At 40.5% G+C, this 144,179-nt stretch overlaps 2 protein-coding genes across 2 annotated transcripts; one reads left to right on the forward strand and one right to left on the reverse strand.

Moving 5' to 3' along the window:
- The first annotated feature begins 2,600 nt into the window (after positions 1 to 2,600).
- On the forward strand, positions 2,601 to 75,344 carry ENPP2 (ectonucleotide pyrophosphatase/phosphodiesterase 2). The gene is given in 27 exon segments (XM_032686294.1): positions 2,601 to 2,621; positions 2,623 to 2,713; positions 2,716 to 2,822; positions 19,393 to 19,495; positions 25,210 to 25,365; positions 27,449 to 27,574; positions 29,632 to 29,692; positions 30,872 to 30,969; positions 31,981 to 32,060; positions 33,243 to 33,362; positions 41,945 to 42,000; positions 44,199 to 44,264; positions 45,057 to 45,129; positions 52,898 to 53,009; positions 54,361 to 54,486; positions 57,988 to 58,019; positions 58,817 to 58,944; positions 61,000 to 61,087; positions 61,225 to 61,312; positions 62,208 to 62,380; positions 62,664 to 62,715; positions 65,187 to 65,323; positions 65,799 to 65,934; positions 66,709 to 66,786; positions 69,354 to 69,486; positions 70,036 to 70,192; positions 74,728 to 75,344. Coding segments are annotated over 27 exon segments (2,769 nt in total). The 3' UTR covers positions 74,899 to 75,344.
- Positions 75,345 to 114,069: 38,725 nt separating this feature from the next.
- Positions 114,070 to 120,114, reverse strand: CCN3 (cellular communication network factor 3). Its single transcript, XM_032675085.1, has 4 exons — positions 119,682 to 120,114; positions 119,173 to 119,424; positions 117,130 to 117,338; positions 114,070 to 115,237 (listed from the first exon to the last, which is right to left on the reverse strand). Exons 1-4 carry the CDS (start codon positions 120,079 to 120,081, stop codon positions 114,941 to 114,943), a joined length of 1,158 nt encoding a protein of 385 aa, XP_032530976.1. The 5' UTR covers positions 120,082 to 120,114; the 3' UTR covers positions 114,070 to 114,940.
- Between the last annotated feature and the right edge of the window lie 24,065 nt (positions 120,115 to 144,179).

Genomic DNA, 144,179 nt, shown 5'->3' on the forward strand with positions numbered 1-144,179 from the left:
TTCATTCCTAAAGCCCTTCAGGTCAGGCACTGGCATCATTGTGTGCTCCTCTGAATGTATCCTGCCCCCGGCCACTGCCCCTGCTTGAACCATGGTAGTTGTTGTGCATTAATTCTGACGAAGCATTATCTAAAGCAATACCCACTGATCCCCATGACATCCTGGGACAGCGGCGTCTGTTTTGCTAAACAGCCTGAGTTTGTTTATACAGAATGAGAATTGCCCAAGATTTATTTTAACTGAGTATGACTCAAAAGAAGTCAGGAGCTGTATGACCAAGAATAATGTGGTGTTAAACTGATGTAAAGATCAACCAAAATATTTTTAGATTGCAATTAATATATTGGGAAATACTAAATCCTGCTAGTTCCTGCAAACCATGCTGAAATGAGACTGAGTAGGGAAGCTCATGCTTTTCTCCAAATACAGGTATATTTTAACTCTGTAAACGTGGAGAAATCATTTAGTTTGTAAATGTAAACATGTCTTTATTTGGCAGAGCACTTATAACAAAGAGTTTAAATCCCTCTGCTGTAGAACAGATGTATTTTCATGGGGCAGCAAATACTTAGAAGTGATAAGCTAAAATTAAAAAAAAAAGGAAAATTATATTAAAGTGAGATGGGGATAAAAAGCTGCACATTAGCTTCTAAGGAAAGTGAGACGCATCTCTTTTTACTTGGAATTCAAACAATTATTAGGGAACACAGTGTTGGGAACAGCCTGCTATGAGGTGGAGATCTGTGAGTTTGCTAGCTTGTTTCTTTGTCTTCGGTACATTTCTGCTCCCTTCACTCAGATATTTTGCTTCTAGATATTACAGAATATATGTATATTTTAATTTGCTTGCATTTAGTACTTGTAGAACTCTAACTGGATTTGTATCTAGAATTTTTTGACCTCACATATGCAGAAATATTTGTCAATCAAACACTTGTAATCTGTCTGCTTCTGTGATCTCTGTGCGTTATCACATACTCTGTGCTATCTTTCCAACAGCAGCCCCGTTTCATTTATGATACAGGACTTACTACCTTTGCAGTAACTCCTCAAATCTTTGATTTTATCCTCCTTTTTAATGTTTGCTCTCTTAAAGGACTGATGTTGAGGGAAGGGGCTGGAGAGAACATGGAGATTGGATAGAGAGATTTCACAGTGGGGTTTGATTTTGTCTGGGCGATGGGGCAGGATTTATTTCAGGACAAGAAATTCCCTTTCCCAGCATGCACACCACCACATCTTTTTATGAGAGATGTGGGCTGTGCTGAGGGGGTGGTGTGTGACAGACAGCCAGCCATGACCCCACTCCTGTATCTCATTGTGACTGTGAGCACCTCTTAAAACTCCTTTCCTTTGAAATAAACCTACAGTGTGATCCATGGTCTTTAAGGGGCTCAAACACACCCAGAGAAGATGATCTTCAGAGAGGTCAACCATTAAGTGTGAGCAAGTTTCACACAGTGCTGAGCATACACAAAGATCTCTTGAAGATTTATAACTTGGCAAAATTTGTGTGGAATGTGATAGGGTTGGACGAATGTATTCACTTGACAAAGGCCATTCTTTCCCGGTCCCCAAAATCCAATCTGTTGCTCTAGGGTATGTAAACCTGAGGTCTATTTATGGAAAGGACAGATATTTTTGTTAACATTAGTATAACAAAGAATGCATCCTTTATTTTAATCTCAAAAAGGTTCAGTGTATTTTGCTGTAAGTTAAAAATAGATTAAAAACCCCAACTCCTTTCACCACAAAAATATCAGTGCAAATTTAAGTTTGTCAGAGCAATAAACAGCAAAAATCAAGGTCTTACAAAGGAAAATTTGCCTAACCTGAGAGTCACACTGCTATTAACCTTCCCTGTAAACTAATAAAAAATCACTCTGAGGGACCTTCCTTTCACCTGCAGCGTTCACTGACATATCCCAAGGAAAAGGTGATGAACTCCGTCTTCACCCCCCCATCTCCGGTCCAACTAGAGAGATATTTTTGTTTCATGTGTGCTATGTATTGACAACCACTATTTTATATCCCATCAAGTAAGAAGCATTCAAAATACTTAAAAATCGCAGTTAGAACAAATTGTTTTATAATAAATAAGTCACTCCAATCCATTAAAAACCCAAAGGCCCTGCCGGTCTTATCTGGGTACATAAATTTAAAATCATATGCACTCTAGCGAAGGTGGTCTGAGCTTAGAAGTGGCTCCTAGGCTGGCTCAGGGTGTGGGATTGGAAGTTGGGGTACTCTGGTTTTGTAGTTAAACTTCTAAAAGCGGAAAAAGCACTCCAGATAGCAGATTCTGCTGCAGGACTTTTGAAAGTGAAGAAAATAATCCTATCCATTACTGAAGAGCTCTATTAAATGATCAGAAGAAGCTTGGCACCACCTTGTTATCTGCACATGACCTCTCCTGAGGCATCTGTGGCAAAAAATCAAAAAGAAAAACGACAGATTAAACAAGCGCCTCAGACTGCTGCATTTGAAAGCAGAGCTTCGGGACAGGGCCACTCTCCACAGAGTCGTTTCAGGCAAAGGTCACATGTGTGCATATAAAATCATTCCTGAAAGCAGTGCCTTTGTCCCCCAGCTATCTCCGAATGGAGCCATTGTCCTGCCGGGGGCAGCTGGCACCCTGACTTCAGCCACGCTGCACTGGGAACTGAGGCCCAGGGTGGCCGGGCAGCCCCCCAGGATCCAGCCTGGGGCCAGGGCAGCCACGACCTCCCCAGGGAAGCACATCTGCCAGGAGCTGCTGTCAGGGACAGGGCAAAGCAAAGCTCCCACGTCGAGCTTCGGTCATGGAGAAAAAAGACCCACTGGTACGGTAGGCACATCTGCCCTCCCCTTCTACCATTTGTTTTTTCCTGGCTTGCTAAAGTAGTCTTAAATAAGTATAATTACAAGCAAACTCAGGCTATGAAGTAGCATAAATGTGTTTTTGCAAAGTGCAACTTGGATTGGGATTTGGCAAGTAGGAAGTCCTTCCAAAGTGCATTCAGGGGTGATGTTGGAAGTGCTCTGACTCATGAGTAAAGGAGAAAGTATTATTTATGCACAGAGAAGAAAATGTATTTTACAAACCATAGTAGATCTCTTATAGCTTCTTTTGCCTCCTGAAGATGTTTTCTCTCTTAACCTTTTTAATATAAACTGCCTTTCACATATATTCTTACCTTACAGCAGTACCAAAATTGGCATCCAGCACAGACAGGATCTTGTGTTTTGTTTATATTTATGTCCTATTATATTAATATTATGCTAGTACATAATTATGACTTTAAAACTCCCACATCACTTGGCTTTTGATTTATATTAAAATTTCCAGTGTCTGGAGCTTCACTGGTAAAGTCTTGGGCTTAAAGGCAATCTGTCTCAAAAAGGTTCCTATTAAAGGCACCTCTCCCTAAGCCTTTTTCTCCAAAGGAAATACATGAAGTTCTTTAATCAGGGCAGTAACACCCCAAGGATCTGTAATTTTTTTCCATAACTCCCTGTGCAACAAATGTAAAGTGCTGATTAGAGAGGCAAATTGATAAGGAGTAATAAAACACTGCATGCCTGGCAGTTCCCCTCCATATAGTTGGACTCATAATGGTTTTGATTACTCTGATTTTGAAGTATTTATCATCGGGTCCCTCTTTTGAGTCTCTTTTGCTTCTGATTTGCTTAGACTTTGATTGTGATTTGCTTCTAATTACTACTGATCTATGCAAGCTTCCTGTCAGCATGTGTTGGTGCTGTGCAGGCTGCTCCTTATTGCCACCACATCTGTGATGGGAACGCTGAACTCTGCAAGTGGAACTGGGATGCTGACTTGTCATTTTGAGGGTGTCAGGGTTCTGTCTAAATCTTACATGAAAGCTCCAGCCCTCCCTACTGGATGTGTGGTGGGTGATAGGGAGGTGGGCTGGGGGTTGGCAGAGAGCAACTGGTGGGTAGGGAGAGATAGTGGGGGGTTGCCTGTACCTAAAAGAAAGAAGAGACTGACTCTACCCCTAACACTGGCTGCCCACAGGTGACCAGCTGAACTGTTCAGGGACAGCAACAGACATTTTTAGATTAAGAGCTTCTCATCAAGTCCAAGTTTGTAGAGATGTTTCCTTCTAGGAGGCTGGACTGTTTAGGATGTTAAGAAAACAAAATAGTTCTTCATTTGTGTAGCAATATTTATTCTACAAAATCTTAACCTTGTTTCAGAGGTTATAGTATGAAGGTTAAACTATGAGTTTAATGTCACTGCAGCGGGGAGGTTTCCAATTATTCATCAAGGATGCCAGCTCAGTTTGAATGCCAGACAGCTAAAGATATGTTAGCATCATTCTTGTAAGCTGGAGCTGTTAAAAATAGTGCCCACACAGCAGCCTTTACCAAAAGATGCCAAAGGTAATCCTTTGACATTAGCTGAACTGGAAGTGGGAGTAATGAATATTTGTGAGAGATGAATGAAGAGTGGCGGCACAAGACTGCTGCTGGCAGTGCTGGGGTAGCACCAGTTGTACAAATTCTGTGCTATTCTGAGTGCTCATTTATGGCAATTTCCCAGATTAATGGACCATCTATGGAAACACAGCAGAATCTGCTATTGCTGGCTCACCAGTAACACAAATTGGTTTTCATGTGCTTGCAAATCTGGCAGCACCATTGACCTCTGCAGCACCTTACTGGATGGGGACTTTTGAGCCTCCCCAGCATCACTCTCCTCATGCCACCCACACCAGCCCAGCTGGGATGCACCCTCCCTTGGGCTCATCACCAGCTGAGATGACGATTATGTTTGCAGGATGTCAGACCAAATGATCTCACAGGCCTTCTTTGTTTCAAAACCCACGAAACTGGGTGTGCTTCACACAGAATAAAAGACGACAGGGTCACCGTCACTTTGGTACACAAAAAAGATGTAAAATAGAAATAAACACATATGGGTTCTATCATCATTGGAGAACTCTTTTGCTGTTGTGTACTGTTTAAATTCTGTGAGAAAGATTCACAGGAGATGGTCTTTTGTCCTAGCAGTCTTCATATTTCAGAGTATTGAAGAATTGCTTAGAAGTTCCAGTTGATAGTGCTGTACATGAAAAATTGTATGAAAAGAGATTAAAAATAAAAAATAATAGCAGGTATGCTCAGCTCCTGCCCTCTTGTACTAAGCCAGACAGAACTTTTCTCCTATTGCAGATGGACCTTCCTTACATCTGGGACTGGAAGATTGTCAGATGCCTCCTCTTCTAATACAATTCCTATCCAGCTGCTCTTTTAATTTCTATGGGGGATTTCATGTCCTTCTTATATGCTTTTTATTGTAAAGTACCTCAAAAGTTTCATCTATAATCTTTCTCCTTTGTTTATATAATTTTATCATTGAATTTCATCATCTCTTGTAGAGATTTTTAATAGGAAGCTGTGGTGGGTTGACCTTGGCTGGCTGCCAGATGCCCACCCTGCCATTCTCTCACTCCCCTTCTTTGACAGGGTAGGGGGAGAGAATAAGATAGGAAAGCTCATGGATTGAAATAAAGACAGCGAGGTCACTTACCCAATTAGTGTCATGGGCAAAACATACTCCATGTGGGGGAAATGAATTCAATTTCTTGCCAATTTAAATAGATTTAGATAGTGGGAAGCAAATAAAAAAATTAAACCAGCACCTTTCTTTCCCCTTTTCCCAGTTCTTCATTCCTGGTTCCTCCACCTCTCCCCACCATCCCAGGCAGCACTGGGGAGATGATCAGTATATAACAGCCCCTCTCTGCTGCTTCTTCCTCCACACACACCTCCCTACCCCACTGTGGAGCCATGGGCCGCAGTCCTTCAGGGCAAACCTGCTTCTCTAAAGTATTTTCCATGGGTTGCAGGGGAATCTGTGCTCCGGTGCCTGGACCACCCCTTCCTCTCCTTGCTTGATGACCTTGGTGTCTGCAGAGCTGTTTCTCTTACTTTTCCTCTCACTCCTCACTACCTGCACCACATTTTTTACACTTTTTCTGTATGTTCTACAAGAGGTGCTGCTGGGCCCATGAGAGACTCAGCCATGTCCTGCGGTGGGACCAGCTGTCTCCGGCCCAGGGCAGCCCCGGTCTCTCCAAATAATGCACAATTGTACATATTTCTGGATTCTCACCTCTGATCTTCTGTTTCAATGTATTTTTTGGCTATTTAAAGATTTTAACTTGAAAGCCTTCTAGTTTTGAAGCCATCTCTGACTTTGCTGTCACTCATCTCTTCATTAGCTTTATAATTTTTTTCTTTTAAGAAGTTCTTGGAAACTCATCCTTGACCATAACCTCATTTTCAAATCCCATGTCATCTGGTGCAGAAATAACATTTGTGGGACATGGCCAGAGTTGTTCCTGCTGTTCTCCTGAAGCCCTCTCTCCCACAGCAACTGTCTCCTGTCCCCATCACTGAAATTTCACATTTTATTCCCTTCACAGATTTCTGTTTCCTGCTGCTGCTTGTTAATGGTATGTTCAGCTGAGGTCCTGCCTCTCATCTCTGTGGATATATGGATTATCCTGGGTAATAATGCTTTGTTCATGCAGGACTTTTGATCTAATGCCAAATTTGAAGATTCTGGCTCTATACTGTCATATGTGGCTGTGCAGGCAGCTGTAGGGACATGGCAGGATGAGCTTCTGAGGCTGCCAGGCTACATGTGCACTTAGGCAGGACCAGCCCACTAATTCCCAGATGGGTCCTTGTGTATACACACAAACCAGCACATCAGGTCATTCATTTGCCAGAAACTGATAATTTGCAGGGGGAAAAATGTGGTAACTTGAAGAAAGGAGGATTGTACAGCTATGTCAGTGCAACAGCAGAAGTTGTCAGAGCCAGAGCAGGCAGGACTTCTTGAATGGGCTCCACACTCACTCCGGGTTTTAGGGAGAGCCCTGTGCAAACCTGGGACAGGATTGGAGCACTTCCCTCAGCTCTTTGCCAACATCATAACAAAGCAGAGGGAGGGAATTCATCCCAGGGATGGTCCAGGGACACCACATACCACACCGTGAGTTTTCAATTACGTGACTCCAGCAGCTGGGCTCTGCAGAATTGCTCCAAACTGCCTTATATGAGTGCAAGTCCTTGAGGCAGGAGGAGATTTTGGTGCAGCAGGATGCACCAGCGCTCACGACAAGCAGCAGTAAAAAGGGGAAAGACAATTAACTGCATTCCAAGATAGAAGTCACTATCCATAGAACATTTGCTCACCTATTGCTGCATATTTCGCCTGGCAGAAAAACCTTTTAAGTCACATTAGCTGTACGTCCCTGGTGCTGTTGATGAACGCGATAACTTAAAAACCTTTTCTGGGCAATGGCAAGATAATGGGGGAATGGGACAAGGGCTGACAGGGCTTATTGGAGCTGGGAGAGGATGGTGGTGAGGGGCTCGTGTTCCGGTAGCAGCAAAGGGGGATCAGCCCTGCACCAAATTCAGTGTTGTGGCTACCAAAGTGGACAGGAAGACTCTGCAACTGCAAGGACTGAAACAAACTGCTGCCCCTCCAGCTGCGCCAGCTCATGGTTTGGTGCATCAGCATCAGCCTCAGGTGTGAGTGGGATGATGGGAAAGGCCAAAGGTGGCCTGTCACTCATCCTGTATCACGATCAGTGAAGGATGTTCAGTAAAATACCTAAAGACTTCACAGGCTGTATAAAGAGAAAATATGGCTTGGTTCAGCCATCTTTGGAGAAAGAAGAGTAGGAGTTTGTGGCTGCAGTCCAGTATCTGCAGCAGATGACATTGGAAGCACAGGGCTCAGCCCAGGAGAGGTACAGCTTCCTCAGTCATTTTAGGCATTCCCCAAAGGCTCTCTTTGCATGCCCAAAACAAATTTTGGCTGAGACAAAACATCCAGTGGATGTTTTACACACATGGTCACTATGAAGGTGGGAGGAGAAAATGTCCTGACGAAGCAATACTTTGTACATAATTGAGTTGCCATCACGTATAAATGCTTGTTTTCCTTTCTTTCCATTCTGAGGCTGCACAGCTCAAGTGGCAGTGAAGGCAACAGACAAACCACAGACAAGGTCACCCCTCCAGGTGGGACAGAGGGAATGTTATAAGATTGAGTGAAATTCCCTTGGAGCTGATGCCTCTTCATTCAGGACAAACGTAAGAAGCCCTTAAGTGCCTCTTGGATATCCAGAACAATAGGATTCCTTTTTCTGCTCAGGGAAACAGCATTTTTTTTGTACATTCCTTGTAAATGATAGGATTTTACCAAAGAATTCTTGATGCCACAGTTTAAGTCCTCTTCTAAAGAAACAACCTGAAGGGTCCCCATCTCAGCTGGCTGCCAAGTCCAAAAGGATTCATTACTCAGGTCATTTGTCCTTGGCCACATAAATTCAATGCACCTAAAGAGGCTCCATTTTTCTGACATCCCTTAACATGTAAAGGACTTGTGCAGTAGAATACAACTGAAACAGCATTAGCAATAGCACAGAAATCACAAGGATGTTTTTCTCCTTTCAGACCACACAGCAGTGGGAACAAGAAGGAAATTCCCTTTTGGAATTTCTAAAGCTCTGTTCTTCTAATATATTTTGTCCCTTTTCACGCTCAGTACTAATCTATCTTTTTCTGCCCTACCATTGCTCAGTCAAGCCAGCCCAGTATTCCCCACAGATGGCAGAAGATGACTGTGGCAGCCATGGCATATGACAGTCATGGGATATCTACTATGCTCTCCTGGCAGTTGCTGTTGTGCTGTTGGCAGCATCCGGTCTGGTTTGTGTGCTGAATCTGCCACCCCTGCAAAGTTTCCCATGCCTCTGCCCTGAGCCCTCTGTCCTGCAGTCTGACTGTACTTCCACCTGCCCTTATACAATGGGGCTTTGAGGTTGGCTTATTTGTTTTATTCATAATGCATCAGAGTAGGAAGCAACAAAAACACAAGTTTTCCTAGTGTTGCATTGTTTTTTTTTTAATCCAGTGCTTTCCAAAACTATGCTGAATTATTTGCAGAATCAAGCAGACGCTTCAGCAGGCTTAGACTGCCAACAAACAGGGGTATGAACTTCAGGTTATAGTCCCATACTCATTTGCAAAACAGCTGTCATGGCTTAAACTACCACAGAGGAAGCTTGTGCTCCTGCTCTGTCTCAGTGCAAAGAGAACTCAGTTTACCCAGGAGTACTGGGTGATCCTCCTCTGCTGACTTCAGCTGTCACCTGAAGATGTTGCTGCTCCTTGCCTGTTTCCATCATCCATCCTGGCTTCTTTGTCCAAAGTGTGTTTGTTTTGAAGGTCATTTAATCATAGTGTTCCTCAGCACCAAGCTGAAGGAAGATCACTCAGGCAGTGAAACTGCCATGCTCAGTGTGGTGCAGAGGAGGGGTTGCAGGCTGGGCAACTCCTCTGCCAAAATGAGGAAATGTTGAATTTGCATACCTGAACAGGGACAGCAGGCACCAGAGGCTTTCCCTGTAGCTGGCAAAGCTATTGCTGGAAAGGGGGGTGTCCCCATTCTCTTCACCAGAGCAGTAGTTTACTCAAGTCCTTTTTACATGGGTTGAATCAGACACATACAAAAGTGTTTGGTTTCAGTGTCTCGGAGAAGCTTTAGCAATGGATAGTGAAAGGATAATAAATTAAATCATCCCAGCTGTTTTGCAGGTTTTGTGGATGCCCAGGAACATCTGTTTCTGCCCTGAGAATCTTCAACAAATACAATATCTAGCTGACTTCAGTCTTGTCTGCTGTGAAAAGGAGATTTACCAGGTTGGGAACCTTCTGTGAAGGCTGAGCAAAGCAGAGGTCTTTTAGTCTGCAGCAGTCAGCAAGCATCAAACCAAGGAACTGTTTCTTTCTGAAAGTCTTGTTTTGCTAGATAAAAAAGATGAGTTAAACAAAACAACTCAGTAAGATTATTTGCTTAAAAATAATGACAAAGTCTATTAATGTTTAAGTGACCTGAGTTTCCCTACAGCTTATTTAATTCATTATAAAAAAAAAAGATTCTTTATTCCTCTCCAAAGTTTTATGTTGAAAAGGTGAAAAAATATTTGCATAAGCCCCCTAATAATCCTTATGCAAACCCATGCTAGCAGTTGCATATTTTTGACTGCTAGCATTTTTCTTCTTTTTTTTTTATATTGCATTCCTGCAGACTTTGAAATTTATTCAGTTACGCATTATATGTATTTAAAAAAAAAAAATCCAGCAATGGATCACATTGTTTTGTTGCTGAAATGTTACTTATACTTTTCTCACTCATAAAAAACAGGGAGTACTGTTCCAACAGGATGTTTTTCCCTTTGTACTTACATTTGTCATCTTTGCACTCAGCTGAAATCAGGAAAAAAAAAAAAAAAAGCTGGCCTTCAACTGAACTGGGGGTGGCACGTTTCAGCTTAGCAAAATTTGTGATGCTTGGAAAGTGGCCCATCTGTCCGAAATGACCTAAAAAAGCAAGATGCAATTGTTTTACGCTTTTGTGCTTTGCCATTAAAACAGGCAGCAGCAGATGCACGTTCAGAAATGCGGGTTGGTGAGCGTGTGCTGCGGTGACTCCACTCCCCTGGGAGCAGAACAAGTCAGGGGAAGAGAAAAGCTTGTCCGTGCCCCTCCCGCCTCTCCCCTGCTCACGGGATGCTCCTTAGTTACAGTGCCCGTCTTGGGGGTCGGAAATTGCAGTTTGCAGCTCACTGTATCTCACAGACACACTGCTTCCAGGGCTGAGGACCAGAGCAGGAAACTCATACAGCTGCAAAACCTGTCAAAAGAAGGGAATTTTTTAACCTGTTCTGACTTGCAGTGTGACCCTAGGAATGGCTGGGGTGAGAGGATGGAAGTGATAGCAGGGACTAGCCAGTCTGCCAGCTCTGGTGGTAGACACTTGATATCTGGATTCTACTTGCTAGGTTTATTTCTGTTCTGAAGGAAAAGGGCAAAAAAGCCACTTATTTCCAAGGTAATGGAATACCTCACCCCTCTCAACAGCTGGGGATAGCTTAAACTTGTGTAAATCATAAAGATGAGATAAATCAGTTCACCCAAAAAGAGGTTGTAGATGGGATTATGTTTGTGACAGTGTTAGCTGTGTTCTCATTTATGCATTTTTCTACGAACAAAAGCCTGGACAGTTCCTATTGTATCCTCCTCCCCATAAATGTTCAGGGAGCCACTCAGTGAATCAGATCACGCAGTTTAGGCAGCATTAACAGTTGTTATTTTAATTGTTCAGAGAACATCTCTTTTTTGTCAACTGTTCTAAACTCTTTGGGATTTCCTTGTCTTTATGCTGGACTGATTGCATTTAGTGGTGCAGTCTTGCAGTCTTCATGCAATTAAAATAACTCTGCTTGAATTCAACTCATGCTCATGTGAAGTGGGTTCAAGCTTTTTTTTTTTTGTTTTAACTTCAACACTGCCAAGGCCTGTTCTGTGTTGATGCATTCATCTATCATGCCCCCCAAAAAAAAGCTTTCATATGTGCAGACACTTACAGGTCGCTGTAACAGCAGTCAGTTCTTCAGCCTTAGATGCCTCTTATATAAAGAACCAGGAGCAAAATGTGTCCACCTGAAGACATGTCCCTATTTGTTGTGGGGGAATTCTCTGTTTCCAGCCTGATCCCTCTGCTTTTACTGCAGAACTATTGATGCCTCAGAGCATGGACATCCGAAACCTCAACTGCAGGCAAGTTGAGAACAATATTCATAGTGATGAATCTCTTTAATCTGAAATTAAATAGGATTTTGCTGTTTTGAAAATATCGATGGAGTTTTTCCAGATTAACTAGAAGAAAAATATTAATTAAAATACTTCTTTCTTGATCCAAGTGCCAAAAACATGAACAAAATAATCTGTTTCAAACAAACAGAAACTCTTGTCTGGCAGATAAAGCAAAGTAAACAAAACAGTATTAATTATATCCATATTTTACTTGTAGGGAAGAGATTAGCACTTGGAATTTTTTTATCATATCCAAGCCTTGAGCTTGAAAATTGTGCCAAAGTAGAGTTTGAGCTGAGGGTAAATGTGATTAAGTAGGAGAGATATGTTACAGGATTATTGTAGAAGTCCCCAAAAGACATTTTATATATCCAGAGATTCAAAGCTATTATTCCACTGAGAAAGGTTCAAACAAGGCAAAGGATGTACATACAAGTTGCACAAAGAAACTAAACATATGATTTGAAATCTAGAAAACCTACTTTTTACATCTTTAAGTAGTTCTACCACCTTTGTGGGTTTTGTTTGTTTGTTTGTGGTTTTTGTTTGGGTTTGTTTGCTTTGGTTGGGAGGTTGTTTGGTTGGTTTTTTTCTCCTTTAGCTTTAACTCTTTGTTTCTGAAGGTCTTTGGTTTTTATGGGATGTAATAGGTTGTATAACTTATAAAATTCAAATAAATTACTGTGTGTGGCACATGCAAGGTACCATGCAAGGCCCTTGAACCTCCAGATTACTGTATGGGGGTAGGTGGGTAGATTTCATACCACTAAAGTCTACAGCTCCTTTAGAAAGAAGGATGTAAAGCTGTTGGTATGCACCTGTGACACCCATCACCAATTCAGGCAGAGGAAAACAAGGATGAGGACCTGAATACATACTAAACTTCACATAAGCTGCACTAAGAACACATATGGGCTCTTTGGCTCCATGTTTAACTCCTTCACATCCTCCCTGAAGATGTGATTTTTCTTCACAGAACAGTTTTTATTCTGCAGTTGCTAAAACTTTTATATATGACTATTTTAAGAAATAGAATTCTGAACTCGGTGCATTTTAGTGAAGTACTTGTGCAGCTTCATAATAATAATATTGTTCAGAAACCAAGCTGGGTAAATGTTAGTTTCTTTGAAGATGAGAAATTTGTTGGAGGTGTATTTGTTGGAGTAGTGTTGATGCTGCTGCCGCCGTGTGCAGCTCACAGTGAGAGGTGTAATGCCCTGTGTTGGAGTGGGTGGTGATTAAGCTGTAGTGCTGCTGGGAGAGACAAGCATTCAGGCACCCAAAGCTTTCTCTGGGTCACTGAAAACTTATCTCCTTTTTCCAGCTGACCTAGCTACCCTACATGACCTCTTTTATACACCTTGTTCTGCTTATGTGACAGCACAAATGGCGATTGTGTGTGGAGGGTGCACTTGAGTTAAGATCCCTCCACAGGCATCAGCAGCAGCTTCAGAAGCTGCAGTGCTGTCACCAAATCCACATCCCACATTTAACCACTGAAGCTGTTATATGTGATGTTGGGTGTGGGAGAATTTTATTTCATTATGCCCTCCTTTTTCTCACCAGGCTACTCACCTGGCTTTCAGTCCCTGGTGAGTATACTAGTGTTTTACATAAATAAATGTAAAGACTGGGACTCAGGTCCTCCCTTGGCCAGTGGTTCCTCTTCTCTCCCTGGGAAGGCAGAACTCAGTTTCAGACAGGTATGAACCCAGTACACCTGTATTTTGTGCCGAACATGTAGATGAGGGTGAGATGAGGAGGGGTGCAATGTGCTCTGCAGGTCGACGTGCTTTGTTGGTTGTCCTCAGCAAGTTTTGGGCTAGATGTGGGTGCTCGCTCCCCAGCCCTGTGAACCCTGAAGGCGTTATGTAGGTTGCTCAAAAATGTTGATGGGCCTTTATGTGCCTTAGGCACTTGGTGCCTCACGGATTGGGCTGAAGCAACTGCAATTTGGAAGACTTTAATTGTCCATGATTGTCCCTGAGGGTCTGGTGATGATGAGCAGACAGATAATTAGAGACTGCTGTTGTTGGGTGGTGTTTTGAGGAACTGTGGTGAGGGTGTACTTTAATGAGCACAGCCTGGCTTGTAGGTCTTCCCAGTCTCATGGGGGAGCAGAGGGTGTGGTGGTGCAGCTCCTGGGAAGTCAGTCCAGTGCCTTCTGCCTCCTTGACAAAATGCAACTTCTGTGTGTAAGTACAAAAGATACTTGCAGAAGCTTCTTCAACTTGCAAACATGTCCCACAGCCCAAGGCAAAGATAGTATGACCTTGCCTATGCTAATAGTTCCTTTTCCTACCCTATGTTGCCTACCCCCTTAATGCATCCATGTGAACATCTGTGTCCTCTCCTACCTTTTATGATCACGTTGTAACTTTTTCTTTCCAAGCCAGCTGCCATCCACTTGAAATCTATTACTTGCTGAAGTGTTTTGCCTCCAGCAGATAAAGAGCATTTCTCAGTGACCCTATTTTGGGGTCTTCAGTGGTGCTCTTTACAAGTTGAGCAGATACAGGTCCCTCATCCTTCAGCAACTCTTGTATCTTTTTTCCTACATACCCAGTCTGTCCAATCATCATTCTGCACTTCTGTATCTGGCTGTAGCCTGGCTCCTGGGCTGATCTCTGCTGAAGGACTGCTCACCACAGGTCATCGCCCTCCTGCACTGACTCTTACTCTTCCTGCCCCTCTTTTTGTAATCAGACCTGGCTGACCTGACCTGATGACTGACTTTGCTGTCCTTTTGCTGTCCATGCCTTCAAATACACCTTCCTTTCCTTCTCTGTCTTGTTTATCAGTCACTGCACTGTCTGAGTGCCAAAGATCTATAAAACTTATATAGATCAAAAGTGGTTTTGATCTATAAAACGCTCTAAATTCCACCACCACCTTGGTGGTGCCAAGCAGTAGAACAAGAGGCAAGGGACAGAATCTGGAACATGGGAAATTCCACCTGAATATGAGGAAGAACTTATTTATTACGAGAGTGACTGAGCACTGGAACAAGCTGCCCAGAAAGGCTGTGGAGTCTCCTTGGAGATATTCACAATCCAGAGTTATGTGCCCTATGGAACCCTGTTTGAACAGGGAGGTTGTGCTAGATGGTCTCCAGTGGTCCCTTCTAATCTTAACCATTCTGTGATTCTGTGATAAAAATATGTTTTTCCCTTTATACATGGGAATCAGCTCTGCTTGTTATGTCGTACCTCTTTGATTTTGTTAAAAAAAGACTCAGGATGTCTTCAACAAAGTACTTGACTCTTCCCATGATCACTTTGGCTGCTGGAAGTTCATTTGGTTTCTCAGTGCTTGTATTTGATCTGGACACTGTTTGAATTTCTACGGTTTACCAACCAACAAGGTTTTGTTCTTTGAAATTGCTATTTCATGCACCCAACTAACCATTTTTCTTGGCCACAACTATTTGTGGAAGTTGCGTTTGGGAGGGTGAGAGCTCTGTGATGCTTCGGAGAAGTTCTTCACCTTTCTGCCTTTCATGTTGCCATCAAGCATACTGGAGCTTTCACCCTGGCCCCCCCATCACCTGATGTGGCTGCATCCAGCATCCAGGGCAAAGTGGAGAGGAGTAGCAAAGAAGGCTCATTTCTTTAGAGCCCACTCCATCCCCAACCTCTGACTAAGCCAGTATACTTCATTTCTCTGCATTTCTTTTCTCATTAAAATACTGCTCAAGAAAAATCAGTTTCATATAAGACTGTAAATACTGCCTTGCTTATATTAACTATATGGAATAGCCTTTGACACCATTTCCTGTATCATTCTTCTGGAGAAATTGGCTGCTCATGAACTGGATGGGTGTCCTCTTCACTGGATAATAAACTGGCTGGATGGCTGGGCCCAGAGAATGGTGGTGGTGTTAAATCCAATTAACAGCTGGTCACAAGTGGTGTTCCCCAGGGCTCAGTATCGGGACCAGTTCTGTTTAATATCTTTAATGATGATCTGGACAAGGGGATTGAGGGCACCTTCATTCAGCTTGCTGAACTGTGTAAAAGGACCTGGGGGTGCTGGTCGACAGCAGCTGAACATGATCCAGCAGTGTGCCCAGGTGGCCAAGAGGGCCAATGGCATCCTGGCCTGTATCAAAAATAGCGTGGCCAGCAGGACCAGGGAAGTGATCTGGCACTGGTGAGGCCTCACCTCGAATCCTGGATTCAGTTTTGGGTCCCACACTACAAAAAGGACATTGAGAGGCTGGAGTGTGTCCAGAGAAGGGGAATGGAGCTGGTGAAAGGTCTGGATCACAAGTCTTAGAAGGAGTTGCTGAGGGAGCTGGGGGTGTTTATCCTGCAGAGAAGGAGGCTCAGGGCGGACCTTAGTGCTCTCTGAGAGCTACCTGGCTGTAGCCAGGTGGAGTTTGTTCTCTTCTCCCAAGTACCAAGTGATAGGATGAGAGGAAATGGCCTCAGGTTGTGCTAGGGGAGGTTTAGACTGGATGCTGGGAGAAACTACTTCTTGGAAGGGGTTGTCAAGTTGCCCAGGGAAGCTGATGGAGGTATTTAGAAGACACGAAATTTGTGGCACTTGGGGACATGATTTAGTGGTGAATGTGGAAATGCCGAATTAAGAGTTGGACTCAATGATCTTAATGGTTTTTTGCAACCTAAACAATACTGCAATTCTGTGAATGTTTGTAACTGCGGAAATGTTACAGTATAAACTTCACATGTAAAACGCCATCTGGTGCCTGGTTGGAAGTTTTGCATCCAGAGTTAAATAATAAGTATAATAGAAGCCAGAAAATCCAAAGGTCAATTCTTATTCACGATAACTGATGAAGAGGCATTTCATATTCTGCTGATCTTATTAAAATTCCTTTTAAATGTGTTTCATTTAAGCCTTAAAACTTGCACTGAACTGCTGAATTCTTGGGCCAGGCATATATTATTTCAGCTTTAGTCCTTTCTATTCTAATGAGTAAAATGGCAATTACTTGCTGAAAAAATTAATTGCCACTGATCCCAGCAGTGAAATTTTGCCTGAACAAAATGATTAGACCTTGTTTATGCTAATAAGTTCCTTCTGCATCTGTGGGATGGCTTCAGGCACAATCTTTGTGACAAAAAGAACATTGTGCATCCTAGTATATGTTCAGTTGAGAGCTACTGGAAAACGTGTCTTACATTACACAGATGAAAAAGATTAGCAGTTTCAGAGTCATCATCATCTATAGTTCTAAAGGACATTACAAAGGATTTAATTAATTTAATATACTTGTAACATGGACTAGAAAACAAAATGAGCTCCTCTATTATGTAAAGTTTTAAAGTTTACAAGCTCCAGAGAGGTTACACAAATGGAAACATGCAATATGTATTTTTAAATCAGTAGAAGTCATGCATGATTCTGTATTTCTTGGTTTTGTTTGTTGCTTTATTTTTCTGGGTGGCCATTTTTAACATATGTAGGAATTTTCTTTCAAGAGAACTGAAGGCCTGTGTGTTAGGAAGGCATGCAGGAACAGCAAAGACTCCGGATCCCTGAAAATGAGACTGGATATATTGTTTTGGGCACTCAAAACTGGCCACCTGATTTGAAAAGTCATTTGTGTTTTGCCTAGGTTCCTCAGTAACCTGATGGTCCCAAGCTGGAGGAGAGCTTGGGGCTGCTGATTTCCATATTTTGCCCATGAAATCATGAACTTCATTAGCTGAGATACATAGGCAACACCACTGAGCAATTTTACTTGTGGCACCTTAGGTTTCCTGTCTGCTGTGATCACACACTGCTGCACTTACCTAGTGCTTGGGGATGAAATTGTTTAACCACAGGATATACCAGAGGCTAAGGGCAAAGAATTTCATAAGAACAGATAGTAACATTGTTGATAATTGCTTTTCTCTAGACTTCCATGCTCAGCTTTTTGCTAGACAAATATTGCCTATTGCCTATTTTTTTTTCAGCCCAGCTAGTGGTGAAGTGGACATCAGAAGATAGGTCTTGAATTCATAGTCTCAGTCCTTGCAAGTAAAAGGAATACAATGTCCTGGTGTGGCTAAGATGAAGGTCTTTTGGGGCTAATTACATTGCCCTGAGCCTTGCAATGCAAAGATTCAGCTACACAATGGAGCCACTTTCGGTTAAGAAATTGCATAAAAAAGGATCATCTCCTGGCAAAGGCTGGCAGGCTGATGAGATGTGGGCAGCGAAGAGAAGGACTTTTTAGACTCTGTCCTGTAAATCTACGCAGTGGGGAAGGGGAGTTATTGCAGCAGGTAAAAGGTACGTCTAAACAAAACTCAAAATTGTATGTGTTTATTACTGCAAGTTAATTTAAAGAAAACTGTACTGTGTCTCTTAATGCCAGTATAGAATATGAGACAGGTCCCAAGAGAAGCTCAGTCCATCTGAGGGCTTACAAACCTCGACTCTGTCCCTTTAAATGTAATTGTTAGTAAACATTTTCATGAAAGAAGCTTTCATCAGAGAAAAAAAAGTGGCAAACTACACTGGTAAATAATTTGCCTTGGCAAATAATATTTAAGCCACTGATTTCAACCTTAATTCTGTTCAGCATTATCATTTGCTTTGTAAATAAAAGTGCTTACCCAAATAGCCAAGCTTTCTGTTGTTGATGAAAATGGGGGAATGTGGGGCAGAGGGAACGTGTCACTTCCCTTCCTCTCTGGAAGTCTGGAGTTTCCAGCTATTCAGATGGAACTGCTTGTTTCCATCGATACGAGCCTTGCCCTGCCGCAGCAGCACGGGAGAACAACGTTGAAAAATACCCCCGCGCTCTGAAAGCGTCTCCAGTTTTGAGAGGCCTCCGCTCTGCAGCACAGTTAGAAATCTGAGGAGCACCCGTGGAGAAGGAAAGGGGTCCCCCAGCTCCCAAACCCACCCGACCGTGAGGAGTCAGCGGGGACTGAGCCCACCGCGCTGTCACACCTGACACCGGGGCATTTTTGGGGGTGGCATCAGGATATTTTCACTTCGCAGCCCCCAGTGAGTTTCCCCCTCTTCTTCTTCGAGCCAGATGGAGACGCATTTGGTTTTTCTTTTAACCATGTTACTTTTGTGAGGAGAATAAAACGAGCAGGAGGAGCTATTGGCCGGCGGCACAAGCGAGCCCGGCTCTGCCAGAGGAAACCACATAAAAGCGCGCGGGTGTGTGTTTGGGGGGAGGGCGCAGCCAGGGGATGATGCCTGGAGCTTCTTGCACTCGGAGCTGCGATTTGTGAGTGAAACATGATGAAATCACCCCCTGGACAAATCACACGAGCCTGTCAACCTCACCAGGTGGGATTACTCGTAGCTAATAGCCCGAACTCCCCGAGCAAACAGAGCTCTGCGCTCACTATAAAAAAAGGCGACGGTGCGGCGTAGGCTTTTCAAGAATTCCCTGGTATGGCTAAGCAGGGCTGCGTCCACTCGCACCAGGTAGGGGAGGAGAGGAGCGTGTTTGCTTTTAGAGGAGGAGTAGCAGCCTGTCTGTCCTGAATAAGTTCCTACAAAAAGGAGCGTTTCAGCTTCAGAAAGAGATGTTTTATTCATAAACCCCTTCTGGTTTGTGTTACTCTCCAACGGTGACGCTGTCAGCTGCTGCTCCAGTGATGGGGACTGCAGTGCTGGGGAGCTCGAATGTACAGAGGACCATCTCTACCCTTTATGCCTAATGCTCTTAGCACGAAAGTCCTGCTTCTTGCACAGTTCTCTTACTTTGCTGTTTTACTTTTGCAGGTTATATCCTTGTTTGCTTTTGCCTTTGGAGTAAATGTCTGCATGGGATTTACAACAAATCGATTTAGGAGATCCGAAGAATGGGATGAGGGGCCGGTCTCAGGTACAGTAACGGACTTAAATTGTACATCGGCATACCCTTATGTTATAGGCTGTGGTTAGAAACCATTCCTACTCAGTAACAGTAGTTTGCTTGTTCCTTTTCCCTCTAGGATATAGAGAAGAATAAATAACTCGTAGAGCTTGAGTCAGTTGACCTTTGGGACTCACCTATAGGTCTCCTATTTACTTAAACTTTTGCTCTGTGTGCATGTGACTATGGAAAATTTAGCTTATTTTAGGACTGAGCACTCTCAGTCTCACAGAGATCGGTCTCATCAGCTCCTGTGAAGTGTTTGGCATGTTTTGTGCTGTGCAGTTTCCTTCTAGTGCTAAGAGAAACTCCCTGATGGGTTTAAGGGTACTGGGTTTATTTTGGTAGCTATTGAAGCGGTTTCTAGAAACTTGATGAATGCTTTCAAGAGGCGCTGGTGAGAAAAGCTTTTGGGATTTCTGTGGCTCCTGAGGTCATGCTGGTTTGTGAACAGTAGACGGCAGACAGCTGACGGCAGAGAGGGCTGGGAGAGGAGAGCAGGTGTTCGTGCAGATGTGCTGTCACTGAGTCCTCTGTTTTTCTTGTGCATTTTACTTTTTTCTTTGGAAGACAGTAAGAACATGTCACAAAAGGATCTGTTGTTTGTGTTCTGGGGCAATACAGGGTTTTGTGAGCTCAGACATACTCCAAATGGAAAAATGTATAAACCAGAAAACTACTCCTTTTTTTTCCTAAAAAAAAGGGGGGGGAGGGGCAAAAAACCCCAGGCTTGACTTGTGCCTCTGTTCCTTTGGCAGGAGAAACAAAACCTGCGGTCATTGACTTAGAGATGGTTAACTTAATTGAAGTGGAAGGGTTTCATTTGCAATGCCAGTCAGTAATGATAGCTTGTGAATTTTAATTATAAAACGGTTTACCATGGCCAGAGTTTCTTGCATTCCTGGTAATGTATCTGTGTCCTTCTGTCCCCCGTCTTTGACAGGAATTGGTGTCTAATCACAGCAACAATCAGGGCTGCTGATCACTGAGCAGAGGTGTTTTAGGTAATCAAAAAGATAGTGTCTGTTGCCTTTGATCTTTATATCCGTTTAAAAAATGTTTGAAAAACAGGTTTTGTTTTGATTTGCTTTTAATCTTCTAGTATGTTAACTGCAGAGTAGTTGTGTAGTGTGTGTAATAGTAATGGGAAGGATTTGAGTTTCAAGTGTTCAACATCTGACTACCAGCTGCTTTGATTCGTTAGTGACTTTCTCGGGCAGAGCTGCTCAGCTGGCTTTTACTGAAGTTCCAAAGGTCTGATATTGGGGACCCATTGCAGCCGATCGGGTGCCAGCTCGGCTGAACCAACCAGCACCGTTCAGCACTGTCAGGGTTGGGATCAGTAACTGTGTGTTGTTTCCAGTAGCAGGAGGATTAGATCAACATTACAGAAAAGTAGGAAGAAATACAGGATCTCTTGCAAAAGTGCAGGAGATGGGGTATTTTTGGAAGTGTATTGAGAATTTGCTTACAGGTGGGATTGGACCTGCACCTGGCATTGCAGTAGTCAAGTCCAGGTTGCAACAATGAGAGACAAAAGTAATGGAAGGTTTTGTCCATTCTGTGTTTATGAAGCTTGGTTACTTTCATTGCAGGAAAAAAAAAGTGATAGTAAATAATAAAGTGTTGTAGTTATATCTGTCTAAAGGAGACAGTAAAAAATTACTTCCAGTTGTATTTCATTAGAAGTCCAGTGCAATGACATATCCAGAACAAAAGATTGGTATAATTATTTTTCAATTTCACTCTTCCTTGGCTTATTTATTTCCAAGTTTCTTGGTGTTAAGAGTTAATTATTTTAGATTGATAAAACAGTCTTTACCAAACATTACTGTGGAAGACAATTTGTTATTTCTCCAGAGGTATGCCATGATTATAAGCAAATTTTAGTTTTCATGTAGCGCAGAACTCTGCTATAAGCCAAAAACAACTTGGTTTTTTTTCCTAGTCGCTTATAAATGCATGTCAAAGTATCATATAATACCTACCCCACCTTGTTTTCTTTTTACAGTGTACAGATGTATGTCTTTATACATTTGAGATGTTTAACATTTGTACCCAACAAATTATTTAATTGAAATAATTTTTTTTACCTAAAATTTCTAGAAGACATTAGAGAACCAAGACTCACAACTTTGCTTTTGTAAGTTATTTGCTTTTTGCGCTTTGTAAGTGCTTTTGGGGAAAATGGTCTTAGTAATCTCTTGAAGCATGTTTCTTGGTCATGATAGGATAACTTACACTTTGGAAGGAGATACACTGAAGTTTTTCTATCCCTTCTCACTGGATTTTTAACCTGTCATTAAAAATGGAGTCTTACCTTTCTCGTACTGGAGTTAGGATATATTTTTTTCCTTCTCTGACTTTTCATTGAAATTTTACTCATTGCAAAAATGAAATGCAAGTTCATAATATGAACATTATGTGGCAATATTGAAGCTCCAAATGTTTTGCATAAGCATTTGGTTGTTCCGTATAGGTTCCATATGGGATCCATAGGATCCAAAATGGCAAATTGTTACCAGGTAGTCTCCTTCCTGTAATGACTGTGTAGGCATGTCTGTATTGTCTTATGTCTTAAATACTACTGAAAATAAATGGATATGATTTTTTAAAAAGATATTGTAATCAGAATCAAAGGAAGTAGTTTGATATGGTACCTTCTAAGATAAAACCTTTACAATGAAAATGTAGTAACCCCCATGAACTAAATCACAAAGGCACTACTGCCCTATGTAACTTTAGTCTCTAACCTATGATGTAAAAGACAATTTGATGATTGTTTTGAGCTTAGTTGGCCAAAAAAGAACATATGGAAAAGGATGTGAAAGGCTTTATGTTTTAAATAAGGAGGGGAGACTCTTCATACTGAGATCCTTCTGCCTGCTGCACAGTCTGACTGCAGGAGCTGTGGAGGGATGCAGGAATTTTGAAAAGGACTTTTAAACTGTGTACGTTTGTTCTGTACAAGGGTTTCTGCTAGTTTGAAAGTGCTCACCGTGGATGGAGCTCCTGATGATATATTTTCAGACTATTTTGCATGCACCAGTACCCCTGCCATGGCATTGTGCACGACCTGAAAAGCATGGTCTGGCTGCAAAGGCAAGGTCAAGCATGATAAACAAAGGAGTGATCTTATATTGAGAGAAATTTAGCAAGTCCTCCTTTGTGCTGTGATATAGAAAGTGTCCTGCATTGACTCAGGAGGTGCAACTTGAATTTGTTAAGTGATTTGGGATAATTTGTCACATTAGTAACGAGGTGGTTGTCAAGAGATATGAGAAAAAACCAGACAAGGTAGTGGCCTAAACCTTTCTTGCGTGAAATGGAAACCCTACTTGCAGTTATAGAAGATGGAGCTAGAAGGGACCTTGAACAGCTGTGTAGACTTTCTTCATATCCCAAGACATGGTCAGTTATTACTGAAGTGATCCTGACAGATCTTGGCCTAACCTGTTCTTCAAAATCCCCAAGCTCAGAGATTGCACAGCCTCTGTGGGCAATTTGTTCCAGTGGTTTCCTGGTAGATGAGCTGCTCTTTACAGCAGGTAGACATTCCTTGAGCTGCAGTTAACTGTCTCTTATGTAATCTGCAGTCAGATTTACACCTTCGCTTTCCTAAACACATGTTGACATGTGGATTTTTTTACCTTCTGATAAGATCTCCTTCTCTGTCCTTTGAAAGGAAGAGAGTAATGCCAGTGTAAGGGTTATATGCTAGTATGTAATACCTTCAAGTTCACAGTACCTTTGATTTGAAGCTTTTGTGGATTTGTGATTATATATTATCTGGCTTCCAAAAGAAAAAGTAGTGGAAGAGGTTAAGTAACATGAAAATATTTTTTGGTAACAGATTTTCAGAAGCATTTGACAGGAAGCATCTGTCATTAAAAATAAGGAAGAAGGGTTCATAGCTCTGAAAGTCTGAGTTATTAGCATGCTTTGAAGCAATTCTCATGTGATTAATTTCTAACATAGCGTTGTGACCTACTTACTTGAGCAAAAAAACACTGGTCTTTGTATTGCCAGCACAGATACACAACATTTAGGTTCTTGGAATTTTCAGATGGCCAAAATATTGATGTCTCATTAAGAACATGCTTGCAGGGTAGAGCAAAACTTTAATATGTGTATAATGTTACTCTCACTGAGCATTGCTGACCTGGTTGAGAAAAACAAACCACAAAAACAGAGAGACACGGCTGTCTGCTACTGTCTTTTCCAGCAGTCATATGAGTATGCCTTGCCATAATCCATGAGTGCAACCATGGTAGGTTTGGGTTTCTCACCTACGATCTTGCTGTAGGGTTGATTTGCTGACAGGTTTATTCCTTGAAGTGGTTCATGCTGGTGTCCAACCAGTGCCAGTGCCACTGCAAGGGAAGTGCTGGAGCAGTAGTGCTGGGGATGGGTGCTGGTGAGACATCAGGTACTACAATGGCACCTCTGAACTCCTCTTTTATCGTTTTTCCATCCATTCTCATAGTATTTGGTTAATGTCATCTTATTTGGGAAGAGATTTTGCTTCAGTTTGTGTTGACTGAACTTTCAGCTATTTAAAAGTGTAAGGGGAAAAATATATAAGAAAATATCAGAGCAGCTGTTTCCCAAAAATGCTATTGTGTCAGTCCTCTTAAAATCATACTACTAATCATGGTGAGGTTTACCAGACCCAAAACCAAACCGTGACCTAAAAGAAAACAAAATCAAGATGATTTCAAATACTTAATTTTAGTAGGTCTCTCAAGGAACAAAAGGTATTGTGAACTTTTCCGTGGAACACCTTTGTATTTAAAGGATAACGTAACTTAGTTATTTTATTTCATAAAATGTGATTAATCCTAGAGAACAACACACAATTTTCCTGTTTCGTATAAGGTGCTATGTAGGATTCTCTTACAGGAAAAACTTTGAAAATATTTAAAGAGTACAAAACAGTAAGTTTTGAGAAAACAGCAGACACACACATATCAGCTTTGACTTTAAGGACCCTTACTAATAGAATATTGAAGTCTCATACATTATTCATGGCTTTCAGATTGGCAGTCCTCCATTTACTTACACACATAATAATATATTAATTTCTTAAATACTTCTGCATTTCTGGAGTTTTTATAATTTGGTGCTCTGCAGAATCTCATCAAAAAGCCTTGCTTTATTTCTCCATTAATTTATAGAGCATCTTAAAGTTTTCTTTCATGCTTCACATTGATTTGACACTTCCAGTATAGCAAACCAAGTCCTGCTGTTGCATGTAGATTAATTGGAGTCCTTTCCTATGCAAACTGACCAGCCAGCCATGAAAATGTCACTTGGTTTCTGAAAACAAAGGCCTGCTTCTGTGGAATAACTACAGCTCCTGGAATGGGGCCTTGGAGACTTCAATACCTTTCTGCTAATGATCTCTTGATTGTTACAGAGGTAAAGCCAGGGCTGTTTCTTTGCAGGATGTTATCACAGCATGCTGCTTCCTTTACTCTTTTTTTCTCTCCCAAAAGAACAGCTCTTTTGGAATTTGTTCTTTTTTTTCCTTCATTTCTTCAAGCAGTCTTTTTCTTCTCCCTGCTTCCTTCCCTTTCCCAGAGCAAAAATCTGAGGTTTTGCTCCTTTGAGTGGCTTGGGCTGAGCTGCCTGTCCTGTTGCTGCTGGCCTGACAGATGTTGCCCTGTTTCTTGTTCACACAGTCCTGTCAGATTCCCCCTGGATCAGTACCTCTGGCTCCTGCAAAAACAGGTGCTTTGAACTTCAAGAGGCAGAGCCTCCTGGCTGCCGCTGTGACAACCTGTGCAAGAGCTACAACAGCTGCTGCTTCGACTTTGATGAGCTGTGCTTGAAGACAGGTATGATGGGTCTCCTGTCCTGCACTGCCAGGTGCTGCTGACACCTGGTTCCTGCCAGTGGTCAGGACCTACCTGATAAACCCTCGCTCCCTGCCATAACCTGCATCTCCTCCTCACCTCGCCTTGCTGGGCAGGCTCAGCTGAGCCCAGAATGCAGCCCATGTTTCCTTGCAAGGAGCAGCAGGAATGAGCATCTACTGTTCCTCTCTCTGGGGGCAGAAAAAGCAGGGTACTGTTCATATTACATGAAAAGTAGATCTTCTGGTACTAAATTAAAAGCAATAATCAGTGTTCAGGCACCAGTTTGACCTCCAGGCTACAATTAAAACTGTGGTAAAAACTGGAGGTTGGTCATTTTGTGTCAGCCATCCTTTTTTCTCCCAAGTGATAACTTAATATCGGAGCAATTCAGGCTCATTTGTGGCATGAAGGTGCTTTGGAAGCTGGGAGCATTGAAGGAGTATGGGTCCTCTTGGAGCAAGCCTCAGATGACAGCCTGGGCTTGCTACCCATGCCCCAGACTGATTTCCCATTTTCAGGATGCTTATAACGCACTAGTAGAAACATTTGACTTCAATTTATTGGACCTTGGGGGATGGAAATACAGCAATGGGTTCACTTTCTTCTTTTTTTTGCCTTTTTTTTTTTTTCCTCCATGAGTCATAGTCAAGGAAAACGTCAAAGATGGCCACAAATTACATTTTACTTCTTAGCATAGTGCATCTCAATTATTAGTTATACCCTTCTTTTTGAGTTTTTGCACAGTGGTCAGAGTTGGCACAGGTGCCTTCTACTTTTGCCATTAAACTTTTTCTTGCTTTATTGAAGTATTACACTAAGCAGTCAGAAGAGAAGTCTGATGATTAAATATATCATTGCCCATGGTTGTGCCATGTTTAAAAGTCCTGATTTCCTCAACTCTATTTATGAATATATAATTTTCATAGCTCAGTACCAAAAAATGGTGAGCTAATCTGGTATGAAAACCAACTTTGGTTCCAGGCCAAAAAACTTCTGATTTTAGGCTGATGCTATTTCACCCCCGATGTAAATGACTGCAGAATGAGAGGCTCTTTTTGAAGACTTTCAGCTTTCAGCAAGATGTCTGCTACCAAAGGGTGGATTTTCACTTTTTCAAGTCTCCTGTTTGCAGCAGACACATGTTCACATATGTGTATGGGTACCTGCATAGCACTTGGAACTGTTGTGCTAATTCTCATATACCCCCATAGGCATTTATTCAGGCAATTATCACATGTATAATCTGTAAATATTACCTACTTACAGGAAAAAAAAAGCCCCAAATGAAGGAGAAAATAAGATAAAATACTTTTCTCTGATGTGATGTGGTTTTTTTACTGGGTGGATGTTGTCTAAACTGATTTTTAAAGTTTCTTTGTTGGGCCTGGATGCACAAAATCATCCTTAAAACCATAGACCCTGTCCCAAAGTGTAGCAATGTACTACCCTTGAGAGAGCACTCGATTTAGACAGGCCCTTAGATCCTAACTTCATTTGCAAGATGAGAAGAGCTGGAGTGTTTTACTCGAAGAACAGCTCTTGTTTTCTCGAAACTTTTCAATTGGTGCTGAATCTTGCACTGTGGGTGAGGAGCTGATGGGAGTAAGGCATCAATTTGCATCGACATAATCTCTTTCCTACTCTCTCTTACGTTGTGTGGATTGAGCTGGGGACTGTAGTAGTTGTGAGGAAAAGAAACGATCATCCTAGAAATACCATGATTCTTGGTTTGTGCTTCAGGCCCCACCATTTATCTGTCAAGATTCCTTTTTGTCTTTTCTTTACACACTACTTCTGGCATCCAGATTGTACAAAGCCTGAAATACAGCACCGGAGGGTTCCAGAAATACACGTGTATTGGGTTTGAGGAGCTCTCCTGCACTTGCAAATCACGAGTCCTTTTTGGTTTTGGTTGACATACTTCAGAGGTCTTGAAATCGCTAAAATGGGGCCATAAACTTTACACCCAATTTTAACGACTACAGCGTTGTCATTGTGGCTTGAGTTGCTACTTTGTTTTGCTTACAATCTCTCGTTCTTTCTTACAATGTGAATGTTGTAGCTCGGGGCTGGGAGTGTACCAAAGATCGCTGTGGAGAAACCAGGAATGATGACAATGCTTGTCACTGCTCTGAAGACTGCTTAAGTAGAGGAGATTGTTGCACTAATTACCAAGTCGTTTGCAAAGGTACGTCTTTAGTCTTTCTTCCTTTTATCTTTCCAAACCCAGTAGAAGGCAGGCCCTGTGGGTAAAGGGTTTTCTTCTAAAGGAAGAACACTCCTTGTTCGGATTTTTTTTTTTTGGGGTAGGGAGAGTGGGGTGGCAGAGAATGGGGAATTGAATTTGTAATTTTCTGGATACTAGCAGAGAAAAATATGTATAATTTGTTGATCGTAGAAGGACGTTATCTCTGCCTGTAGAGATAAAATGATAGAAAGAGAATAGGCATAGGAGGATGAAGAAGAGTTTAAAGCAAAACTCTGAAGTGTTCAGATGCATTTGTCTGCATCACAGGGAGAGCAGGGGTATCTGATGGTCTCAGAAGGAATGGAGCATTCCTAGATATGTTATCTCTGTCCCGAAGACATTTCTCCACCCCCACCACAAAAGCTCCTGCTCAAACTATTTGGCCTAACACCTGTAGGCTTTGTTTCTTGTGGGAGAGGAGTTGCAAAAATACAAGGGCTGTTACTCTCAGGTGGGTGACATGGGCTTCAGATGATCATGACACACCATGGCTTCAGAACACCCCACACTGGATGGGCTGTGAAAGCTTAACTTTCATCCACTGCCCTGCTCTTTTAGAGCATCTACTGCCTGTGTAGTGTGTCTGCCATTCAGACCAGATCTTCTGATCCTTGGTAATGAACTACATTACCAAGCATTACAGGTTCTGCTTCTGTATCTCAGCTAGTTCTTAGTTTTTTTTTCATTCATTAACTTTACTGGGGCAAGGGTTACAGTTTGAAATTGTTTCTTCCACACCATTTTGGACAACTGTGTATGTTCACAGAATGATAATGTTCCAGATCCATACACTGAAAATGGGCTTTTTTGTTTACTTGGGTTTCACTATTGGGAATCCAAGTGAAATATATATTTTCCAACAAATCCCTATAGATTGTTCTTCCCCTTCTCAAAGAAACCCGAGGCTGAGACCACTTAAATACTATTTATGTTTTCAGTTCCTGCCTTTTTTGTGAGCTCCCTCTCACAAGGGTCAAGACAGAGGAATTTACATGTCTCCAGCTTTAATGTACATAATCTTTGTTTAATTGGCTAATAACAAATTATCAGAACGACCCTGGAACTCTGACAGGAGTAATCCTTATGTGAGAACAGTGTTTCCTCTTTATTCATGCCTTTGCCTCTCTGAGGATAGTGTGTCTGTTGTTTTTTTTTTTTTTCTTGGAAATTGTCCCTCCACCTCCTGTCATGGTCAGTTGGAATTGCTTGCAGCACACATTTCCTGTAGGTTTTTTCTATGATATTTTTTGTTTTGTTCTTTTCTTTGAACTGCAGTTCCTTTAATAGTGCCAGGTTTAGGAAGCAGGCTTGTTAGTTAATAATTTGTTTTTCAATTGACCTGTGAAAGTGCAAGTCATGAGCCACTCTATAGTCAGCATTCAGCAGTGAAAACCTTAAGAAAATAGTTGATTACATGAAGATTTTAACTAATCCAGCTCTGAAGGAGTATTAATGCTTTTTTTAGCCTGAGTCTCACCTGATCCATGAGTTGATCAGCTCTCTAAACCAGATGGAAACTGTTTAGAGTTGTTTTTCTTCCCTAGAATGAATTTTGTTTTGTGCCTTTAGCCAGCTGAATCAGCTCATGGAGACATCAGAGCTGAGGGAAGGAGGGTGAAAATTCACAGCCAGAAGCAGCACTACCTGTTTTTGACACATCAAAAGTAAAAAAAAAAAAAAATTAAAATAGATGACCACTGTGACTAAAGCGTTACCCCTGTCTCTTGCGGTCAGAACTGCTTTTAACTCCAGTTTTAAGAGCTACCTGTAGGAGTGCTAGTTTGAATATTTTTATTGAATAGAATATAACCAGATCACTTGTTCAGCCTTGTGAAAAGACATGCTCATTATTCATGGAAAGTATGACAAGACAGTCTATCAACTGGAGCTAGACTTGATTTTTTTTCTTAATATATATTTTCTGTGAAACCTATAGCTGTGTCCACAGATTTTTTAACTTTTCATTTTTTGAAACTCCAATGTGACTTTTCTGGCAGGAGAAACCCACTGGGTGGATGATGACTGTGAAGAGATAAAGGCTCCTGAGTGTCCAGCAGGGTAAGGGTTTTGCATCCAACTACAAAGCCAAATGCAGCACAGCCAGTGGTCCCCAGCTCTGCCCACCACACTTCTGCAGTGGCCCTGTGATACAGGCTGAATGGCTGTGGGCTGTCCTGGGCTTCACCATTTGTACAGTTAAGCTCATAATATCGTAAAACATTTGCCTTTAAGCTGCTGGGTGAGTAGTGTTGTATAAAATATGAGTTTGAACTCTTGGTCTTTGATCACCTGCTGCTAAGCTTTCCTGCTTCACTTACATGGGGAAGGTAACCAGACTCATTTGAAGTCAGTAGGAAGGCTTATGTTATTCTGCTTGCAGTAAAATTCATGTTAAGCCACATGTGAACACAGTTCAGACCATTTTTTTTTAAATTGAATTTAGTACTCCTGGTGTTATGCTCCTAAATGAAACAATTTCTAAATTGCAATGGGATATAGACTTGACTTAGTGAGGAATTGGAGCACATGAGAAGGTAAGCACTTTTAAAACCAGTTGTCTCTATTATCCCTAAAGGTAAGCATCTGCTCAGATGGTATGTTGGGTTGCAGCTCAGCGTGTGCTGTTAGGAGGATAATTTGGAGGAGCTTCTCTTGGTGACAGTGACAGCTGCTTACCCCTGCAGCAGTAAACACTAAAAGCCCAGGTGTGTCCATCCATGACAAATCTTTGCCTGCTTGCAATCAACTCTCAATAGCAAATAAAAAAAAATAAAATAAAATGAGATACTATCATCTTTAGTATGTGAGGGTGAGCTGTGCCTCACAGAGCTCACTCAAAATGCTACATGGACTTCTGTTTGCGAAGAGAGAAGACCAGCTGTCGTGTGACATGTGGTTTTTAACTACAGATAGTGTGCTAGGGTGGGTACTCATGCATATTATTTTTTTTCCTTTTACATCTCCTTTTATAAGCACTTGCCTTTATGGGCTATATGTTTTTAGCTGCTCAGGGAAGACATTTTTTAGGTTGGATATCAGCCCTTTCACTGACTGTGAGTGAGCACTGGGTGTGAGGGTTATCAGCTTCTGCCGGTCTGTTAAGTACGCAAAGGATTATAGACATGTAGTATATAGAGTAACTGTACTTCAGATTCTCTGGAGTCCCAGTGAGTAAGTGAAAATAAAAAAAAAAAATTTCTAAATGCTGGTTTATACTCCTGCTGCTTTTGCTTCTAGCTTTGTTCGGCCTCCTTTGATCATCTTCTCTGTTGATGGTTTCCGTGCATCTTATATGAAGAAAGGGAACAAGGTCATGCCCAATATTGAAAAACTGAGTGAGTACATCTATTTTTTTACAATGAATGAAAGACAGTCTCTTGTAGCCCAGTTGTTTTCTTTGTTCACTGAGCAACGGAAGGTCAGCATGAAGCTGAAATGGCAGAAGTCCCCTCTGGTTTAGATGGTATCAACTGGCAACTTGAAAGCAACCTGGTTAATGTACACAGAAGAGTGGGAAGAGCTGCTGGTTTGGGAAATGCTGCTCAGAACTGGTGACCTTCATGTGGTTTTGTCAGCAAAGAAGCCCATCTTCAGTACAGGATACGTATCATACACTCTTACAAGGCAGTTGGGAGGTGCCCACAGAATTTTCCCCTTGATTCAGAGATGTCAGAGCTTTGGATAAGTGACTGTAGGAGCTGTGGTGGATGCCTGTTAACTGGCTGGGGCCATGCCTTGCACTCACCTCTGGGGGAATGGACATCCACCTGGGTTTGTGGAATACTGGATGCACTGTGTATTTAAACCTCTCTGTATAGCATGGTGTTTGTGTGTGTGCCCATATCCTTGAAAGGTGGTGGGTTTTCTTCCCCCTTGTATTTGTGTAGTCATCTATGGTTGGACTCAATGATCTTAAAAGTCTTTTCCAGTCTAAATGATTCTAGTGGGGACTGAGGTCAAAGCACATTGTGAAACTGCAGCATTAGTGTATTTATTACTTAAAATAAACCTGTTTTCTAACGTTGTTTTACTTAACAAAATATTTCCAATGACTCTGGATAGAGACTAACTCAGAAAAGAAAACAGTCTATGGGAATGCAGCTGCTTCAATAGTCATCTGGCTGCATTATTTCAGTTGTTTACTGTGGAGTACAAAGAGTGCATGAGTAGATTTACCACTGCCCCTACTGCTGACCACTGCTAAGCAGCAGAATGTTCATTTAAATTGGTTAAAATTTGACTAGTTTCTGCATCATTTTGAGTCACAGAAATTGCTTTCTCTGTTTTTGTTTTCTGTGTCTGAGAACTTCGTTTCCTCATGTTTGCATTTGGTATTGATTTTTCAGGATCTTGTGGAACGCATTCTCCTTATATGCGACCTGTCTACCCTACAAAAACCTTTCCCAACTTGTACACCCTTGCTACTGTAAGTCCCTGGGAAGGATTTTTTTGATGACAAAATGTTGTACTGGAGTAGAAATGTGGGTTGTGGGAAGCAAGATTAACAAAAAAAAGAAAAAATAGAACTGCTTCACTGTCCACCCTTTTTGGTCTTTAGTTATGTGAAGTATTTTCTTCAGTATTTTGAAGTGCTGAGATGGAATGTATCTCAGCATTATACATTGTCACAGTGCTCCTATGCTTTCTTATGCCTGCTTTTCAGTTATTTGTACTGCTGCATAATTACAGGTCAAAGTTTTCCTACGGGAAAAAAAAAAAACACTCCTGAAATCTTACCCTGAATACAACTGGCAGTTGTTCCTTCGTTGGAGGAGCTGAAGTCAGTAGGGCTGACTTAGCAGTCAGTGTACAATTTACAGCTGCTGAGTGTGTCTGGGTGCTGTGTTGGCCCTGCAGTAAAATGAGCCATCACACAGTCCTGTGGCAGGGCTGGCAGCCAGGCTGTCCCCACACCGTCAGGCACACACCCCTTGTGACACTGACAGTGCTCCCAAAGCTGGTCTAAGGGAGTCTCTCTACCTGCAGCTGCAATTTTTACCCCTTTTTTTTTTGTGCAGCCACTGCACAAATATTAAGTGGATGAGAAAGGAGGGGATGGACAAAGATGAGAGAGAAAAGAAGAGCAGAAACTTAAATTGCTTTTACTGCAGAGCAAACTGTGATATAAAGCCATGGCTTTGGGTGGCCCCCTTCAGTTATTTTCTGTGAAAATAACTTATCTCACAGAGACTCTCATGAAGATAAAACATTATAAAATGGAAATAGTAAGTTTTACTCTTGCAACCAGAGAATGAATTACTATGTCCAGAAAGAGCATTCGTGGAGAGCAACTGAAAGTACAAATCAATCTTCTCTTCATACATTTTTGCCTTTTCCTTGATGGCCTCGAACTAACTTTTAACCAGTGTGAAAAACTTTAAAGTATCAAGTAACAGGAGTTTTTAATGTTTTTAGCACAATTCAATCATCTGCTGCTTTCATTACTATAGACAGTTTTAAATGTGCTTATCTGAGAGTAAAAACTTTTTCTGGTGTGTAGTTACAAAGATACTTATTTTAAAACAATTTAGTGGTATTTGCAGATAGCTATGAAGAACTGTATTTGTGTGTACTGGGATTTTACTAATTAATCTACTTCTGCACAAAGGGACTCTATCCTGAATCACATGGGATTGTTGGCAATTCGATGTATGACCCAGTGTTTGATGCCAGCTTCAGTCTTCGAGGGCGAGAGAAATTCAATCACAGATGGTGGGGAGGTCAACCAGTAAGTTTCAGACTCCCTCCTCCTTTCCTCCTCCCTCTCCTCCCCTCCCCCTGTGCTGTGGAACATAGCCAGTAATAATAATTAGAAAAATACATATGTGAACAATTTGTACCTAATCCCCACTCCCCCTAACCCCAACTGGCCCTCTGTCTTTCAGTTTAATGTTTTGAGTTGGTTTTTGCTTTTCAGAATAATAAATCCATTGACTATGGAAAGGTATTTGCATTGATAAGTATAAATTAGATGTGGCTAGGAGAAAAAGCTCACTTGAGGCAGCAGTATAACACTATGTTTTTGTTACTATGGCATCATGTTTCCTTTTCATTATGGGTTTCTCAGGGTTTTGTCCTAGCAAAAGATTTTGTTCTTGAGCAGTTTTAGTGTAAATGTTCTGTCAGCATAGCATGGCAAAATTTTATAATTGTTATTTGTTAAGTCCACAGTTGATCACTGTTACATGACTTACTGCAGAGGCTGTGGAAGCTTGGGAATTAGTTTCTGCCTTAAGCACAGCAACAGAAGCTGAACTAGGTCCCCTCACTTAATTTGGTGTTGGACTTGGCTTCTCTAGCTCTGAATCCTTATTCAAGGATTCAAGGCAAGGAAATGGACTCCTTCAAAGTATCCTGTGTTACTACAGCTAAGACAGTCCCCTTGTTTCTGCTGCACTATTACTGTGTGCTGTGGTGTGCTCAACAAAAGCGTGTTTAACTGAAAATAGTAAGTTTTAAGTGCTAACAGCCAAGGTGCATGCACATTTCATTGCACTGATTGCTTGACCAGTTAATCTCAGAAAGAGTGGGATCATAGAGGTGAGGAAATTGGAAGGCATTTGGGAACACCATAATCTGTCATTTCTGTTTGCTAAATTGATCAGTATCATCCCCCAAATTTCTTAAGACAGGAATATCCCAAGAAACTGAAGGAAGTTACTCAGATGGTTTTAGGCTTAGCAAGTGTGTGTGTTATTTGTCTGCACGTGGTTTTAGTCTGTAACAAATGTGAGACATGAAAATTTAGAGCTGCAGGCAGGCATGTGACAGGCAGATGTCCGGCTGTAGCTGATCCAGAATGAGGTATTTGTGCTCTTGTAAAATCTGTCAGTGAGCATAGTCACTCCCTTGCCTATCTAAGACCTGAGTTTGGCATGGGTTATGTGGAGAGGATGAGTTGAGCTCATAGACAATCCTATGGCTCAACTGCTGCGTGACAACTTGTTAGGCAGCTGTAATTTGATTATGCACTTTTAATTTTGCATCTTACATTAGTTATTATTAGGTAGGAGTTAGTGAAGAACTAACTGTTGGGGCTTGTACAAATGTCTCTTTTTAAACTATGATATTTTAAAAGCACAATATAAGTCCGTGAATACTTCATCACCTGCTGTGTTGTGTGGGGAACATTGTTAATTCCCACACCCAATTGTTAGCAACACCTATGCTATTTCAGAGAAAAAAGATTTTCTGGATTGTAAACAAGAATCATGAAAAATATCAGCTGAGAAGAGTTCAAGAAAATTACACAACAATGGATGACTGTATGCTGAATGAGATCCTCAGAGAATGAGGGGAGTGTTGCAGACCCAAGTAGGGATGATAAAATAAACCAGCAGATCTGAAGAATTTTCGAAAAGGGAAAACACACAAATAATGTGATAAACTGGAAATGTTTTTGGAAAATTGGAAGCAAATGCAAAAGCAAAGGCTGGCTGTAATTCAAACCCCATACGCTTAATATGAGGGAAATCCATAAGTTTGGCAAACCTGACAGATAGGGCATAATAGCCAGGTAAGGAGGTGGTAGATCTCTTGCAGAAATATGATATAAATGATACTCTCTCTGCATGTGGAAGAGTTGCACATTTGATTGCAGACTTGTATAAGAGGTTATCTCCATATATACATATAGATTAGATACAGTTAGTTTCTAACTCCTTTTTATAATTTTCTTTAAATATGACATAGTCATAGAGTGTCAAAAATAGCTGGGTATTGAAGGACAAGACATTACAATTAAGGGGGTAGGAAAGGAAATCAGGTCTTGTCTATCATATCACATATTCAGCTGGTTCTTTTTACATCTTGGGTCTCAAACTGAAGTACAATAAAAAACTGCAGAGTGGTATATGGTTTGCACAGGATTTGGAATTATTATTTTTTTGTCCAAGAAGGCAAGAAAAGTGTCAGAGACCCCCAGCCTTGTATTATGGTCAGAACTGCCTAAACCAGAATGTTATTCAACAGTGATAATTTCTGAAATACTTTCTTGCTCCGAAGACCAGCTTATCATATATGCCTTTATTAAAATGTGGAGGGTGTGGTCATCTTTCTTTCATTGTTCTAATACTCAGCCTTTTGCTGGGATACATCCAGATTACCATGGACATCAGTGTGATTTGGCAGATGAATATCCGAATTGTTCTACTCCAGGAATTATGAGAAAATTAATAGCATTAGGAAAAGGAGAAGGGGGGAGAAAGTAGTTTGGAAGTGTTTCAGGGTGCTGTAGGTGGTTGTGGGACTTCCTGAAATCCAGTCTTCTCATTTAGTATATAACCGTGATTTATTATATAATATTAAAACCACCATGTTTTCAAAACAAAAGCGTTTCATAGGAAACTGCTGCAAAACCACTCCTCATATTGCCACAGCATCTCACAGAAATGGTGAGCATCAGGGCCCATGGGGGAAACTAAGTCTACTGCTCATTTTTCATGACACTGACATTCTGTTTTCATCCCAAGTAACTTTAAGCACTAAAATTAGGCCCCAGCTGCCTTTGGCTTCTGTTAAACAGTAGTTTTCCGTGTCTTGTTTTGATGTAGTAAGTTTAAGCTTGCACCGCTGACAATACACTGGTTTTTTTAGTAATCTCTCGTGATCCTTAGAAATAAGCCAAGGTCAGCAGATGAAAGGTATAAAACTGCTGGTCTGTGGTTAGTTGGGACAGAGAGGCTTCTTCAGAAGGTAGGCCAGCTTGGATCCCAATTTGGGTCCAAAAGACGTCTTGCTGTTCAGAAATATCATAATTATAAAAGTATTGATGGTTGTTTAGGGTGCATTGTATGTAGCTTTATTTCCACTGTCAACCTTTTAAGGACCACAACCTTCAAAAAGGGCCCAGTTTGAGATGATGAGATAATCCTTAAACGGGGCCAGTAAGTGGCAGCAGGTTGTGAAGGTGTCTTTAAAGTCTGCAAAGGTATGCCTGCAGACACTAGCCATCAACAATGTGCATCTTAACTTGATATTCCTGATTTTATCCAAATTTATACATTAGCAGTTAGAATAAAACCATTATTGGAATTTTGTTGATTTTGCCTGTCTAACTATTACAGAAGGAGCTTCAAAAAGCTGTCATCTGTCCTTCCATCCTGAACACATTTTGCAGTCACTTGATTGATCCGTGGGGGAAGCAGAAAGAGAGATGTTTGTAATTCTGTTTTATACAGCTTGAGCCATGAACAAGCAACAGGGCTCTTTGAGTCTGTCTATTTAATTAATAGGCTCCATGTACAAAAATCTTCTCCTGAGCAAGAAGGCAATGCTTAGTTGCCAAATCTGTGAGAACCTTTATGTCCTGATAGAGAGTAAGAAGTGTGGAAGGGGCTACTCCATGTTTTACTTTATTGACAGAAAAAATTGTAAATGGTGCAGGAGTGGTATTAATTTTGCATTCTTGCACCAGTCTTGTACATGTTTCTTTAGTGGGAAATGCTGTGATTTCCCCTTTCCCACCTTTGCCTGGTTGTGGAAAGGATTTTCCGTTCTTGCATTACCAACTCTCCACTGCAGTGAGTGTATGCACTTCCTCTGCTCCTGACTGGAATCTCTTTCCCTACTTGGCAAATGGGAGCATGTTTGCATGACCTGGCCCAAGGGCTGGACTTCAGAGCCGTCCCTCCCATCAGCCCTGACCCAAGATATGGTCCTTTCGTAGTGTGACAAATACAGGGCAACCTCTTCAAAGTTATGGGCTTTGTTTACCCATGGGAGATTAAAACTAGGGAGGTGTCCCACTTTCTGAGCACCTTTTTTTAAAGAAAATTCTGCAGCTGTCTTTAATAACTCCTTTTGAAATAGCTGTGTGCAAATGTGTCTAGCAGTCAGAAGAAGGGAGAACTTTGGACTTTCATGTTCCATATGGCATTGACACCTAAATTATTGCTTAGCCTTGTATTCTTTCATCCATAAATAAAGGAGGAGAATTGTAGTCATTCAACACAGAGGATATAAAAATAAAAGTAATTCAACTTATACGTTTAATTTATATTTATAAAAACATGTATATTATTTATTTGGACATTTGCCAGTGTACTAGGGTTGAATGTCATTGCATAATTTAGCAGGTCTTTTTGCATTGGAAAAGCTAGATAATTTCCTGTGGCGTGGCATGGCATGAAGACAAAGTGGTTGATCTCTGATTCTTATTTTTTTAAGTATTTATTCCTCTCCTCTCTGCTTAAGCAAATTAATTCAGAAATATGGCCTTTATACTGCTTGCAATACAATAAGGCTCGTCACATATGCAAGCCAGGAGTGGACATCTGCCATTGTTAAACATCTGACTGTAAAATTCTAATATGTTAACAGTTAAACTCAATGTATTTACATATGGCAAGTAACATAAGCTCACAAATGGTACTGACCTGGCATCACCTAACACAGTAAACGTTATAAGTCACCTGAACTGATGTGACCAGCCATAGAGTGTATATAACACATTGCATTTACATGCTGAGTGCTGGAACATCTAGAATGAATTAAATTCAGGTCTGTGACTATAAGCAACAGGGAGGAAATGGAACAATAACCCTTATTTTCATCTTAATTTCAATTGTTTTGAATGGATAAAGTTGAGAGGGTATCTGCTAACTTTTTTCTTCTATCCTACCCTCTCCTATGACTTGTAGTTTGCCTTAAAGGCGATGAGTTTAAAGACAGTGAGAGACGTTCACCCGTGATTAGGCGGCAGTAAGCGTTTGCTGCTAACTCTTCTCTGGAGTTACTATCCTGTGGCTGAGGGTGCTTGTGCGCTCCAGTCTTTTGTCTAATTTTACCTATCCATTAAAACATCTGAGCAACCAAGGGCACTTCTGGTAGAGATAGCTACCACTAGGTTAATCAGCACTAACTGTCACAACTCTAAAACCCTGGATATTTGATTTAAACCTTGTTCAATGCAAATAGAAATTCTCCCACCTGGGTGACTGCTGCTTCTGTGCGTGCTTAAAGATGCCTCTACAAATGTATTGTTACGAGTAGCAGCTTTTAGGTATGATGGTGAATAGTGTTGAATTTTCTTAGTTTGGGTTTAAATAAACCAAAGGCTTCCACCCACCCCCAGCTTAAAAAACAAAGGAGGACAGAGATCCAGTAGTGTTTTGTTGTAGCTTTGAGTTGAATCAGGCTCTGCCTGGCAAAGTCAGAATGGAGTAATTCAGATGTTGTGGACAGATATGGGCCTTTTGATTTGCTGATTTTTGACTTAACAGATCCTTGTCTTAGCTACTGAGCTTATTTCAAGTGCAGCAGACACGTGTAGTCATCCAAACAGTTAATGCCAATGTAAATGGCTGCATTCCTGAGGTGAAATACCTGGGAGCAGGGCAGGTGCAGCTTTTCCCTCTCTGAAGCCAGTCTGAGTGCTTTTAGACTGCCCTTACTGCTCTTAGAAGTGCATTGCTCCTAGTTCAGAAAGCGTGAATGCTGTTTTCGTGTGACATGTGTGGAGCACAGTCTATGCTCAACATGAATAAGAAATAGCTACCACTTTCTCGCAGGTGTGCTGGCTGCCTTGGCAATATACGAAGGATCCAATTATTCATTTGCCAGAGGGATGATGTCTTTTGGCACAGGTTTAAAATCATTGGCTAAAATACACAGTGTCATGGGTAAATTCAGAGTGCTAACAGTCAGGAGCAGTGCAGGACATCTTCAGCTGCTGAGGGTGGAACTTGGCTGGTCTCATTTAGCCAGACAGGCAGACTGGACTGTTTGGACCTGTGTAGGCCAAAGGACTAAAAAGTCAAAGCAGAGTTAGCAGATGGTGAAATCCAAGCACTGAATTCCCTGGACTTAGTTTGTTGGTACCTTACCAAAGATATCTGCAAAATTATTTAAACTTGCAAGAACACATGCTTTCAAAGAAAAATAAATCTCTTCCAGCTCTGTAGGGACAATGGTTTTCCAAGCAGAGCAAGACCAAAGAGCATAACAGCAGTGGAGCTGACATACCTTGTGCTGAATTTGTATTTGACTTCCTTTCTCTGCCATGACTGGGTTCTCTAGGAATAAATCTGCAATGCAAAGAAAAATGAATGTAATTACTTTAAGTGTGGGTCCTTTTTTACCTAGGAATAACAGGAAACAGAAAGAATATGTAACAAATAACTGCCTTAGTTAGACACAGGGGCCAGGCTGAAGTTATATACCTTCTGCTGATTTATATGGCACAAACAAACATCCTTGTATTGCAATTGCACCTCTGACTGCAGTGTATGGACATGGTCACTGGATTGTAGGCACGTGTCCTCATCTCTCCTGTTCACTTGCATCCTTCTGTCTCATCCTGTTAGGGCGAGTATCCTGTGAGATTTTGAAAACAATATTCCTGTTATTCAACCACAACCCCCAAATTCCTATACAAATTCAAAGCCATTTCTCCCCTTTTTTGGCACCTACTTTGCAGACACATCATGCAAACCATAGTGCTGGTGGAAGGCTTGTGCTGTAGGGGCTGGGGGAGATGTTTGGGGGACTCATTGTTTGGTGACAGCTTGAATGAATGTTAATATGAACAAAGCCTGAAATCAGACTTTCGAGGAGAAGCACCTGAAAACAGAGAAAAGTGGGCTGCAAATCTGTGACCATTCTGCCCCTGCTGCATTTATTTAAGAAAATATCTTTTCTATGGGTCTACTCTAGATGTATTATTCTTCCCTGGAAAAGAGGATTCATTACTAAAAATTTAGAATAAAATGAAAACAAATGACCTTTCATAGCTGTGATTTTAATTTAACTGGACTGAGTCCAGTAAGATTTGGTGGAGGAGATGAGAGGTAAGGGGTCTGCCCAGGGCATTGGAAAGGCAAACGAGATCAATTTTCTCATAAATAACATTACAATATCCAAATTTAATAGCTGTTAACTATAGCCTCATTGTGCAGATGATCTTTCATCAGACCGTGCTGAATTTATTTCAGTTAAGACTGATGTGTGAATAATTCAGGTATGACATGAATAATGCGTATCCAGATAAGAGTTTACAAGTGCCTGTTTAAACAAGGTAGTGACTTAGAATGCACTTTCAAAGAATGGATTTAAAGCAAACTAAATACTTCGCAATTATTAAGGGAACTACACTTTGTCTTAACTCCTCATGAAGCAGATACATTGCAGTATGCATAAATAACGGAAAGAAATAATCTAGCTTTATACACAGTGCTGAGCTTTAAGCCATTGTCACTTTAGAAATGAGTTTTGAGATAACTTGGATAGTTCCTTGCAAGAGAGATTTAGTTCTCTAGGGCTACAAACTCGTTGTTTTCTTTCCTTTACTGTGAACTTTTCTGATGTGTGGACATTCTCATTCCCTTGCCTTGTGCAGAGTCATAGGATAGTAAAGAGAAAGAGGGTGAAGGGAAGGCAGTAAGAGAAGGATGATGAGGATAACCAGGGGTATGATATGGCTTTTGTTACAGAAAGATCAAACAAACCAGAACTACTCATGTTTGAAAAGGAATAAATAGAGGGGAATATCATGAATGTTGCACAGAAGTGGGAAGAGAAAGATTAGTAACCTGTTTTCAAAGTATGAGAACAGTACCCTAACCCCAGTGAAACTGGCAGACTTTAAAACAAACAAAATTAGAAATTCACTCTTACAGTTTGTGACTGCATTGTGGAACTTTCTGCTACAGACTGATTTATAGCCAGAAAATTTATGGGAATTGAAGGACTGAAAAAAGGGTTAAAAAATTCTTGGAGATTTTTTCTGTCATTTCCATCAATCACCATGTCAGGTGAGCTCAAAAAAATTCTTAAACATCTGTGGAGGAAGGTGTGTCTCTCTGCTTTCTTAACACCTGCTGACTTGTCTGCTCCCTTTTTTGTATGCTCTTTTCTAACACATTTTCTGTTGATGGCTACTGATGGTAGAATATGGGGGAAGAGGGACATTTACGCAGACACTGATTAGTGTTTAAGGTCTGTTCCTTTCTAACTGAGTATCCTCCAAAACCTGAACAGCTGAACATTAAAAGGGCCAGATTAGTAATGGCTGGGTTTTGAAAATTAAATTATATGCTGGAGGAATTCCTGGTCGTGAATCTTAGTACTTTCAATTAAAAGCAACAAAAAGATATAGGGGTGAAAGTCTGCAGCACAGCAGCTGACCCACTGCAGCAGAGTTTGCACAGTCTAGTCAATCCACATTTTCAAATTAGGACCGCAGACTGAAAACTGAAATTTCCACTTCTAGGCTCAGGGTAGAAGAATGTGTCTTGAAAACATTTTCTTTTGATTTCAGAGATTCATTAAAGATCTGAGTGCACTCTAATCCTCTTATATTTTCCTCATTAGATTTGGATTACTGCAGCCAAGCAAGGGGTGAAAGCTGGCACGTTCTTCTGGTCTATGTAAGTTCCTCTGTTTTCTGGAGATTTTTAACTAATAACTCGGAATTAATTTGATGTGTTTATTAAGTTGTTTTCCTTTCTGTAAGCATTTGGTAGCTTAGAGACTGCACCTGTAACCCTCCGTTGTTTCATTTGTTCGATGTTTCTGATGACTAAAGCTGATGCTGCAGTTTGCTGCTTTAGATTCATGCACTGATTTTTAGCAGTTGTCTAAAGAAAAAATGTGTAACTTTGTGAAAAATTGCTGTCTTTCATTTCACAGTGTGGTTTTTTGTCTCCTTAGTATTGCTAGCAATGTTTCCAAGTCCTCTGAGAGTGGAAGACTCTTACTGTCCTCTTTGTTAGCTGACATCACTGGCCTATTTGACTCAAAGGTCTGACTCATTCATTTTACAATACAGTCTGACCTTTGAGTAAGATATCCAATTTCTCTTTCTTAAAAGACAACCCTGAGGATCTTTGTTGTTTGTTCTTTTGTTTAATGATTCCAACCTATTTTTCCTCATCCCAGCTAAAGCTACAACCAAAAATGAGTGCATTTTGATAATTTTTGAGTTCTGAGGAATTCATATGGATCACTCTCCATTACATTTTAGTGGCAGGATTGCAAGAGCAAAGGTTTAAACTGCATGATTGAAACAATAAGGGGATTTGCTTATTTTTTGTGATTCCATTAGGCATAATACTCTTTACTGCTCTAAATATCATATCATATGGACAGAATATAAAACATACCACAAGCCAGTGATAGGTTTAGGTTTGCAAGATGATTTTCTGACAGAGCTCCATTCTGGTGCTCTACAAACCAAAGAGATCAATGTGATTCCTGAGCTCTATAGCTACATAATCTCCATAAACACCCTGGCCAATGCATGCTTGGGGATATATAATGTTACAGAAGGTAACCAAGGATATGCCATATGAATGGCAATAGTAAAGGAGTGAGACAGCTACTTCATGTATGAAAGAAATATATATGCCTTAAATATATATACCTATGTATTATTTAGTTTGGGACATAGAATGTTTTTGGGGAGAATTTTCAGGCAAACTCTTTTAGGAAAACAGAATTATTAAAAAGATTTTAGTCAGAAATTAGTTAATTGCAATGATGGATTTTTTTTCATATCGCAAAATTAATAAAAACATAAAAATTGAGCAGTACCCAAGATTATGATTGCACTTTAAAATATTACCTTGTTTGAAAATTTTAGCATAAATTCTCGTTTTTATAGTTGTTTTTACAACTCAAAGTTCTCCATGTTGTTGGAGACTGAGGCCACTGTTATTTTACAAGGCATGAAAAATTAATGTATTTCCAAATGGCTGTTGACATCTCTATTTCTCTTGTCAGATGTTTCCAAAGAATGCTGAATTCAATTCAGCGTGGTTGCTCTGATGGTTGTCTTTGATTCCTGTCTTGGGATTCTGTTATTGATCTAATGGAATCTAGTCTGACTGTGCTATTGTATTAAAATAACTGTGGTCACTGACCTGCAGAGTTTTCCTTAGATGACCAAGATATTTGGAGTTTTAACAGCTGTTTATAGGGTTAGTCATTTTCATAGCATGAGCTTGGCCTCAGCAGCCAAGTGAGAATGGCTGTCACTATACAAACAGTAAACAGGATGAGTTTGTTCTGCAGAGTGAGAAGCTGTCATAGTTATGCAAATAATCGTGCTGATGGCCTGATGTTTCAGATTACTGATTCTGATTTACACCAGCCTAGCCCTCAGTTTGGTTACTGTTAAGTCTGTGAGAACTTGTCCAGTGTCTGCAAGACTACCAGAGCAGGATGGTCATTTAAACCTGTACTGATGTGAGTAATGTAATGGTTTTTAATCATGTCGGCTATCCAATGGCTGCATGATTGTGCACAAGAAAAGGTTCATCTGAGTTAAAGCTACCAGAATGGATCTCTGTTCACTCTTATGTTAGATTTAGTGCCTTGAGTTCTGAGTGCAGTTACAAAATTCTATTCATCTTTCTTTTGGAGTATGTGGACATTCAGGAGATCTGATCTGATTCTGGTTGCAAATTAAGAATCGGTATTAAGCAACAAAGAAGATACATCATGCTAAAATCAAATTACACTATTATGTTTTATTTTATTTGTTAGAATCAGTTCATAACAAAGTTTTGTTGATGCTTTCTGTATCCTATGATAACAAGGTATATTTCTGTATTTTGTGGTCTAGTGTCATCCCCCATGAGCGCAGAATATTAACAATACTGCAGTGGCTAACCCTTCCAGACAATGAAAGGTAATTCACTTATTGTCATCTGCTGTTGGATAACTGCTAGATTGTCTTCTCCTTAGAGGTAGTTGGAAGAACAAGGAGAAATTTAATTCCAAAAATCATTTTTGTCTGCTACAGGCTATCACTGATTTAAGGATTTGTTTGAGTTTTGTGTTTAGTGGAAGATTTTGGGTATTTGAGGTTTTTTTTGTTTGTTTTGGGGGTTTTTTTTGTTGTTGTTTTGTTTTCCAATATTAGCTCTTCCCCATCAGCAGTTTTATTCTTCCAAATAAATGTATGGTATGGATTTATTTCTTATCAAAAAGCATGTAGTTGCATGGATTAGCTTGGACTGTTCTTATCCTACTGAGCCTAATATAGTTTAACAACCTTACAGACAATGGCATTTGCAGAACTGGACACTGAGCACTAGGAAAATGTTAAGATTTTAATTATGAGTGAGGTTTAGTGCACAACTTCCCACATGCTGCTGGCTGCAAAGCTCAGGCGAGCTGCTGTTGTGATTTCTCCTACAAGACTTAGAATGAGTGTGTGTCCTCAGATGGTACCCCATGTGCCTCCCTCTGTGTGTTCCTGGATTTAATAAAGCTGCAAAACAAGTAATTGCTTGATTATACCATGGAAACAAAAGACTGCTAAATGATTCTGTGATTGTATGACTGAGAAACAGTTCTTTTTCCATCAAGATAAGTCTCTTTGGAAAGTTGGCTTGGCTTGACTTGACTTGACCTAGCAGGCCCATGTTTTTGTGTTGTCGAAGGAAAGCTAACCTGAACAAGACCTTTCTTCTTTCAGGCCTTATGTTTATGCTTTCTACTCTGAGCAACCAGATGCTGCTGGCCACAGATATGGTCCTTTCAATTCAGAGGTTAGTACAGATTTTTTTCTGCAGAAAAAGCAGGTATCTCAAATTCTTGGTTTTTGAATAATTAATGCTGCTCACGAGTAGCATTTTTAGCAACTTTTTCCCACCTGTTTCTGCAGCATGAATCTCCTCTGCAAGAGAAAACAAAGTTGTTGTTTAAAGGATTTATCATGTGAGATTCACTTCTGTGAGAAGGAACTGCCCATGTGTGATATGATTATGCAAAAGGAAAGATTTGGCAAAGACAGTCGTATGTTTGTGTGCAACAGCATAATTTGACTTTTCTCTAAAAATTTGTCCTTCTTAAAAGCAATTAAAATATAATGCAGAAAATATTGAGGAAAAATGCAGAGCAGAAAAAAACTTTCTTTAAGCTGACAGCCTGCAGTAGACAAAGTAATAATTCCAGTCTGTCAGGAACCGTAAAAAGCTGCTAGTTCCAGTTTCATATAGGCCCTACAGGGTTTCAGAAAGCTTTGCCAATACTGTTCCCTCAGGACCATACTGTTGAGTTTGAAGAAAGTTTTGAAGCACCATAAAGCGTTTTAATGAAAAATTATCTGCAACATGCTGCAGTAGTTTAACTCCTTGTTTGACTTCAGATAGCTGGCTGCGACTGATGGGTACTGTTTCCCTGCCAGCACTGTCCAGCTGACAAGAACTTAAAAATTATGCATTTGCCTGGGATTTGTGAGGAGGGAAAGTAAATTCTGTACCCAAATATCCCACTTCGTGTGACTGGGATCAGGCATTTCCAATAATCTCTGACGTCTGGCAAAGGTCCCCTAGTTTCAGTGCAAATGTATGTCTGCAGATTCCCATCACAAGACTTTAGGAGTGTTTATATAAGCTTTTCAAAGGGCAAACAAATGTTTGCAAATCTTTGAAAAGTGAGGAATGTATCAGATGCCTACGTCTTGGGAGGCAATACAAATTTCCTTGAGCAGCCAGGTACCCAGCAGTAGTTTCTTATTTGTTTGTATACATCTGGTAGCTGTTTCTTGACTGGAGAAGAGAGCGAAGGGAAGCAACATTAGTATTTTTTAATATGCTCGAGTTATTTGGGCTGTTGAAATAGTTTGCAGCGGTTATGAAGTTGCAGTTGGTAGCATCCCTGTTGGAGCAGTATGAGCCATGGTCCGAGAACAGTGGGTGTGAGGAATTATTCCAAACCAGTGCTGAAACACTGTAGTGGATGGAGGGAAGCAGTCCTTTTTCTGGATAAGGGGTGGTTAAGACCTACCAACACTCCTGTTAAATTGACAGGCAGGATATGTGTCCATGTTGTCATTTGGCTCAAAACAAGAGATATGTCTGATTCAATCAGGCAAGGTATCAGTAATGAGAGCTCTCTGATTCAGTGATATATTTCTCAATAATGCTTTATAATTCCTCTTATTGAAGTGTTACAATTACTATATATAGCTTATTACTGAAAACTCTACTTTTATTTATCTGGAGACAACCACCTCCTTCTGAACAAGGTTGTGGAGCTTTTTCCATGGACCTCAAGGAGAATATTAAGATGATGACATTGAAATTGTTCTTTAAATTGTGGTGTTTAACAAACCAGTTTAGCATCCAATACGGCAATCTAGTTTCAGGTTAATTGTAAAAGTCTAAAAAGTGAAGTTAGGAAAGTGTTCATCGTAGGAAAGTCACTATAAAAGGAAAAAGCCTCCAAAGACTCTTACTGTTTGGGGGCTCTTCTCTACAGTTATCTGAAGGTTAATCTCTAATTGCAAGGCAAAGCTTAGTCTCTTAATAAGTGTGAATTAATAGCGTATGAAACTTTTGCAAAAAAATAGTTTTATGTCATTTACGTTAAACACAAGAAGACTGTGAAATTGATTTTTAGCAAATTGAGAACAGATGAGTTGGCAGAACTTAGTATGGGTTTGCAGTTCAAACAGTGGAACTAACTTTGTGAATGGAAATTTAAGTAAATGAATACAGCTGTGTAAGTATACAGATGCTGAGGTTTGGGAGGGGCCTGGTTTCAGGATTGAAAAGCTAGGAAGTATTTTATATTGTTTCTCTTGACACTGCTTTCAATGTAACTTTTAGGAGCTATGAAATTTACATACACCAGCTGGAAGAAAGTCCTCAAAGGGATCCCTTTGGGCTACTTCCTTGATATACTGAAAGTGTAACCTCCCTCCATTCTTTTCTTGTATGATGCTGGCAGCACTTAGACAGCTGGAGTAGTACTGATCATTTTAATTCGTGCAAACGCAGATCAGCCAAACAATAATATTTGAAAACAAGCTCATAAGGACTCTGTTATATTTTAAATGAGCTTCTTATTTCTTCTTTTGAAGAGTGAATATTTTATGCTGAATTTTTCTTGCAGTAGTAGTTTGAGAAATAGTTTTATATCTTGAAAACCTCCAAATCTTACAAGTTTCCTGTAGAATAAAGTGAATTAGAGCTTATTGTACCAAACAACATTCTAAATATATTTTAAATATATAATCTTAAAGGTTTAATGGCATCTGTTACTGATAGTTTTCAGCTTCCAGGCTTCAGCAGATGGCACTCAGAGCTTCCCAGGACATGCACAACATCATATTTGCAGAGTGTCTTAAAAACTAGAAGTAAAGGGACTTAGAGACACATAAACCTTTGGTGAATTGCCAAGGTTTTTTAGGTAAATGGAATTGATAGTATGGCTAGTGTACACAAGTGTAACTTTGCATATACTCTAACATGAAGTTCAGTGTAAATGACTTGGTTGTCTAGGTTTGGTTGGGTTTTTTCTTTGCCTTGTGGTGGGTTTGTTTGGTTTTGGTTTTTTGTTTGTTTGGTGTTTTGTTTTTTTGTTTTATTTTTAGTATTTCAGTGGATTCCATTGTTTCCAGGAGCAGTTATGGGACATATAAAATATATGCTTGCTTTTGATTTACTTCTGCTTTTTTTTTCTTTCCCTCTGTGCTTCTGCAGTTGAACTCTGGTAGGTTGGTCCATCCGGGTCAAGAAGCAGAGCTTTGGCTGGCTAGTTACCCTTGTGATGTTACAGTTTCCTTCTGTAAGCAGGGAAGGATTTGTTTCCCTCCTCCATAACTCTGTTATGACTCTTCTCAAGCAAGACTAAGATTTGGCTGGTTAATAAGAACTTGGCTTTTTTTTTTCCTCCTAGCTAACTTTTTTTTTTTACATAAAATATTCCAGAAATATACTACCATAAGAGCTCTAAAATACATCGAAATCTGGCACTGCTAAGCCATTTCTGCTGCTCTTCTAACATGCTGTCTTGAGACAGTCATTTCAGTGTTCAGACCTCGCGTTTTCTGGCATTGTGGAGCTCTGTCTGGGCCGATTCAGAGACAGTAAAATGAGAATCCTTCCTTTCCCTGCCGCTCCTCTCATCAGGACTGCACAAAGCTTGAAGCATTTTAAAAACAGAAAACTCTGGTGCTGCTTTATTAAAATGCCTTTCTGGAGAAAGACGAATGAGACTGGACTAGAATCTCCTTTCCAGCTGCTTGCGTTGGAAGCAATGAAACAGCATGGCAGATGGTAACATCCCCTTCCTCCCCTTCCCTGTTTATGTAGCTCTGTAACTGAACAACTGTGAGAAGCTGCCTAAGTACATAGAAGTTAAATAACATCGTAAATCTCCAACTCCTCTCAAGCCCATTCAGCATGTTCTGTCACACACAGCATATTGTAGTTTATCTCCTGGTAGGCGTCACCTGTCAGCACTTCACACACCATCTGAGCAGTGCCAGGAGCCTGTGACTTGTGTTAAAGTCAGAGAGAGCAGGAGAATTTAAAATTACAAGCAAGCTGATTAATGGGATAGTAGTTTATTCTAGCTATATCTCCTTTTTTTTAACTTTTATAGTTTTTTTTCCTCCATAAGTCTGTCCCAGGTAGTTGTGCATTATGAACAATAACAATACCCAATGAGATGCCACACTGAAAGTGCTAGGAAATTAAATTCTCGAAATTGCCATGGAGCTGGTAATGAGGAGGTAGCAGGGCAGACTTCTCATGTGCTGCCACTAATGTGCCCTGCCTGGCTGATTTGAAGGATACGAGCTCCATTCTGTCTCACCTTTGTAGCTCTGATCTGCAGACCCCAAAGAGTAGGTTCTGGTGATTCCAGTGGGCTACAAGGTCTGGCACACGATAGTGGCACCTGCTAATGCTACGGATGAAGGTACTTGGTGTCACTGATTCAGCCAAAAAGTGGGTGTGGGAAACCTTGCAGAAGTCATTTAGACTGAACAGGCTCTAATGCTCACACCTAAGCCATCATTCAAGTGAAATGTTGCATTTCCACCAGCACTCTATCCCCAGACACTTATTAAATGGCGTGCAATGATTTTTGCTTTAATTGAAATTAAGTTTACTTAATTTTTTATAATATTAATGGATTAATATCTTATAACTAACACCCCCCAGATAACTATATATTTTCAAAGCCAGAAGCCCCACCTATCTTCTGAAACACCAATTTAATTTGCTTTTATGCTGTCTGCTCTTGTAACTGCTCCGCTTTCAGTACAATTTGGTGGATTCCTCCTCAAAGAGGACAGATTCTAAATTGTCCACAAGCCTAAATTTTTGAAAAGGCCAGAGCATTTATGCTTCAGGATTATCTGGCACACATAGCTTTACTATCTGATGTGAGCTGAGACAGGCTTTTTTTCTGAGTCCAGACATCTCTCCCTGCCAGTACAGGAGAGTAGTTATGGCTCCCCTCTTACTCCGCCTAAGAGACCTAAGAGAAAGCTTCCTCCTAAGAGGAGACAGGAAAGACCAGTTGCAGCTCCAAAGAAAAGAAGAAAAGTACATAGAGTGGATCAATATTCTACGGAAACTCGTCGGAAGAAAGTAAGTTCCAAAAATTTATGATGGAAGTGCCACTTTTTAGGCACTGCGTTGTCTTTATTTTTTTCAACATGGGAGTTCATTCCATGCTTCAGGTTGGGATTTTGCAGCCAAAACTTTTCTAAATGTACTGAAGGACCCAAAGGAAAGCAGCCAAACCAGACGAAGCCTTCTGGGAGCTATGTTTTTCTTATTTCAGACTGTTTGCATTAGGGAGAGTTGTCTTTATAATCCCTTAATATTTTTAAATCCAGCCATCAGCTGGAGGCAATGTCAGATAAATCCTCAGGAAGACAATTCCACTGTTGCTAACCCTTCTGAACTATTACAAGTTCTGCGATAGGCTGTAGACTCCTTAACTCCCACCTCATAGGAGCATAGTGATTATTCAAGATTTTATGTCTAATCATGATGGTTGTGGAAAATGTGACTCATAAAATCTAAAAGGAAAAGAACATTTGTTTTAAAAATGTACATTTTAAAGACATTTTGTGACTTTGGAGGGTAAAGGATTCTTGATTACATGATTTCTGAATGCTGTATTTACAATAGAGATGGTGCACTACTCTGTTTTCACAAGGAAAACATCAAATAGAAATTGCTTTATTAAGAAATGCATGTGGATGAAAAGGGTATTCCTTAGTATACGATCTTTCTCCACATGGCACTAACTAACACACTAGGAGGGGTTATAGACTGCTTCAGTATTATTTTCACTTCAGAAATTTAACTAAATAATTAAAAAACTCTTAAATAAACAACCTACATATTTCTCCTTTAAACTTGAAACAAAAACCTTGACACTCCACAGTATACTACAAGAGGCTTTAAGCGTTCTTCTCAGTATCTTTTTTTGTGGGGCTGTTTTCACAATGCTACCAACTCTTTATTGTAGCATCATCTTAGAGATCCATACATCCTGAAAGCTAAAATATTTCTGTACAGTCTTCCAAAGCCTTGATATTAACATATTAGCTGAAGAAGGGTGCAAGAGTTCTATTTGTTTGCCAATAACTTTCTGAAAGCTACATCTGCAAAAGAATGTGAGTTGTAAGAGGAGATCGAGTTGCTCAAGAGAGTAGCTGAACAAAATTGCCTTCACTTGAAATCTCTGTAATTATTGTTGCTCTGTTTTTTTATCATTATTATTTCTAAAAGAAGCCTCAAGCCTGCTGACAAAAGTAAACATTAACGGAAAATCCATCTGGTACCGATCTCTTCACTCTTGTGACCAATGACAGGACTCAAGGAAACGGCGTGGGGCTGAGTCAGGGGAGGTGTAGGTTGGATGTTAGGGAAAGGATCTTCACCCGGAGAGTGATTGAGCACGGGAAGAGACTCCCCAGGGAAGTGGTCACTGCACCAAGCCTGACAGAGTTCAGGGAGCATTTGGACAATGCTTTTGGGCACATGGTGGGATTCTTGGGGTGTCCTGTGCAGGGCCAGGAGGTGGACTCAGTGATCCTGATGGGTGCCTTCCAGCTCAGTATATTTGATGATTCTATGGATTTCCAGCTTTTTTGAATAAGCTTTGAATTCCGAGTAAACATTTTATTTTCTTACATGATTGACTTTGTATAAATAGTCTCATAAAAATGGAATTCCCATTAGTTGAAGAAATTTTTTTATTTGAGAGTGGAAGAATGCTGAAATAGGCAATTTTCTTTTTTACTGAACTTGAATGTTCCAAAGTTTTTACTAAAGTGACTACTTAGGCCTTCCTGAATTAAAATATTTCAAAATTTCACCCTTTGTCTGAACTGCTTCCATATGTTGCAGAAACTGTTCCTTCTGTTCCCCACCATGATTCCTTCTCTCGTAAGTCACTTCTCTGTGTATTTATAGTGCCACATGGGAATTGATATTTCCTATCTCATCTTATAACCTATCAGACTCGTTTAAAATGTATCTCTTAATGACTCAGGCAGAGGGAGAATTTCTGAACCGTATCTTTCTTGGTCACACTAACATGGTGTTTATTTTGGAAAATTCTGCCAAAATCTATTTTTTTTCTCAGCCGCGATTTGTTATAATTCTTTTTGTCACTGGGAGGACTTTTTATTGTGGATACTTGGATCAGCCAAATCAAACAGACAAATGAGGAAGAAGTTGCCATATTGTGACAACAAATGTTTTCTTCTCAAAATCAAAACAAAATCTGAGTCTTCTGCCTAAAAATCTGACTTTTCCCTCCTCTGTGCCATCTGGTAAAAAATATTTGATTTTCTTAAAGCTGAAAACACAGTCCTGTATCCTGTTGTTTTCTGGTTTTTTTTCTTAATGAAAAAGAAACTTAAATGAAGAAATCACAGTATTGTATCTGTGTCCTCTGGGGCCTGCTGACAATTTGGCCAGAACTGTCATTTGAGCTGTTGGAAACTCTTGGCTTTGAAGCTGAAGAACGTTCCCTCTGAGCCCCATGTGCTACTCAAGTGACGTGCATGTTGTCGTCTAAGTATCAGATGTCCTTTGAAGTGAATTTCATTAAGTGACTTGGCATGTGAATCCCAAGTCCAAAGTTTCATTTCATGTTCATACTTTGACTAAACCATGCACATAAAATAGTCTTTTAAAAATACTGTTCTTCATTTATAAGAAACGAACTGAACCCCAAAGTCATGTGTGCTTTCCTACTCTCTATACATGGTTTTACCAGCTGTACACATGTTCACCGGACGCCCAGGATCAGCCATAAAGATCTTTTGCTGTCTTGTGTCAGCATCTCAGCAGGGCTTTCTCATGATGAAATCGTGCTGCAGATATACAAAAGGAAATGGTATGGTAGTTGTGGGTGTAACAGCTCAGCCAAGGCTTTCCCTCTTGACCTGGATGGTTACTCCTACCAGAGTTTTGCCAAAGGACCACCATTGTAGTAGTAGGAACATTGCAGTGACAGAATTAACTCTTTTTTTCTTTCTGCATATTTATACAGATGATGGTGAATCCTCTGAGAGAGATTGACAAGACAGTAGGACAACTAATGGATGGTCTGAAACAGCTGAAACTACATCGATGTGTCAATGTAATATTTGTTGGAGATCATGGTAAGTTTTAAACTATAATATTTATCAGTTAATAAATGCTTAAGCAATGTAGCTGTAGATATAATAAGTGAAATGAAAGTTCTGTTTAAAATACTTTTGTGCTGGGTTTTTTTCTGGTAGTTTAACACGCCCAAGTGAGACAGTTGGTGTGGACTGGCCACTCAGCTCACCTGTTAATTGTCATTGGGGGACTTTTATAACAGTGATCTGGGTATTTACATCTTCACTTAAAGCTTTTTAAATCTTGGCATTTCTGATATCACATCTAAGCGCAGCTCTTCTTGCATGTTTTGGAAGGCTATAATGTGCCTAGAGTAATCTTTCTGTCAGTTTTTATGGAAGAAAAATATTTTAAAGCCCTGTTCTCCTGTACGTGAGGAGAGAAGTAGGACTTGAGATTAAGGAATTTCCGTGGCAATTAGGGGGTCAAATTATCCAACCAGGAGAAAGACTGGAATGTCTTTAGGAGACTGTGTTCAGCTTGGATGGAAAAGTCATCAAAGTAATGGAGAAAGGAGGTAAAAAGATATTTCATGGTCAGATGGAGAGCCACCTAAAAGAGGAGCTATTATTTGGTAGGTCTCATTCTTTCAGACATCAGAAGAAACTTTACAATATAAGAAGTAGTAAATATAAGCAAAGGAAAAAAAGAGAAAGAATTTTACTAAAGAAAAATGCAACCATATTTGAGAGAAACCTGATTTTATGTAACTTTTTTAGCAATACCACCAAAGGTCCTGTTCTGTTTAGATCTCTGTTCATGAAAATCTCACAAGAACCGCTAATATCAGCAATAAAATGGCATATGCCTCCTTTCTGGCTGTGGGGAGAGAAGGGTAAGGGGTGGGAAGGATTTCCAGAGGTGGTGGTTTTGTGCTGAGAACCCTCTGTGTCTGGCAATACATTCCTCCCCACCACAAATGGCAGCAAGAGAAAATTGTTTATCTGCAGCTGCCTTAGAACAGACCACCAACAGACAATACCTTTTGTGTATTTCTCTTAAAATCGTTTGTTTAAAAAGAAATAATCCCCAAACTAGTACACTAAACTAGAAACAGACTTTGATTTTTCCATGAGCTTAATTTGGAGTTGTGTTAGGGCACACATGGTATATGTGGTGACTGTTTCTACGACTCTGAGACTGGTATTTCTCTTGTTTAAGCAAGTGCTAAGATCACTCCCAGTTTGACTCCTACCAGTGTATTATGTTGGAATTAGATGGCTGTAAAGAACAAGATTAGTCATCCAAAATAATATATAGGGTGTTTGGGGTCTTTTTTTTTTTTTTTTTGCTGTTCTAGAAAATGTGGGTTTTTTCAGGCTGGATAAATTTTGCATTTTCCATCTGCAGGAATGGAAGACACTACTTGTGAAAGAACTGAATTTTTAAGCAATTATCTGACTAATGTGGATGACATTATTTTGCTGCCTGGATCTTTAGGGCGAATTCGACCTAGGCCTAGCAATAACCTAAAGTGTAAGTTAATTTAATAATTTCTCTTATATCCTGCAAACTAGACTTCATTCCTTCCTTGGACTGACGTTATCCAAAGGGTGTAAATTTGCAGTGTGTTGGCAGGAATTTTAGAGGGAATCCTACTGCTCACCAGCTGCTTCCTCCCTTCCCAGTCTGTAGTTCACAGACACCACAGTGGTACAGCTACCAAGTGGATGGCTGAAATGTTCTGGGTTAAACCCCACTCTTTTATATCAAGGAGGAGTGGGAACTCCAAGCTAGCTTCACGTGCCAGCTTATCTGTCCTTGTGAGTTTATTCATGCACTTTTCCCCTCCATCAACAGAAAATGGACTTAGAAGATCTGAACACTGCACAGATTAGATATAAAAAAAAGCATTTCATACATTTTGAGCTAATAGAAAAAAAAGTGAATTGTTAATTTTGAATTCAGTAGTTTTATCGAACTTTTGGCATAGATGAGAAGCAGTGTGGGTTGCTGAACAGCAATAGACTGGAGATGTTGAGGGATATAAGGAAGATTTAGAATATGCATTCAGGGCCAATGCTGACAGTAAAACTTGTTTTCTAGAAACATGCTTTTAGAAATTCACCCTGACTTAGTCTTTGAGATTAATTGATCTTTGATTAGATCACTCAAGGCTCAGGCAGGAATCCTCTGGTTAAGCTAACTCTGTGATTTCAAGCATCACAGACCCAGCTGCCCTTTGCTGCTCCTGAGGAATATCACCTCCAAGGCAGCAGTACTAGGACAGGGCTTGTGCCAGCACCATGGCTGCTGTGGCTCAATGTACCAGGGCAAAACTGGCTTTGCCAGCAGTTTAAGCTACCGTGGAAACTCATAAACTAACCGTAAGTACCTGTTTTTTGCAGCATAGCTACAAGGGTGACAACTTTTGATAGAGGGGAAGATCAGATAGTTGGGCCAGCCACCTGTCCCTTAACAACACATCAGATATGCTTTGGTTGAGGACAAATTTCACAGAAAAGTTGATCTTTGAAGATTAAATACCTTTAGAATAGTAACAGAAATCATAAGAATGTGGTAAAACTTTCTTAGATAGTGATTTATGTATGCATTTATTTTACTATAAACTTATTTACCTGAGTATTTATGCTCAAGGAATACATGATGAATGTGGAAAGACCTGTTGAAAATAGCGCACATGTTGTTCAAACTTACCATAAAGACTAAATTCCTACACTTCACAGTCTACTGAAAACAAATTACAGTTCTGATAAGTCTTATAAAGATCTTTCAATCTTGAATTCCTAAACTGCTGAGAAAAATAAGTTTTCCTGGGAGGGTGAATGGCAATATCTTTCAAAGAGATCAGCTTGTCTCACTGACCTCTGAGTCACACCACTGGTTTTCCCGCAATAGCATTTTCCTCTTTTGGCCTCTGTCCTCAGCTTCCTAGTTTGAATATCTGCAATTTCTTATAAATCAACTGTTTGAACATAGAACAAAGAAGCATGTTTCTTAGCTTTAGAACTGGGGTTTATCCCCTTAAATGGCAAACTGCCAACTTTTTTATTCCTCCTACATTTTCCTGATCCATAATACTGTCTCAGTACTGCAAACACACCTTTGCAATGAAAAAACCTGCAGCTTGTGTTTTGAGGTTCAGTAGAGCCCGTTCCAAGCTCAGCAAGATCATGCCTTAAGCAATCACAACATTAGTAGTTAAACTAGAGTTTTGCACTTCCTAAGATTTTCTTTTAGTCTTTTTTTTTTTCTCTAAGGACTGAAAAATACTTTCACTCCCCAGAAGAAAACAGTATGTACTGTTGCCAGTTTTGGGCTTTATGCGTCTTTCATGTCCCTTTAATAGTCCAAAGACTTATCCAGAATATTTTATTTTGGCTTTTCACTTACTTAGCAGTAGCCTATGAAATTGGTCAAATGTTAAAAATGACCAACAAATGCAAGATATTTACCTTACTGCTTCTAACAGAGTGCATTGTTGCATTCAAATGTGCTTTGAAAATTTTTCAAGGAAAGTAATTGTGTTTGGGGCTAATTTTTTATTTTAAAGAATAACAGAAGTCTTGAAAGTATATGTTTTCAGAAAATAGAATAAGTATTAAGCTAAGGTCCAGTCTTAAAGCAGTGAGAACACTACTGAGCAACTACGTATCACTGAGCCATCACATGGCATGTGCAGGGCAGCCAGGGATCAGGCCCATCCAGCATGTGTTTAGGAAAGGCAGGTCCTGCTTGACCAACCAGATCTCCTACTATGACAAGGTGACCTGCTTAGTGGATGAGGGAAAGGCTGTGGATGTTTTCTAACTGGACTTTAGTAAAGCCTTTGATACTGCCTCCCACGTCATTCTCTTGAGAAACCGGAAGCCCATGGCTTGGACAGATGCACCTTCAATGGGTTAAAAACTGGCTAGCTGGCTGGGCCCAGAGTGTTCCCCAGGGCTCAGTATTTGGGCCAGTTATGTTTAATACCTTTATTGATGATCTGGATGAGGGGGATCAAGGGAACCCTCAATCAGTTTGCAGACAACATCAGTCTGGGTGGGAATGTTGATCTGCCAGAGGATAGGAGTGCCCCACAGAGAGATTGGGACAGGCTGGATCAATGGGCTGAGGCCAACGGTATGAGGTGCAACAAGGCCAAGTGCCAGGTCCTGCAGTCTGGTCACAACAACCTGAGGCAGTGCTACAGGCTTGGGGAACAGTAGCTGGAAAGTGGTCCAGTGGAAAAGGACCTGTGGGCGTTGGTCAACAGCAGCTGAACATGAGCCAGGTGCCCAGGTGGCCAAGCAGTCCAATGGCATTCTGTCCTGTATCAGAAACAGTGTGACCAGCAGGACCTGGGCAGTGATTGTGCCCCTATACTCAGCACCGGTGAGGGTGCACCTCAAATCCTGTGTTCAGGTTTGGGCTCCTCACTACAAGAAAGACATTGAGGAGTTGGAGCACGTCCAGAGAAGGGCAACGAAGCTTGTGAAAGGTCTGGAGAAAGCCTTAAGAGGAGTAGCTGAGGGAGCTGGGGGTGTTCAGCCTGGACAAGAGGAGATTCAGGAGAGATCATATCACTCTCTACAACTATCTGAAAGGAGGTTGTAGCCAGATGGAGATCAGTCTCTTCTCCCGGGTAGCAAGTGACAGGACAAGAGGAAATAGCCTCAAGTTGCACCAGGGGAGGTTTAGATTGTATATTAGGAAAAATTTCTTTACAGAAAGGGTTGTCAAGCATTGGAACTGGCTGCCCAGGGATGTGGTGGAGTCACCATCCCTGGAGGTATTTAAAAGACATGTAGATGTTGCACTTAGAAACACGGGTTAGTGGTGGACTTAACAGTGCAGAGTTAATGGCTGGACTTGATCTTAAAGGTCCTTTCCAAACTAAACAATTTGATGATATATACAGAATACTTTTAGTAAAGATCAGAGAACTATTAGTATGCTTATGTAAACCTTGTGTTTTCTGCTATGAGTTTTTAATCTTTTATATTTTTGTCTTTTTTTTCCTTTGCTTAATAGATGACCCTAAAGTGATTGTTGCCAACCTTACAGTAAGTACTTAGGACTGGGAGGTATCTCTCTGTATTGCCCTGTTCACATCTTGATTTGTGGCATTATTCAGCTTTCTCTGCTCATTCTTTAGGCAGGAAAACAAATGATTATCATGAATAAGAATGTTAAATGGTTCCCTTCATGAGTACACATTAATGTTTGTCATACATTCCACTGTTTGCTGCTATAGTAGCTTCTTGAACCTTTTTGGGCAGCATAGACACAGAATCTCCTGGAGCATCTTTACTCCCTGAATTGAGACTGTTTATTTATTGCTTCAGAAATGGAAAGTAACCTTTTAGAGTAAGTATTTTACTAGCACTTTGAAGATGCTGAAAAAGTGCATTTGATAGTCTTCAACTTCACTAGCTTTTAATGAAAGAAAAGTGTTTAAAATAAAAATAAAACAAACCCAGATTTTGTAACCAGATGGCTTTAAATCTATCTCATGCAGATAAGGTATATTTTTGAGCATTCAGGTTTTCTCTGAAACTTAAGCTTTGATCCAGTTAGAATAAAATTCTTCATCTGTGAGCTTCATCTGTGATGTTTTGGATGATGCTTCCAATAAGACTGTCACAGGAATGAAGATTTTCAAATATATCTCTGAATGACTCCCAAGTCCTTGGATGTAAGTAAATACTGCACAGAAATGACTGGCCTACATACTCTAGATGTACACTTTGTTTTCAAGACACCACCAGTGATGACCTTAACAACTTGATTTCTGTAGTTGAAGGTTTTATGTATGCCTTAAGCTACTGAAGTGTGTCATTTGTAACCGTTTATATTTCAGTGTAGAAAGCCAGACCAGCACTTCAAGCCTTACTTGAAACAGCACTTGCCCAAACGCTTGCACTACGCTTACAACCGAAGAATTGAGGATGTTCATTTACTGGTGGATCGCAAATGGCATGTGGCAAGGTAAACCCTTGCTTTTGCTTCCATCCTGATTTTCAGCCTTTTCTCTGAGGAAAAGGGATTGCCCTGTCTCTTGGCATCCTGCCCCTGTACCCTCTGAGGAAGAGGAGTTTCTAACTCCTGGTGAGGTTCAATAACATTTGAGGCGGGAGGATGTGGTTCAGAACACAAAATATTTTGAAGTTTCAGAAAATCAGTCACTGGATAGAGGGTAAAAACCCATACTGATTTCCTTTAGCAACTTTGTGGGCTTTTTGACTGAAGAGCTCAACTGGGGAGCAGGGAACGTGGGAGGAAGAGGCAGGCTTATGTGGTGAGGGGATGTTAAGGAACAAGAGTCTGAGTGGATGCAATAGGTGAATGGAAAGAAAATGGAGATATTGACAGAATGGATGAATGCCTGAGAACATGTGGAAGGCTATGACAGGGTGGCCATCAAAGTGCTGTGCTGGCAGTGTATTGTGTTTCAAATCCACAAAAGCCAGGATGCTTTAGCCCAGGGAAAACCCTGGTTTCGGTTGCTCTTCCCCATTTGAATTTTCAGTTATAAAATATGGGCAATTTTTAACACTTTTAACATTAATTTTAAATATTAAATATTCATTTTAATTTTTAATATTGTAATATTTTATAATTTTTAAGCTAAAAATTGAGTGAGGAAAACCAAGTTGGCGCATAACTAGAGTGAAGAGGAGAGGAGTAGCCTTTGTCTGTGAACTGTGCACAGCTTTCTGTTTTAATATTCTTTTGACACATGTTGAGTATTACAGTATGAAAATGGTTGAGTCTTTATGCATGAAGCTGACTCAGTGGTTCGTGGGGGATGACACAGCTTTTGGCTCATGCTAGTCTGTTACAAGCTTTAAATTATGGTAGGGTTTTTTGCCCATATAGGTGCCAGGCAAACATGCAGTGTGTTGTAAGTGCCTTTTGACATCTGTGCTTATCTTTCCACGAATTATGCAAGGATCACTCTGCTGAAATAGTGAATGAGAAACCCCAGTTACTTTCTAGTGTAGCTCCACTGGCTGGCTGGCTGCCCTGTGCAGTCGCTGTGGCAGGGGTTCATGTATGTTTCAAGGAATCACACTCTGAATTTTAGGCCTATAAGAGTCTCAGGTTTAAGAATTTTGCTGGAACTGATGGGATTGGCCAGGGTGATTTACATTTAGCAGTTTCCTATTAATTGCATCAGACTTTCTTTGATTTATTTATTAATTTTCAGAAATCTCATCCACCGATAATTCATTTGTTAATGTAACTGTAATTCATTATATGTTCACAGCCAGGAAAATGGTAGTCACAGATCTGATTGCTGTAACTCTAGTAATTTGCAAGGCCAAAATCAAACTTTGGTTGAGCATTATTTTATTGCAGATAAAGAAATTAATTTGTAGGATTAGCTGGTCCACTGCATGTATTGCCTGCACATGTCCCTATAAAACTATAAAAAAGTACTCTGAAACAAGCTGGTAATTATAATTCCTATGACACAATACTTATTTTTCCACTTATTTTTTAAAAAAACCCACTTCAGTAACAAGCTGATAATTAGCATTCCTATACTACAGCACTTATTATCTCAGCTATTTGTCTTCATGAAAATCTTTCTCTTGTCCTTTCAGCTTTGTTTCTGCTCCCCATTTTTGTTTATTGAAGGCAAATAGGAGAAAACATTTTATAGCATTATATGACATTTGCAGCATTGTAACATCACAAATGTGTTTTAGAGAAGCCTCCGTTGGTCTTTTGAGGATTGGAATAGTGTGGTCTGACACCTCCAGTCTGCAGGAGATTTTGTGACATGAGAAAGTCAGAGAAAATAATAGACACTAAGGTTTTTATCAATTATAAGAGCTGTCTCTTAGTTTTGCACCCTCTTAGAGTGGGAGCAGAGGGAGAAACCCTGGACATGCTGGATAAGCCTGCAGTCCCCACTACTGCTGTTCAAGAAAACTAAACAATGCACTGCCCTGTAACATTATGCTTCCTGCCTCCAAAGTATATCGACAGGTCAGCCACCTTTTGAGGAAATTTTTTAATGCTTTTTCAATTTAGGAAAGCTGTGGATGTTTACAAGAAGCCAACAGGAAAATGTTTCTTCCATGGAGACCATGGCTATGACAACAAGATAAACAGCATGCAGGTATGAGCAACACAGTAATCTTTGTGGGAAGGTCTTTGAAGGCAGAAGAAATTTAAGTTCTCTGCAACGTAAATACTCAGTGAAAAACCCCTACATTTCAATGCTCTTCTTTTCTCCTTTTTTTTTTTTTTTTTAAGACTGTCTTTATAGGTTATGGCCCCACCTTCAAGTACAAGACCAAAGTACCTCCTTTTGAAAACATTGAACTTTACAACGTCATGTGTGGTAAGCTGCCTGCCTGAGAACTTGCAAAAGCAGCAAGCTATTTTGACCAGCAGGGCTTCATTTAGGCACCTGTGAGCTCATGCCCTGAGTCCTTCCCAGTGTTCTTTTCCTAGTTCCCCTTTCCCAAGTACTCACCAGGTGGGCTGAAGGCACTTCTCAGGGGCCTCACTTTGCTCTACTTGAGCAGCTGACCAATAAAGAGGATTTTGATGTGTGCAGCTTGACAGAGATCAAATGGACACCACTAAAATGTGTGGTGTCCACATCTCAGTAGTCTAGGAAGGAGGTTTCTGTTCAGAGACTGCTTCTGCACCTGCATGTGTCATGCTCACGTTCATCACTTAGTTTTCTATGGCATCTTCTGTACGATTCTGTTTCCTGAATTTGTACTGAAGCCATGAAAGAAGAATCTGATGATGTATACAGATATTCATTAGGATCTTTAGTACTGATTTTTCAGCACAATTAAACTTTCAAAGTGTAATTCACAATAAAACTTTCAAGGTGTTTCAAAGGTGTAATTCTTTTCCCCCAAACTACTTAAGAGGTAGTTATCCCTTATTTATAAATCACTGTGTTGCAGATGTTTGGTGTAAGGTCAGCACATTGACTGTAGGGTTTGCACTGGAAGCTGAAGGAGTAGTTACAATAAAACTGTTTTCCAGTGTCTTGATGCAAATTAACCTTCTTGTCATAAAGGTAACAACACTATTCATGTGGCATCTGAAATTTTATGACTTGGACAAAAGATCAGTATTTTTATTAGAGTAAAAGTTTTTATTAACATGCTGTGGGTGTAAACCATATTACTAATAAATGTCTCGGCTCGGTAGAGTTGTTGCCAGTACATATTTGAAATCTAACCATCATTCGTATTTCTTTGGTGATTTCATAGATCTGCTTGGATTAAAGCCTGCTCCCAATAATGGCACTCATGGAAGTTTAAATCACCTTCTGAGAGCCAATGTTTTTAAACCAACTGTGCCAGATGAAGTTGCTAAACCACTGTATCCTGTAGCCCTACCTTCTGCATCAGATTTTGATATAGGATGTACTTGTGATGACAAGGTAAGTGTTTAAGATCTGTGGAAGCTTCCACTATTAGCATTAATTTCTAATAAATTTGTAGCCATTTTATTTGTTTTGAGAGGGTTTGATCTATAAGAATTCCCCATATCCTTCCTGTGAAGTGTTTCTGCCCTTTTGGAACAATTGTGGCTTTTTGTAAAAGAGGAGACAAGAAAATCATCAGTGTCTTATAGCACTAGCTTTGTTTTGCTAGATGCCTAGTAAAACAAGATGTCAGAATGCTCCGGTGATCCTAATCTTGTTACTTTTTTCTGTTCTTGAGAAGAACAAGTTGGATGAACTCAACAAGCGCTTTCATGTCAAGGGAACAGAAGGTAAGAGCCTGGTGCCTCAGTCAATAAAATCTGCTTCTGGTTTGTTTTTTTTTTTTTTTTTGCAAATCGCTCTGTGTCATTAATAACAGAGCAACTCCTGGTTTGGTTTAGTTACTGTGTATTAAACTGTCTTTTCAAGTAACTGTCAAAATAGCACACAGACATCCATGAAATACGTGGGCAAGAGGAAGTGCTGCTCACATGAGGAAGTTCACACTATCTTTTGTTGTTACGAGGACTAAAGTATCATTCACAGTGATAAAAATTTTAGTTCTTCCATTCCACTACTTTTAGAAGTTTTAAGCTCAGATGTGGAAGGAGAGACATGAGGAAAGGAGAGGGTGCATGAGGCAGTACTCCGTTCAACCACAAGCTATAAATGGGGAAAAAACCATAGACCACATCTGCATGCTGTTTTATTAGTGTTGTTCAGGCTTAGGTTTCACCTAGAAATGATGCTACGGCTGCTTTGACAATCTCTGGTTAGATCTCTAGGGCTTGTTTCTTAGGGTGCAGTTTACCCAGTGAAACAAGTGTTTAGAGATACTCAGCTCAATTCTGCCCCTCTTCAGTGTTCAAGTCAATGTTACTCCTAGGAGAAAGCATCCCCTGCTCTCCCTGCTCCTCATTCCTGCACCCTCCCTGCTGTAGTCCAGCACTGATTTCCATGTGGCTGCACCCTCAGATGCACCAGGACTGTGGTCCAGATTAAAGGGCAGCAACAGGAGCAGAGAGAAAGGGATGAGAACTGCTGACAGAAAGGCAAATCAAGGCAGAGCTTCTCACAGCTGTGATCCAGTTCAGCATAACAATTCACAGCATTTCCCTTACCATAACAATTGTCCAAATTAGCAAACTCTGAAGCTTTGAGTTTAGACGTGAATTTTTGAGGTACCTCAAATTGCATTGCTCAGATGATTAAGGAGATTTGCTTTAATTCCCTTACGAAGGTATTTTTTCAGTTTTTCTGCTGTGAACAGTCAATACGGCCTATCCTTTAGTTTCTAAAGGTGAAGTTATTCATCTTATGTGAGTTAAATTGCCTTTCTGCAGCTTTCATCTTGTTAAACTGATTTTTCCAATTAATGAAGGGCTCCTCCTTGCCGTGGCAATTTCTGGCATCAGGAAAAAACATTCTTGCCATTGTAGTCTGGGGTATCTCAGCATCTCTGTTTTGGATTATGGTTTCAATGCTTCCTCACTGTACTAATATAAAAATAGTATTTTTAGTGTATTTTAAGATGTAAGCATTTAAACCAATTACACTTGTTGGTTTGTCAGTTTGCTGCTAAGTGTGGAATGATGAGCCCCTTATTTAAACAACAAGGAATTCTGCTAGGTACAAGTTATTTTGTTTTACTTCATTACAGGCTGTAGCACCTGTTCACAGACCTTCCTGCATTTATTTGTTAATTCCCATCTCCCACACAGTGCACTATGTTGTTATTCACGTGCAGAAGAAAAAGATGACTTCAGCTTCTTTTGAATAAAGCAAGTTTATCATCTCTGTCCTTAGACTAGGCTTTTCCTACTTTTTTTCTTGTGTCCTGTGAAAACATCCTCTGTTTGGACTCAAACACTAATAAAACATGCCCTTTTCTTTCAGGTTAAATGCCTTTCTGTAAACTGTGTTAGGCTGCTTTCCCTGTTTCTAGGTTTTAATTTCTAAAAGAAAGCCAAGTGTTTTTGCCAAAAGGTTATCAAAATCAATGAACTGTACAGGGCAGTGCAAGATTAGGCAGGAAATTTATTTTTCTTCTATCTCATTCAATGTTTTTATCTGTTTATAAGCAAGCTTGTCAGAGTTATCTAAGGACATTTAACTGTAACTTATCACTGAGACAGAAGAAAAGCAAGTTTTACAGAGCTGGAGAGATCTTTGTAGCCAAAGTTAGGAAAAAGGCTTTTTTTCTTTCTTTGTTTTCTTTGATATTACTAACAAAAAATAGCACACCGGTCTTCAGAACAAAATCTGTATCAGCCAAGGGGAAAAAACCTAATCTTTTAGTGAGTGATGACTTCTACCTCCCTTTTGAGAGGGACTTTACAAAAAACATAGGAAAGAGAGAAAGTCCAGAGAGGAATGGCAGGACTGCTAGAATAGGGACTGATGTAAAGCTACAAAAAAAGTGCTTATCACCTCATGTGTGACTGAGATATGGACACAGGGATCCTTGAGGAGTCTCCTGTGTTTGGATGCCTCTCTCCATGCTATGACCCCCATCAAGCTTTCAAGGTTAGAATGGAATTTTAATCCCAAAGGGGGTTGTGAGCCTGGAATGAGGATCCCAACTAGAACTATTGAAGAGCTGCTGCTCTGTCTGTTGCAAGATTTTCTTAGCAGTTATTCAGGGTCAGTATATCCCATTAATGATGACTGAAAAATCAGCATGTGATACAAAGCCGCCCTCCCTTTTTTTTTTTCATCTTTTTCAGTAATAAATGTAAATGTAATTTCTTCTTATCTGCAGATAAGCATCTTTTATATGGGCGCCCTGCAGTACTGTACCGCACAAAATACAATATCTTGCATCACCACGACTTTGAAAGTGGCTACAGTGAAACATTCCTGATGCCTCTCTGGACATCCTACACTATTTCCAAACAGGTTAGTGCTCTCATTCATCTTGAAAAAGCGCTTAAAAATCCTGGGGAAATTTCTTTGGTACCTGTGTTCTTGAAGTCGTAAAATTCCCTTTACCCAGGAAGATTTTCCCGCCAGAAATTATGTCAAGTACCATTGCAAACAATGCCCAAATTCTTTTTTCCTTCATGAGGGAGGAGTTTTAAGGCAGAAGGGTTGTATATTTCTGTTCCTGTTTTAATTTTAAAGTTTTTTTCAATGGGGGTTTGTTTTATTATGAGTGACTTCATTTGAATTATTTCCCATGGTGACTTCTGCTACCTGAAGAAGGGGCTCTGCAGCAAATGCAGTAGCATGATTTGGTTGTACAGCTAGGTGGTTTATTTTACTGCACACAAGGCCTTCCATATAGTCTGTTGACTGTATGAAATAGTTTTCTTTTATCTATGAAATCTGAAATTACTCTTTTTGTTGTCTCTGTCTGTGTTCCTCAATGCAGGCAGAGGTATCAGGTGTCCCGGAGCACCTGTCCAGTTGTGTGAGGCCTGACCTGCGCATTTCTCCAGGAAACAGCCAGAGCTGTGCAGCCTACAGGAGTGACAAACAGCTCTCCTATGGCTTCCTTTTCCCTCCTCGTAAGTTTTGATAGCTTTTAATACCTAAAGATTTTGTAGCTTTCCTTTTTTGTTAGGGAAAAACCCTAGGTATGAACATACTCCAGGAACGTCCCCCAGATATAAACAGACTAATTTTGAATTCAAACAGCAGTCAGGTAAACATGTTTTTAATTTATAAATCCGAATTGGACTGCTGCATACTCTAAAAATTTCTGCCATCCTCTAGAAATAGTGCTAGTAGAAACCTTGTGTAAATGAGTGTCCTGGATTCTCCTGGAGCAGTTGTCTTGGAGCAAGGATCTTCTGGGACTAGTAAATATTCAAGGGACACAACTGTCTCACAGCTGTGAACTTCATTGCTCTACCTTCCTCACTCAGTGGCTGAAATATTTCATGGTGGATTTCTGAAATTGAATTACTGGTGAGAGACTTGCTCAGAACTAGAAGATAATCTCACACTCCTCACTTGCCCTGGAAATTGTTGGCCTCTTTTTAAAAGCTTGCAAAGCAGATCTCTGACTTTTGAGATAGCAATATAAAGCTATATAAAAATATCGTGAACTGGTTGATAGTTGAAGTAAAGATAGAATCCTTCCTTTCCATGTTCAGCTGCCACATTAAAGACAAATTTTGTGTATCTAGTGTGTGCTTCTGAATGTAGCACTCAGATTTACTGTTTAGATTACAGTATTCCTGGTAGTTAATCTCTGAAGCCATTTTCAAAACATTTTTATATTCTTTGAAATTCTTATATTTCGTCTTATTAATATTTTGCTGTTTCACCATTTTCAGAATTAAGTTCCTCTGCAGAAGCAAAATATGATGCTTTTCTAATAACAAATATCATTCCAATGTATCCTGCCTTCAAAAGTAAGTGCCCTTTCCATGACTATACTTCTCTTTCCCAACAAGCATTTTTTTACTGTTTGTTGGATTACAGAGCGAATGTGGGTTTTTTACTGTGTGTTGGATTACGGGAGAAGTTTAGAACATAAAGTTCAGTTACCTGTAGCCAGCAGATAATATATGTGAGCACCTGTATAGTTTTAGGTATGGGCAGGCAAAATACTGCAAGAAAGGCTGAAGTCTTAAGAAAGATTTATTTTCCTTGGTACTGGGCTAAGGTAAGAGCGTAGACAGGTCAGCAACTTTGCTTTATGACACAGTAATTCACTTTCTGTAAGACCACTGAGATTCTCTTGTCTGCAGCCCAAGCTAGTGGAGAACATACTTAGGCAACGTTTTTACTTCTCAACTGGAACCTGAGAGTGTGCACAAGCCTGGGAGCCCTTAGCATGTTGTTGTAGGTCAGGAACAAGTGATTACATTTCATTTTTCTCTCCATGCCCTTAAAGGGAGACAGAACATATTGATTACCTATAAAGAAAAAAAGAAAAGAAAACAAATTTATTGAAAATGAGGAATGATTTAAACCTGGCTGAAACTTTCAGTGCTTCAGGGATATAGCATTAACATTTCTTTTGTCTGCACATCAGTTTTCTCTCTAGTTTTGCCAAGAGGTAGGAAAGCCATCAGGCTATTCTGGTGGCATTTTTGGCTTGGCAGGGATTGAGAAGCCTCGGAAGAATCTCAAGAGCCTGTTCTTGTGAGATTTCCAATTCAGATTTTAGGCCAGAGAGGTTTGGATAAACATCAAAGCCTATGGGAGTCTTTTTCTTTTTAGCCAGGAAAGAGTGTTTTTAACAGAAAAACCTGAGTAGGAACAAGTGGTGATGTTTGCTGGAAATGTGAGCAAAGGCACTTAACTGATTAGAGAGTGCAAAATTATTGGGGATTTCCCACTCTTAAATCACTTCATAAAAATGTTCTTTATGCTAATGTTAATCTAAGAAATTCAGCTGAAATTCTAGTCACAGGAGAACAACCTACCTCTAGCAGCTCTAGCCTTCCTCTTCATCACAAGTGGGTGAAGGATTCCTTGAGAAAATATACTGGCACTAATGTGATTCCTGAGGAATTAAAAACCACTACATGTGTGCAGGTTGCAATGCTGAGAGCCAAGTATAAGCTCATTATATGGACCTTTTTCCACAGCAGTGAAAATACGATGTGGCAGTTTTATGCTGTGCTGGCTTTGGTGGCAGTGCTGGCTGCAGAGGCCCCCTCCTCTTCTTTGTTTTTGTAATTCACTGTCCCATCCCACCCCCATGAGCAATAATTCTGTGTCTGTCTTTTCCATAGTGAGACTGGCTTGAGCAGCTCCTGCTTTGCTGGAGCTACAAGAATGATGCCCCTGGGCTGGCCCCCCATTGCCCTGGCGTTGCTCTCTGTGTGATTGCACTGGGAACTGGAGCAGGGAACTGATTTAGCTACAAAATCTGAGGCAGTGGGAGGGAGGGCGAGTCTTTCCTTTTTGGACTGTTTTCATTGTTAAGGCATATGCATTGGAGGAATGAGCAGCTGAAGGAGTGGTACTGCCAAGTGGTTACTGCAGCTGAGGTTCTTGTTAGACCATTGCTGGGGGTGGCCCTGTGCATCAGCCTCAGCAGGGATTGCATGTGGCACTGAGCAGGCTTAGGCCAAGGTGTACCAGTGAGCTTTTTGAGGCTGGCATTGCCATCAGCGCCAGGGAACCACAGACTTGACCATCTGTGCTGGCAAGACAAGAGTTAAACTTTTGCAAGTCTGAGAAGTTTTGTTTACACACACTTCTGTTAGTTAAAATAAAAAGGGAAAAAAGAACAAAAAGAATGATGTAACTGGAGATTCCAGTGTGTTTCCCATCCTAACTTGTCAAGGTTGAGGAGGGCATGGTGGGAGAAAGTGTTTCATGCTCTTCCCAAAGGTTGTTATAAGGAGATGCTATGCTTTTTGCATTCTTGATGGCACCTAATTTAAAACTTAGACATTTTGCATTCAATGAGAATTTAACTGGATCACTATGACCTTTGTGCTTCCCTTTTTTTAAAATGTTTGGGGTTTGCATTTAATCATGGTGCTGTATTATTTTTAATATTAAAAAACCAAACCAAAACAAAAAACCATCACAGCACTGTTCCCCAGAACTAGATAAGAAAGACAAAGGCAGTGTTCAGGGACATCAAAAGTGTGTGAATAGCTGTTTCTGCAGCTTGGTGAAGGAACAGCAGAATCTCTGTTGCAAGGCCTGTGGCAATGCCAGCCTGGAAGTGGTACCGTGTGTTTCATTTATCACTGGTTGAGCGAAAAAAAATCAGCAGAGAACAAAAATCTGAATAGGCTTTATTGACAAAACAGAATGAAGCTGCAGTAACTCTGTAATGTTTGGTCTTTGATTTCCCCTGCAGTTGTGTGAATGATGTCCACTGGATTTTTATCTTCAGGAAAGAAAAACTGTTTATAACCTTGACATGTTTTGACTTATCCAAATTTGAATGTGTTGAGGGTTCTTTTTACTTGTTTGTTTGATTGATTTTGTTTGGGTTTTTTACCCACAGAGGTATGGAACTATTTCCAAAGGGTTTTGGTGAAGAGATATGCTACTGAACGAAATGGAGTCAATGTTATAAGTGGACCAATCTTTGACTACGACTATGACGGTTTACATGACACACCTGACAAAATAAAACAGTAAGAGTTTGTCTTTAAATTGGTTTGCTGTTGCTTCTCTTAATGGTGACTTTGGTTTTGGGGAGGAAATTTGATTTTCTAGCTCTTTTTAAAATTATTGCTCGTTAAAACTAAATGCCCAAGTAGGTAGGACAGTGGTAAAAATACGGAAATGGCAATTCAACAGTTAACTCTTCACCTTGACTTTGAAATTAAGTGTTCATCCTTGAGAGGAAGCTGAATTATGTTCCAGATTATCTGTTTTCTCTAAAATTCTCCAGAACTTAAGAGCAGCACTATTGAATTACATACTCAGGTCTTTTGTTAATTCAGTAATGCTTTGTCTCCATGTCCCTGAACTGAAGAAGCCTTTCAGTGCTGCATGGTTTTTTTCTGTAGCACAGTATGAGCTAATTGGATGCCCATTTTCAGATAGTGTTCAGGAATCAAGCACATCTCAACAATGTATGTGTGTCCTCACATGCAGGAGAGGAAAGACAACGTTCTTTGTGTAACCTCCCTCCAGACAACTTCATCCTTTGTGGATAGATGTTTGCTTTATTCCCATAGGTTTGTGGAAGGCAGCGCAATCCCTGTTCCAACTCATTACTATGCCATCATAACCAGCTGCTTAGATTTCACTCAGCCAGCCGACAAGTGTGATGGACCACTCTCTGTTCTCTCATACATCCTTCCCCACCGGCCTGACAATGACGAGAGCTGCAATGTAAGTCCTGCTGCACTACTCTAGCCCTGTGGTAAACATATTCCTGGGACATGTGAAAAACCATTATTATTAGAAGCTAATGCTCAAATGATGTGTTGAATGTCAGCACAATGTAGTGACTCTGCTGAATGTCATGTTTAGCTCATTAGACAAAAGCACTCCTCTGTGATATCAGGGGAAATACAGAACTATTACTGCACCTAAAATTGTCTGGAAAAACTGACATACAGTAGGTTGGCAGTAAACAATCTCTAGGATTCTACATTTTGACAGACACTGTCAGTGTAACTTCAGAGCAGACTGGGGGGAGGTTGTTTGTGTAGACATATTGTCCTGGCAGCCAGCCTGATGTTTTTGAGGTCAGTTTCCATATGCAGGTACAATACAGTCTGTCTGCTGTGGCAGTCTGGGTGCATCAAACAGCATGATTGCATCCAGCCCACACAATATTAAACGCATAGGCTAAAACCTGCCAAGGGTAGAGTGCCAGCTCTTACTGTTTCCAGAATCCCAAACTTCTCAAGGGAGAAGTTTGGGTTCCTATTACAGAGACAGCCAGACACCCTCCTGGTTTCTTTCCTATCTTCCTTTAGGATGCAAGGTCTTACACTGTAAGAATGCTGATGAAGGCTTTGGTCTGGTCAGCACTGCAGAAAGTAACACACACACTTGGCAGCTGATGGTGTGGCAGGAGTGCGGTTGGGTCCCCGTGGGCTCCAGCACTGTGCAAGGACAGCAGTCCCCCAGGCAGCTGTATTTAGACTTGTCCTTCCGCCGAACTTGTTCTCCTGTTACACAGCTGTGTGAATTCCTGCACACAGACACTTCACTATAGGCTGCCAGGAGACCGTTTCCTGAATGAACGCATTAATGTTATGAATTTTGTATTGGCAAAAAAGTTAAGACTCCTGTTCCAGCTACAGGCAGAAATAGTCATTCCAGTTCTGTACACAGTTCACCTGGAACACTGTTTCTTTCTCATTCATCAAACATCGCCTGCTTTCAGGTCCCTCTTTTTAAAACCATGTTTTTGGAGAAGTATCCCTCTCTCTTGAGCAGGTCTGGCTTTCCCCTGTTTAGACTCTCAACTGCTCTGGGCAGAGAAGTCTTCCACCAGAAGTCTCATAAAGTCCTGCATATACTTGATCGTGGTTTTTCTCTGGACTGCTTTCCTCTGAGTCAAGATCCAGTTGGTGATCTGAAGGTTACTAGTCTGGCAGTTATTAGTGCCTCTGCCCTTATAACTCTACCCATATGTCATTTTATGACAAAGTAATTTATTTTTTCCTCCCTCTGTTGCAAGTCATATTTCTCTTAAACTGTTGAAATCTTTTTTATGAGCTCTTTACAATAATGGCCTCTTTTAATCTTTGATTTCTTACATCTCAAAACAGGCTTCTTTTCTCTATAGGTCACACTACTTATGGTGTGTGTATTTACAGTTCTGAGAGGAACTTCAGTGCTACTACGCGGTCATTAGCAGATATTGGCCTATGAATTCCATATAGCAAAGCACCACTCCAAAAATATTTAAATGTTCTCTTGAATGAAAGTACAGTTAGGCAAATTTTTGCCATTGAAATACAGCATCAGTCTTACTTTTGCACATGGTGTTCCATCTTATTTGTTCAAAGAAGTGATTGTGTAACACCTCACCATATTTCATGGATGAAATCCATGGAATAATATAACAATTTTACCTTAACCTCTTCATGGTTTTCTTTTAAGATTTGGAGAAATATTAGCTTTCCCTCCTACTCTGCTCTAGCTGCTCACACTTTCTTCACAGAGCCATTGGAGAACACCACTACACTTCTCATTTGAATTTGTTCCATTTCTAAACTGTGTTTATTCATGGTGAGGTTATACCCATTTATTCTTGTGTCAACATTTTTCTATGTCTTAAATAGTTCTTCACTGGGCTTCTTTGGGATTTACCCTAGTGATGATTTATGGTGAATCTCAAGGCATATACTGCTCTCTATTTGTGGAAGACCCAGGATCTTTTTTGCTCTTGTAAGAAAGGATGAGTATGGTAGTAGTCTTCCTATGCATCTCTTCCAGTCTGATCTTTTTTTAGTTGTTTGGTTTTTTTTTCCTGGGTCATGAATGAGATAAAATACTGTAGCTCAGATCTCAAAGTGAAAATGTTTTTTTTTTTCCTCTGATACTACGTAGGATTTTCTTTTTCCATAGCTGTTTTATAATGGCGGCTCACATTCATGCACAACCAGCACATCCAGGTCTTTCTCTTCTGTATGTCAGATAACCTAACTTCATACTATACCAGGGATTCCTGCATCTGCATCCTCCACTACGCTATGCCGTTATTCCTCTGCACTGACAGGTGTTCCCAATTGTTGTGATTTTTTACTAGTACACTAATGACCTTGGCTCAAGAAGCATGTGTGAAAATATTACACAAAATCCTAAGACCAAAGCTGAAGGAACCCTGCTAGAAACTTCCTCCAGGCCACTATTTTCCCTTTCAGCAAAACCTTTAATTTTTTTTTTGACAAGCAAGTTCCTCACCCACCTGTGTCCATGCATCATGTTCAGCTTTCCAGCTAATAATTTGATATTCAAAGAGATTCTTGTCCAGAATATCTGGTACATTTTCCACTGGATTTTAGGTTATCCTCCTAGTTGATTGCCTATTTCGATTTACCCTCATATTTTCTTTTTCCTTCTAAGACTCACTGTACTATTGACTAACCAACATAGGTGGGAAAAACTATAATTTAAAATGTATACACTTCATTCATTGTTGTCTCGTAATGTAATAATGTAATACTGTGTTAGCTGATCACTCTGTTTAAAATCCTTGCCACTTGACCTGAGCCTGTGATTTATTCATGTTGTGGATCTTTTGCAAACTGACTGTATTCAAAAAAGTGAGCTTTGTAGCTCATTTTGAACTTCTCTCTGAGCTCTGTAAAATGCAGATTTTCTGCTCAGAAGGAAGGTTTGGAGCAAACAAAAATGTTAGAGTAACTGTGTTTGCAATAACGACCCTGCTGAGGCCAGTATGCAGACCAGCAACCTGACTGTCAGGCCCAAGGCTGAGCAGGGGGCATTCCTGGAGCGTGGCACTGCAGGCAAAGCAGAGTGAGTAGGGTGCGCTTCCTTCCCTTCCCTCTTAATTTGCATCTTTCTTTTCTTGTTCCAGACCTGAATTTGGGCCTCAGGTTGCTAGTGACATGGAGAGGAAAGATGGTTTGGAGCTGAGAAGCTTCAAACCTGACAAGTGCTGACTAGGTCATAGACGTTTGCTTAAGAGAAGCCATCTGTGATCTGTCTGGTACTTCGTGTCCTCTCTGTGCAAACAGTCAAGCTCACCCTCCTGGCTTTTGTTGGGTGACCCACTTATTGGGCTGTGGCATATTCACTGTGTTGGATAAGCTCTGGCATTGCTGAAGCTTAGTCTTGATCCATGAGAGGATCGCTTTGCAGGAGGATCTCTTGCTGAGACAATTAGAAGAGAGTTCATTACCAGGAGTAAGCCCAGAAATAGATTTTTAGCAGTAAGATTTCCAAGTCACACACATCGAGTCCAAAAGCCCAGAGACACAACCCTCCATTCCTAACTTGCTTCCCCAGCAGCAGGGTAGTACCAGCCAGAGAGGCCAAAAGGGGAAAAGTCCTGTTTGCTTTGTCCTTTTCCCACGTCTGCTCCCTGCTGTGCAGTCCCCAGGGCTGGCTGCAATGCTTGTGGGACGTTTTGAACTGGTTAACACACTCAAACAGCCAGTCACTGCAGTGTTTTGCAGAGCTGATCTTCTGATATGCTTGTGAGTTACCTTTGTTTGTGGATCACTCCAACATGTGCTGGTGCTGGCACAAGGCAGGCAGCAGGAGCTGTCCCCTAAGAGAAATTACACCCACACAACCTAACCCCGATCATGCTGGCATCAACATCTTCCTGACTTTTTTTTTTTTTAAATGGCAAGTTCTTGGTGAAAGTCTTTTTTCTGTCAGTGAATAGTATATATGTTCCAATAACAGAGGTTTTTAGGTACCAACATAAGCCTTTGTCCCAAATGTGTAATGAATTGCAATGGTCTCCTAAAAGTAAAGTGGAAAGATTAAAATAATGCTGTGTTAGATGATGTGATGGTCAATTGAGAATAATGTATAGGGGTAGGGTTCAAAGCTAAACAGCCTGGAGCTTGGGCTTTGGTAATACAGAAGTGATGAATATGTGAGATGTTTCTGTGAGGTAAAAAAATGTGTAGTGATCAGTGGATCTTCTAAAAGCATACGGTTGTTCTTCTGAAACACCTTTCAGCTTGGGGCCAGCTTTTCCATTGTCTCGACCGAACTGTGAAATGAGTACTGATATAAAATTGTAGGATTCATCTTGCCTGTTAAGTTTCAAATCTATTTTCTTGCAACTCATTTACCTTAGTCATTCTTGAATAAGGCAGAGATTTTTCAAATGTAACAAATGTTTAGGAAAGTTGCATTTGCTTTTGGAGCTGATTTTTGACAAAGCATGTTATAAACCTGGGTTTGTTTTGTTGGTTTTTTTCCAGAGCTTGGAGGATGAATCTAAGTGGGTTGAAGATCTTCTTAAGATGCACACTGCACGTGTGCGTGACATCGAACAGCTCACTAGCTTGGACTTCTTCCGAAAGACCAGTCGCAGCTACACAGAAATCCTCTCCCTAAAGACATACCTGCATACGTTTGAAAGTGAAATTTAGCTTTCTAACCTTACTCAGTGCATCCTTTTATCAACTGGTGTATATTTTTATATTGTTTTTATATTTATTAATTTGAAACCAGGACATTAAAAATATTAGTATTTTAATCCTGTATCAAACCTTAAATATTAAACGTTTGTGTCATTTGTTTTATTTCTCTAACGTTTAATATAGGTATGTCTCTTGGTTGATTTAGTAGTGCTTGTAATACTGCAGTTTGAGTCCTTACTCTGAGCTTTTAAGTGGTGCTGCAAGGTTTGACGTGTGCATCAAGGAAATATTAATTTTCCATGCTCCTTTACCACACTTGTAGTCCTGTACTGTATATCAAAATACTGAACATGTAAGATTACAGTCATTTACTGTTAACTGTGTGACAGACATATTTAAACACTATAGACAAATAGCATCTTAAATATAATAAACCACACATTCAGTTTTTTTAATGTGTTTTGACTTCCTTTCACAGGGATGTTCAGAGGGGCTTGTGGGCAGATGAGTACTCACAGATTTCTTACTGAGCAGAGCCCTTCTCGAGAGCTTAGGTTTGTTGCTAAGAAGACTGTCAGGAGCCCAGGTGCCCCACCCTGGTACTCAACAGTGAGACCATAAAATAGACACCCTCAATAGTCATTGTGGTAAGGTTTTGCTACAGTGGCAGAGCTGGGAGAGGAGGATGCTTGTTTTCACAAGCTACCAGGGGTACCCCATGCTTGGGGCCACTTGGTCCTGCTCTGGAGCTGTGGAGAGGATTCGTGATAACATCTGCCATCACTGATGCCACTGTGTCACATTCCTTCTCTACCACAGCTGGGCTGATTCCTGGAAATACCTGCTCCATCATCCTTTGCTTTGACTTTGATGGAAATTGAAATAAGGCAGATGTTGAAGGAGATGATATTGCTAAACACACAGCAATGGGCTTTTAGCTGGGAGGAGAAAATCTGATTTTTGTCATCTTGTCCTAACAGCCAAAATCTTCCACGTATTCCCTAGTCTGAGTCTAAGGCTTAATGACAGCCCTCGTTCTCAAAGGAAGCCCCTTGGCCTCATTGCACATATGTAACTTCTGGTACAGTAAAGTCCATACAGTGCACGTGATTTACAGCCATCACCTATCTGGTCAAGGGAGTCAAGTCTCTGTTTGCTGGTTCTGTGCGGTAACAGTCTCATAATCCTGGCAAGCCCCTACAAGTGACACTGATGGCACAGTCCTAAGCCAATGGAAGAGACTGTGTTGCCTGCTGGTATCTAGGTAATGTCCTGATTTGGCTTTGACAGCTTTTATAGAAGGTATATGTTATGGAGCATTAGTGTTAGTGTAGTTAGATGATGTAAAAGATACATTATTGTTTAGAATGCCTCTTGAAGCTGAACCCACTAGTGGCACTATCGTAAAGCCTTCGTTTGGGGTTATAGCTTTCCCTCTCTCTAGAAAAGTGGTTTTCTGTTTTCTTTTTGAGGGTTACAGATAGTGGAGGAAAGCAGGAAGTGCTGGAAAGCATTTCAGCCATGTACACAGATGAGTAGCCAGGCCTCCTAAATAAAATTAACCTGGCACAATTTCAGCAACTTGCATCCCTGTAGAACCCATCTAAGAGAAAGTAGTAAACTGGAATTAATTGTGTTAACACAGATAAAGTTCTTGTGAACAGTAGACAAAAATTCAGTATTCTAGGTGCCAAATTCTATTTAATTTAGAAGAGTACAGAACTTGAATGCATTAAAATATCCCCAAAATGTTAGGGTGGAAATTCTAATAACTGCACAAAGCTCTTGGAAACATCCTATTCTTGCAACTTAAAAATTGTCTCTTGTGGTTGTCTGGTAGCACAGAAATATTTTCCTGGAAGCTTTTGGCAGGGCTTCTTGCCATGATAAACTTTATGTTCTTACATGTACTACAAAGGGTATTTCCTCTGGATTTAAAAGAGTTTTCAGTTAAGACCTAATTCCTTCAACACCAACTTCAGTGATGATTTAATGTAGTGGTTCATAAACCAAACTGAAGACCACCACTACTGTTTTGCTTTAACATTAATCTGTTTCCCTGTTTGTTTGGGTTTTTAATTAAATCAAATTATGTAATTCTTTTATTTTTTCTCAAAAATAAGATGACATTTATACCAAAGGAACGTTAAAGCTCTAAAAAATATTCTTCCTGTGTTCAGAGAAGTTTGCTTTTGAAATACAGTTTCTAATAATTGCTGGGAGAGACAGTTTAGCTCTCAGTCGCACTATTAGTATGTAGGGAAATGTCATTTTTTTTTAACTCAGTTGTTTATTGTGACAATAAATACTAGTAATTTACTTCTGTTCTACCTACGTCTCTTCAGCCCCTGGTCCCATGCTCTTGCAGGGTATTGCTGTTTTATTTTACTGTGCTAGCAGAAATAGCTGTGCTGGGAAATGTTTGTGGTGACTTCTGCACATTGCATGGGGTGCTTTTCCTGTTGAAAGATGCCTTATCAACACAAAAGCTCCAGTGCACAAAAGCTCCAGCTAAAGCCTTTTAAATCCCTCTAAGCAACATGAGCTCTGCAGGAACAACAGTCATTTTAAAGAAAACTTGTAATTTGCCTTTGGCATTCCTTGGGGTGAGCGTTAGCTTAGGGCAGAGGGAAGGAACCCCTCTGCTTTCCATTCCTGTTAGAACATTTTGAAAATATGAAACACTACTTGTTTCTGTTATATGTTGCCTTTTCTTGATATTACTCTGGCTTCAGCAAGAGGTCCATTGAGGAGAACAAACACTGAATTTTTTTGTTGAACAAACACTAGTTTTGAGGGTTTGGGTAATTACTGTTTGCAATTGGTGATATAAATTTGAGGCATGTTTAATGAGTCAGATTGATTGAGCAATTGCTACAACAACAGAAGCTGTATGTGTCCTGCACACCTAGCAAAGTCCTTGTGCTCTGGGAAAAATCCTCCAGAGGTAGTTATGCAACTAAAATAACCCTGCTACAGGAAACTGTTACTTTTTTAACCCTTTTTCCACAGTCATATATCCTGAATAGATAAGCACTGAAAGCAGGTCAAGTAACCTGACCAACTGCATGGCCATGATAGCAACATTACAGCAAAAGTCACCATCTTATCGTGACTGGTCTGTGCCATCTTATGAAGGTTTGCCAGAATTCATAGGGATACAGTTGGAGTAAATTTAAATAACCATATTTAATTAGGCCAGTCTTGCTGTGTCCCTGGAGGCTGCTCCAGAGAAATCCTGCCATAGTCCCTATCTTCTCAGTACTTTAAATACAAACAGTTGGTCAACTAATTGTGTGAAGATTTTAAGACTTTAACAAATGAAAACACACATGCACTTCTTGTAGAAGAGGCTAGAAAACAAAACCACTGATAGAGAAGAGAGGAAGTTTCTTGCTTCAGGAGACAGAAGAAGTTGAATAAATTTGTAGCAGCAGGAACTGATGTACCAGCAGTCCTTCCCTTCAGTCTCACATCCATATCAAATATCTTTAATTACCCTTATATTTGCATTACATTTCTGTGCAGCTCACCTCTGCTCCTCTCTGCAGGAGACAGGAAACATTGCTTGCATTGCAACTGATAAAATTCCCCTTTTAATTTTTTTTTTTTTTTAATTGGCAAGCCCCTACCTCCAAGGGGGCAACTACAGTTGCTCTGCCCTGTGAGGGAGGGAGAAAACGAAACTTTCCCAGAGCAGGGGAATGTGTGGGTGCTGCAGAGCTGCCATCTCCTCTCTGCTCCAGTATGATGCTCTTCCAATGAATTTGGCACTTATGTCAGTGGGGTTTATTCTGCTGGTTTGGCACAGAGAGACAAATGAAACTTCACTACCTCTGTGGGAGGCTGCTGTTACCACAAGCATGGATGAAACTGTGGCATGGAGAGGTCGAATAGTAGGTTTAAGGGCATGCATATAGTATAGCCAGTAAAGCTGGTCATAGCACTCCTGTATGGGTTTAATATGTGACATTTTGAAATAATTTCTGATAGTGCTACCACTGGTGGGAGGGCACAGTGTAAGTTTTGTAATGTAAAAGCCTCGGAATCATGTGGCTAAAATAAAATATGAATACAGGGCAATAGAAGCAAAACTTAACATCCTTTGGGGACAATGAATCATACTAAATTGGTTTTCTATTAATACTGTGCATCAAAATGCTTTTGGTAGGCCTAGTTCTTTACTAGAGTCCTGTATCTCCAGAGGGATGCTATAGCACCCTATAGTGTCTGTCCATTCTGTCTGTAGTCCCAGTCCAACTCGGTTTTGTGACTAGTTTCAATTTCCATTGCTGCTGTCTCAGACAGCTGTTGCACTTGACCTGAGATACATGGTATAGTCATGAAAATACAAGTTTACTCTGACCAGGATAGACTTGCCAGCAAATGATTAGTACGGCACTAGCCGTACGTCTTCCAAGTCGTGGAATGTGTTTGAAATGTTTAAAGTTCAGCCCTTGTTCAAGATGGGAGAAAAAATGGCATTTTTAAACATTGTGGAAAAATACCTAATCTCGTTTCTTTGCACTTGTTGTGTAAATACAAGATAAGAGCAGTATTCCCAAGGTTACTGCAAACAGCCTGTCACTACAGAGTACAAACTAACATTTACTAAAATGTATGTTGACATAAAAAAACAGCATTGCTGCCATCAGCCATGGTAAAAAACCCACAGATTTCTTTGCCCTTACAAGTCAAAAGTTTGGGATATAACTCATTCAGATCTGCCCTCATAGAGGAAAATCCCTATCCTGCTTATAGCATGCACAGTGTGTGCACAGTTGTTCTGGAACCTTACCTTACCCTCTTACCTTATCTGTTGTTTTCTAAATATGGCAGGGAAAGGCAGATGGAGGTCACCCAGGTTTCATCTGCAGATTTCACCATGGAGAGATCAGCAGGCAAAGAAGTTCGTAATTGTGGCTTAGTACAGCTGTAACTGATTGACCCTACAACTGGAATTTACTAGAAAAGAGGTGGGATTATTTGACATCGTAAACCCTCAACAGAAGAGGATTTAATCCTTTTCAGGGGATATTTTTCTGAGTTTTCTTTTTCTTGGCTGTGTGCAGCAAGTAGAAAATTATTTCATCTGTTCTACGTGAAGGATTGATCTACCAGAAGAGGCTGGATGCAAGGGGAACAGGGACTTCATAAATCTGCCAAATAAATCTTCTCCAGCCCCAGTCCCCTTCTGGCAGCATCTCCTGGACCTTCAATCTGTTCATCCTCTTCTGTCTCCCAAACTGGGAAGTTTCCTCTTATCTCCTTACATGTTTTGTTTTTGTTTGTTTGTTTGTTTTTTCTGTCCTCCCTGTTTTATTTCAGCTTTGATCTGTTGTCATCTGCAGATTGCTTTAGTGTAAGCCTAACCAGTGCCATTTCTGTGTACATGCATATCCGTACAGCATGCACTGCTACCTCCTAGCTCTGTTAGGTCTTACACGCTCCTTCTGCAGAAAGGAGGATGTGGAAGATCCTGGAAGATCCCAGTTTCTTCTCCAGTGCAGTTAAAACCCCAAGGCCAGCTTTTGTAGGTAAAGGCCTCTTCAGAGTATTTAAGCTGGTGGCCTTTACCCATCTGCATGGTTTTGTTTGAGGCATTTAATATTACTGAGGGTAGAATGTCAAATATCTGATGAACCAACCAGAACTTCTCCATGCAGGCCATGACCAACTAGACCGTTGCTAACATCTGAGAAAATTAGATATTAATAATGTCAGTATTTTCTCCTCTGGGACTAGGAAGTTCAGACCCAATCCAGATGCATCAGAGTTCAGCATCTATCCCATCACTGATTGTGGGAATTGTGACAAATCTCCTCCTCTGCTCATCGACCCATTTTCATCTAATAAGACCTCTAGGACACTGCTGATGGCTGTAGTTTCACCGGCTCTCTTTGAAATGTATGTTGCCATTTGTACTTGCAGTCTGTTCCATGTTTCTAGCTGTCTTTTGGGATGTGTTTTTGGGTGCACGCACTTGGTGTTCTGGGTCAACAGCAACTACATCCTCCTCTTCCTCCTCCATTATATAACCACATGAACAGTTGTTCCTGCTTCCCCATGCCCACGGGCTCCTGGCTGGATTCAGGTTCTGTTGTACAATTACTGGACACCTCTGCGGGGTGTAGTGAAAAAGACAGTAGGAAGGAGGTGACAGATGATGTGTTATCTTCTGGTGGGCTGCATCTATCTTGGGTGGGCTGCAGCCTTGTCAGATTTGAACAGTCTTTTCTCATATGATAAAAACCGAATCCTAAAGTGCTATTTGTTAGCAAAAAAAAATTAATTTCAGGGATTCTTCTGACTAGTAATACCAGAAGAAACACAGTTGTTTTAGGGGATCTAACAACTGACATTTTTATAACGATCCCTTTAAGGCAGTAGAGAAAAAGAAGTTTGCAGAAAAATATTTCTTTTTGTTTCTCCATTTTGCTGAATACAAAAGCCATTATATGTAGTGTGCTCAGCTGGACTAGCAGGCATCCAGACTGAACTAAGAGTGCACCTCCATGGCTTTCGCCTTCCATGCCTCATGATCTAATTCTAGCCTTTCTCAAAGGTTTCCATATGCATTCATGAAACCTGGGAGCCCTCCTGTGGTCAAAATCATGAGATATACTTCCGGTTGTTACCCCAAATCTAATGTAGTCAATTCCATTTTAAACTTTATCCTTGGAGTGTTCACTGAGAAAAGTTCAATCAATTGAAGAAAAAGAAAAAATTTAGATAGTTTCCGGGGTTTTTGCCGGGGGATGGTCTCATTACTCCTCACTCCCCTTGGCCATTATCTGATGCTGTTCACAACCCTTTTCCAAGGTTGGAGTATTGCCTGACAATCCACCTATTGCTTCATCTTTCTTCTCTCCAAACTTCTCCTCCCTGTTTGCCATCCTTTGTAGGCTTCTCCTTTTCCGTTCTGATCTAGTCAGGTTCTCACCACCAGTCTGTCTCAGTGCCTTTCAGTTGTGCATTAAATAATGTAATTAACACAAACTCCACTTTTATTGTCTTATTGTCTTCCAAGCTGCAGAAGTACATGATTCAGAGGGCTTTGTTGTGTCTAGTTTTAATGTTGTGCTGAAGTTGTAGAAAAGGTGTTACATTTCCTCAGAGATTTGATTTTGTGTTCTTTGTACAGTCCCTCAGGAAAATTCTGCTTCCACATGGGCAATTGCTTCCTTTTTAACAGCATTTCATCGTACATGAGAAGTAAACTGTCAGTAATCTGGGCAGCTTTATGAGGAAGCAGGAAAGGATGAGGTGAAAATGAGGAAGGGCAAGAGGAGAAATGGCCCCTTTGCTTTTGCCTGTACTGGGGCCGACGCTTTGTGTTTCTTTCCTGCTGTATAACTGAAGAGGAGAACAACAACAGAGCTGTGCTATCTCACACCCATTCACCACGGCTGCTTGTGGGTTACGTCGCAGATCCCAGGATGGTCCATTGGAGATGGTGGATTCACTACACAGATAAGTTCTGAGATCCTCAGCTCTTCCCTCTTTGCCCTGGAATTTGTAAAGGCAGAGGGGTATTCATGAGGGTAAATACTTCAAAGTTTGTAATTTGTAAGATAATACAGCACATACCACAAGGGCTTGAAAAGGATTTGAAACTTCTAGCTTGTTCTACTGTTGCATAATTTGAAGATACAGAGGATCAGGGAAAATCCCACCGAAAATTTCAGCTCAGGTATGAACTGAGTAGGTTGCACAAGGCTAGTCTAGGATGGGGCACAGTTTGGAGCTTTGCTTCTATCATAGGCATTACCTAACAGAGAAAAAAGTACCCCACACTCCACAATCTTAGAGGCTGCACTTCTGAATTGCACTTGAAAGAGTGCACAAATACTTTTGTGAGTTGTTTGGATCACTGTATCCTAACTTATGCTGAGGGCAGCTGGTCTAGTAAGAACTGCAACAAGCTGTAGCTCTGGTGGAGATAAGCTGTTGGCCTCACTGCTCTAAGTGAAAGCTGGATCCAGAACTGTAATGATAAAAACTGGCAAGTCTTAATGTGTTCATAGTCAGATTATAAATTCTTATCCCTTTTGTGTCAACATCATTCTTATCTTAACAAGCTCCAAGATCACCTTCCTCACTGGTATTTAAATAATCCATCCAGTCCTTCCTAAAGTATTTTTTAGTTGATTTGTTGATTTTTTAATTTATTTTTTTTTTAACCTGCAAGCACATCTCTTCTGAATAAAAAAAGAAGCTGTTGCAACTGATTTCTGGAAAAGAGGTTTGTTTAATATTTGTATTTATTTTATGGATTTAGATTTATGGAAGCACATACCGATATTTTATGCCCTAGGTGCCTTTGCTTAGTTCTAGTTTTATAATGTGGATGTCATTGAGAGGACTGTATTTTCCATTCTCATAATTAAATGTACACTAGCAAATAAAGCTTGCACGAAGAGAATAATTCTTCAGCAGCCACTCAGTCCATCCCCACATAATTTAGTGTTGTTTTTTGCCTAAGGATATATTCTTGTGGGACTTCCTAGAATGGTTTAACAAGTCACCACCTTCAGCACAAGTTTCTTGGCGTTGCAGAAGCACATCATGTGATGTTCCTGGGCTTTGGACACAGACTCTCAGCTGCACTGAACTGGCTGAAGAAATTACCACCTCCTCTCTACAAATGTTATTGTTTCCTCAGTGCCTGCAGAATTGCTTTCCTCTAACCCACTGCAGGAGGAGGAACAGTTTATTTTATTGAAGGGTTTATTGATTTGCTCATGTTGCTCATTTTACTTGGAAATGGATTAGGAAGCAAGACAGGATATGCCTACTTAGAAAACCAAAAAGAGTGGTAATTAGTGATTCAGGGCCTGAGTTGATCTAGTGGGGACTATGGATATTTTCATTTGGGACAGCTTGAATTAGGTGAATTAGGTGAGAAGCCCTTGTCTGCTTCAGACACAAAGAAGCCTGATTACTTTAAATCACCTTTACTAATGCTTCAAACTAATTCAGTCACCCATGTTAGTGCAGGCTTGTCCTTTAGTACTCTGAGGCTGAGCCTGTTAAACAATGCATTGCCACCCAAAAGTATGGCTTTACCACTTAAGCTCCTGTGTGTTTTCATCTCACCCCATCTCCTGGCACCTCATGTTGGGGCTGCTCCCAAAAGCAGTAACTGGGGGCTCAGCTGAGGGGCTGTTGAGTGTTAACAAAGTAAACCTCTACTGCTCTTCATGAAAAGCAGCAATGAGTATGTCTGTAGAGTATTTCGTGTCATCAGTGGCAGTGGACCACAGTTAAGCAACTTTTTTTGCTGTGCATTCTTCTAACTAGGTCTGTCCCTGCTCATTGCAGGGGAGATGACCTTTAAAGTTCTCTTCCAACCCAAATCATTCTATGATTCTAGCTACCTCTTGCTTAAGAGAGCTTCAGTCCAAGCCATGAGGATTTTGTATATGCTGAGGTAATAATTTTACAACATTTTAAGGCAGTTGCCTGACTACCTGTTTTCTCCATTAGCCACGTGACTTGATTTTTAAGGTTGCACTATGTGCACTTCAGTAGGATTCATCACTTGCTCATAGACTTGAAAATAAGGTCCTGACACTGCATAGCTCTGTTCAGCAAAGCATTTCAGGAGCTGCCTAAGGCCAGATATTTGTTTATTGCAACTGCTCGGAGTTCTCTGTATATGAAAAATACACTCTTCTCCAGAGTGCCAAATATTTCTGGCCTGGTAATGTGATTGCTTCATTTTTGTCATCTCCTACCTTCAACAACCTTTTTGTCTGTGTACCTATTTCAATTCACATAATCATTGGGTCTGAAAAATATGGGTCCCACACATGCCATAAATATAAATGATGGTCCACCTGGCGATGATGTTTTCTTTGGGTGAGGACCTTCACAGATGCATCAACTGGTGGATCACAGACCTCCTAGTCAGGAGGAAGCAGAAGAGGCTGGGTATATGTTTTGGCATCTGTGCACTTTTGTATGTCCTGTATATGACATTTTTCTGAAAGAAAACAACCAGTCTTGAGGGGTGGTGGGCCTGATAGGAATGCAATTTCAGCATCTTCCACTGGACCACACACTATTAATGGAAAATCCTTGTTAGATGATCTTATTCTTACCTGTGCAAATGTTCCCTGCAGTGTGTTCTCACTTCACTTTAACTGACCCAAGGGGTTTAACACTTCACTGGCACTTCACTTCACTACTTCCCTCTCCCAAAGACTTCCTTCTTGGGACATTTTTCTGCACCAAACATTTTCCTTGCTGTTTCACACCTTGCTTCTAGCTGAAGATCCTCTCACTGAGCCCTCACAAGCCCATTTTAGCCAATGCCATTTTTTCCTGTTAACTGTTTTTACCTTTTCAATGGGTATATTTTCAAGACCAGAGGAACAGAAGAAGGCATTTTTGCAGCACTTCACTGCAAGTGTCAGTGTACGCAGGATCTCTTCTTCAAAATGTGCTTAACATTTCAATGAAAAAACTCCTACTATTATCTGATTCATCTGTGTTTTCTTTGATACCCTCTATTTGTAATGTAAAAAACATTTTTTCCCTCTGAAAGGTACTTAATCTCTTTCTGCCTTTCATCCTGGTCTTATGCTGAATTATCTTTAGATCATGACTCTCCACCGTGAATTATTTTTTGTCCTCTCTATCTAGGTAGAACACTTACAAACATGCTCTGAACGTGCCAAAGCTATCAGTGCAGCACCCCAATACATCCCAGGCCCCAGACCAAATGAATAGGATGAGCATGGCTCTTCTACCGTTTGCTGGAACCAGAGCTGCATCCGGAGCCTCTGAAAGCCAGAACTGAGGGGCAGCAGTGACCAAGTAGTACGGAAATTGCCTAGACAAACTTCCCAGCTGAAAATAGAGGATGAAACATGGCCTTAAGGTAGCTCTAACTAAAATGAAATGAAAAAATATTTTTCTGGATAAAGCCGGATGCTAGCAAAGGAGAAAACTCTTCTTATCATCTCTGTCTTTCCTAACTCTTTTGTATAGACATCTAACCCTTCACAGAACAAATCCTCACCAAAATACTGGGGTTTTGTACCATGGATATATTTCTACTACGTGGCAGCCTTAGCTTTAAACATATGCCTGTAATTGGAATGTGGATTCAATCAGTCATATCAAATCTGTGTCTGCGTGTGATCCAGCAGGATACTTAAGAGTGTGCTTAGTTCACATCTGTATTCTTAAATCCCTTTGATTTTTGAGGGCCCTTGACCATGTGTGAAAACTGTAAAGCGGTTTTCAACATTGGGTTTTACTTTGGAGAAGAAGTACATTGGGGTGTAGTAAAAAATATTTATAAGCTGTGAATCCTTTCATATCTTTTGGCTTGTCTGCTCTATCCTACTGCAATCCCAGTGTAGGTCCCAGAACTGACTGAAGTCTGCCCTAAGATAATTCCTGTTACCATAGGAATAGGAGGCTTTGTACTCAAATCTGTTTGATCTCTTACACCATGAATTATAAAACTGAACTCTTCTACATAGTGATTCCAGCTGTGACTGATACATATTCCCTTTGGAAAGAAATCACTGTTTCCAGTTTTCCAAGTCTGTCTAACCATGTCCTTGGCAAATCACTCAATCATTACTCCAGCTCCTAACCTGTGCTAAAAATAATGTTGATTGATTTTCCAGGAAAGTATAGTTGAAAACAACCTTGATCTTTATAAGTAAGTATTATGTCTGTCATCTACAACTTATATGAATAAATGTACTTGTCCATTACATTCCTGTATAGCTTCTGCATGCTGGAATATAATGTTTTTCTCCTTTAGTTTAAGTTTATTCCAAAATGCATGAGTTTAGAGGGCCTCTTGTTTGTTTATTTTGTTGGTTTTAGTATGCTCACCTGCAGTAAATTCTTGTATTCGTTTATCATGCAAAATAGCACAAAAAAGGAAATGAGAAGATAGTGATATATCTTTAAGAGTGCCTGCAAAACCGCAGTGCGTAGTGCGTTTACTAGTTCATGGCCTACCAGGTAATGAGCTTTCAGTAAAAAACAAACAAAACAAGAAATCTTTGTGGATGGGATGTTTGGTATTATAAATTATAAATTATTGGAAAATATAAAAATTGTCTTTTATTTTGATTAGGAAAAGTGCCTTGGCCTGAGATGTGGGGAGTTGAGAAAAATGTTTCTGCAAAGTAAGGAGAGAGGGGGAAAAAGAGCAAAATAGATTTTGGCATTTTGAGTCCTATCTTGATATTGGCTGCTGACTGCCCTGTGGTGTTTGTGCTGGTGCTGGTTTAGCTCACAAGTTTCAAAGCTTGTTAAAGAGCCTCTTTAACTACTCTAAACCCACACAATTCGCTTGCAAATGGTTTTCAAAATATGATTTTCCCCCGTATTTTAAGTGGTACATTCATCTCAACTGATTTCTTCTTAGTATAAGTGAAACTTTAAATGCTGAGTCATGGAAGATTTTTAAGCACTTAACACTCAAAATAGTTCTTAAATAATCTTTAAATGTTGAATTAAAATCTCTGTTTCCCATGAGATAAAAGATAAAATACACGTGTAAGAGGTATTAAAGTTGTAAAATGTTAAGTAGCATCTAGGCAGAAGATATAAATATCAAGCTGGCATCTTTTCATATACTTATTAACCTGTTTTACATATGCAGGTCCAGCTATTTTTGACTTTGTATCAGTAAAGCTAATGTGTTAAGAAAATAAGATGACTTCAGAACATGAAAAATCAAGTAGCAGCTCATGGTTTTTGTTTTTCATTTTCTTTTTTTTCTTTTTCTTTTTAGGAGGATAAAATCACATCATTTTCTTCCCTCATCTTAAAAAAATTAATTCAGGACATTAAAATCCTTAGTTTTTTCTAAATTTTTTAGTAGAGAAAGTCTCCCAGCTAAAATGTTCTTAAGCTGTGCAAGGCATATTTTAAAGTAATAAATTTTCATTAGTAATGTTCCTTGAAATAACTGCTAGAGTGAGAAATAACTGTATGCCTGGATAGGATTTAAACTTGGAAGCATGTCAGAATAGTTTCCAAAGAGAGTCCAACTACTTTGTTCTCCCATCTCTTTGTCTTTCTCTGAGAAATTCTGTTGTGGTCACAAGAGGTTGAGATGAGGGAGCTCATAGAAGAGACGAGTCATAAGAAGACAAGAGGGCATGGTCTCAAGTTGTGCCAGGGGAGGTTTAGGTTAGATATTAGAAAGAATTTATTTACAGAGAGGGTGGTCAGACATTGGAATGGGCTGCCCAGTGGATTCTCCGTCCCTGGAGATTTTTAAAAAGAGACTGGATGTGGCATTTAGTGCCATGGTCTAGTAACTGCAGTGGTGGTGGCTCAAGGGTTGGACTTGATGATCTTGGAGGTCCCTTCCAACCCAGCTGATTCTATGATTCTATGATTAAGTGAAGAAAATCCCAAGAGGCGAGGGAAGCCCATGCAGTGGACCCCACCAGAAGCATAACTCCTTGAGCAACACAGTGGTTGCAAATAAAAGCTCAGTGAGCTTTTGTCCAGTCTCTATTTCTGTGTAGAAATATATAGAAATAGCGCTATATTTCCAGACCCTCTTGTTTCCAGACCTTGCATGCCCCTCTGAGCAGTTTGCTCCACTACCTTCCGAGGGTTCCCATTGGAGCTGGCTCATGTGCCTCAGCTGGGGTGGCAGTGGCAGGAGCAGCCCCAGATCCCAGACCAGATGGGCACTAAGGCAGGGAGGATCAAACCATGCTCGGGTACATGTTTGCAAATTATCTCTACAAATACTTGTACCACAATTTCGAAATGTCATCTTGTATACAAAATGAAAAAGAGACCTTGCATCCAATCTGTATGAAATCCACAGTTTGGGGCCACTATTGACTGAGGGCATTTCTGCAGTGAAGAGTCGGGGCAGGGGCTCCAGCCAGATGCAGCCTCAAACACAGCCTCAGCTTCTCATTGCAGGGGTCACACAATTACAGAATTATTTAGGTTGGAAAAGACCTTTAAGATCATAGTGTCCAACATCCTGGTCATTTCCCACTATTTCCTCTCTGAGCTGTCCCTTAAATGTGGCAGAAACAGGCAGTAAAGCCCTGTTTTGTAGAAATGTGTCTGTGGTTGCATTTCTTCCTTTTCTAGCCAGCAACTATCTTAATACTCCTTCGGTTGTTCTTTTTTTTTTTTCTTGGTGTTTTGTTTTGGTTTTGTTCTTGTTCCTGAGGAGGATATGCCATGAAAATATTATTTTAAGGCTTCCCATAGAACTGGATGGTACTTTTTTTTCCCCCTCTATAAATAATATTCAATGCAAAAAACTAATCTGGAGAGGGTGGAAATGCAACAATGGATGAAAAGCCCTTGGTCTGGGTTTGAGCCTTGGTTCTTGGTGATGTTGGCTGCCAGAAGAGCAGAAAATACCCAGTGCTCTTGAGAGGGTCTGTGCTTTTTCCTGAAAGTGAGCACACCCAGATGCCAGAGGAGCTTGTGAACTCCATGGCCAGGCTTTACTGGAAGAGAAATTATGACAAGAAAACTTCAAGGAAATTCGGGATTAAATTAAAGAAGTCTGTGAACGAATCTCACTCTTGCTCGTGTCCTTATGGACAGGTCCTTCCCTTCAAGCCTTGGCTCAGTCCTGCCGCATGCACCAGCTTCTTCAACTGCATCCAGCCATCCCAATCCCCTCACAGCATCTGGGAAAAGCATCTTGCTGCATGTCCCACTTTTGGTTCTGTTGAAGGGCTCTTGCTTTGCCAAAAGAAGGACATTCCCTCTGTTCACCACACACTACTGCCTACAGTTTTCTCCCCTTCCCAGGATTTTTGGAGATGCCATCTGCTTTCCCCAAAGTGACTCTGCCTGACCCACAGTGCAGCAGCCAGGATGAGGCAAACTGGTAGTGTTTCTTTCTGTTGTTCAGCCAAACCCTTTCAAAAGAATGTAATATATTCACATTCAACCAGCTGTGATCCAAATATATACCATCTGTCACAGCAATTTAAAACCACTATTCTCATGGCTTGACTTCTTGGAAGTCATTGTAAATGCCATGGACCAAGTTAGCGTAGAAGTCTGGACTTTGCAGTCACTTTAAAGATGCAATAGGGCAGTATTTCCAGCAAGCACCAGCACTGATGTCAATAGTCTTTCAAGGGTGGGGTGTCAGGCTGCATTAGAGGCTAAATGAACTGGCAAAAAGCCTACAAAACCCAACAGCTTGGGTGCCTGTGTAAGGTCCTACCCCTGCCAAGTTGGGGACTGTGGGAGATGGACATGAAGGGTGAAGGACATTTTGTGATAGCCCCACTTACACTGTCCATTTCTGCCTGATCCACTGCTACCAGCTGTGGGGACCAGGCATTGACATGTAATTCAGAGACCTGGGTTCAGTGTTTAACACATATGGCCTTGGGTAGATCATACTTGTGTTGCTTTTTGGGCTCTTGAGGTGTTCAGAGAACAGCTTTGTAACTCAGCACATAGTCTATGCTGCTGTAGGTATGGTGCATAGAGGTGGACAAATTTGCATCATGGGAGAGGAATCACCTACAGAGCATCTCCATCACCCTGCACAGCTGACAGTGCAGCCTCTTCCTCCTAACATTCATCCTCTGAGACCCCAGGGGCACTGTATGCCTAACCTGGGGTCTGTGCCGAGACAGAGCTGTGCACACAGCCAGGAGAGGTCCATCTTCACACCTTACCTGACATGCACTGTCCCCATGGATCCTGCTGCCTGCCTCAGAGGCACTTAGCACTGTGCCTTTGGATCAGTATTTCTAAACATATTTAGAATGCAACAGATTGAATTTCTACCGTTGCATTACTTTCCTCCTATTCTTCAGTTCTAAATCAAAATTTCTTTATGGAGATGTAAGTACCCAGTGACAATGTTATGACCTTTATCAACAACACTGGTAAACTCAATAGAAAGAAGATGTGTGTTTGTTTAGCAACATCTATTTCTCATATATCTCTTGCCACTAACTGTATTTCTTGCCTGCCCTTCACTCCCAGTTCTCTACTCACTCAGTCCCATCACAGCTACTCTGTTATTTTGCCTGTACTCAGTGCCAGGCAGATAAATCTGTAGTTCCTTCAATTGTCCTTGGTCACCTCCTCTGAAAATTGGCCAAACTTAAATCTTCTTATAGTCCTGTATGTTTCTTGATACTCTCAAAAACTGAAAATCACTGTTTAAAAACTTAACTCCTGGGTGAGACAGTTGACTGAAAGTGATGTGGGCTTGCCACTTCATTTAGGTCTATTTTTCATACCCTTTTTCATGATTGCATTTCATCAGGAACCCAATCAGCACAGCACAGAACTAAAAATTTTCTTTTCCTCAAAATGGAAAAACAAACAAGCAAGAAATCCTAGAACTATGATTCTATGATTCTCCCACTTTTACCATCTAACAGTGTATAATTACTACTCTTAGGAGGCCTTTTCCTCTGATATGCTTAGAAAAAAAGACCCTTCCTACTGTCATTCCAGTGGCCATACACCCCCCTTTTGTATCCCATTGTTTCCCGTCACCTACCTTTGCTGATATCTGATACACAGTTGTTATCAACAGTTCCTTCCTTATTAATGATGATATATGTGGGTTTTGTTTGTTTTATATTTTGTTGCTGAGAGAATTGTGGAGGGGGATTGTTTGTGGAGGCTTTTACAAAAGCTGATTTAATTTCCTCTCTAAGCAAGCTTGTGCTTCTGTTTTGTTTTGTTTTGGTTTTGTTTTTAACTCCACTTGACCTTTTTTGTGCAATTTGAGAATGCGCCTTTTGGGGCACTTTGTAAAATGTGTTTAAATAGTTCCCAATTATCACTGACATTTTTCTTGTTTGAATTCTTTCTCTGAAATAATTTGGCTCATAATTGTTTTCAGCTTTGTGTAATTTGACTTCTTGAAAGCACTAGGTACATAGAATTGCTGGTGTGGATTTCATTCTGGTTACACGTAATTAAAGCAAACCACCCTCTCTGATTCCTTCCTTTTTAACTGTCAAGACAAGCCTAATGCCAGTACTGCCTCTAGCTGGGTGCTGTATTTAACTAAGAGTTTCTTTAGGTGTTGTTACATGCCTATTCCTGCAAGAACTGTGTGCTCTCTAGTCCTTTACAATGTATTTTCCTACTTATCTTTGGGGACTCTCCTCCTTCCTTCTCAAATGGAAGGTTTTTCTTGATGCTCTCTACCATGATCAAGCGAGTAAGAAATACCCTTCCCCCTGCCTTTTTTCCATTGCCAGTAAGTAGTACTGAGAAAAGAGTGGAAGATTTGTGATGAAAACCAAATTCTAATTTCTTCTTGCCTTGTCATGGACAAAGTAGAAGAGCAATTGTGAAATCGTGAGTTGTTCCTTTTCATAGGAGAGCTCCAACTTTTCACAGCCCTTTGCTGCAGGAGAGCAGGGCATGCCGTGAGACTCATCAAAGTGATTATTATTGTGATGCTTTAATCCATTAACATGATTTGATTTTGGGGCTGAATCTTCTTCTTATCCCCCTTTTGATCATCTATCACAAAGGGGAATCACAGAAAGTATGGTCTGGAAGGACACAGTCACATGAGGCAGGAAAGGGGGCAGTATGGGGGCCTGTCCTCATGGATTGGTGGTGAACACAACTGCAGAGGTTGTGAGGACCAACGTTCAGTTCACTCTTCCCCTTGAGGAGGTCTGTAACTCCTCTGTATAAATGCCTCTCTCCAGGCACATGCAACAACCTTCAAGGAATGGGCAGACCACTCCGCAGTGTCTCCTGTGCTCCTGCTGATGCTGTTCCCAACACAGGGATCCTACAGGATTCCTGCAGTGAGAGGAAGCAATTCCCCAGCTTAGTAGTTGTGGCTACTTGTCTTGTGTTCCAGAAGTAGTGAATATTTCAGTAAAATAAATTGACATGTTTTGAAAGAAAAGATGAGAGCCCAATCTAGAGCTCAATGTGGTTGCCTCTGAGTTAGAAAAGAATTTAAATTGGCTCTCCTATGTCCATCTTGAGCTTATGTTCCGGAAGGCTAACACAGCATAACATTCACCCAGCCACAAAGTATTTATTTGCTTATTCTTTTTGCCAAGGGATTTGATTGTTTCTTGTGTGCTTTCAGACTTCTCTCCTCAGCCATATTTCATTACTAAGCATCCAGGATTTTAATTTAATAGTCTTAATTTGGTCCATAAAAATCTTCATGTTTCACGGGATAAAAATTTTATGCCTAAAGGGCCACTAATGAAAGATGATAACAGCCTTACACAGTGAAAGGAGGTATAGTACAGGGTGAACAAAAAGCCCTTTTATGATCTTATAAGGTTGTTCCCTTCTGTTTAGCTTAAGGCTCTATTCATTTTAAGCTGAATGGTGCCTCTAATTCTACACTCTCTAATTTTTTCTCCTTCAGGAAGGCATTGATCAGTATCGTTGCCTGGGTCACCACATCGGATCTCAAGCACTGCTACTGTTTACTCCTTCCCCAGAATGCTAACTTTGGTTTATTTACACATCATTAGTAATCCCTGAGGTTTGACTATTTTTTCCAAACAGTACGATGAAAGTAATTTCCAGTCTGCTTGCAGTAAGAAGTCCATCATGTCTTCAAAACACAGCTGCTGAAGCAATGTATCCTACATTTGCAAAGATTAATTTGTATGGTTTAAACATAATTACACCACAAGGCCAATTGTTGTAATAGTTGCAAGTTGATCTGTCTCAGAGTTTGTTCTTGGTTTCAAGTTTCTGGACATAGCTACCTACAACAAGTTAAAAAAAATAATTGGAGCATATGTTAGGGAAATCTTCAGTGCTTGCTAACACAGGTATCAGCAGAAGTAGCTTCTTAGAGAGTGGGCTAGAAAAGCAACAACTAATACAAACCACAACAAAGGGAACTGTGAAAAAAATCTGTGTAGTTTAAGAAATTCCTTGGTTATGACTCTCTCTGTTTCAGAAAAAGCCTTTGGTTCCCAATCACCAAATGGCCTCACATCTTGATAAGGCTGGTGCAGATGGGCAAAATTGACTATGAACTGTGATTTCCTTTTGCCCGGTTTACTCTGGTTTCAGGCAGAGGTGAACTGAACCAATGTAAATCATGATTTCAAGCACATTTTCCTGTGTAATTAAGATTTTTTTTTTAACCACATCAGCTGCAGGGGTTGAATCATGGCTTTTGAGTCCCTGACTGGTGACTGAGCCACTTTGGCAGTAGCAAGGGCCGCTGAACTTCTCTGCCAGGCACGGAGAGGTAGGCCACCATTGCTATTTCTGGGAAAGGCAGGGAGTGCTGGGTCCTTGGTCAAGGTCCTCCCCTGTGGCTTGGGCTGCCACAGACACAAGGTGAGACATGAGGTGCAGACAAACGCCAGGTAATGGGGGCAGCCTGGGGACCAGCTGCCTTGTAGCCACTGCCCACAGTTTTTTGGTGGGTCCAGCCTGAGGAATGACTCCTAGAGGTGGTCATTCAGCTGCACGAGCATCTCTTGAAAACATGGGTTGAAGGATACTTATGCAATTTAATACATGGGAGGAGGTCAGTTGTAAGCAAGGCAGCACATGTGGTGAAGTGTGGCTGTTTGGCATGAGTGGTGTGCCTCTGTCTGCCTTAAGTAAATCACGAGAGCGGATCAAAACCTTTCCAGTGAAAAACTTTTTTCCAAATTTCAGAATCAAAAGTCTCCCCAAGAAAGTGATCATTTTGAAAAAATGTTGCTTTGGGGAAATAGAAATTAAGCCATTTAAATAAAGCTTGAAATGCATTGCTTGTCTTTCTTCGAAGGAAATGTTTCACTTTCTAGTTTAAAAAAGGCTGCTTTAACATTGATTCCCTGTTTTTAAAGTGTGGTATGCCATTGTTAATCAAATGAAGCAAAATAATTTTGTTGAAAAGAAATATCTTATGATTTCAATGACTATTTGAATTTTTTTCCATGTAAACACTGCAAATTTTTTTAATAATATAGAAAGAAAACTGATTTCCAGATGTCAAAACATTCATTGGACTAGGCACTTCTTGATTTTACATGGCTGTACATTACAGTTTGCACCAATTTTCTTTAATTATTGCTGTATCAGACTGGTTTTTTATATTTGCCCTTATTTTCTGCATAAGATAAATGGCAAGACAGTGGTGCATTATTTTGATTCCAGCCTCCTTGGGATCTTTTCTTTTTTATTAGAAAAAAAAAATCATCTGAAGCTTACTGCTATGTCTCATCGATTGAATGTTTTAGGCTTTTATTCTTTAGTACACTTAGCTAAACCCCTCCTTTTTAAACCTCAAAATATTAAAACAGAATGTTGGATTTTTTTGAGAAGCAGTTGATATGAAATCAATACGAAAACTCAAGGATGGGGGAAAAAACAGTAGTTTTGGTATGAGAAAAAGAACTTTTCCCATTTAGGTCACTGGTTTAGATTCTGTGAAGAACAGACTGCCCTCATTTCCTGATCAGTTAATTGAAGACTGATGATGCATCACTTCAGGTTAAAGGAAGGTCCACAGCCTCAGCTCCCACTTCCTGGACACATGCTTTGTTTTCTAGACAAAGAAAGTGGGTTGTGGTAGCACCCAGTGCTCCAGCTGCTTCTCCAGAAAAAATGCCTTTAGCTGCATTTTTGGGTCAGGCCTATCCTTCTGGTGAGCACCAGAGCCCAGATGTCCATGCTGAAAAAACTCAAAAAAAGCCATCCTGTTCAGGAAAATTTTTGGGTCCTATTAGGGCTTCAGTAGGAGGTTGTTGACTTGGTATCGAGCAAGCAGAACTCTGAGGTGTGAAACAGCAGAGCCTGGGCAGCTCCCTCATTGACCAGAAAAGTCACTGACTCAAGGAATTACCCAAACTGGGATTTTGGACTTCAGGTCAGATGTCTCTTGGCCTAGACTGGAGCCTCCTATGAGAGATCTCAAAGATGGCCTTTGCTTTTCAGTTCTCCTGTGGAGTGGTGATCGGTATTTCCCTGCGTCACGGCTTGCTGTGCCACAGGGAGCAGGGGAGATGGGGACTCAGGTCAATATGCTATCCCTTGGTATTGTTCTAGTGTTGGGTGCAGAGGATGTATCTGAAGACCCTGTCTACACTGATAGGGTCAGTAAGTCCCACATAGAGACTTTAAGAGTTCCTTGTTAGCTCCCTGGTGGAGCAAAATCTAACTGCATCTTGGGAATTCAATCCACTTCTTCTGAAATGGACTTTTTTTTGTCTGAATTAAAACTAATTCAAGAGGAAAGTACTGTGAAAACTTGTGGCAGGCCTCAGAGGCACTGGTTGTGGAGGAGAAAGTGTGAGGAGATCCCAACATACACTGAATCAGCTGCTGAGATGGGTTGGAAGAAAGAAACTAGTGAAAGTATCAGCATTTGCAGACTACTTTCTTATCTGCCTCCCTCTAAACAGTCCCTTTTTCAGCAGCTGAACCTTCATATGTTCTGTAACAGGGTGATGCCACTGCCACTTTATGGGCATATGACATTCTAATGCACTAATAATGCAGTTTCACATATGCCCATGAAATGCACTGGAACATGAGAAGTTTGCATTATAAAGTGGGTAGTAATAACAGGCTTAGTGGAAGGATGAAAACAACAATGGGATCATTTGCTTTGTATTGTCAAGAACAAGATCAGTACATTTTACTTGCCTTTGGTAATTTGAAAAATAAGGGAACAGAAACATATACTTTCTTTTGGAAAAGCAAGTGAACACATGCATCCAAAACCTGCCCTGAAACATGGCAAAAAACTGTCTTGTAAGTCTTGTTATTCTGGAAGGTCATGATGGGCATAGTCAGAGATGGAAGAAGTTCAGGAAGGTCAGGAAGTTGGGACAAGTAAATAAGGAGAAGAATGCAAGGGGATAGAGATGAACTAAACTTAGTGCCCTAGCGAATGGCAAACATAGTTTATGCAGCTCAGTGAGTCATGAGATATCTGAGGAAATATCATCTCAGTAAGCAGTGCTGTGCAGTTGAGAAACATGTGTTTAGGGGAAACCCAAATAAAGCTGGCTTTCTTTGTTTGTGGCTTTTTCTCTTTTCTGTCTCCATTTGGTTTTGGGTTTTCACAGGCTTTTTGAATTCCTCAAGGAGCTTTCAGGGTGAAATAAAATGAGATTAGGTCTGGTCTTCTTGCTGTACTTCCTCCAAGCAGGATCTGAGGTATCATGAGTAAAACAGACCTTGGGTTATTTCAGACCCATAAGCTTTCAGATTCCAAAAACAGCCTGTGAGAAAGATGAAAAAAATAAAAAAAATGTTTAAATGCTAGTTCACATGTATACCCCTATCAAGAAGATAAGAGCTGGCTATCTCCTCCCGGAGAGCTGCAAGGCTTCAGAAGGGCACAGAGCCATCTGGGTTGCCTTGCCCTCAGCACCTCAGTGGAGGTGTGCCAGCCCAGTTGTGGGAGCTGGTGTGTAGTGAGGCACAAACTCCTATGATGTGTCACATGTGCTGACAAAGCTCAGTGTCTGAACCAGCAGCTTCTCACAGGCTGGTTCCAAGCATGGAAGTGGGGCTTGTGCATTCTCTGAGCATCATTATGTTCACATGTGCTTTGAAGCACTGGAAGCAAAAAACATAATTTTTTTTTTCCTCTGGAGGGACTTAAGATTGTTTCATTAAATGTCACATTCATTTCTCAGTCACAGAGGCTGAGCAGTGTTGGAACAGCACATCACGGTGGGGTGCCATGAGCAAGCATTAGCATCAGCACAGTGTTTGTGTAAACCAAATATACCTACATGATCTTCCTTGTATAAAAACCCCAAATCTCTATGGCTTTTCTGTTTCATGAAGCCATGTGCTGCTGATATATTTTTTCCCAGAGTACAAATTTGCTCAGCTTTGCTTTCATTTATTTTCCCCAATAAAAGGTCAAGGATAAAGAAGAATAAGACAAGTTCTACTACAAGATCCAGCAAAAATGCGTTGGTTTACTGGCTCAAATCCGTTTTTGAAGTAAATTTGTGTCTTTCCTTCACTAATGTTGCACAAGAGATTTGTCTCCACAGGCTTGGCCTGGGAGAACTGTTGCTGTTTCCACGTGCCAAACAGCTTTTTAGGGGTGGTATGCAGCATCTTCCTCTCTGCAATTTCTTTTCCAGAGCTTTTAATCTTATTCTTCCTTGCTCCCTCCCTCTCTGTGTTTGCCTAAATGGGATGCCTTTTGCAGCACTGGGAAGGAGGCGCAAGGCAAAGAGAACAGAACGTGATCATCACTCCTCGCCTTGGTTGTTGGCCCTGCCACTGATTTTCTGTGCAATTTAGAACAACCGACCCAATCTTTCTGTATCCAAATGATAATGTGCTGTTTGCTTCCCAAGCAGCCACAAATACTGTCCAAAGAGCCTCACCTAGTCCAAGTCAGAAAGTGCCAAAGATGAATTTTGCATAAAATGTCTTCTGAGCTTTTAAATGCATTTGCAAGGGTTCACCTTAGGGATGGTCAAGGAGCTCCAAAGAGGCCCACTTACTTGTTCTGGCAGCTTGAAATCTTCCTTTCTTCCCTCTTTGGTCTTTGAATAATCTTAGCCTGTTGCTGCCCTGGGGAGTTTACATCTTCCTGATGCTTATTTACCTCTCTGTGAGAGAGTAAGGACCGAATGTGAATTTTCCTTTCCAAAGGCACCATGGAAGCCTCAAGTATGTTAGTATTAAAGAATATTCCCCATACAATACACCTACACTGCTCCATGGGGTCATGGCTACACTATTTGTACTACCTGAGTAAGCTTGTTTAGAGACAACTTTGGCTTTTCTACCTTGTGGCACCCACCAACACCAGGAAAGAAAAGGCTGGCTTTTAAGGTCTGCTAGGTTTCTGAGCATGGCTCTGTGCAGTGCTGTGTAGTCCTCAGCAAGGTCATTTATAGATAGCTAAGGCATTTCTGCACAGCACCTCACTGTCCTGTAGATAAATCCTCTGTGTATGTGAGTACGTGTGTGTACCTGTATTATGGCAGGTTAAACAAGTATCTGCTATTCAAAGATCAATGTGTAATTAGAGTTTGGATGAACATAGAAACATAAACCAAGAATTCAAGGATGCCCAAAACATATAAGAAAACTGTATTTGGGCAAGACTCAAAGCAGTCATTTGTGGCTAGGGATCTCTGGTTTGCACTGCTTCACCTCCTCTAAGTGAGGAGGAGAACCAGGCCTTAAAATACAGACCCACAAGACCTGGGGACTTTGAAAAAACAGCTCAGGCCCATAACTAGTTAAACAATGAGGCAAACAAGAAGGAGCGCAATTAAACTATTTTATGAGATGTAGAAGAACCATGGATTGTGAAATTTACTGGTAGACAAGTTTTCCTCCCTGCCCTACCACTTATAATTATGCCTTAATTGTAGCTACTGGCTGTGGCACAAAGCTCATGCATATAAACAAATCCCAGGATATGCTGCAAAAATACACTCTATGGGAGACATTAGCAAGACAATCAGGAGCTGGAAGAGTGTTCCCACATGGAAAGCTGTGGGTGGTATAAAGAACTCTGTATCCATATGGTTAGTTATGTGCAATATCTTTGTAATGACATTAGTACCCCTCCATTGCTTTTTCTAGTACATTTCTAGCCTTGAGTCACTTGGACAGATAATTACCAAATTGTGGTTTGCAGACTACTGGTGGTCCATGAGCTTATGGTAAGTGGTCCACAGCTGGGCTGCAGAACCAAACTGAACAACTTTCAGTCGTGTTTTCAATTAAAAGTTTGATGATAACTGGTACATGGTGGTCCACAAGAAGGTCTTAGCATTAATGGTGGTCCTATTACTCTAAAACTTTGGAAACACTGACACTGGCTTAAACAATCATGCAGATCAAAAATCTATTTGTGTTATGTTGTTTGAAGTTAAATGTTACAGCATGTAATCTCCTTTCATGTGCTGGGAGCTGTGTTGCCTGTTCTGCTTGTCAGTTTTAAAAATAAAAGTATCATGAAGTATGACTAATGGTTCTTAGTGGTGTTGTTTTCCAGGCTTATGATTTATTTAGCTCATCATTTTCTATGTACTACTGTAGCCACATATCAGAATTATTTGCCCCAAAACCTGTAGTATTTTGAGAGGAAAAGAAGAGGGGTGTTTTTCACATTTTGTTCACTGAAGTGGGAGTTGGGCAGATGCAGGGTTTAAAGCTGAGTAGCAGCAACACTTTAGAGAGGCAGTCATTGCAGTCTGTTCCCAGAAATTAAGCTGAGATTGAAAAAAAAAGGAGATGGACCTTATCTGGGAAGTTTTTTTGGTCCTTTTATTGCTTCCTTAGGTTAAAAACTTGGAATTGCCTAAAAGGGAAAGTACCTCATTTTAAGCTGGATATTTAAGACTAGGCACAGGCAAAAATTGTTTGATCTTTATAAGCTCTGGGCTAGAGGCTTACAACTCTTGAAGAAAGCTGTTTACAGCTTTGTCAGCTAGCAAATAGGAGTAGCCTAAGGCTATACCTCCAGCTAGGGCTGGTTCACTTCTCATACCTTGGTGATTGCAACAGTTGTCCGTTATTCAAAACCATGACTCCCCTCAAACAGCAGCTTCTTAGTCACCAGCTCTAGACTATTCTGTACTGAGCAAGCTGCACTGGTCTTGGGAAAACTGGAGGAAAAAATTCAGGATGTGTTGTAGGAGAGGAAGAGCACAAACATAACTTTTTAGTCCAGGGCAGAGGGCATTTAGCTGGGAAGGAAGTGGCCTGGCCTCTCCTCTCTGCTCCCAGAGCTATTCTCATATCTTATCCAATGTCTGGTAACACTACAGAGACTCCTGGGAGCAGGGACAGGACCAGTGGTTCCTTCTGCCCACAGACTTCTGACCTCTTGCTTTCTCTGTCTGACTGAGCCATGTGGTACTTATCCCAGTTGAGCATGGGACAGGGTGAGTTCCCACCAGGACCCAATATTGTGCTTCCCAAACAAATGTTTTCATTGCTAAGATAGACCACTTAGGAGAGCAGCACCCTTGCCCTCATTACTTGAAGGAAAACTGAATTGCAATTGTGTGTATATAGGTGGCTGAATCTGCTGTTTGGTGGTCCCAGAGCAAAGCTGGCACCTCACTCTGAACCTCTGAAGGGGCTTAGGTGGTGCAAAAAGACCAGTTTTGGCATCCCTGTTAAATTCAGGGGTCAACGAATTCTGCAGCTGCTTCTTCTGGTAAGACTGTCCAGTGCCTAGGTCTGTAAAGTAATCCAACCTCACACTCAAGCCCTTTGCCACTGCAGTAAAACAGAAGGTTCAGATGACTTTAACAAGCACTGTCCTAGAAATAAGTTTGGTTTGGTGTTTTTCCCTTCCAACTGGAACATACTGCTGACTTTCTCCATTAGGAGTCCTTTTGTAAACTTCAGCGAAATTTCGTCAGTGCCACTCTGTGCCTATGTGCTCTTGAATAAGCTTTTCTGGTTTATTAGCTCTTTCCCTTCCCTGCTTTTGGTCTACTTTTCTGTGTTTATAGAGAGCAATCATAGTTTTTTCTCCATGAGTGTTTGCTTCAGGCTAAGCTAGACACTTCTAATACGGTCTTCTAAGGCAGGCATTCCCCTTTCCTATTTCCTTCATAGCTCCTCTAGCTTAAATTCAACTTTAATAAAAATCACTGTTTAAGAAAAAAATGCATGTAAAATACTGTTCCTCAAAAAAAAACCCACCTGTTCTGGTTAAAACCTGGAATATCAGTTATATTCTTTACTCATATAAATATTCTGCTTGGGTATGCCATGTATATCACTGGCTGCCTCACTGTAGCAGCTGGAATATGCCAGTCATTCTCCTCCTCTGATGCTCCCAAATGACAATCCCATGTTTTCTGCCAAATACTCTTAATTTCCAAGATGCGCAGCTTTTCATTATATACCATAAAGTTGCAGCATATTTCTACTCCTCCAGCCCACAGGTGATCCAAGTCTCCCTTGGTACTCCTTTGCTCTCTCTGTGGCTGATCAGGACTGGTACCTCCAAGCCATCAGCCACACTCACCCTGTGTAAGCCTGGGTATAAGCCATCAGCCACCTTACACCCTTGCATAAGCCAGAGTCAGACCCATAGAGTATCTGCACCTTACTGCAATAAAAACAGTGACCTGTCCTAGCAATGATAGCATTTAGGATGGTAAAGCAAGGCAGTATGAAACTACGTTGTACCGACTCCCCAAACAGATCAACACCTTGTTTTAATTTGGCCAAAACCAGAATGCTCTTTAGTTGGCCAAAAAGATGAAGAGTTGGGCAAAACACAGTGATTTTCTCACTGGATCTGAATGGCTTTACAACTCTCACATTCCCAGAGGCTGAATGGTCTCAGCTGCTGTTTGTTAGGCACAAGTGCTATCCCAGCTACAAGAGGTCTAGGTGTTTGTGTGGAGGCTAATTCCACACTGGATCTATTATTATTGTATTTTATCTTGATCTATACTGCACCAGAGCTATAAGTACAAGCACCATCATGCTAGGTACATGTAATCGGGTTTGTTTCCAAGTGAAGATATAAATATTTTATAAATACCTGGAGGAAGTTTATGTTGAGATTTTAACCTCACTCTTAGTCAGAAACCATTTGCTGTTAAGTCTTACAATTTTTGTTTCCAGTAAGTACCTGCTCTGTGTGTGGCATCTGATACTTCTTGACTCTGTCTGAAAAAGCAAAATTCAGAACTGAAATGGTAAAACTCATAGTCAACATTGTTCAAAATTTACAAGTGTCTGCAACACAGTCATGGTAGGGGCAATTTTCTTCCGGTGGCAATTTCATTGTAGTCTGTGAGACACTGTGGAGGAACATTGTTTTGGCTAAATATTAGAGGTAAAATTTAAGAGAACACAGATTTCCCCCCCCCCCATGCTGTTATCTTTATCTTTACCGTAATTAACATACTGACTCTTTCCATGAAGAAAAAATTAACGTTGGTACTATTGGCTTTTGTTTAGAGCTCTCAAATTCTACAGGAAGCAGATCAAAACATTGCCACTCTGCAAAGAGATTGTAAGATGCAGTGACAGGGTTGTGCTCAGACTGGCTCACTGCCCACACCATAGTGTAGATATCAGGAATCAGGTTTTACATTTCCTTCTGATGTAGGTCAGACTGAACAACACATTCTTTAGAGCCTGGGCCTGGGCTACATTACATTGGAGGTGATTTCACAACCCTGTTTCTTATTTATGTATTCAGTATGATTCTGGGACTTGGGAGGTGGACAGAAGGTGCCTGGAACAATGAAGTATGTTAAAACACATCTTGATACAATTCTCTTGTAATGATTTTCTGCATGCAAATTTCAAACAACTTCAAAAACATGAAGTCAAACAGCGGAAAACAGACCTGCAAGTAGCACACAACAGAGAGAGCCCTGAAGGCTGGAGGACTGGTCCTCACTGTATGTATTTCAGCTGCCAAAGTCATTTATGGGAATTATCCCCTGTTATGCATACAAGTCATGACCCAGATATCTTATTTATAAATTTCTGTCACTTCTAGCTTCCCAGCCTCCTTATCTTGTCTTATTGTATTCCTACTGTCTTATTGTATTGTCTTATCTTATGGTATTCCTATTTTTTTCCTGTTGTATTCCTAGAAGTGAAATGTAAATGACATCTTCATCTGAAACCTAGAAACATCTAAAAATTACCTTGCGAAAGTAAAGGCCACAGACAGGTTCTATGAGAGCTCATGTGAAAAAGCAAGAGGGTAAAAAGCAGGTCTGAAGGATCACAGGAGCTGAGGTGTGACTAATGTTGTAAGTAAAAAGGAAGCAGCTCCTGTGACACAAGTTGTGCATTACAATCAATATAACCACTGCCTATTTCAATGGCAAGTACTTTCACCTACTTAAATGGAAAAAACCTGAAGTTACTTCACTCATTCATTTTTTTTTCCAAAGGGACAAATTCAAGCCTCAATTCATACTTCCATGAAAGAATATAAGTCTCAAAGCTGTAGAAACTAGAAGTGCTTTGAACCAGGTAAGGTCTGTGTAATAGCCCTGTGTTGAGGATGATAAGAACATTGTAAATGAGTTATTCACTTACTTCTTCCAACTCTTCCTCTAAGGGTTAGTAGGAAGTGAAGAACTTGGAGGTACAACTTGTAGATCTGGCAGAGAGAAAATGTCCAGAGGAATCAGTATGGTGTTCCTAAGGCTGTCGCATCCACTGACCTTTCCATATTTGGTCTGTAGTCAAGAAAGACATCTCCACTACAGCCATTCCAGCTCCTGCCTGGCTGATTTCACCTTATTTCAGAGTAAGCATAGATTGTTTGACCCATACGTTTCACTTCCCTGTTTATCTGCAAGGGAAAATCAGTTTCTACTGCATTGACCCTTGTCATCTTGGTTTGTCATCATAGAACCTCCTCCAGCTGCTATAACCGGTACACCCAGTATCTTCAGAGGTGAGCTCTTGGATTTCACAGCAGTTGCTCTGACCACAGAGCCCAGGTAAGATGTGAGGTCCTGGTGACTTCCTTCTGTGGCAATTGTAACAACAGGTTTAGTAATATAATGCATAACATCAAGACACTTTCTAATGGAAGGTCTCCCTTCCCATGGCAGGGGATTGGAACTACCTGATCTTTAAGGTCTCTCAATCCAAACCATTCTAAGATTCTGTGATTCAACTCTTGAAGCAAATAAAGGGTGAGACTGATGAGGGGACCTCTTTGAATCACACCTCTCAGAGGCAGCTTTATTAGTGACATATCTAGACTAGTAAGGATTGAATTTGCAATAATGTTAATTGTTAATTATTCTCTTTTAAAATTGATTTATTTTTTATTATAGATATTTCCTTTTGAGGCAGTCATTTTTTGCAGGCTTATTGACTTATCTTCTCTGCATCGGAGAGGCTCTGCTAACTTTCCTCCATGTGATTTGAAGTTCAATTGGGTAAAATCTCACTGTTGTGCCAGGTTTTAGCTCACTGTTATCCCATGTCCCTACAAGTCAACTGCATTCCCTTTGCCCTTGGCTGCAGCCCTTTCTTCCCACTGGCTTCTTGAGAAACCAGGCTGGATGCAGGATTTTTGTTTTGTGGTGATATGGGAAACAACCGCATCTGATGGGATGAGACCTTGCCAAGTGACATTACAGATCTGCACTGGGGTCTCAGAATTTCTTCAAGATTCCTTTTCTGTGAACCTGAGTTTGCCTCGGGCCATGAGACACCATTTTTAAACTGTAGGGATCACAGGAGGCATAAAATGTGCATTGTCTGGGGTTGGCTCTGCTGCAGATGGTGTGGTGTAACCATGGGGGTGAAGATACCTTTTCAGTGGTGATTTATTACAAATGTTGCACAGTTGTTCCCTATCATCGCTGCCATATGATACTGTCCCAGTTTTTGTGGCCCAGCAGGCTGCTCCTGCAGCTTGAGCAACTCATGGTCACTAATATCTGGAAAACACAGTCAGCAGCTCAGCAGGGCACTGCGGGACCACAGCCTCTCATCCAGCCCTCTTAGTGCTGTGCTACACAACGTGGCCTCGAGCTCCTGGGCTGGGGTACTGCTGTGTGGTCTGTCCTGGCCCCACCCGTCGGCATTTGGACACACTCACCTCCTGCAATTAAGAAATGCAACATCTTCCAGCAATCACTTAATCCACCATCCATAGAGTAAGTCTGTCCCTGAAAGGTGTCCTTCCCTGCCAGGAATCCTAGCAACTCAAAAATATGTGATGCTGAACATCTAGAAACTAGCACTTTTGACAGTGGTTACCCCCCTTGATTTGGTGGGTGTGCAAGCAGCACCTCCCTGGGCTTTGCAGCATTGCCCTGTGCTGCAACATTGTCACAATCCCTGACTTTTTATGCCATGGAAACTGAGGCAAACAAAGACTGAGTAAGTAGATTGGTGCTACACAGCAAGCCTGTGGCAGAGCTGGGAACCAAACGCAGACTTTCTGACTCCCAGCCCTGGACTTTAGCTCCCCACTGAGCTCTGACGTGGGATGAAGTGAATCTCACTAGAGACATCAGATAACCACAGTTTAATTTGGTTTCTCTGTGCTTCATACCCTGGGGAGATAGCAGACCTCTGGCCACAAAAGGCAAGTTATTGAGAGATTTGCTGTTAATTCCTCCCTATGAGGTCCATCTTGTTATGTTTGGAGTTGCCATAGGTTTCTGTTTGTTTTGCCTGTTTTTATGCATGTGGGGCTTGTGTATTTTATTAAGCCCTTGGCTAGTATCTTGTGCATGTTCAAGATTTTATAAGGGCTTCTTTCGAGGTTATTCATTATAGCTCTCAAAGGTGGATTATTCTGAAGACTTGCTATTGAATACCAATCTTTGATAGAGTCATGTCTCACACAGGGGAGAAGACCATTTCTCATAGGCTCATAATTAGTGTTCCCAAAGGGTTCCCCAGCTGCTTTTCATAGCTCTATGCTCACGTTGACCTTGGACTTTGAACTCTCTGTGGCTGTGAAGTACAGTCATCAGACAGAGAAACTGAGAGAGAAACCTCCTTTTATTTTCATCACTTAAATAAGAAAATTCATCTAAGAAATACATTACCAGTCACTCATATTTTTGGATCTGCTACTGATCTGCTGGAGAGCACTGGGAAGGGACTTGACCTTTCTATGACTCATCTGGCTTTTTTCTCTGCCTTGTCTGATCATGCTGTGAACAGTGGAAGGTTTTTGGTGTCCTCAGTTGTCACTAAAAGACTTTTCATGTAAAGTTTTGATAGTTATGTCCTTAAAAATTCTATTTCAGACACACAGGAAATTAATTAGTTAGGGAAACAGATCTGGAGTCTGTAGAATATTCTATCAGAAAGAGAAAACAGCTGCTTTTTTAACACAAGTATGAATTTTGTAATTCAGTGTGAAGTATAGCACACTTGAAATTTAAAAAGATTTTTTTATCTGCTTCATAAGAATCATACAGCATGTGTTTGTGGGTTGATTTTAATTCTGGAGAAGCAATTTCCATTATTTCACTCCATATAGAGAAGCAAGAGCATAATTTCCATTAGCAGGTTTCCTTCCTCTGGTGAAATGCTGAATTTTATTCTAACTACAGTTGATAAGATTTATAAAAAAATAAACCTTACTTAAAAGGATATGAACTGATAACAGACATGAAAAGGTTAATATTTTCTCTAAGGCTGAAAACAGATGTGCTTGCACTCTTTTTGTTGATGTCCCAGTGTTTTTCATAAAAAGCTGAGTTCTAAGGATGCATGTCTCATAATTTTTCAGCTGCCTCCCCCTCGTGGTAAATCTGGAAAACGTCTTTTCATGGAAAAGGTGAAAAGCTGGGTAAAGCTTAGCATTTTCATTTCAAGAAATATTATTTATTTTGACAGGGAGAGTCTTTAAAATGCTGAACAAATGTGAATTAAAGCAAGAACATATCAGTTCTTTCCAGGAATCAAAATCCCAAATAAACATAATAAAAATAGCACAGATACCTCAAAGAACTTCATGTAACAGCTGCAGCTGAGTTGAGGTTTTTCTGTCTCTCAGAACTATGCTCTTGCCCTCCCTTCTCCCCTCCCACTTCAGAGAGGCCTGAAGGTTGCAGCAGAGACTTCTCCTCTCTTCTTTTTTTTGTGTGTCAAGTACCTGAGAAGCAGCGCATGGACTCAATGCCAAGCCCCAGGGCTCCTTGTCTTCCTTGTCTGTCGACAGAGTTGGGGTTCTGTTGCTTTACATGGGCTGTAAATACGGATCCCCGGGCTTTGTGGGTTTTTTTCCCACTGATACAGAACCTAAAATGTTCACTACAGCTTGGAAGAGGAAAGATTCAGCAACCACACTAATGGTCAATGCAAGTAAGGGATGGCTATTTCCTCCACAAGCATTCCGAGGAAGAGAAATGCAAAACCATATTCCACCAGGCACAGGTGGTTTGCAATCAGATAAAGTAAGACTGTCTTAAGTACATCTGCATCACACTCAGAGAGCAACCTCTTCACAGTGGAGCAAACGGTCACCATTCCTGAGACCATCATTTTCTCTGAGGTCGTTGTCCTTGTAGTCTGTAAAGGTTTTTTGTGGTGCCTGAGACTTCTTGGTTCTCTAAAAATAACGTATATTGCTTCATTACTTCTGCAACACGATCCTCTAAAGTGCAGGGTGGACTTGAAAGGGTAAAGCTAAGAGGAGGAGGAGGAGGAGGAGGAGGAGGAGGAGGAGGAGAAGGAGGAGGAGGAGGCGAGGAGGAGGAGTAGGAGGAGGAGAGCCATTGTGGTTAAGGCTGGAGATAGGGATTTAAGAGAAATGGCTCATTTCCTGGTTTTACCACAAACTGTGTGTGGTGGGGAGGAAGCTGCTCATATATTCTGAGCTTTTAGTGCCTTATGTGATAACCAGAGAAAAGGGTCTCTCCTTCCCGTTATCCTTTGTGTCTTTCCCACTTAACTGGAAAGCCTCTTGAATCAGAAACTGCTTTCTGCATTATATATCTACACAAAGAAAGCAAGGTCCCTGGTGGGGCAGGGGCCTGCCATAATGCTAATAACAATTTAGATACATTTAAAAATTAGACTTCTGTCCTCCTCTGCTGTTGATGTCCCCATAACCAGTGGTAGTTTTCATAGGTAACCTCCGTTGGCCTCATCCTCTCTGCATGCATCCCTCCTTTCAGAAGCAGATCCAAAGGTTACCATTGACAAGTCAGAACGGCCTGTAGCCACCAGGTGTCCCCCTTCTCCATGGTTCGGGGAAGAACTGGAACATCCCGCTGAATCCCAGCTTTGTAAATTTGAAGTGAAATGCATCTTGAAATTCTGGACCCAAGTGATGGGCTCTTTCGTCTCTCCTCTAAGTCATGCAGCGGTGGCAAAGGCAGCCCTTGGCAGGGTCCTGTTATGAGAACAACTGAGTTTTGTACAATGGCAAACTCACACCCCACCAAATGAGAACATGAGCTAAATGTATATACTTTCGAAATGTTGATTTTCTGATAGTTTTCCTCAAAGAGTTGCATTTTGTTTCTGAGGCAGGCAGCCCAACATATTACAGTCTGAAAATATAGTTTTTGCAAAATGATGAGGGTACAACTTTTTAAGCATATCACTGCTTGTACTTATTTATGAAGGAAGTTCAAAGAATTTTATTCTTCCTCAATCTGTGTAAGGATTTCTGGGATTTGCTTATTTTTATGCAAACCCCCGGTTTTATATTGAAGTGCAATTATTTAATTAAAAGCAAAGAGGAAAAAAAGGGAAAACAGCCCAAGCTAGCAATCCTCCCAGAAGGGCTAACAGGTCTTTCTGTCCTGATAGTCAGAGCACAGTCCTGGATATGTGCAGGCTGAAGTCTCTGTTTGGTCTAACGGATAGATTTTTTGTTTCTGAATTCCTGTAAATGAAGCATGAGGTGCTGAGCCTGGGTTTTTAATAAGCCAGACCCAGCGGTTTAGGAGAGCAAATCTCCCTCAGTAAACGCATTTTTTTCTCTTTAGAATATAATTTTTTATATCCTTTTTAATATCCTTTATCTTTTACCTTCAGCAAAATTAAATTTTATATCCTTTAAAAAGCTCTGATTATCTCCAAGCAAATGGACTGCAATGTACATAGCATGTACCCTGAGGACGCAAGACTCATGGAGAAAGGAGAAGACAGGATGCATGGGATGCACGGGGTGCATGGGGAAGGCCTCTAAAAATGGGATATGGATGTGGATGCATAATTTACCACTAGAGGGCACAGTGTAAGTGAATAATAAGGAGCGGAATAAGGAAAGCATGGAAAAAATATGGAAGAGAAAAAACAGTCTCAGGACATGCTGATAGCATGAGAGTCTAAAGAAGAGGAGAGACAACATATGAGACCAGAGATCCATGTCTCCTTGTATGAACTAAAATGAAATATTTTGGGGAAAATATATCATTCTAATATTGAGAATAAGAACAACCAGATCCATGAACACTGAAGAGTTTTAGGCACTTTTCTTTGTTATTTTAGTGTAACCATTTGCATATCCAAGGCAGAAAAAATCTAATTCTTGGGATAAAAATAGGGCTTTTTTTTTTTTTCTTTCCTGTTTTCTAGTCTACAAATCATTCAATTAAGTCAATTGACCAGCAATGGCTATTCCCTACTGTTTATCTGAGTGGAGAGGCTTAGCGTGAGATTAATTTAATGTTACTCCAGCAAGCTCACTGAAGGCAATCTTCTGGGCTCCCCCTGCAGTCCATGGAGAACATGAGGTTTAAAAACGTGTTCAATGATAAAGAAGCAGATTTATATCTACCTTTACACAATTATAGAAATAAAATTGTTAACAGCAGGGATTTAAACCAATTTTAAACATATTTACTCTATATTTACAAATAAACTCTTCCTCTTACAGCTGCATGGTAGGTCTCGACTCATATTAGTGGTATCTCTGGTCATAGAACAGGTACCTATGCATAAACTGGGATTGGTAATGGGAAAATCAGAGCAGAATTTTCCCTCAGATTACATTAAATTTCATGTCTGCACTAGACAGCTCATTACAAAATTTAGCACGGTAGACATAACTAGAATAGTTTTTTGAAACAAGATTCAATACAGAAAGTTTGGTACAAAAGAATTTTTTTATTATTGCTTAAAAAAATTGAGAACAAAAATAAATTCCAGTGTATTAAGTTGTCAGAGGACAACTTAATAATAGCAAATAACAAATGTTATTCCATGAAATTCACATTTGTCATAATACTTAAATAGTAGGACTAGAAACAGTAATTAATTTTTTTTCCGTCCGTCTTCCCACACATCTAGAAATTATTAAAAATAGAGTGAAGAAAAATTATAGGTTGGACTAGGGGGAAAAAAAAAGCAACATTCTATTTTTCCTGAAGCTTTTATTGCACTACTTCTAGAGTTATTCTGGCAAACAAAAAGGATCAGGCCATGATCTCAGTGAATTCAATTGTAGAATTTTACCAATTTTGAGGGTTTCACACTAGTGTCAGGCATCAGTTGAGGAGGTTGTCAGCTGGTCTCCTTATCTAGTCAGTGAAGGCAAAAAAGAGATATATTTTCAATATATCTTTGACTATTGCACTAGAGAAATTCAAAGCAGATTAAATGCAAGCAGTATGTTGCTTTAATGAAGTCTTAGAGATGAAACAGTCCTGGAAATAGCTACAAACATCTCTCAGGGTATATATGCTGTAGGGGGTAATACTGGATATCATCAACATCACTTATTGAAGGTATACATAGCCTAGTAGTTACTAACACCAAAAACTGTTAACCAAACTATTTTTGGGACTGTCCTACACTCGTACTAGCAAAGGAAAGGTAAATTTGTTCAGAGAATATGGAATGAACAAGTCAACCAATATATTTTGTGCTTGTTTCATCAACACATACTCCGTACAAACTGCAGTATGGACCCATACATTCAATGTTGAGTGATGTTCCTTGAAATGCTCAGATGTGAATCCTTGAAGATAAGAAAACGAACTGCTGACATTTGAATAATTTAATTTTTCTCAATCTGAATAATTTAACTTCGCTTCTTGGAAAAATCAAAACCCTAAATCAGAAACGTTCATGATTTTATCACTAGAGTTTACTTATACAAATGTCACAGGTTTGACACGATGCTGTTGCGTTTTAATTAAATCAGTGTCATGAGCTTTTTCAGGAACAAGCTGAAATCAGCCCAAAGACTAAGGTAGTAACCGTCCATATTCAAGTAAAGCAAATCTAAATGAATATAATCAAACTGATAGCTGGTGAAAAGCTGTATCAACTGAGCTGAGGTAAAAATAGCCACTGAATTGAAATTATGTATATAATCTAAAAGACAGTAGAAAACTGGGTCAGATATTTGGCTGCTTTAGTCCATGGGAAACATCTGTGATCCCTTCCAAAAGGCATTTTTCCTGCTGAAAAGCTACAGTAATGTAAGAAGACATTCAGATTGCTGTAGTACTGGTGTTTATAAAGACAGATAATAGCGACTTGAACACTATAGCACTTTTCCTTTGTGAACGTTCCAGTGCTCATAACAGTGCAACTGCCTTCTCACAGAATGGGTTGAAATTGTGGAGATCAAGCAGAGAAGCACTAAGAAAGGTTATAGGGGGCATTTTGGCACTGGTTTACTGAAGTGCAGACTGTAATTTAAAGTGCTGGGGAAATGTCTATAGACAAAAGGAGTTATTGAAATTACACTTGAACTCATATGCCATAGTGCACATAGTAAAAATATAGTGATTGTGTGAACCATTTTGCTTCTTAGGAAATCAGTGGTTGACTGTATTTCTCTCTAATCACTCCTAACTCAGGATTAGCTGGGTTTTATTAATATGAAAACTCTTTAAATTTGTCCAGACACTATTGCTGCATTGCTCAGCAGTTGATACACCTCTTGCAAATGAAGATGCATGCATTTGCAAGATGATCCTGAGAAATACTTGATAGCTTGCATTAGATTAGAAAAGCATTACACAAACCAGCCTGATTCTAAAGGGGAGCAGATAGAGATGTGGGGTGGAAGTAGTTTAAAAAAAACCCTTCCATCTCCCCTGGAATCTGATCTGCTCAACAACTTCTCAGCAATCTGCTATCCAGCTCTCAGCATTTCCTAGCACATAAGGTTTGTGGGGTGCAAAACCAGAAAGAACTTTATAAACTCTCTACATTAGAGAGACGTGAACCTTTTAGAACAGGTCCAGAGGACGGCTACAAAACTGGTCAGAGGGATGGAGTACCTCTCCTATGAGGAAAGGCTGAGAGAGTTGGAGTTGTTCAGCCTGGACGAGAGAAGGCTCTGGGGAGACCATTTAGCAGCCTTTCAGCAGGGGGCTTATAAGAAAAATGGGGACGGGCTTTTTAGTAGGGCCTGTTGTGATAGGACGAGGGGTAATGATTTTAAACTAAGAGAGGGTAGATTCAGACTAGATACAAGAAAGAAATTTTGTACCAGGAGGGTGGTGAGACACTGGAACAGGTTGCCCAGGGAGGTGGTAGATGCCCCATCCCTGGAAATATTTAAGGTCAGGTTGGATGGGGTTCTGAGCAACCTGAAGCAGTGGAAGATGTCCCCGCTCATTTCAGGAGGGTTGGACCAGATAACGTTTAAGGGTCCCTTCTAACACAAACTATTCCATGATTCTATGACTAGAAATCAAAAAGTGCAAGGGCAGGGAGTGTTGCATGTATGCACCTACATGCTCTTGATGAGGGGCAAGGCTAGCCATGTTCTGGCTGTTTGAAAAGCAATTTGTTCATAACAAAAGCAATTACTATAGAGAAATTAATTTTTGGTGCAGTTAGTGGAGAAAGCCATGTAAGAGCCCAGGTGAGGACACGATCTATATAACCTTAACTGATCCAGCACAGGTTTTAGCACCAGGGCCTCACAATTTCAAGGATGACTTAAAAGTTACTAAAAAAACTTCAGCAGTTGATGCTTGTTCATGGTTATCTTTACCTTAAGCTTCATTGGCTAATATGACCATTTACCTGTCCACATGCAGACACTAAATTTAGGAGTCTTAACCCCCAGCTGAATTCTACCCTGTGTCTCAGGAGCTGCCAAACAGGAGGTTGATAGCTCCTCCAGAGAAGGACAGCAGGCCTAATATGTTGAGATTTGGCCTTCTATCTTTTTTCCTCAAGACAGATTTTTTTTCCTACCACATAGTTATAGAACAGTTGTGGTGTAAGTACAACTCTGGTATCACTAACAGAGACAGACAGACACTGAGCTAAACTTGATCCCACAGTTGAGGCAACTGGATGTCTGCACAATCGTATTTATGACCTATTGGCACAATCTCGCTACATACCTGATTTAATATACATGAAACTGCAACCCTCAGGCTCCATATTCCTTGGGGATATTGTCATACAATGTCTAGCACAAACAGGGTCACAGGTTGATTTTGGGAGGCTGAAATGATGCAAGACCCAATTAAATACTTCAGTAGAACCTCATACCAAAATGTGAGCTCCAAATCATGTAATTATTCTTCACCACCACTACATTTAAGGGCACTCTAATTTAATTTGCATCATCCTATCTCCCAGGCTAACTTACTCCAAGAGAAACTTCCTTTCTAATGTATTTCTAACAAATTATTCATCCTTTCTTACACCAAGACACTGCACACCTTTTAGGACAGAAATTAGGATAAGGGACACTAAGAATATCGAAAGATAGTACCTTTTCTTTTTAAGAGTCTGTAGACTCTTTTTCTTCCCATTGTGTTTTAGCTACTAAAAGTTGGCAATTTAAGAAAAACAACTTTGGGAAAAATATTTTTAATCACAAAGTTTATTTACTTAGTAAAGTTATATTACAATATGTACAGTTTCTATTTACATACACACCTTTCTAAGAAATGAAGCACCATATAATACAGTTAGTATTTTAGAGGAATTTACAGATATATTATTTTTGCATCCAAATAGTTATATCTACAGAAACATATTAATTAGAATCAAATACTTATAAGACACTGACTTTAGTCAGTTTTGGATTAGAGTGCTAGTGAAGTTATCAAAGAGAAATTTAACTGCTGTCAGCTATCAACCTGTGCTTCAGGATAAGGGACCTTAGCTATGTCATTTCAGAGGTTATGTGCAAACTTAATCCTCAGAGAAAGTCAGAGGTGTTGACAGAAGGTATTTTATAAGTCACAAGAATGCAACACTTTCATCAGTAAGATTTTTACTGTCATCAAAAAACAGAGTTTCATTAAAAAGGAAAAGAACATTTCTTAAGTTTATATGCATGATGCAGAATGAAATTGAGAATCTGGAAGCTTCTGTGATACATTGACTCTTAAAGAGCCCAGTCCTACAGCTACTGAAACTTGTGGCATGATCCCCTTAACCCAGGAGAAAGTCTAGCTGTCTGCTTTGTGACCTTTCTGTCACCATCAAGAAAAAAAGAAGGCTCTGTCCAGGGTACAAAATTTTCTTCAAGTGAATAAAAGACATTCGGAGGGGGGAAACGTAAAATGAGGTATTTAATAAACTACAGGAAAAAAAGAAAGCACCTAGTCTGAAGGACCATTTTGAAAAAACATTTTAGTTATTTTATATACGCAATTGTTACCTTCACCTGATTGTGGGTCAAGTTTTGTATAAACTATTTATATCTTTTCTGCTATCTAATTCGTGCTTTTCATATTTTTACTTCGCTAGATGACAGATCTGATGGCTGGAAGAAAACAATGTTACTCAAAGGACAGTTGTTATGACAGACGCAGGTGTTGATCAACATCATTGGCTTTTTTAGGACTTTGCCCTGAGGACAGTGGAACTCCACCTGAATGGTTTTGGTGTTGTGTGGGGTGCAGCATCGCCCATCGTTGCAGAGGCCACAGTAACGTGGTTTGTACGTCTGCACACTCGTGCAGTTGTTGTACTCAAAGCGAACAGCTTTCACAGACTTCTTTGTTCGGACACATTTCTTCCCTTTCTAAGAGAAATAAGAAGAGACATTAGATATATCACTGCATAAGACAGACAGCAATTAAAAATTGGTGTGCAAGGATATAGGTCTACTCTGAAAACTTAAATTTATTGTCTTTATTCACTCAACAGCAAGAAGAGCCTGCAGCTGCTTCAGTAGTCACTTACAGGTAACACCTGCAAGATCTGCCCTTTGACAACAATGGACCAGTAATGAATGACAAATAATTAAAGCCCAGGCTTGTCATCTGATACAAGCAAAGTCAACATTCATTATGAAACTATACTGGAAAACTTCTCAAAATAGTGTAGTTCCATCAGAGAATCAGGAAGCCTAACAACCAAGTTACAGGACTAGATTCAGGGGAAAAAAGAGGGGTAAAATGAGTTGCAAAAGTTGTAGTCCATTCCTGTGACCCAAGGTAGCTTTAATCATGTGTTTCTTAACAAATGATTGCCTAACTTGTCTTTGGAAGTCTTCAGTGACAGAGACTCTATATACCCCCAGACAACCCTAACGGTTCACTGTTCTTACTGTCTGGAAGGTTTTCACTTATGTCTTAATTTTCATGAAGTCTGAACTCTCTATTTATTCTTTTATCCCCCATGGGCTCAGAACAGGCTGCAATATCTGAACACAGTTGCGAGAATGAATATCTCTTCTCTTGCATTCAGAGGAAGTTCAGTTCTATTAGTTTTTCCCTAGATTAACATGTTTTCTAGACCTCTTGTTAATGTCCCCAGCTCCTTGCTCATGTTTCATATTCTTTTCAAAACACATAATTTAAAACTACAGGGACTGTTCAGCAAAGGCCTTAGAAATGCTTTTCAACACTTTATATAAAGTAATGGCCCTCTTATATAACTACATGTTATTCTACCTGACAGGAAAACTTGTAATAATATGCTGAAGGAGCAAAAAAGTCAGCTCCCTTAGATACACATTTTTTTTTTGCATTGGAAATGTAAATGTTGGGTTTGCTTGCAAAAAAGCATCATAAGGATTAAAATAAGGTTTAATTTACCTAAGCAGACTTTGCAGGATCTCACATTTCTCTGTAGTTCTAGATGCTCAATAGACTAGAAATCTGACATCTCCATTCTGTATGACTGAAGCCACTCTGAAGTATACATACAGGTAGAACAATTGCATTTGTGGGAGAAGTTAGACTGTGTGAGCTGTCAAAATAACCTGCACATGCAATACATGTGATCTGAGAGAGCTCAAATTATCATAGAATCATAGAGCAGTTTGCGTTGAAAAGGATGTTTAAAGATCATCTAGTCCAACCGCCCTTCAGTAAGCTGGGACATCTTCCACTAGATCTTATTGTTCAGAGCCCTGTCCAGCCTGACCTTGAATGTTTCTGGGAATGGGGAATGGCATCTACAACCTCCCTGGGCAACCTGTTCCTGGTGTCTCACCACCCTCATTGTACAAAATTTCTTACATCTAGTCCTTTAATCTAGTCTGAATCTACACTCTTTTAGTTTAAAGCCGTTACCCCTTGTGATATCACAACAGGCCCTACTAAAAAGTCTCTATCTTTCTTGTAGGCCCCCTTTAAGTACTGGAAGGTGCTGTAGGGTCTCCCCAGAGCCTTCACTCCTCCATGATGAACAATCCCAACTCTTTCAGCCTTTCCTCATAGGAGAGGTGTTCCAGACCTCTCACCATCTTAGTGGCTCTCCTCCGGACTCCTTCCAATACATCCACATGTTTCCTGTGCTGAGGGCCTTAGAACTGGATGCAGTACTCCAGGTAGGGTCTCACCAGAGTAGAGTAGAGGGGCAGAATCCCCTCCTTTAATCTCCTGGAGGTGCAGCACAAAGCTACTAAGCAAATATGGGAAGTCTAATGAGTTTAGTAAAAAAACTCCTTGCCTCCGAGCAGCCTACCTTATCAGATGACTCATCATTTTCACAAGGTCTTATCACGCAAAGCCGCATCTGCTTCACCATCTCACACCGTTGATTTCTGTTTGTAACACGAGTGGAAAAGCCCATTCCACAGCTTTTGGAGCAAGCACTCCATTCTGTTGTCTGCTCAATACAATTGGCACTTGAATCTGACACATCAATCCCAAGTGTGGCCTCTTGTCTGTAGGCTGGAAACAAAACCCCATAGAACTTTACTACAAGAAAAACTCCCATGAAAACCCAGTATCTAACTGAGCTCCACCATATCTGGAAAGCAACATGTCAGACAAAAAAAGGTTCAAAACTCATGCTTTTGACAATATTTAGGAATTTTAAAAGTTGCCTTTTTAGGAATCTTGGATGGCAACTTCCTGCATCTAAAAATAACAGAAAGGTGCATATCAGTGTAATCAGCAAAGCATTTAGATTCAGTTCACTCAAGAATTACTGCCAATTTTCAAAACAGTTTAGAACTCTACTTTAATAACTTTTCATTCCTCAGTCTTTCCAATGGACATACATCACAAATCTGTTCTAAAACTAAGTCACAAAAATATTTATATTAGGTGTGATTTGAGAGAGGTTGAATGATTTATCTAAACTAATAAACAGCATGGAAATAAAGTCCTTTCCTCTGAGAATCATAAAGTCACCCCATCTTGTCAATTATTGACAGACTACAGTCAGGGTGATGGTGAAGAGGGAGGAGGGAAGCAATTTCCAGGAGCTATCATAGCTACTTAAAGACATAGTCAACTCTGACCACTGTCCTGCCATATTAAGCTGTACTATGCAAATATTGTTAATTGCATAGTTTGGCTCATTGATTAGCACAGGAGCAAACAGGAAGAGGCAACATAACTGAGCCATCGGTCACAGTTTTTGCTGTTAAGTTCCTGTACAATGGCCCTTCTGCCTTTTGCATGGTAAAGATCCAAAAAGGTGGCCTCCCAGGAGGGATGGCAATTGCTAAAAAGAATGCAGATAATTCATCTGTAGGAATTTTACAGATTAGCCTGTCACTATCAGACAAATCAAAGAAAAGTAAAGGTAGCAGAAAGGTGTCAAACTTTTTGTTATACCTTATGTGCCTTACAACTTCCGCTTCATAGCACATTGAAAAGTTATTAGAATTTTTCTCTCTGGATCCTTCCTCACTTGTTTTTTAAATGAATTAGCCAAGTTTCAGCATAACTAACTGCTAAGATCAGAAAGAGCAGTGACTGGAAGAGAATGCAGTGCCCTCTATTCTCAGTAAAAGTAGCTTATGAAAATTCATGTTGAACCAATAGTCTAATTTAAAGGGGATGGAAACATAATCCGGTAAGAAAACAGGGGGAAAATATTGTCTAGGGTTTTTCAATTACAAAAGCACTTTATGAGTTCTGCATTTTGGAACGGGTCAGGCTTTTTACAGATGCACTCACTGTGCTTATATCCACTGCTTCTCCAAGTACTCTGTAATGTTTTTAACGCCAGCAATAATGATGAGAGCTCTAGCACAGACAAGCAGGAATTTGTTGGTATTTTAGCAACCATGCTGACCACTTGTAAGAGCTGCAGAATTTAGGGGGAAAAAGTCTCTTGTAGGCTAAGCCATTATAATAGTATTTATGATGTAACATATTCGTGCAGAGCAACTGGCAAGACAAGCTTTGATTTTTTTTTTTTTTTTTAGTGTGGGAATGTTTGGAGGATTAGTAGCTTGCCCCTGTTTTATTCTGCTCACAGAACTACTGTGCACCAGATAAACAGAAATTTAAGAACTGGGAAGTAATTTAAGTTAGCTAACTTTTAAAACTGCTGTGCACACTCATCTTCTGAATCTCTTCTTTTACCTGTCGGGCTCTGCCTTTATTCATTACCACTGGTATACCTACTAGTCACTTCAGATGAGAAAAAAAGATCAGAAAGAAATAGACCTTGCAAACCAAGGTGTCTTAGGTTTGGCAACCCCATCGATATTTCCAGTATGATATCCCCTCCTCCTCCCAATGACTCTGATAGTTTTAATTTCCTCACCAGCCATAGCAAAACCTCCCAAAATCACTTCATCATCAGGGTCGCAGATCCACTTCTCACAGCACTCTCCAGGGACTTCGATTTTTCTGGGAAAGGGGCAGTCGGGGCCGGGGAGCAGCAGGTCCAGGTTGCAGCGGGGCAGGCAGCCGATCTGTCCGTCGCGGCAGGTGCACTGGTACTTGCAGCTGGGTTGGAACGTCTCCCCGTTGCGATAAATCATCCCGTCAAACACGCAGTTGTCTCCCTCCAGCACTAGTGGGAAAAGGGAAGGCACTTCGCTGATGCAGTGGGCATTCGGACGGCCCCCGACCCTCCCAGCCCCTCGGCGGCCGCACTGGCACCTCCCGCAGCACCAGGGAGAGCCCCGGCCCCCCGTGGTGCGGCCGCTCTGCCGGAGGGAAGGCGGGAGAGCGGCGCTACAGCGACACCCGCAGCGGACTCCGCGGCGGGCCCAGCCCCGGGCAGGGTCTGCCAGCCGCCCCCGAGGGACACCCCTCCCCGCCACCTACCCATGCAGATGCCGGCGGTGCCGCCGTCCTCGGGGCCGCGGTCGCAGTAGAGGCCACTGCTCTCGTCGCAGGGCAGCAGCGCGGAGCAGCGCTCGCCGCGCTGCCGGGCGCACACCAGGCAGCAGGAGCAGCCGTCCAGCACCGCGGGCACGCCGGGGGCGCAGCGCGGCGGCTCGGCCGGGCAGTGCCCCCCGCACGGCCGGGGACACGCCGGCTCCCGCCCGCTCTCCTGCGGGGACGCGGCGGCCCCGGGGACCGGGTCACGAGGCCGCACCGCCTCCCGGCTGCCTCCGGCCGCCGGCCCCGCCGGGCGCCCCGCACTTGCCTCGCACGGCCGGAGTACAAGGAGAAGGAGGAGCAGCAGCAGGGCGGGCAGGTCTTGCCCGCCGCCTGTCGCCATGGTCCCGCCCGCCGCGCAATCGGCTCTGGCGGCAGAGCCATTGCAGCCGCTTATATAGCGGCGATCGGGGACCCCCCTCCGCCGCCACCCCCGCACGGCGGGCAGAGGGCCGGAGGCGGGGAGCTGGAGCCAGGCCGGGCGCTCTGCTCCTCCCGCCACCTGCCCCGGCAGCACCGATCCGCTGCCCCTGCCCTGCCCGGCGGGATCCCTCTGCCCGAGGGCGGTACATGGAGCGGGGACCAGCGCTCCGAGGGCAGAGCTGGTCACTGCCCGGCGGCAGTGCTTGAAGTCGAGGGGCTCCCCCGGACGGGGCTGCCGCCCTCAGCCCATCCCTATGGCCTGTTTCCTTCCCCGTCTCCTGCCTCTTCTGCTTGCAGACATCAATCCATCCATCCGTCCATCCATCCATCCATCCATCCCCGCAAGAGCGGTGCTGCAGTCACACGCGGTGGGGCAGCACAGTGCTGTCCCACAGCTGTGTGCGGCTACACCAAGGCCTCTGGCACTGCCGATGTGGCTGGGCAGTGCTTGGCGTTGGAGACCAGCCACCCAAAGCCAAACACCTTTCAGGCTGGTGGCTGGTTGTGACACTCTACTTCTGGCCCTGGAGTGAGGCGTTTTGGGCTTGGCGGGCATTACAGAGGCAGGAATGATGCCTGTAAAGATCAGGGGTTGTGGGGGTGATGAGTGCTCCTCAATGAACTCTTCAGTTTCAAGTCATGGGCACTTTCATTACCAGAGGGGTGCAGGTGTGTTGGCTGATGGGAAACAGAAGTTGCATAGGGAGCCCTCCCTGCTCTGTGCAACACGGTGTGTTGGAGCAGTGACAGACTCCTCAGTGCTCACATGGTGTGTTCAACCACAGAGGATGCAGAGTCGACGTGCCAGGCCTCAGGAATGCTTTGTAGAAGTAACTCCAGTGCTCTGTGCTGTGCAGTTAAGATTTAGGCCAAGCGTAAGGGAGACTAAATCTGTTAACAGGTTTTACTTGTCAGGAATTGCTTTCTGCCCAAGCAGGCCTTCTTGGGTCTTGCTAGGATACAAATATTCTTTATCTTCGGTTGTCTGAGGCAGATAATGTGCACTGGATTCTGTTATGGCTTGTTAAAGAGAAAATATTTGAAAAATAAACAAAACTTGTAAGCAGACTAGTGAAAACAAGATGCCTTTTGCGTTTAAGACATGACACAAGTGGTACTCATGAATTTACAAGGCTGCTGTAACTCTATGCCAAGGCAAAAGTCAGCACAAAAACAGAAATGGCAAGATACAAGTTTTGTTTTGGACAAAAGTCACTGTTCCTTTCTTGATACTGAGTGGCAACCACAGGGTTTCTGGAAAAGCCTGGCATTCTAGGGAAAGCAGACTTCACTGGTGCATGAATACATAATCTCTGGAGCTGCATTGGCCCTTCATTTTCTCACTCACATACAGCAGGACCAGCCAAGGGTAACATTGGTTGTTCAAACCTTATTAGCAGCTTGGGCATGGGTTTGAGGTTATTTCAGTCACCCACTGCCTGCCAGGTCATTTGACCTCCCTTATCTCCTTTTTTTTCCCTTTTTTTTTTTTGGTCTTGATTCTTTTCCTCTTATTTCTGATTTAGGCAGCTCAGTGCAAAGCCACCACTTTTATAGTACCTTGCTTGTGAACAGAATAACCAATGCTCTTGGCCAGGCATGAAAATTTGCTTAAAAGAAGCAAGGTTGTTCCTGTAGTTTTCCCAAAAGCAGGGCTGTCAGCCAGAGGGCACATACAAGACTTGTTTTTGCCCATCCCTCTGTATGTGAATCTGCTGAGGTTTTCAGTGGTTATAATCATTCACAGCCACTGAAAGTTTCCTTACCTTTCAATGAGATTCCTTCACACCATTCTTAAATATCTTCTGGTGTATAAAAAAGGTTTCACCACCTAAAACTGCAGAAAGAATCAAAGGAATGAAAAAAATATTTGCCAACATACTTAATTTGAAAAAAAACCCCACCCTTGTTTTACTTGCATTCAATAAATTAAAGCCCTACTTGTTTATAAAATACCATTTATGAAAATATGATTATGCTACATTTTAGTACAATAAGACCAAATATCCTTTCCTGGATGTTTTAGTTCCTCCAAGCATAATTTGGAGTCCATTGAACCACTAGTTCTAGGATGTTGGTTCATTTTCCTAACTGCGAATATTTTTGTTTGTACTTGTTTTATAACTTTTTAAATAGTGCCGTACTGTTCTTATCATATGAAAGTAGCCTTTGTTACTTCTCACAGAATAAAATAATGATCAGGTGGAGGGATTTTATGCTGGCTCAGCTGGCAATGAATAGCGTTTATTCATGATACAAAATTAGTAAGTACAAATAAATATTTTAGTTTCTCTGGGTTTGCTTTTTTTAAAGAACTGTACTGAAGTGAGTTAATATTTGGGTTGCCACCTTGGCTGTAGCTGTTGCAAAGAGTAATCTCTCCCAATATGTAAAGAAATTTCCTGCACCACCAAAATGGCAAAGGAAGCTTTATCTAAAAGACTGAAAACAGAGGTTACAGATAAAACTGACTCAATTCTTACAGTGTTTCTAGTTGTTGATCCTATTCCTATCCAAATTGTCAAGGTATGTGTCAAGGTATGACAAACCATTACAAAAATTCAAGCATTCATACTAATATCTCTCTGTTTAAAGCCAGCTTCCCGTCCAGCCTCCTGTGAAAGTCACTGCTTCACAACAAACAGCCCTATAAAATTATCTTCCATTATTTTTGTATGGCAAGTGATGCAATTTTTAGTGAGTAAAATTCTCATAAATACCACATCTTTCTCATTCTCTTCCTGATTTTCTTGTCGCACCATTTTCTACTGATACAAATATGATGGTGGATGATTCATCACTTGCCCTGCACTGTCTCATAAATTAATGCCGTCTCTGGTAGTCTACCTCAAAATGGCAATATTTTTCTTGAAAATATTGCAGTTTTTCATTTTTAGCTATCCCTTCTCAGCCTAGATGACAGCTGCAAATTCCTAACATCTTTTGGGGCTATTAATATTGAGCATGACCTAAATATGGAACAAACAATAGTTATATAAACACCTCAGTAAATTCGTAATGTCAGTGATATTATCAGCTTTCCATACATATTGACATATCATAACAGTGAGCCAACAGACTTGGTAACAAATTGCCCTGGTTCCTCCCTCAACATATGGTAATGGCATAAGAGGTTCTTCAGCCACAAATGAAATTACTGTAACTAAATCTGGAAAAAGATTTCTGAAGTGTGAATTGTGTTGCCTGCGGGGATGACTGGGGTTATCCTGATGGTCATCCTCATCTAGCCTGAATCATTCAAATCAACCCTCCATGACAACAGCATGCTTTGAGGTATGTACCACAGCCATTGTTGTTCAGAAGGTATCTGTCCAAGGTTCAAATGAACTCTCCTACATTTTTTCTGCTTATATAACTAGTTTGTAAGCATTGTGGAGTTTTGAAGTTGCTGTTTGACTTCCGAGGTTTTAGCTTTCTGTGTCCTCGATTTCTGTATATCCTACAAAAAGAGGTAATCCAGAAACCAGCATTTAGCTGGGTATTTGATTTCATCCTCAATATTTAGGGTTTTAATATTGATGAATGGTGTGATTATTCTTGAAAATCATACCTGAACTACAAATATGAGGCTCAGATGTTGGTGACTACTTCTGATGTCAGTGTTAATGAACTGTTTTATTGAGCTATTGAGAAAAGATGAGAAGATTGCTACATATATTTACACACAATTGAAGAAAACTTTGAAATGAATTATCATTGCATTTAAAATTGAAACATCATTTAGAAAATGTCGGAGTTAATTATGCGGGGATGGGGAGTACCATTATCTTTGAGTCAGACAATTCTAGATGCTCAGAAGAAATTCACAAGGTCCAGTTTATTCTCATCTGTCTGTTCCACCAAAAAAGTTCAATCAGTTTCTTACCCCCAGACCTGTTTCAACTATAGAGCTGGCTGGGAATACTTACATATTATCTACATGTTATTACATATGGCTTTGTTATTTTCGGGAATATATGAGGAAATGTAACTTTATTAAGAATGCCATTATTATTTGCTCATTTATAATTGGTTCAAATGTCAACATGCTATGGTGTGTGCCAAGACAATTCTCCCTTTTTAGTCAAAAGGGTGCAGGTGAAAGTATTTGCTGTGATTTCATTCAGGCCGAGATTTTTAGAAGAGAGCAAGAAGAACAAACATGATATGTATCCTGTTAAAGATAGCACAAACAGTAGGGAAGGAATGGCTCATGTCCACACTGCTTAGGGCTGTCATTCTTCAGTGCAAATACTCTCTACACACTAATTAGGTTTGGATTTTTATCTCCCTGGAATTCTCTGTACCCTTATGGCCATAAACCATTATAATTTGGGTGAGGGTGGGATGACTGAACAAAGTGCTTGAAGCAGCATAAGGGCTATGCTACAGCCCATCAAAATAACGTTTTTAAATAAGGAACATGAGGGCAGGTGTTGCATGCCAGCGTCTTTGCTGTGAAGCCTTTGCTCCCTTTCAGGATGACAGTAGGTGTGTATATTCAGGAACATGTACACACTTTCCATAGTGCCAATTTCTATGTTGGGAACCAAAGGGATGAAACTCATGCCAAAAAAAGGTCATTAATATTTGTTCTCAAAAGACATAAGATTGTTATTATTTTCTTATTTAATTTGATTTTTAAATTTATTAACCCAAAATAGATAATTATGCTTTTTGTATGAAGTTACCACATTAACATTACTGAAAATCTAAGATGGGTCGATTTTGCTGCATGAGATGATAATGGATAAACAGAATTGGGGAAGTTTTCCTTTCTTTATTCACTGGGTTAAACTCATTTGGTGCAGAGGGCCATCAAGGTCCTTGAGGGATGTCACCTAATTTCTATTGCAAGAGTTTCAGTAAGAGATACATGGACATGTGCCTCAGTAAGAGACACCTGTGGACCATGTGGGGTTCCCTGGATGAAAGAGCTGTTAAAGAGTTGCCTCTCAGATTGCTTTTGAGGATAAGAATACATGTGTGAGTGCAGGCAGGAAGAAAATGCTGGAAATCTGAAGAACCTAATGATGGTAAAATGGATGTTCTGTAATTGGAAAACTAGTTCAGCCAAGTGAGGTTTCCCCATCTTTTTTTCTTTCTCTAAAGAATAGCCATTTTTTTCAGAGCATGTGTGACAGAAAGTGGTATGGATAATGAGATCCTAATTCAGCTAATTGAGAGTTCCAGACATTTACAAGTAAGTGTTGCTACCAAATGGTATGATTTAGGGCTGTTCTTTGTGCTTATTTCCCATATCCTTCTTGGTCTCTGCCAAGTGCTGAATAACCTGGCCGTAAGTACTGAAAACATATTTTATAGTTTTCATTTCATTTTCCAATATGCTTTTGTCATATTCTTTTTTTGTCATAACTTAATATGAAAGAACTTGTCCTGGGAATGAACAGCTCCAGCAGTTTTTTAATTAGGAGAGCTCTGAATTAGAAACTGTAAACTTCTCAGAATGCAAGGAACACAAATGAGGTACAATTAAATTGAACCCTCTCAGCTTGAGCACTTTTATAGTCTTTGTTTTTGCTTTGTGCTGCAGGTGTAGAGGCAGTTTCAGAAGTAATTCCTATAACTTAAGGGTTTTAAGGTTAAAACTAGTTTTTTTCTCATAGAGTAAATGACTAGCAAGAAAGGACAGAGAAGTATAAGAGCAATATATTCCCTACAGAGGCAGCTGCACAGTGCAAGTTATCTTGAGAGTGCATGACAGCCATCCTGTCTCAGACTGAGAAGGGCAGGGCAGCAACACTGAGTTCACACAAAGAGGGACATGGATGGCAGGAGGTGTTCCTTCTTCTAACTAGAATAATTTTGAAGACCATGCATTTCAGTTCAGATACATGATTTTGAGCATCTATCGTTTATCTCAGTCAGTAATAAATCTACATTTTCTCCATCATCTGTTCTGAGATCCTGCATTGCTCGATAGTAATACGTTTTGGGCTGGCAAGCTAGGTGCCCTTCCAGGGAACCATTGACATCCCTAGTTTCTGGACCAACTGCCTGATCTTCCCAAAGACTCCTTGAGGTTTCTGTAAGTTAGGGCTTAAAAATACTCGTAGGGAAACACTGAAATTTTGATCTTGTGATAGCCAATCCCTTATTGCTGTCATTCCAAGTAGATTTTTTCTCCTTTAGACAGCCATGTGATACCAGCACAACTTACCATCTAACTGCTTGCACTGAGTGTTGCCAAAGGAAACATACTGAATTGGGCTTCACCAACCCAGAGGAGTCACAAGAGTCCGAGCACTTTATCAGCCATCCAGCAAAGAAGTTGAAGACATGAGAGATGGAAGGAATGACTGGCCTTCTAATCTCTTTTTCTGTTTTTTCTGGTCTGGTTGCCAGGGAGATACGGTACTAAAAGGAGTGGTCCACATATTAGCTGCACTTATAAGCTGCCTCATTGTAAAAACAGCATTTAAAAATAAAGTTTAAAAATACTTGTGAACTGAAAATGTTATTGAGTCATTGTTTAGCCAAGCTCAAATAATTTAATACTTTCAATATTTCTTGTAAACAATCTGTTCAGGCTTTTTTCTGTGTTTCTCTAAATTCTATCCAGGTTTCCCTACTGAAATCCATAGAGCAGAAAAAGTCTATCCAGATAACCATGCTATTTTTTCTAAATCGAAGTCAGGGGCTTGTTTATGTTTAACACAGTTAATTCGCTTTTCCCATGTTCCTTTTTTGTCCCTCTAAAAGGCTTCCAGGATAGACTCCCTCTGTTTTCTCCTTTGTGGAAATGGAAGCTGGATATGAATTCTAATAACCTTTTTTTTTTCCCCACAAGTTTTCTCCTTGGGACTCATATGATAGATATGCTACGTATGATACACTGGAAATAAACTCTGCAAATATTCACTGATGCTAGCATGGCAGTCGCTTCCTCTGCAAACATTACCAGGAATGGACATAAGATAGAGACGTTTGTGGGTAAAATTTGTGATGACTTTTTAGTCTCCTCTTCAGAAAAGAGATTTGGGAGGGATGCAGGATGTCCTGGAATAAAAGTGGTCCTGCCCTACAGGGCTCCACACCTGAGTAGGGCTCAGCCTGGTAGTATGTACCATGTACCATTACAGCTTGCTCAGCTGGGGAGCAGTTGCAAAGAGGATGGCATTGATACCAGGGAAAAATTCAACCCAGCTGGTTGTTTTATTAGTTCAGCTGTAGAGTTGGTGTGACAAGAAGCTCCAGGACAACTTCAAATTGCTGGTTCTGCAAAAGCTGCAGAGAGCACTGGAGGGAATTTACCAAGTTGAAAGGACAGGAGAGCTGGTAGCCACCTAATCTGGTGCGTAATGCTGTGTCTTGTGAAAAATCTGGCTACTTCTAGCCTTGAAAGAAACTGATATCCTAACAGACTAAGTGCTCAACACAAAAAACCAACCGATTTAGAACACTACGACCTCAAAACTTTTGCAGAGACACATGGAGTAAGATACAATACTTCTGAAATCAAGCATCATCCCTTTTGTTTAATGAGCTTGTTGGCAGGAAGCTATAAATTAAAGCAAATATTAAGCAAATACGAATGTTAAATTTTCTAGATTATTGCTTCACATAGAGGGTAAATTTTGTAATCTGCTAGAAGTGTTACCAGCCATTGTGTTCTGAGAGTCCCCACAGCTGAGGAAGTAGATTGAAAAGCATTCCTGATAGTGGAATAAATTACTTCATTACTAACATTCACATTGCCTCCTGCTTCTGGAGCATCCTGCATTAGTATTCATATACATTTGTGTTCATGGGCATTTGCACTATAATTGTATCCTCCTGTCACATTATAAAAGTCTCTTCACTAGTCCTGCGAAATACAAAAATCTGTAACTTTTATGGTGATATGTGAACAACACTTCAAAAACTGCAGAACTGGAGTCTGTGAATTTCAGTGACTGGCTATTTAATGCCTAGTTATCATGCAATCTGGAATGAAAGCCAAAAAACCACCAAACCACCAAAGAAAAAAGAAACAGGAGGAAATTCCAAATAAGTATTAGACAGTAATTTGATGATTTCATACATCTGTAACAGGCAAGATTGCGCTGAAGATCTTAGATCCATGCCAAGAACTGTATTGCACATCCTGTGGCAGTTTTTGGAAGAAATTAGGGACTCTAAAGTGTAGATGGTGTCACAAGATCTAGCAATGGAAAATCATATCCTTTATATCAAATTAGCTTGTCAGGGACTGTTTCCTGTACCATCTCACTGCCACAATCAAATATTAATTCAGATGTAGCCATCAACCTGAATGTAGATTTCTTTTAGAGAAGTGTGGAATCCACTAATGGATAATACTATGTGGAGCAAGTGTAGCTACTACTACTAGGTGCTACTGTAGTGTAGCACCACATTCCATGAACATGGCCATTCACATGCTTGTTTAATGAAAGGGAAAGCACCTTCTTTCCCTCTGGTCGACAGTCTAAAAAAAACGTGGAGAGAAGAAGGGAGCATAGTAAAGCAAAGGAGAGCTGTGCTTTAATAAATTTTTTGTCTGATTGCTCTGCTCTTTAATCTCTGCCGTGGCTCATACAGGTATTAACAAGACTGGCAAAGGCTGTTGGTGTGTCCTGTCTACTTACACCCATTCATTCTTCAGTACCAGTTCCAGGCAATTAGAAATGGCTGTAAAGTTCTTTTAGTTCATAAAAATTTCCAGAATTATTTCCTTCAGCATAGCTTTTCAGTTGAAATGCTGCTCAGACAGCAGGCTAGGTATGTGAAATCCATGGCTACAGAAGTATGTTTGAAAGTCTCCAGGCCACAAGTTTGTTCCCCTTGCCAACAGGAGAGGAAAAAATTTCTAAACTGGAAACAGAAAGGAAAAGAGGTCAGTGACAAACGAGGAGAAAGAAAAAGAGAAGCTACAGAAATACAGGCAGAAAAAGAGACATATATTATATTATATTAAAAATGCAACTTTTAAATCAGTTGCTATGGCATTCAAACCTTATCTCCAAAAATAGTCATGACAAAACTGAAGGCTAATACTGGCATCTTAGCAAGTTCAGTAAAGCCAATTTTAAAACTTAGTGCTTGGCAGAAGTAATTTACTGTTATGGTGCATATCATAGTTATTAATTAAAAATTACATTATATTTTTCGAATAGGTAATATTGTAGATTCCTAGAATACTGTGTGGTAGGCACAATATAGATATAGAAAAAGACACAATCCCTGATCCTGACGGCTTTGACCTAAATAAAATTAAGATGCTTATTTCATCATAATAGTGAAAGATGAAAGCAGAAGTTATAGTATCTATAATAATGCTAAATATTTTTGGTGAGGCATTCTTAAATTGTTCTATTCAACATGTTTGCATGTAAGGCTCATATGACTTATTGAATAAAAGCCCTCCTTACACAGAGATAGGTGTCACAATTCTACTTCAGTGTACTCTTATATCTCTTGTACTTTAGATGATTTTTCTGCATTTAAATGCCATAAAAAAAAAAGAATTACATCTCATTTTGATTGGCTTTGTTATGATATGATGAAAGGCAAGGCCTGGAGTGGTAAATTTGGGCTAACTTTTAGGACAGAAACATTGGTAACCTGTCTCCATCACCCCAAATCTAGAAGGATGGGTTAAGATAACAGTGTTGTGTGGCTTTCTTTAAACATACACAGTGATCCAAAACTAGATCCACCTGAGTATTTTCATTGCCCCAGAGGGGATAGTGCCCTGGCTGCCCAGCTGCCTAGGAATCCCACAAACAAGAGACAAGATTTCCCATAAATATTTTTTTATTCAAAGAATTTTTATATTATAATGTTATACAGTTACATGATTGGTATCTTGGTTCTATTCTCTCAGCTCAGTTTTGATTTGGCATTGAGTAAAGCCCCAAAACATTGTGGTTTGGTTTTCTTCTTCAAGCAAAAATATGACTTTTTTTCTTACATGAAGTATGTGATGGCTTGAATATTTTGATAGCTTTTTAAAATACCAATGCTTGATTTCATATAAGAGAAATTCTTCCTGTGAAATTAAAGATCCTGCATTTCAAGTAGAAGGACCTTGATGAAGCTGTAGGGTTGGAACTAGATGATCTATAAGGTCACTTCCAACGCAAACCATTCTATGATTCTGTATTATTCTATGACTTTAAATTGAACTAGCTTTAAAGTACCCCATTTTACAACAACTGCCAGTTTTTAACAGTTCCAATAGCAAAAATATAAATCATGGCTAGGCTTCGCGAACGAAGATTTGGGGAGGGCTCTACCCACGTTTGTTGCAAGCACATTGGTGGCTAAAAAGGCCAATATGAGATAGACATGTCTGGTTGCAAAAGGCACAGCAGAAAGACTCCTTAGATGTTATATTCTGCAAGGTACAATTCTTTCTGCGTTGTCTTTTCTCCTCAAGGGTGATCCTGTGTGCGTTCTCAAAAGCATCCGCAGCGTTGAAGATAGTGTGTCTCCAGACCTCCTGATTAGAGGCCAGAGTAGACCAGTTATGGTGATCAATATGGCCAAGGCTGAGATGTTGTTTCAGGGAGTCCTTGTATCTTCTCTTTGGGGCTCCTCTCTTGCGGCAGCCGGTGGCAAGTTCACCATAAAGCAGGAACTTAGGGAGGCGGTGGTCCTTCATCGCTGAAACCTGCCCTGCCCAACACAGCTGTGTTCTCAGCAACATGGTCTCAATACTTGTGACTGCTGCTTGTTCTAAAACAGACGTATTAGTGACATAATCTGACCAGTGGATGTTTAGGATTGTTCGGAGGCAGCATTGATGGAAGTGTTCTAGGAGACGCAGGTGGTGGTGGTAGATGACCCATGATTCAGATCCATATAAGAGAGTAGACAGCACAATGGCTCTGTAAACACTGATCTTTGTACTTTTCTTCAAGTGTTTATTTCACCAAACTCTTTTATGAAGCTTTCCGAAGACACTATAAATAACCATGTTTGAAACTGCTTCAGTACCATGCAGTGGTTGGGGAAAATATTTAACTTTTTAATGATACTAATTTCTACTTTTTCCTATATGATTTCCAAAACCCAGAACATTTTGCTTTAAAGACTAGTCGTTTTAAGGTGCTCAGGTTGCAGGTTTCTCAACCAAGATTTTTCACAACTGTTTTGTTCTTTGTTCTTTTCAGATTTTAACTTTACCCAGATAGATATTTTTCTCAGAGTACTTCTATTCAAGTAGTTCCAGGGGGGGAAGTGGATAAAGTATCATTATATCTTACTGTGAACATTTTGGTTATCCAGATCTCATTGTAAATTTTAAAGCCATGGGAAAATTTTAGATATGGAAATCCTCTATAGCTGTCCTGAGGATTTAACGCTGCTCCCAATGAAGTCAGTACTGGTCCTGTTCCCAGTTTCAGTGTGAATGCTTCAGCCAATACATCCAGAATTACCCTGATCTGTGAAGCTTAAGATCTTGGTCACCCACATTAACAAGGAGATCTCTGCTTTAGGGAGCGAGATTTTGTTTTAAAAACCAAAGAATGAAATACTTGAGCCTAGAGAAAGGAGGAGGAGAAAAGTAAGGCAGAGGAGATTAAAAATAAGGGAGGACAAAAAAGGATAGCAAGGATAATTAACCTGGTTCATCAGTCGTTTTGCTTATGGGTGCAATTGGGAAATCCTTTCCTGGAGTCAGCATGAAAACTAACTTCAGCTCATGGCTCCATCGAGTATATCCCTGGCTGACTTGCTTGTGTGTGAGCCAAACCACTGAAGTGTAGATGAGGGAAAGAGATGGCTATGCCAAATACTGGGATGCAGCTGTCTGAGTTTTCCATATAAAAGTCAGCAAAACAGAGATCTACATATTTTGTAAAACTCAAACCATTTTCCAAAAGAAGGTCATAGAATTAAAACAAAAACATCCCAAAACATTTACAAATAATGACTGGATTGGGCTTTGAGGCTCATTCTCATCTGACAGATGGCAAGCCCAGCTTATCCACTGATCAGGGGAAAATCAGTCTCTCCCCCCAGCAACCATGGAGAGTATAGTTCATACTGTGTAAACATGTTAAGTAAGTAAGTTAAATTAATTAAGACTATAAATCTCTTCATTAGTTTTTTACTTCTCAGAATTCAGTCATTTGGTAATTCTTTGATTAACTTCAGGACATCTCTTCATGTTTTGTTCTCTCATATTTTTATTTCATATTTCATTCAAACATAATGCAATCCCAAATTCTTTGACTTTCTGCTTTTTCTGCTTCATAGCAGTCCTGTCTCCATGCTCACTCTGAGTCTAATCCAACACCCAGTGATGTTAATAGAAAAAAATTCCATCAAAATCAGCAGATTTGGGGCAAGCTTGTTCTCTAGAATATTAAATGACAGCAGGTAGGAGGCATATGAGCAAGGGGAAAATCTTGACTTTTCCAGAACTCCTTTTAAGCCAATCACTTCAAATCTTGGCACCCTGAGGTCCTCCAACGCTCATACTAATGATGGTACTCACCAATATAAAGTAATTAAGATCTTACAGATAAAAGTTATAAAACTTGTGGACAGTATTATTCCTCCTGAGGGTAGTCCCATAGCATGGCCCAGGAAACTGGAAGTTTCTCAACTCTTACGTTGAGCCTTCTGAACACAGAAGACTTTTTAAAAGATGCTGCTCTGTGTTGCTTTTCAGCTTAGTCATTATACAATACTGAGTCCAAGTTGGTGGCCTCCCAAAATTTTAAGAGCCTTTGCTCTAGGGAAAAATAAGTCTGGTATCAGGGAGAGGAAAGAAGTGAGGGGTAATGCTGGCAGATATCCCAGGGTAATATTAAATAGCAAATGAGGCGGAACATAAAGACAAAAAATGGTTGCTTGTGGTTTAGAGAAAAGTTATGCAGCAACTTTAGGTAAGAAATAAATAGAGTTGTTCTTTTACCTGTGGAGGTGATGGGTGGTACAGAGGTGTATCACACCACAGTTTATAGGGCTGCACACACCTCCCCAAGATAGCTCTGGAGCTTGAAGGAGTTGATCTCTGAATCATTCCACATTTCAGTCTGCTGGATTTTCCATGTGAACCTAGCACCAGCTCTGTATTTTCCCTAGCAGAATGACCTCAATTCAATGAGAGAGCCCCTCATAGACCTTTTGGTGTCCAGTTGTTCCAAACAAGGGACCCATTCTATTGTGATATTATCTGAAGATGACAAAAGAAAAAAAAGACTTTGACAAGAACATGCCAAAATCCATTTGCTGCTCAAGATGTCGTTGGAGTCCAGGTATCCATTGCAATGCTTTTCCAATAGGACGCCTGGTCAGGGGAAAAATAGGTAAAGTGACTCTCAGCAGGACAGTAAAGTTCCTTTTTTTTTTTTTTTCCCCTTCTGAATGATTTCTTTCTGTAAGAATGCAAAGTAAAGCCAAAAGTCTCTAAGGTATCTTTTCAACAGATTTCCAATCTGTAATGATGATTCCTATTGCCAAAATATTTAAAAAACCTCTGAAAGTCAGACACTGCAGATATAAAATCCTTTCTCAGGTCTGAAGAACTACACTATAGTATTTTTATGGAAACCTTTAAAATAAGACCATAACATTTTAGTACATACATGTGGAGTGTTTAGATAACTAGACTAGACATTCCCTCTAACAGTCCTATAGAAAAGAGTGGAATGATATCCAGAGTTACGAACTGTTTAAAAAGTAGGTTCTCATGACAGAGATTTTAGTCATCCATAGGAGATGCTGTTCTGGTTTTGATCTAATTAAAAGAGGAGAAGCTGGTTATGAATGTGAAATAGGCATGAAGTGTGGCAAGGAGCTAGTAACTTCCTTGTTCTTTGGAATAGGAGAGGTTTCCTGAGAGCAGGAATCAATAAAGTCAGGATTTGTAGGTAAGATTTCATAAAAATATAACCCAGGGTAAAGGGACTTTGGAATATACAGGAAGTCTTGCAAGAAAATGATCTAAAGGAACAAGCACAAACTCATCCAAGAATGGCCAAGGAGTAAAAAGTTTAAAGAAGTTCTGGTTATGTATTTAGCTTTTCACTGGTATTTAACTCTAGAAGGCAACACGTTGGAAATTAGATATAAATTGGATTGGCTAAAATTAACTGGAAATCAATAGCTCTAGCCAAAGTGCTTGGCTAGGGACAGCAGAACAACTAGCTGCTATTTGATTTATAATAAGTTGATATTATTAGTATTGTATTATACATTAATATTAATTTAGATATGTATACACTAATACTAACAGGAAGCACAATGGCATTTCCAGTTTGCTGTTCCTTGGAGAGGAGAACTAGAAAAAGATATTACCCAGAATATTCAAGTATTTTCTGGATCCATAATAATTTAAAAGTAACTAATCAGTAACTAATCCAATACTGGGTAAGGCTTCAGTCTAGAACAAATGTAAAACAAATTAGAGAACCCTTAGGTGAGTTTAGGATGTTTCAGATAATCTAAACTTGACAAAGGTTCAGATTGCCTAAAGAACTTGCTAAAAGGTGCCTAAAGGTGCCTAAAGAACTTGCTGAAGAGAGATCAGAAAAAAATAGTTATCTTTGAAAATTTGTGGTGGTCAAATTTAATATCGGATATATGAAAACAGTAAATACAGGACTTACCCTGGGAAGTAAAGAGCTGTGAAATTCTAGTTAAGCTAAAGTGTTATAGAACAAATAGATATTTAAAGAAACCATCTGTAGGCATTTGGAAGATAACAAGAGGATGAGCAATATGTTTTTTCAAGGAAGGTTCATACCAAGCTCATCAAATTTCCTTATACAATGAAAAAGTCATTCTAGATGAGTGAAGTAAAAGATAACATAGGTTAACTCTGAAATGATTTGAACTGTATTAATGGCAAGCTTGGAAGATGTAATCTTGCTGAAACTGCTATGCCCACATACAGGATAGAGCTGGAAGCCAAAGAGAAGGTATCAGTATGTTGAGTGAAATCTTCAATACTGGATTAAATTACTTGAGTGGTGGAGCAGAGAACTGTAATATTAAGCTTGCACAGATAAGCAGCTGGAAGAGACTTCAGGAATGCTGGAGGTAAAGATTCAAAGCAATAGTGAAAAATTGGAGAAATCATCAAAATGATGGTTTGAAATTCAATGGAATCAGAGCAGATCAGCACCAGGAACAACCAATTGCCTGAATGCAGGATAGGAACAGCTGGATAGGTGGTTGATTAAAAAAAAAAAAAAAAAAAAAAAGGGATTCAAAATGAACATGACCCAAAGCTTTCACAATGTTGGAAGAAGGCAAACCATAGCTGAGATGTACAAATAAGGATGTGGCCTCCAAAATACAATAATCCAGGTACTCTGTTCAAAGGGACATAAAGTGTCTGATGTTGGGCACTGCCTTTGAAGGAATGTATAGATAATTGGAGGAAGTTCAAAGCATCAAGAATTTATCAGAGGGTTACAAACAAAGATGTATGAGGATAGGATAACTTATTTATGATCCTTTGACTGAAGACAGACAAGGCTGACTGTGGAGGTATGTTAACAGTCTTTCAAGTATGTAAGAGTTAGTTCCAAAGAGTAGGATAGAATATCTAGTGAATAGGGCAAGAAATGATCAGCCTAAATCACAGCATGAAAGGTCCTGGCTTGACATTGGTATAAACTTTTTAACAGAAATGATTGTGAAGCATTGGGGCAGATTGCCTGAGTAAACTGTGAAATTGCAGTCAGTGGTGGTGTTTAGAAACAAGTCATAATAGGCATTTGTCTCCTCAGCCATTTTATTCTTGTGCTCAGACACTGCCTTACAGCTTGATCATATTTTTGGAGTTGTAACAAGAGGAAGAATTTCTCATTCGCTGCAATAAATTCTTAAAAAGTTGTGGCAGGTTAACTGCAGAAATAAAATAGAAAGAAAAGTGGGGAAATACAGGGAAAACAAACAAGGACAGATATTAGGTTGTTGCATATTTTTCTAATGACTTTAATGCCCAAAGACTAGAGAGGATCTGCAATGTCACTGTAGAGAGAGTCCAGGAAAAGAAAGGGACTTGAGAGAGAGATATTTTTTCTTGGGACTGAGGTGTAAACAAGATATTTGTCTACAAATGGGCTCTGTGGCAGAGATAATTGGAAACATAAGATGACATTATTAAGTATTGTACTTGCTGATATTTCTCAAGAGGACATGACACTACCTCCAGTAGTAAACCTCCAGCTGTCACACCTGCAGTCACTATCACTGCCTCTCCTTCAGAGCTCAGATCCATGCTCTCAACTTTTGCAGTCCCTGCTTGTCTCCCCAGTTTTGGCCAAAGTGCTGCCTGTTGAATAATTTCATCTTCAATGCTGTAAATGCTGTAGATCTTATTCACTGTTGAATGAAAGCAAAAGGGGTGTATTCTTTTGAAGAATTTCATGCTAGGCTTGTCTATTCTCTGTACTGTGATAGATGACAGAGCCAATGCCCATTTGAGGGCATATTTATTCTCATCACATCAATAGGCTAATTGAATTCAAAAGATGTTTCTGCTCACTGCTTTCTATGATCCATCCACAAGCTGGAAGGATCAAGACAGGGATAATTTTGTCTGTGTTTGTATAACTCTAAGAATGCACAGGTTATATACTATACATAACTAAGAACTTGAAAAGCCTAATACCTCAAATTGACCTGTATGCTAGGACTTTCTCACTTATTTTATATATAATGTATTAAAACCTGTCTTGTGATATAACTGAAACATGAATCTTGTACCCTTTTCTACCCTGTCTGCCAGACATCTCTAACAGCTGTACTAACAGGTATTCATGGATATTATGAGTAGCAGATGTTGTTTTCCTGAGAAACCTATTTCTAGAAAGGTCTTGCCTTCAGTGCACAGCAACTTCTGTGAAAGTGTTTCATTCCACTGTAGTTATCAAATTATGACAACAGAAATCATGGCAGTGAAATAAACATCTCGGTGTTGAAGGTAGGTGTAACCAAAGATGCTGAGAATGCATATTTCTAGCTGCTTCCATATCACTGCTTATTCATATCAGACATAATCTTGTTCTTTTTATTTATTACAATTTACCATTTTTAGCCAATTCTAATGAGAAATCCAGTTGCTATACAACATTACATCAATAATTTAATCAAAATCACTCTCTGATATATGTTTGTATTTTAGTTCTGAGTATTTAATATCTAGATATGTCTAATCTGTAAAATAAGGGGGACACAAAGTACATGCAATTTAAGGCCAATGCATATGAGGTGTTTCTGGTGGGGCCCAGAAACAGTGGAAGATAATGTACAGGATACAAACTCATTTGCAAACTACTGAAACCAAACTCTGCTTTACCAACTTTCTCTTGACAAGCTGTTCAAGACATAGAAATAATAACTACAGATATTTTCTTTTAGTTATGTGGTTTGTTTTCTTTTAGTTTGGTTGGTTTAGATTTGATGTCCCTGCTTTTTATTTCAAAGAAAGATTAGGAGACTGAAAGAAAAAAGGAATAAGTCTTGAATGAAGATAAAACAATAGATGGTTTATACTGTCTTGTATTTTTTTTTTCTGGCTCTGATTTTAACATTTTTTCCTGATGTTCTGACTAGCAAAATGCCACTACCAGTTTGAAGAGAGACAAACTCATTCCGTTATGACACAGCAGCTATGACAACCTCTTTTATTGTTGCTTAATGGTGTGTTCAAGAATGTCAAAACAGCTTGCAAGTATTTCTGGATTTGCTGTTTCAGGGACATGAAAACAGCAACTTCAATTGGATTCAAATATTATTCAGAATAGCTTAATATTTTGGGAGCATTTCTTGGCATCAGTGCGCTTGCCCATCTTTCTAGTCATAAATTGTCCACTAGTCTTTAAAAAGTTAGACTAAACTCTAAGCTAAAATCAGTAAAACAGAAGTGCAGATTAATTGGATGTGGAGACTAAATTCTTGGTGGTGACTACTTAAATTTTATTTCACATTCACAAAAATCAGAGAATAGCCCAGCTCACCATGACCCATGGTTTCCATTTGAAATGACTGTGTATGATTGTCTGCTTTGATATGGAATGACTTCTAAATGGTTTTTGTGAAAGTAGCACCCAACCATAAAAATAACCATAATAAATTACACACTTAGCAAATTTCAGCAGTCAGAGGAAGAAACTTGCTGGACACACTAGGTGAAATAGAGTTTATCTGCTCTCTCAAACGTATAGTTTGGGAAAAATATAATAAATCACAGGACCATAGGAAAATTCACTTTGGAAGGGAACTCAGGAGGTCTTTAACCCAACCTCCTGCTCAAAGAAGAGGCAGCTCTGGGCCCAGACCAGATTGCTGAAGGCTTTGAGCAAGCCCAGTTGGGGTTCTCCCCCCACGCCCAGGATGGAGACTGCACAGCCTCTAGATCATCTGCTCCAGTGCCTGACTGCCCTCAGGGGGAAAATTCCAGAAATTCAGTTCCAGTGTCTGAACCACTCCTCCTTCAGCTTATGCCCAGAGTCTCTCAACTACCCACCAGGCACGGGAGTGAAGAACCTGGCTCCACATATTTTTGATAGCCCCCTCGGGGGTACTGTCTGGGGGCTGCTGTTTGCTTCCATCCCTTCTCCACACTGACCCAGCCCAGCTCCCTCAGCCCCTCAAGGACATGTACTCCTGCCTTTAACCATCTCAGTGTCTCTCAATTGAACTTGCTCCAGTTTGCTGATCTCTTTCTTGTGTTGGGTGTGCCCAAATTGGATCTCAGCAATATATCTCAAACTCATAAAATTATTTCTGTCTCCATCTTCCATGTGGAAAAGTAGCTCATGAGATAAGACCAAAACTTTCATAACACAAATCAGGTCTCAGGTAGGATACCACAGGTATTGATTCTAGGTCTAATGATTTCCTTTTGTTCCCATAGTGACATTTCCAGTTCATAGACTCACACTGTTTTCCCTGCATGGACTTGTATGATAAAATCAGTTCAGATTGCTGTCTACCAGTGGTACAGAAAATGTGCATTTTTAGTTTTCTTTTCATTAACCTGCACCTCTGCTTGCTGATCCAAATATAAATGTTACTCTGCATCAACTAACCTTGGGAACGGCAAATACAGCAATAGCCAAACAACACTGCTTTGCTTCCAGTTGGTCTGAGGTGGAATAGGACCTTTATTCTGCTGCCAAAACTCAGTGTTCAGTATCCTAATGCTGGACTGACTTTTGCTGCATTTACAGGTGGTAGAGGATAGAAAGAAAGAAAATTAATTTGAGCAAGATTTATTTAATCAGAACTATTTGAAGATGTTAAGAAAAATCAGAAGTAATACTATCATGACTGTTTCAACGTAAGTTGCAATCCAAATTTTTTCATTTCTTAGGTGCAGTGCCTCCAAAAAGTGCCTATTTCAGGGTAATTCTTTACTTCTCAGTGTTTCAAAGTCAGAAAAAACCCAAAACAACAGTGTAAAGCTGCTAATTGCATTGGCTGACTCCATGCAATGGAAAGCATGCTGTGTGTCTTTAGCTGCACTGGCCAAACCTGTCCCTGACCTGCTGAAGTGCTGGGCATATGCTGCCTGGACTTGCATTCCACAGCCCATGGGAAGGGAGGAGATGCACTTTCAAAAGGTGTAGGAGCAAGGGCAGATCCTAAACTCTCAGGAAAGGGCAAGCAGCTTGTACCAAGCATTGTGGTAAAAGGAAAGAAAACCTCTCTGAAATTAAAGGGACTTGAAGGAACCCAAAATTTCACCTGTGCGAGAAGGGGATGGGTACACCTTCAAGGCTCTGTCAAAGCACTGACGTCTCCAGGCCACCTTAAACCATCCTAATTTGACCCTCTGGATTACAGAAGGACCCTCAAGAGAGGCTGACTTTGGTAAATGGAGGTAAAGGCAATACAATCTAGTCCATTGACTTTGTTGTTGTCTTTTTAAGCTGCAGGGGGCCATTATTTTCTACTGATCTTATCTCCTGAATAGCCATGAGGCAGGAAAGCTGACAGAAAACAATGCCATGCTGGTCTGAGGGGAAAGCTGTTCTGAGGGCTTCATGGAAAGCTCAGTGCATGCCCCACAGCTGGCTGAGGTAGCTGCGCTTTTTTTCATCTGGACATGCTGCCAGCACACTGTCCATAGCTCTACAGTAATGAGGTTTCTTTTCTTGGCCCCCACAAGAGTAGTTTAATCTGCAAGATTTTCCTGATTTCCATGCATTTACAGTCATAGAAGTGGAAAAGAAATCCTTTTTAAAAGGAAAGGGAATATAATTCCATGCTGAGGTTCAAATCATAAAAAGCCTTCTATCTCTGCTTGTATTTAGTGATAGTAATCATTGCATGAGCAAGGAAAGTGGCTCTTACCTTTAAAGAACTCTGGAAGAACAACCTTCTGCATATGCCAGCAGTTTACAGCTGATTTATTTTTATTAGCATACTGGTATAAGTGCATTTCCTCCCCACTCCAAAATTGTCTATGACTAAAGATTTAAATCTGAACCTTCTTCCATTCACACAGAGATTTTTGGAGGATTCTAAACTTGGACTTCTACACAATTCCCGTTTCTATCTAACACTGCACTGAAGAAAGGCTGGGATGAAAAGTGTACTGTGAAGAGGAGATTCAGGACTGCCATCCCCTGGATTTAAATTATGAATAATCACAATCCATGCACCATCAACCATAGAAGTGGCTTTTGAATTCTCCCTAGAAAATATGTTTATTCTATGCCTCCTTATACTTGTGTCTTTCAGATTCACATTTTCATTTCACCATACCAGTTAGCAAACAACACATGAACCCAGGTGTCCCTGAAGATGTGGCTTTGAGGAAAAAAACAACAGGGGGAGATGAGTAACAAAACTGTGTTTGCCTACAGCTTTGGAGTGAGGCTGCTGTTTGTGCAGTCCTGGACTCCTGGTGTGGAAGGAAAGTGTGGGTGTTTGGTTGCCACATCCTAGGAGTGAGGTAGAGGGAAGGACAAGCATACTCATGTTTCATTCTGGCGCAGAATGGAGTCATGGCACATATGGCCTCAGAAGTGAGTTGGAGTCCTGAGAAAGATATAATCCAGGATCAGGAACCCTTGCCACCTGGGTTCAGATGACGCCTAGAGTTAGGAATTAAAGGGTATGTGATGGCCTGCAATAAAGTATTTTTCAGGTTCTGTTTTGTGTGCAGGTTCATCTCACCTCTCACTGAGATGAGGTATTGGAACAGTACGAGCACATCTTGAGCCTAGGGGATGGACCTCTGCCTGGATCTAATCTAGAGTTAAATCAGAACACTGCACCCTTGACCCGGCTCCATACACCTGGCTTTAGTGGGTACAGTTCTCAAATGAGAAAATGAAAGAATGTGGAACAGAAATGTCAGACTTTCTTGGGAAATACATGTCTAACAGTGTGTAAGAGGTTAGTATTATTTTAATTTCAACAATCCTAGATGGATTTTCCTTGGTTAGGTTAAGAAGTGAATATAGGTATTTCCCAATTCCCTTTACCTGATTCAAGTGCCTTGAGGATTATATAAAAGATCAGGAGTACTGTGTTCCAGGTTGGTTAAATATTGCTCTGGTTCTAGTTATATTCTTCCATATCCTACCAGCAGGAAAATTTACTCCAGAAGAGAATGAACAAAACAGGAGAGAAAGGACTTACTTATTGCCCAGTACACACCTTGCCTATCTCCTTTTATTTTTATTTTAAAGGAGTAGTATGGTACAGAGTGACATCCACTTTGAAAATGTTTTCCCATCACTGCTCTACCAGCTCTAAAAGTGTCTTTTGTTTGGATGTTGTTATTATCTGCTAGACAGTGATAGGAATGTGGAGTCGCTCAGTGAGAAAGGGAAACATGGTTCTCATTCAGAAAGAATGCAGCTTCATCCACACAGTTTACAGCACAGTTGTATTTGAAGTTGAGCCACAGGATCCTGTGGCAATAAAAAACATTGTGATTTATAGGAAAGTGTCACTCTGACTGTCTCCTTTATAAAATCTTTTTACTACTCTTGTTGAACATAAATCAGAATTATGTGGCCAACTGTATGATGGTTTTGGCAAAATGTTGTGAAGACAAAAAATAATCAGGTTTGAATTGTCTTGGCCTTATTCTACAGAGAGATATTATTGGAATTTATTGACTTGCCAAGATCAATATCCTTGTCTTTAAAAATAGCTGTGTGTATGTCTAAATTAATATCTAAATTAATTAAAGGATGTTCATCATGAAGTTTACCTTCAAATCACAATAACAGTAGATCTTAACTGCTTGAAATAAAGGTGACAGAATTTCAAAATCCCACTCTGTCCATATTTGGAGCACTAGACTTCAGGATCTTGGGGGGGGGTTGATTCAAAGGTATCAAACTTCATCCAGGAATTTTAGTAGGAGATAAACCTCTCTTCCCACACTGTATATTATTCAATTCAAGTTCAATTTCTAAGGAAAAACATGTGTGTGACAAGAAGTAAATGATCAATTAATCATTTGTCACAGTTCAGTTTCTGCCTTTGCAGTGAAGCCAGTAGAGAAAGGGAGAATTAGAGGAAGGTGCAGGAGGCCAGAAGACACCAAAGAGAGGTGACCAGAATTTGATACCAGTCCTGCACCACCTCTCTCAAAGCCACAGTGTTAAACAGGGGTTGCCAGCCAGTGCCATTTTAGCCACATGTAGTTCATGGGTGTGTAGCCAGTGTGGTGACCTGAATTTGGCTGTGAACAGACTCAGGCCGTGGTGACAGTATCTCCAGTCTGCCCTAAGATCCAAGCAAAGTCCCAGCTCTAGCCCATTCCTGAGCAGAGCAGAAGGATTCATGGAGACCCAGGGACACCTCTTGAGTCCTCTGGGGAATGGTGGATCTTGGTCAAATGAGGATAGAGGGCAAAAGGATTAATTTCACCTTCACTTGCTCTACCAGCACTTACAGCTGGATGTAAATAGTGTTTGGAGAAACTCTGTGCTTGCACCATACAGGAGACTGGTTTAGACAGACATTGCAACTCTCCCTTCTGGTCTTTATGAATTTATGAGTTCACAGATCCTTCCCTGTATTAAAAGACCTCTACTGCTGGTAGCTGAGCATCTGTGCATGTCATCTCTTTGTAATTAGCTGTACAGCAATTGGAACAGGCAGCACTCTCCTGATCCATAAATTATTCAGCATACCCAGTTCAGAGTGGTGCCCTGGTCAGAGGCACTAGCAGAGATGCACAAACCACAGAAGAGCTTGGGTATGCAGTGGAAGGACTGAAGGAATTCGCCTGTCTTACACAGCCAGCTCCTTGTCTCTTGCAAATCCACATCTCAAAGAATATTGAGCGATAATGTACAGGGGTATAGAGGGCAAAATAATCCACCCCTTGCTTCCTCATCAAGGTCAAAAAAGTGAGATGTAAGGAGAAGCCTAAAGCTGGGCATAACCTTGTTCTAAGGTTTTATTCTTTGGTGGAAGAAGTATCATATAGGCGAAAATAGTTGAAATAGCACTCAAATGGAGCTCACAAATGGAACAAAGAATATTTCTATGTCAAGTCATAAATAAAAATGGACTACAGGATGATTTAATCAGAACTGCATACTGACTGTAGAAACCAGAGTTGATACAGACTTCAGAAATATTCGGAAATATGAATACATGAGGTAATGACCCCTATGTACTTTTATTCCATTCTATTTTCTGTGCATGAAAAATGCGAGTATATCTCTGTGAAGAGTCATTTTGGCATGCTTGAAGTATACTGGTCTGTTTTGACCACTCTGCTGAGTATTTAGGATTAAGGGATACAAATTTCTGACTTCTGAATTAGAGGTATGTTTTCTGATATATTATATTATATTTCTCCCTCAGTCTTCCCATTTGTGCAGTGGAGGTAAAGCTATCTACTTTCTTTCGTCAAGGAAGTGCTGGTGGGATTAACATATTTATTTAGGATTTTAAAAATGGGAAAGGTCAGACAAGCACAAATTTAATTCATTATAACTATGCATTTCTTGCCTTACATATACAGTGAAAGGTGTTTCCCTTTGCCTCAATTATCAGAAGATTGCAACAACCCAGAACATTCAGCAAAAGCAATCACAGATG

Source organism: Chiroxiphia lanceolata, chromosome 1 (genome assembly GCF_009829145.1).
Source record: "Chiroxiphia lanceolata isolate bChiLan1 chromosome 1, bChiLan1.pri, whole genome shotgun sequence".
Classification (NCBI taxonomy): Eukaryota; Metazoa; Chordata; class Aves; order Passeriformes; family Pipridae; genus Chiroxiphia; species Chiroxiphia lanceolata.

Excerpts from the sequence above, each read along its gene's own strand:
- CCN3 (XM_032675085.1), bottom strand. The coding sequence starts at position 120,081 with ATGGCGACAGGCGGCGGGCAAGACCTGCCCGCCCTGCTGCTGCTCCTC. Across the intron at positions 117,339-119,172 it reads GGGAGGTTTTGCTATGGCTG|CCTACAGACAAGAGGCCACA; the intron begins GTGAGGAAATTA and ends TTTTGTTTCCAG. Across the intron at positions 115,238-117,129 it reads ATGATGAGTCATCTGATAAG|AAAGGGAAGAAATGTGTCCG; the intron begins GTAGGCTGCTCG and ends TATTTCTCTTAG.